The sequence below is a fragment of the Streptopelia decaocto genome (assembly GCF_964273445.1).
Source record: "Streptopelia decaocto genome assembly, chromosome: 3".
NCBI lineage: Eukaryota > Metazoa > Chordata > Aves > Columbiformes > Columbidae > Streptopelia > Streptopelia decaocto.
This window is the reverse complement of record NC_138656.1, coordinates 99278301-99422479: the sequence shown is the minus strand read 5'-3', so window position 1 is coordinate 99422479 and position 144179 is coordinate 99278301. Positions and strand designations below refer to the sequence as shown.

The following is a 144179-nucleotide window of genomic DNA, read 5'->3' as shown; positions in this document are numbered from 1 at the left end:
TCACCATCAGGTTTTTGCTTTGTTTTAATGATAGTATTGGGCAGTAATCCCCAGGAGTAAACACTGAAATAATACACCATTCCATAGCAATACCTTTCATAATCATTAACTGAGCAATTTTCGAATTGCAACATAATCAAGAAGATATCAACCTTTAAATCTGATTTATATCCCCGTTGCTGATGTTTTAAATACGTATGGTTGCAGGAAAATGCAAATAATCTAAGCAAACATTCTTTATTCTGAATGTTGTAATTAAGACTCTACCTGCCTCCTTTCAATATCCCCTTTCTATAATCTTATACTGTGAGATGAGGTGTAGCCAAAAATAATCAATATTAAAATGAACTTCAGAACTGTAGCCCAAGCCCTCATGACTTTTATCCAGGACCTGATTTCCCGTTATACCTTATAAAACATTCTCACTGAATCCAGCCAAATATTTGCTTTTTCCCCGCAGAGAATTACCTGCATTCTTGTAACACACTTTCCGCACCATGTAAGATGCTCCCACTGTGTCTGTTCCTTTCTTACTCAATAAAAAGTGCTTTATTTGTCTCAAAATGACAAATTGGAATTTGAAACTCATATTTTCCCCATGATATTATTTTATCAAATTATGTAGTTGCTAAATAAATAGAGGATTATCTATGTGCAAGAGACTAGAAACAGCCAAGGAGAAGATATTTTCCCTGGAACACTGTATTTACGTCAAGCATGCGATTCAAGCAAAATTGATAAATATTATGCGAAGAAAGCAATTCTTTATGAATATGGAGATGAACTCACTAACACATTTAAGTTGTAAATATAGGAAAAAGTTTGCCCTTTAAAATGATACTATGTTTCAGTCATCTTATAGTGTGGAATAAACTCATTAAACAGAGTGGTTATCTTCTCTAAACTCTTGAGCTTCCATTTGCCTTGATAATTTGTCTTCTAGGTTCACTGTATTGGCTACATCTCGAAGGATTCCCAGAACAAGTTCATTTCTTGGGCAAGCAAGGCATCTGCTGACACAAGACTTGCATGGTGTGCTGTCAAGCATTTTGTGGGTCATTGCTAGAATCTTTGTTACTGTACAAGCAGAAAAGATTAGTAGTAATCAAACTTTCCTTTCCTCCTTGTAGGTGTAATTATCCAACCTCTCCTATTGTAGGACCGTGTCATCCCTCTCATACACATTTGATCTGAATCCCGCGTGCACCAATTCAGTGAACCACACTGTCCAGTGCCTGTGATTGCTGGCACATAGTTAAGTGCCAGCGCACTCCTTCTGCTTGTACCTGGACATGTTTCAAGAGCTAAGATTGGCCATGCATCTTTCCTCAAAGACAGTTTTGATGCAGGCATCTTATTTGTCAAAGTGGAAGAGAGAGTGAAGTGATATCAGCAGTATGAGCCAGAACTGTGTAGTGTCAGCCTGCCTCAAGGCCAGTGTGATAGCCCAGGCCCATTGTATTTACATATGTGTCATGGTTTAACCCCAGCCAGCAACTAAGCACCACAGAGCTGCTCGCTCATTTCCCCACGGTGGGATGGAGGAGAGGAAAGAGTAAAAGTCAGAAAACTCACAGGTTGAGATAAGAACAGTTTAAGAGGTAAAGCAAAAGCCTGCACACAAGCAAAGCAGAACAAGGGATTCTTTAACTGCTTCCCATCAGCAGACAGGTGTTCAACCATCTCCAGGAAAGCAGGGATCCATCACACGGAAGGGTTACTTGGGAACACAAAATGTCATCACTCCAACTATCCCCTCCCTTCCTTCTTCCCCCAGCTTTATATGCTGAACATGATGTCAAATGGTATGAAATGTCCCTTTGGTCAGTTGGGGTCAGGTGTCTCAGCTGTGTCCCCTCCCAGGTCCTTGCCCACCCCCAGCCTACTTGCTGGTGGGGTGGCATGAGAAGCAGAAAAGGCCTTGGCTCTGTGCAAGCCCTGCTCAGCAGTAACTAAAACGTCCCTGTATTATCCACACTGTTTTCAGCAAAAATCCAAAACATAGCCTCATACCAGCTACTCTCAAGAAAATTAACTCCATCCCAGCCCAAACCAGCACGACATGTAAAGAGAGCCCATACAGACAATCCTGAGCAACAGTCTGTACTTGTACAGGGATATTCTCTCATTCTGACTATTGCATTCTGTGGCCATCAGATAACTGTTTTCCCTGTTAGGCCTGCACAAAACTTTGGGTCAGTTCTTCCCCTGCTGTACTTTATTGTAGTGCCTTTGAACTTAATTGAGCCATGACACTTTACAGAGACTGAGAAATGGATACACTGCTCTGCTATTTCTCTCTCCTGTGCACCAGCAGGATAACCCTGTTAATCCTCTCTCTCTAATACATACAGAGCTTTCTGGAGATCTAAGTCAGAATAACCTGCATTTTTTTGCCCCTCCCCCCCCTTTTTTTTTTTTCTTTCTTTTTTAAGAAAAGCTTTAAAGCCTTTCCTGCATGGTCCCATAAACATGTTTCCTTGCATGATCTGATTCCATTCCATTAGATAAGTTTTGTCACCAGGAACTTTTCTACAGCTGCATCTATTTTCCAGTCATTTCTGCAGTCTTTCTGCTCGAATTTTTCTGTTATCCACTGGTATCACTTAAGATGAGAAATAAATTTCATTCTTTAAAGCAACCCCAGTTGTTGTTCCAATTAAGAATGTGGCAGGACTCCCAGGTTAGGATTTGCTTGGCGTACTAACTTCTGCCAAGGTGGATTATAGCTATGGTTTTTGATTGTCACACATTTTAATGATATTAGTGAACTTCATGCTTTGAATAGATGTTACACTATTCACTCCTCATAAACTCTAAAAAGCCGCATAATGTGTTCTTATTTTGCTGTTTCACTTCATAGCTTGTCTGTGTTTTCTTGACATCTTCTTCTGTATTTTAGGGGTTAGTCTCTAAAATATTGCATACAGTTTGTATGGTCTTTTGCAAACCTCTCCAACACAATATGTTATGCAATAGGAGGCATGTCTGCGATAAGAATTAGGGAGATGATGATGATGTGATTGTTTCAAGCTTTTATGTCTTTGAAGGCATCTTTTTTATTTATTGAGATAAAAATACATATTGTAAACAGGAGCTTTCTCAAATGGATAGCAAAATCTTAGTCCATTCAAACAATAAAGCAAACTATTTTTTCTCGAAATAGAGGTACGCTAAAAGATTTAAGGTATTTTTTATAGGTATATAACTGAAGTCTAATCTATTTTGCCATCAGTGCTAGATATGCAAAGAATGCTAGATAAAATTTGGGGTATGTTAGGACAAGATAGAAGTATATGCTATTGCCATCTTGAACTCTTTTCATAGTAGCCCATATATTCTTAATATTTCTAAAGAGTATGAAAAATAGAAATTTATTAATCTGTAGAGGCTCCCGACCAGTCTTCGTACAACTTCCTTCTGGATTATTATGGAAACATGTTGTTCTCAAAGCCTAACAAAGTTCAAAATCCCTAAAAATCACCTTGCTGAATTGTCTGTGTTTTTAATTACCAGACCTTAGCATGGAAGTAAGTATGAGTGCAGCTCAGGGCCACCCTTTGAGCAAGTAGGTCAGCTCTGTAAGCTGATTTCGACACGTTAGGCAGTGCCAGGTCCTGTGTCAGGACCGTGGATGCTGGAGGCTCTCACTTCTGAGTTCGCAGATCTGGCTGTGAGCCTCACCACAACCTGCACACGTGTAGGTGTGAGAAACATGAGGACAGTGGCCTTCCCAGTGTTTGTGCCCTGGCCTCCAAGCTTTGAGTTATTCAGCAGTATGGGAGGCTCAGCCCATGCTGAGCAGCTACTGCTCCAGCTGATCTGTGGGCCAGGTCTCAGGCGGGATCAGTGCTATGTGTCAGATGGACAATCAAAGCTACGGTCCATGGGCTCATTGGGTGTTGTGGTGTAAGGTGTGTGAGTCAGTGTCCCTGCATGTACAAGTCACCTCCTGGAAGGGTTCAGAGTAAGAAAAAATCAGCCCAGGTGCTGAAAAGTGTTGTTAGTAGCCACAGTCTAGAATTGATTGTCTTACTTCTTTTGCTTACAGTTACATTTCTTTTTTCTTAAAAGATAATTCTAAGTCTTGCTAAGTAACGGTAGACAACTGTGCAGCTTGTTCAGTTGAGGCAAAATTAACAGTGATAAGGTTCAGGTGCAGCAAATGCAAAGGACCAGAGAAGGTGGGAGGTTATGGGTATTTCTTGCCACTGTGCCACAGATGGATGTGGAAGTTTGTGCTTTCAGCTGTTCAGGAGGTTGTTTCTTCTGTATTGGAGACGCAGAACAAGAAGTTTTGAAAAACTGATTTGAACTTTTGCTTTATTTCTAGGGGAAGAAAAAAAAAAAAGGTAAATTCAGCTCAGGTTCAATGAGACTTGTTTTTTTTTTTTTTTTTCTTTTTAAGGAATTTCACTGTAGGAACTTTGGCATGATTTAGTTCTATATTAAGTATCTGATTCTACATTTGAATTTCTAAGGTGACATTCATTTTTACCTATCTCTAAGTATTTACATTGTAGGTGTCTGTGTTAAAGCTAGTTACCCCAGCCTCACTTTACAGTAAACAGAGAGAAGCAAGTACTTTCAGGATATGATTCATCTGACCTATTTAGGATGTCTGTTTTAGGATTAGATGAATAGCACCATGTTCACCCAATAGCACTTCATCTCCACATTGTCTATATATGGAGTCAACACAGTTTGCCAAGATTCATTTAGGCAGTTGAATCTTGAGTCAAATAAGAATGCAAGAAAAGCTCAGGAAGTAAGGTTTCTGAAGTACTTGGAAGTATGCTGGTATTTTGGTAGTATTCTAGTCAAATAACATAAATCTCTTCTTGTGGAGTTTAGTGAAGGGTAAGTAAAATTATTTTTCCATCAACTACTCTTTATGAGAATTGGTAATGCATTTAAGTACACAGGCAAATCTTAATTAAGCAGGATAACTGGTGAGCAGGATAACACGTACAAAATGAGTTCCTATTTGGGCAAATGGAAATACTGAAGCCTAATTTCCCATGAATTTTGTTCATTGTCTGACTTTTCATCTCCCACTTCCCAGCATGCCTTTAGTGTCCCACATAACAGCCCATATAGGAGAAAGGCTGTAGCTACCCTGCAACTGTGTGAGCATTGCCTGGCTGATGCCCACGTGCCAGGTGGACACTTGGCTTCTGCCAGTCCTGGTGGCATGGCTGGCTTCTGCTGCAGGGCACGCACTACTGTGCATTTCTCTGTTAGTTTTCTGTTTTTCACAAATTATCTATAGGAATTCTTTTACTCTTTTAAATTGGCCCTTGAGTTCAGAGTTGGTCAGTGGGGAAACTGCCAGCTGCCAGACAAATGGACAATCTGATTGGACAGGTCAGATCTTCTTAACAATCTATACTAAAAGTATAAATAAGACTTACATAAATAAGACTACAAGAATATGTAGTGAAGTTGCAGTTGCAGACAACTAATATGAATAATGCTTGACTGGTAAATGTTCGTAACACTGTGCCATGGGTATGCATCTGTACTGTTTGAAGACAGGGATCAGTCTCCCTTGGGTGGGTCTGCAGCATAGCAAATCCTTAGCTGGACAAATGGAGCTTTTGTTAAGTGAGAATCCAATGTCTGAGGTGTTATGAAGGACACTCATTGCTGGTGGAGGTGGCCGAGGTACACATGGCATTGACAATGAAGATTGGAAGCACAGGTGAGAGCGACTCTCAGGAAGATCAGTTCATGCTCGTCCAGAGCTGTGTGACAGCAGCTCACACTGGGACTGACTGGGGCTGACCCTGCAGCTGCCCCAGTGGCACAGGGAGCTGGTGCTGGTACCTGCACCTGGGAACACCCGTGGGCTGGCTCCTGCCCATCTCTGCCCAGGCATCAGTTCAGCAGGCAGCAGGATTTCTGTCCATCGCACCCAGCTGCACTCAGCTCGTTCATACATTTTGCAATCTTTGTGCATAGCAAATGTTAGCTGAGCGAATACCTGACCCTCTCTAACACAAAACATTTGGCAGATCCTCAGGTGGATAAAAAAGCTTAACAGTATTAAAATCAAGTAAGTTAGGTCAACTTAAGGTGGCTGAGGCTGGCTCCTGCACTGTAATTCATGTTTCTTCTATATGTCTGTATTTTCAGTCATGCTTGAATTCATTCTGCTCAGGCTCTGAGCTGGTCATTTGTGAGCAAGTTTCAGGCCAAAAAAGCATGTAGTCATAATTAGTGTGATACAGTATGGAGCTAATAAAGCCCTGCCGGGAACTGAGATGAAGCCCAGTGCTGTGCTAATGACAATTTACATGGCTGCTGTGTAGAAGTTGGCTCAGACATAATCATCAGAGCCTGCATTTTTGCAAAAAGCTTTGTAGAGACCCTCAATACTGATAATCTCTTGTTGTAGTTTACCTGCAGTTTGTGTGAAGGAGGAGCTGACTGAGACATTAGGCTCACTAATAAACCTTGCAGAAGCACAGGATTCATAAAACACCATTAAGGCTGATGATAATTGTGAGCAGCACCTCTTCAAATATGATCTTTAAAACTTACTAGAGTGCCACTTAAAATGCACTTTTAAAAACTGGGCTCTGTATCCAGTTCCCTGAAAGAAGTCTCATGAGTACTTCTACAGCTCTAATCATGACGCTGTGCTTTGCAGGCCTTTTTTTTTGCTGATCCTGGCTTAAAAGGTCAGGCAGTTCATGTAACATTCATTACTTTGACCTAGCAACATCAGGCATCTGTAGCAGTTAACTCTGTAGCTATTATCCTCTAAATCCTTGGAGTGAGGGCTAGAAGCCTTGAAGTCCTGAGCTTTGAGTTTTCTCATGTTTCAACAGAAAGATTTTGCTATTGAAAATGACACAAACTATACTTCAAGTATATCAATAAGCCTGTAATGTGGGGTGGGAATAGAAGAACAGGAACTGACTGCCAGTGGTAATTCTTACGCAACTAGAATATAGAAGTACATATTTGAAACACAGGAATTAGGATTTGGGGTGGTTCTTTTTTATAATTTTATTTATTTAATTATTTAGTTAGTGTATAATATCTGTCCCTAAGGCTTAGTGAAGTGCTTTTAATCTGTAAGGCATCAGGCTGAATAAGAACTCACATTAGACATTTTACTTTTATTTGTCTCCATAGAAACTGGATGTTCAAATGTGTTAAGTTATTTTTGTCTTTGGAGTCTTTATGTGCCTCAGGATTTGGACATGTGCTCAAAGGGAAAAGCTGGGATCTCAATTAAATTATGTTGCCTTATGTATCATCAGCAGGTGAATGAGATGTTTTCAAATGACTGGTGTAACAAAAATAAACTCTTGAAAGAGACTAATTCAGAGTTCTGTATTGCAAATAAACTAACTCAAGTGTTCCCTCAACTTTCAAAATCTGTACAGTGAAATATGTCCTGTTTAGAATATTCAGAGCCAGCACTTTTTTGCTGTTGTGCCTTTGAAATGTAATTGAAATAAGGAAGACCATTGAAGGATAGTTATCAATATGGCTACATGAAATTTAATCTCAGTTGGTACTTTGTTTCTCAGCGGAGACATCATAATTCCTCAGACTCAAGGAAAAACACCACTGCAGCTGAATTAAAGCTCATTTTATTTGGCTTTTTAATATAGAGTTTTATTAAAGAAAAGCTGTCATCCAAAGTAGGAGAGCTCAGAGAATGAAGAGCTTCAGAGAATGCCCCAGTAGTAGAGAGCTTCAATAGCAGTGCTTCAGAGAATGGCTGCTTTCAGTCCCATGACTGAGGAGAAAAGCTGGTCTTTATTTTTATTTTTTTTATTTGGATACAGGTAATGTCTGAAATTCAGTTGCTGGGTGGTGGTACTGTACCAAATTGGTTAATGTTGGTATTAAAGGATCACCTCTTCCTAGTAGGTAGCAAGGCTCACTCTCTTTTTTAATAAATATATTTTTATTGCATTAAGGACAATTAGAATGACTGACGGTAAAATAACAACAGGAACTACAAACAAAAATGAAGACAATGTGAAACCACGTTCATTGTGTCATATAATAGCGTACATTCACTTCTTTTCTGTTGCAAGTCAGAAAAACAAAAGGAGACTAAGTGAAGAGAAACTATGGGAAGTGCAGGAAAGATGACACCTAGAATATAGTGACAGACAGAAGGAATACCATGCAGAGCCAGAAAATTGTCAATGTACAGCAGAGAACTAGCTTGATATTTATGCAGATGCTGTGACATGAACACAAGCACACATTGTATCTCCATAGCAAAGAACTTTGCTGCCTCCAAGCTACTGCACAGTAGAGTCTCTAATTTCTCTTCAAAGGCTTCAGGTTAACTAAAGTGCAGCCACACATTCAGTATGCAAGTAATAAAAATCTATGGGGTGCTAAAAAAGCAGTTTTGAGGAAAACATGGTAAGCAGAGTTTCCTGGAGAGGTTCACTGGGAAACAGGTCAGTTAGCAGAGGAAAGGAGTACAGTAAACTTTTATCTTCCAGGTAGTTGTGTATGCTCAAGAGATATACCCTTTAATTACATTATATTGTCAAAAAAATGCCATGTTTTGTTGACTAAATCCAATTCTTCAAGGTTATATTTTCTTAAGGTATACAAAGCCATTTTTTAAGTCAACTGAATTTGTGTCATCAAATGAACAGAAGGCAATCTATTTATTAAACATACTGAGCAAAGAGCATATGGTACGAATGGTGTGCTATCTCTATGCAGAGGGTAGTCACTAAATCATATCAAACAGATGCTAGCAAATATCTTGTTAGCTAGAATATATCTGGCTTGTGAGCATGCTGTCCTTTCATTGTTGCAGTGTCAGACTTGCAAAATTATTTCTTGCTTTAAGAAAGACAAATACACCATCTTATTCTTCTGGAGTGAAAATTGAACTGGCTATGGTGCTACAGAGGAATATTCAAGTGCAACTCTGTTTACTTATAAAAGATGGAATAAGTTGATGTAGTATGCAACAGAGCTAATACTTTGTAATCATCAGTATAAAAGTATGGTATTCCATATTTTTATGAGCAGGTTGTTAACATCTAGAATCGCAAACTAATACAAATCATAAGGGACCTCTGCAGAACATCTGATCCAGGTCCTGCTCAAATCAACACCAACCTGGACTTGCTCAGGGCCTTGTAGATTCAAGTTCTGAGCATCTCCAAGGATGGAGATGTCTTTCTGGAAAAACTGCTCCAGTGTTTGACAGCCCTCCAGGGTGCCCTGTTCAGTCACACACAACTTGCCATGCACCAGGAACCCCTGGTCCTTTGCTGAAAAGCTGCTTTGCAATCAATTGGCCACCAACCTCAGCCATGAAGGTTATTATGTGCCAGGTGCAGGACTTGGCATTTGTCTCGAACATAATGAGTTTATTATCAGCCTGTTTCTCTAGCCTGTCACATCCTTCTGGATAATCACCAGTGTACTGATCTTTCCCCTTAAACTGATACTTTTGCTGATGGTAGATTCTGTCCCTTTATCCAGACATTAATGAAGGTGTTAAACAGTACTGACCCCAGTTTTAACCTCTGGAGGTGCCACTGGTTTCCAGCCACCAGCTGAACCTTTTATTAGTGATTACAACGCTGCAAACCCAGCTGTCCAGCTGATTTTCTGTCCACCATAAAAATGGGTAGTCCACCTATCCAGACCCATGGTTATGAATCTATGGAGAGGGTTAATTACACTAATAATACATGTGATATCCATGAATATTAATGCATTGCGTTTCTGTTATTCTCACTGAAAACAGTATGTTTCCAGTATAGTATTAGTATTTAGTCAGTATACTCGAATGGTTCTGGCTATGCAGCTGTTTCCACTTCAATTCAAAGTGTCTTTGGAATTGGATATTTCATATACAGACACTATCTCATTCTGCATTTGAGTGCTGTTTTAGATGGACGAATAAGTGATTATTTCTAGAAGCAGTATTATATAGCTAAATTTCTACAGAGCTGATCCCAAGAACATTGAAATCAATTAAAATAGTCCCATCAATGTTTCTAGGTTTTAAATGAGACTCGGTGAAGTCCCAAGTTGATGTCAAACAAATGTGCTTACATTACTGAGGCACTGGTGAGAACAGCAGCAGACTAGAGTATTAAGGAACCGTCTTAAGTATTAATAACTGTAGTTTAAACCTTAACCTGTAGCATTTTATTAAATTTACAAGATTTCAGTACAAATATTCGTGATACTACTCTTCACAGAGAGAATTCAGATGGGAGTGAGGCAGTAATGCTTTAGACCAGGATCCCAAGCAAGATACTCAAAAGAATTTTAGAAACACATGGAATATTTTAAATCTGCATTATAAAAAGTATCAAGGTAGATTTGGGTCCATGTCCACCCATATCTTAGTGCAGACAGAGCAGATGTTGTATTAGTATTGAGATGTTCTAGTGAAAAACATCAAAGAAATATAAACACGTGCCCACAAAAATAGGCTCTGGTGCTTTGAGAAATATTCACTAACACCAGTTTTGCCCTGTGTCTACCTTAGCTGGTTTAGGGAACGATTTTTCCTGTTTTCATCAAATTGAAACTTGCTTACAGCAAATTTCATTCCTATAGGACAATCTCTTTCATAAAGAATCTATAAAAACATTGTTATCTACATTGTAAGAAACATGCGCTTGTATGCATTCACCTAGAAATTTAGAGGTGTTCAAGACATATAGGATTAGAGATGGTTCTGGAAGTTCTGAGTCACATATAAGCACTTACCTTTATGTGTTAAGGCCAATATAATTCTGTTCCTAAAGTCCTGCTGAATTGTGGAGGAGGATTTATATTCATTCTTTTAGGGTTTAACATTCATATTTCAGAAGTGATGTACCAGCTGGAATCACCCTAAACAGAAACTAAGGATGGAATTATTTGTTTAAAAGAAAAAAGGACTAAAAGGACTAAAAAGGACTAAAATGATTGAGCCATCTTTTTTTTAAAAAAAAACAGGTGCACACTATTTAAAATAAAAGTATCTCAATGTTTTTCATCAGGTCTAATGTTTGTTTAGGCTTTTTTTTTTTACATTGTTTCTTTTAATTGTCTTTCATAAAGCCTTCCATTAACAGTGTGACTCCCTGTGCACTATGTACAGGAAGGTGAAGCACCCAAATGAAAGGTCAAAAGAGTAATTTGTCTCAAAGAGCTTTTGTAATAATTTGAGCTGAATCCTTATATTCATTTGGTCAACTCCATCCAGCTTTCTGCACCAGGAAACAAGCTGAACAACTCAGATCTGTTTCATATTATTATTACTTACAAGCTCTTTGTGCACTTTGATATATTTATCCTAAAGTGTCATAAGCACACATAGAAAGATCAGGACAATAATATAACGTACTTTATTTCTGGTATTACCTTGATTTTTCAAAAGTTGAAGTTGTTCTTTCGTCATTGTTTGAAATTGTTCCCACTAAGAAGCGCTGTCACAGCTGAGGGTTGATGGAAGGTACTTCTTCCTCACAGAAATTCTGCATTAAATGTAGGTCACTGTAACTGCACTGAGCTCAGGGAATTTAGGATCATGTACAGGCAGCAGCTTGGCTCGCAGTCAGGACTGTCATGACTAATGACGAGGGCACTATACAGTCATGAGAAAGAGCTGCCTCTCTCCTTCCTCCCTGCTGCCAGTCAGGAAAGGCAGGCGGAACAATAAAACACACAAAGAATATAATCAGAACCCTTACCTACCAGACATTGCCAGTTTTACTATGGGAGAGTTATCACAGTTATTCCTTTGTTTTTAAACAGAAATAACCTTTGTGTTGCTGCCGATAGTATCTGTTTAGATTGTGGTAGCTCCACGTGACTCTGGTAGGGAACCATTTCTCATTAGGTGAGGGGTCTGGAGCACAAGTCTGATGAGGAGCGGCTGAGGGAACCGGGGCTGTTCAGCCTGGAGAAAAGGAGGCTGAGGGCAGACCTTATCACTGTCTACAACTACCTGAAAGGAGGTTGTAGCATGGGGGGTGTTGGTCTCTTCTCCCAAGCAACGAGCATTACAAGAGGAAATAATAGCCTCAAATTGCAGCAGGGAAGGTTCAGATTGGTTATTAGGGAAAACCTCTTAATAGAAAGGGTTGTCAGGCATTGGAACAGGCTGCCCAGGGAAGGGGTTGAGTCACCATCCCTGCACGTGTTTAAAACACACGTAGATGAGGTTCTTAGGGACATGGTCTATAGTGCAAGAGTTAGGTTATGGTTGGACTCAATGATCTTAAGGGTCTCTTCTAACTGAAATGATTCTATGATTCTATATTCGGTAGGACAAAGAGTAAGTGAGGGGAAAAAAATTACATTTTTGATAGTCTAATGACTTCCATGTATTGAGCTAGATCAATTTCGGAAGTTTCTGTATCATGAACATGAAATAACTTTCTCATCCACCATCTTTTCAGTTGTAGAAATGTACATTAAAAAATTACATTGTACATGAGTCTTTCAGGATATTAATTAGATTTTTATGTGTAAGTAATACCTCTGTAAATCTACCATTTTGAGATTAAAGCTCTTTGTATTGCTGAGGTAGTGGGAAGTGTATCCTCACTCCGCTTTTGAAGCTGTTGTTCATGAGCCACCAGTTACTTTGAACACTGCAGTAGTGAAAGAAGTGTGACATGTTTGTGTTTTGTAGTTCTTAATATGCTTTATACATGTATTATTAATAATAAGATAAGAAAAAGTGAAGATATTTGTTCTAGACAAGTACACTTCTTTGATTTAGACTGTCACAATTGCTTTAATCTTTTTAGATTTCCCATTTTACTTGAAGTCTGAACGTAAACTGAAGATATGTTATTAAAAAACTGACAGTTCATAGAAGATCTTATCCTGGATTATGAACATGTCTAAAAACTGAAATGCTGCAGTTGCAGAGAATTAAATGAAGAATCGTATACAAAGGGAGCAAAGTGAGAGAGATTTTGTAGAAACACATGCTTTAGTTTGAATCTCAACAATCTCACATTTCTTCACTTAATTTCTTTCTGTTTGAAGTTGTAACAAATCCCAAGTTTGTCCAGAATTTTTTATATTTGTCTGCACTTTGGATTTCAGCTGGCTCTGCAGACATGCAAAAGGTTCCCCACTGCCTGGGCTTTAGTTTAGGACATCTTTGAGTAGGGAGCAGGAATAAAATCTGCTTGTGTGTATTTTATTAACACCAATGTGTGGATTTCCCATTTACTTCAATGAAAGAGTTTACAGTTTGTCCTCCTGAGTGTTTTGTGCAGCATATACAGCATATACAACATGGTCCTGATCCTAAATCATAAAAATAATTTTCAATAACCTGTTTTTTATTTTTGCTGAATTCAAAAGACATTTTCCCCCATTTTTCAAGTCTCCTTGTGTAGTCTTCAGAGAGAATTACTTCTGCAGTGTGAGGAAGAATAATGCTGTTAAGTAAAAATAGCAGGAGAACATAAATACATGTGTGGAGTCTAGATACTTTTCTCAGTTACAGTAGCAGTCATAGCAGTTACAGGTCCCCCTTTTTAAGCTTTTCCTGCATCTATTTTTTTATTCCTTTGAAATAAATCCTAAGAAATTTTATGTAAAATATAGTAAAAAAGTCTCAGGATGAGGCCAGATGTTGGGACATGGCAACATCAAGATCTCTGCCTCTCCAGCTTTTAACTAGTTACTTTAAATACTTAACATTTTCTGTTTTGGGCTGACAGCCAGCTTTTGATCAATGTTGTCAATATAGTGCTTGTTCCTGTCTTCTCATTTCCTCACCAATTTCTCATATGACAGCTTATCAAAAGCCTGGTTGAAATACAGACAGATTGATTTCATCACCTTTCTATCATCTGTTTCCTTGGTCACCCCTTCAAAGAACTGACTTGGATTTGTTTGGCAAATAAATTTTAGATGGAGTTTGGAATTTTTTTTCCCTGTCGTCTTCTAAGTGGTAGACCATGTTCTCCTTAATGATTGATATGAGTGTTTTGCCCAGAGGATAGGTTGGTCTAAGGAGTTGTATTTTTCACTCCCGTTCCTTTCTTGAATAGAGTGGCTAATGTGTTTAACCCTTTTCAAGAATTTAGCCTGTAATAGCACAGACTTCAGCAAGACAGTCTACTTCTGAAAGCCCAAGTGGATGTCACTCTGGTATCAGGAGAAGGAAAAAAAAAAGACCTTAAAAAAATAAATCTGTTCAAGTTTACTGATGTTCTTTTAAGCTAACATGTCACCTGCTGCACCAACTTGTACAGGGAAAGCCTAGAAACCTCCTCTTTGCAATTTCAACCAGTTACCTGCGTTTTGCAGCTGGTTACACACTGCTGGGCTTTGTGAGCATAGCACAGAGAAAATAAATGTTGGGATCTGCTTCTGAAAGGTAAAAGTAAATAATGAAATCTGAAGCTAGGGCTGCTTCATGGAGTGGTGATTTTCACTGTCAATATCCTGCATGCCACTAAATGCAGGGAAAGACCCTCAAATGGCAGAGACTGGGCTGGGGGGTGTCACTTTGCAGTCCCTTGGGGCTGCGTTAGGAGCGGGAGGGGATCAGGGAAGGGCTCGTGTTGAGGGATTCAGAGCGGGAATGGAAGGAACCGGTTGTGCTGCCACCAGGCCCCAGCTGCTGAGGACTGGGATTACTGCCTGTTGCATGACAGGGTTTTGTGCTGCACCCCGTGCTGTCAGGGCGTGTTGTCACGAGTGTCAAGCCCTAGTAGAAATTCAAACAGAAATCAACTGACTGGCCTGTGATTTTTAGATGGTGGTACAGCTCGGAAAGTATTCAGAAGTCTATTTCTCTTATGTGTTCGAAAACATTACCATGTTAACATGAAGGGATTTTTCTGACCAACCAAGAAGCTATCAGTGAAGAACAGAAGATACCGGATAATTTCTAGACCTCTCTTAGCAGCTGATTCTGCTGATGTCCATATTTAAGGCTGCCTGAATCTTGTATCTAATTTCTAAAATCTAGGTCACACCAAGTAACACGCAGTATAATAAAACATTCATATGCATTAAGTGGGTTTCTTTCCTTTTGCAGTTTCCAATATAGTTAAAACTGACATTTTGTTGACTAACTCTTTCAGGGACTTTTCTCTGATATATGCTTACTTCAGTCCTGTGCGGCTCCTACGGAAACTTCGAGAAAGTTCAACGTTAACTTTTCTAGTGCTGAATTACTGGCCGCCTCTCCCACGCAAGAACAACAGGCGATATTACCTTTTTGGGCTTGATATTAGTTCTTTGACATAATGCAAATACACACATTGTGCTAATGAAAGGTATTACTTAGAAAATAATGCTATAGTACAGTTCAAGTGCGTGGATCCTTAAATAACTCTTACAGTACAGAGTCACCAATCAGAGCCAATCTATTAATTTCCATCCCTTTAAACTAAGAAAAAGATCTTCTGTTATTTTATCATTTGATTAATCCTCTATTTCATCTTGTAGAGAAGGACAAAATTTAATATTGTTCCTTAGATTTGAATTGAAATTCAGATATGAGCTGGCTTAATTAATCATCAGTGCATATGACTAAACTGTATAATACCTACCAAACCTATTAAAAGATAGCTAGCTCTGTCAAAGCAATTTGGCAGCATATAATGGGTGGAAAATAAGAATAAAGACAGAGTGCTTGGCCTGCAGAGCTTGTATGACTGTTTTACATCCTTGTTTTCCCAGGCACCAGGGAATGCACAAAGCACTGGGTGAGGCACAATAGTTGGGTCTGCCAAATGACAGAAGCAGAGCTTTAAGATCTCTGCTCACACTCTGTGTTCCGTCAAATGTTCTAATCTATTTTTATGAATGGATGTAAAAAAGCTATATTTATTTTCTATGTAAAAATGCGAATTATCCAGACAAATCAAAGTCTATCTCCCATGTCCACATCCTCACAATCCATATAATTAAAAAAATTACTTTATGTTTCTACCTTGGTTGTTTAATGACAGTGGTACAAATAAACACTCACTTTTCCTGTGGGGTTTGGTTTCAGACAATGACCATTTGGAAAGCTTCAGCAGCCTGGGGGAAGGGGATGAAAGAAGGACAAAGAAATTCATTATCCCGTACACATTTTTTTAACTAACAATTGCACATTGCTTTGGTGTCATCAGATTTAGTGAGTCTAAAAAGAAAGTTACCTTCACATATTTGTACATTTCTCCTGTGTCTCTTTAGCATGACACGATTTACCATAATGCTGAAGGATAAAATTCGGTAGCATCTTTCATTGCTAATTAATTGTAAATGTTGCTCTGCCAGTACTGTTCTTTTCATGGAGGCAGAAAGGATTCTACATTATTCTAGTTCCTATATAAATAAGTAAAAGAGGGATAAAAAGACCATGTTCCACTCACTCCCAAAAGTCTCATTGAAATTGCATATTTAACAGCACTGGCCTAAGATGTCTTTGTGTCAGGTTAAAAAAAAATAGTGATTTAATTGAGGCAATTGTTAATTCTGCTTTAGTGGACATTTCAGATATGAATCTCCAGGGAAATACAATCCCAAAAAAGAAATAGAATGAGGTGCAAATGAGGCTCAGCTTTTTACTGTGCTTTTCAAAATACAGGCTATGCTTAGATACAGCTCCAGGTTCATGGCATCATGTGAGTTAGCAAGTCATGCAGGTTTTACATACTGCAGCACGCTGCCATTCAGAAATAAATTAAATAAATAAAGTGCAAACTCAAGCTTTTCTCCATGGCAACTGCTGCATTGCTTGAGCATCGTGCCACTTCCTGAACAACTGCACATAGGAAAATAAACCAGCAGCCAGCACGGGGAAAAATAATAGGGAGAGGTTTATAAAATCTGCCCAGGCTGTCAGGTGTGGACTTTGCACAGACATTTTAGGGCTGCATTTTTTAACTTTGTTTCGGTATGTTCTGTAGTATGATTGTCTTCACTGTAGCACGGGAGGCAGGAGATGGGTGACTAATGTCATAACTGAAGCCTGGATGGTGCAGACCCTTCTTCCCAGCATGGGCCAGCCTGGCTCCACAGCAGGCCCTGGGGCAGGAGGAAGGACAGGCTGCCCCCGGGTCTCTCCAGAGCTGTCACCTCCCGGTCGCTGCAGCGGTTATTCCCGAACACGTATGTAATAGCTGCACTCAAAACCAAGCTACAACAGCCAGGCAATGAGCAGCAGGTAGTGAAGCAGCCTGTTTGCAACAGGTACCACAAATCCCTGAACAGTATTCAGCCCTGCAAGAGTTGTCAGTTGTACCTACCACTCTTCCACTGAATCCATTTTAGTAAGAAAAATGGGCTACAGTAAGGGGAGAAACTGTCCCCTCTCAGGACAGTGTTACCTCATCCAAAATGGCCCAGAGAAAGGGCTCCAAAACAAAGCTGGGTGCTGCCTGGGGAGAAGGCAGTTGGGAAGGTTTCAGCCCACCCCAACAAGTGTGCTAACGGCTAAATCCCAAGGCAGAAACTGGAACAATAATTACATGCCTGCTCCAATCCTCTTTAGGAGTTTTCAGATAAAAATGCTGGAAACAGGTCGACATCGTGATGCCATTAACGTGGGCTGTGGTTTTTTTACCATTTTGCACTTGGAGCAGAGACGTTGCAGCGATGCTGGCAGAGGGAACAGCTGCAAGGGCCAGGTCTGCTTCTCATCCAGCGCATTGGTTTGGCTAGCAATGGGTTGGCAGTCCTCTAGCAAACTTTTCATTTTACTGCAGAGATGTGATTCTAGTAGTATTTCTGATATTTTTCCTATTTAATAAAGTTCATGAAGGGATTAAATAAGGTGATGCCTGCTGCAGGAGCAGGAAACAAATTTCGTGACCCACAACTCCACCATATAGAGGGCCTCTGACTCTAATGGGTTTCTTTGCTAAAGCATTCTACATACTCCTCAAGGCTAGTTTTTTGGTACATGAGAGATGGAAGCTCTGTATAAAGACTTCATAAGTGCACACTGATCAAGCATACATAGTTTAAACTCTATACTTTGCAATAGTATATATATGCACTTTTCCTTAGGCTATTTCCAAACCAAATCATAACAAGATTTTCAGATGTAATTGCTTTAAATCCTTTTTATGTTGCATATAAAATGTTAAGCTCATTTTATATTAAGCAATCATTTAGTTACACTTTGCAAATGTCTACTTAGAGAACTGCTACCTTGCCAGCCCTGTGGCAGCCATCAGGCAGTGCAGGATCAGGAGATAGGTGGCTACTGAGGGAATTAATGCAGGGATGGGGAGAAAAAGAGGAAAAAATCACAAAAAAACACCACAAACACAAAACAAAAAAATCTTCCTCCTTTTTGTTAGGGATGAATTGACTATAAATGTCTTTGCAGAATGCTTTCTTATCAGATCAACAAGTTAATTTGCCAGGCGAATGCCCAAGTCACTGGATTAGAGAGGCACACTCTTCATGGGTCACTGGATACTTAATTATTTAAACAAGATGGAACAGCTCCAGTTGGAGGGAAAATAACGTTAGCCTGGTGGTTGGGATACTCAGCTGTCATTGAGAGATGTAGAGTCAAGTCCCTGCATCGAAGCAAGCAGCACATAGATACCAAGTGGGGCATCTGACCATTTACATTATGCTTGTTCTTTAGTAGCAGTGTTTACATCCCATCTTCCTCAAGAAAAATTTTGAAATGTCTTGATTTTTCTCCGATGAAGATTAAAACTAAGATCCAAAGCTCATTTTAAAAATAGTATTTGTGAGGAAGAAGAGGCTGGCTAGCTAGACTTCTTGATTAACTGCTCAGAAACAGTTTTGTCTTTTTTTCTACTGAACATGCAATGTTTTGTGGATTTAGTCAATTTAATGTATTAAGGGAGTGTAAGTATGTACAGGTGTGATAGAGTGAATGGGGGAGAAAAGGGAAAAAAGAAGATGTCATAAGGAGAGTAGTCCAAAACATCACTTTACTGATGCCATTGTCCATCAGCTGCTTTGGAATTTTTCTTTTTTCAATTTAGAGGAACGCCCTCATAGCTGGAAATGCTCTATAGCCTATTTCCTATTGGCAAACACTGAACACCTTTACTGTTCTCCAATGGCTTGTGTGGGAGATGCTCTGCACTAGACGAGCTGCTGCTCTTAAAGTCAGTCAAGGTCTTTTCTTCCTTCCTGGGACTTCTGCGGACTGGGGTTACCTGGCAGCCTGCTTGGAAAAGCAGAGGAAACAGCTGAAGGCAGCACTTGAATGTCTTCCCCTCATCATCAGGGATTATTCAAACATATATCTTCATAGTTTCAGGTCATAGCTGTATGGCATCTTTCTACATGTAATCAGGTACAAATGTCATTCTTAATACAGACATTTTAGAAAGCTGTGCTATTTCAGGCTTATTTAGGCTGTATATTTTACAGTCTGGCTATGACAGCTCTCTGCTATAGCACAATTCTTGAAAGCTTTTCTCACATAGTTTCTTGGGGGAACAGAAAATGGTTAATACATAATCAGAGTGGAGCTTTAGAGATGTGTGCAATAGCAGACTCAAGTTGTGGAGTCTTTTCCTTTGATTAGTGTGAGGACCATATGCAACTCCTTGACTTCAGCAGGAGCTGCATTTTTATGCTCAAACATGGATTTGAGCCTTCAAAACATAGTTGTATATTATCCTCATATGGTTCCTGGAAATAGCTGTAATGGGTGTTTTACAGGGATGTGTGCAAAAGCTCAAAATCACTTCAAAGGATAGTTACTCTTTGAAGTAGTCAGCCAAGACTAATCACCTTATCAAAATTTGAAGTGACATATTGAAGTCATCATTTGGATGCTGTATCCAGATAATAAATGTTAAGAATGAGACTTAATGTGTATACTGCAAATCTCATACACATCCTGAGCCACCTTTAAAGTAGTTTTGTAAGTACTGGTGGCAGAGTAGCCATTGTAGACTACAGCATTGTGTGGCCTGCTCACTATACCTGTTTATTTGTACCTTGTGCTCAGTGTTCTGCAGCTGCAGCAAAACTTCTGGAAACACCAACTTGGAGGAGCTGTTGCTGACTGCAATATAATCAGAAATTTCGTGTGAAGCTGAGGGAGACAGGTGTTGGTTCTGGGTCTAAAAGACTATTTTCTAGATAGATATGAGATTTCTTTGTCCTGCTTCAGGGCAAATGAAAGCTATTGGAATGTGGCTAACAGCATGCTGACCCTCAGCTAATATACCCTCCGTCCTAATAGGCTTATTAGCTCAGTCTCATCACCATGCTAATTGCTTTTCCTATCTTAGAAACATAAGCTATGCAGAATGGACAAGTGAACACGTCTGTTTATAAATAACTATTCAGACACTGAATGAGCCAAATTGTTGTAGTGGAAATGTGAGTGAGACATAAATACTTCTTGAGTCCGACCATCTCCTCTGGATTTCCTACAAAAGGCTGAATATTATGTGTCTGAGATGGGATGTGAAAGAGATTCAGAACACCAAATTACCTTAACTGAGTTTCCCTCTGCTGCTTTTTCATCTCGATGGAAGGCATCCCAAATCTCAGGTTTCCACTTGGCATAAAAGAGCAAGAGTAAATCCTTTTGCATGATTTGTCTGTTGAAACAGATACATCACTGGAGACTCTTTATAAGTCTATGAAGAGCAGCTGGCTCTTTGCTTCTGTCTTTAACAGTTCTTTTGTGTTCATAGCTTATCTGAATGGTACATTAACCAGGGATTCAGGAGACCTAGTTATTAAAGTATCCTGTTGTATGACTCCCATCAAAAAAACTTTACTGTTTCCCAATTCATAAATTGTGAATAATAAAACCAACTATTCCATCTAGAAATCTGAGATGTACTGATGAAGAGAGAGTTACCTGTTAGGGAGAAGTATCATTATAATAATTTATTTCTTGTTTCACTGAACAATAATTGTTGGGTAGTATTTAGTGCATTTACCTATTAAGACAGGAAATTTTATTGACATCTTTAGAGGGCTGCTTAGTGCAGAACATTAGAGTTTGAGGGAGTAGATTAAATAGGTGAGAAAATGCCTATCTTGTGTCTCCTGAGGGGGTTTAGGTGCTTCCTACTCACTGCCTAGTACAGTATGTTCAAGGTGAACTAAATCAGTGACAAGATGTTTGATTCTGACAGAATATTGGATGCAGCAACATAGTGTGGATCTGAAAACCGAAACATTGGGCTATTACTTAGGTAGAAAGATGGATAGATCCTGCTTAGATAGATAGGCAGCATTTATATTATAAGTGTATGTAGTCAGACTAGATTTGAGAATCTTGATACCCTTGTAAATCTAGCCCTGAAAAGTGAGTTCTCTAAGTTTGAAATAGGAAGTCTTTGTCAAAATGATTGCTTAAGTTCTGGTATCTCACATCTATACTAGTGCCAGAACACAGATGTGAACTGTATCTCTTTTCAGAACATTGTCAATTATGAGCAAACATGTGAGCTTCAGGAGAGTAATACGAGTTATACACAGAGATGAAGCAGATAGTAATTAGTGTCTCTAGAAAAGGAAACTATCACACAGAAAGTTTCTGAGACTCTTCATCTCTGCAGCGTTCAGTCTTATATTTCTGTTAGAGAAGAAAAGGCAAGAAGGAAAACCAAAAGAAAAAGTTGGAGGATGTGTTTTGGAACAGTATGTAATTTAGTATAGATTGCCTAACCAACTTAATAAATAATTGGGAGGGGAGAGAGAGAACTGCTTGATTTCTGTAGCAATATTTTGGTGACAGCGGTAGCACAGCTGAGTTCTTGTAAGTGTAGTGAGGAAAAGCTACACCATTAATGGCAGAGTAGTTATCTTCTGTTGTTCTTCAAGCTCTGAATATTATCTAAGTGCTTGGTGCCAAATGCAATAAAATGGCAAGGATTCTCATTATAGAAAGCATAAATTGCTGAAGGCAAATATATTATGAGGGAAACTGTCTGATAATTGTGCAGTCCTGTCACTAAATTGCATAAAATATATGTATTTATGAATATGCTAACCCTCTAGACCATTTACTGCTGGAGTAACTGGAAGAGTGTGCACTGGGAATACTTTATTCTTTTTGTCATTTTTTATCGCTACATAGCCTATAGAGATCATACATTACAATATATTTGAAAAGTGTTATAAATAGGTCAGGATGCCACTATTTGCCCAGTTGCAGTCAGACACTTGTAATAATATCATTTTAGGAATTACAAAATCATTTGAGCAATAAATTAACTTGCTGTTCAAAGGAAATGAAAATCAGTTAATGTAAGTTGTGCCTTTGTTAAAAATATTAAGTCAGCTGGTTTCACTGATGAAACACAGGCTTCACATAAATCTTGTAAATGCTTCAGGTGATAGTCATCTAAGAAATACTGGCTAAGATCATTTTAGCAGTTCAATAGTAACAAGTAGCTAGTTTTCACACACTGATTTTTAAAAATTATTTATTATGAAAATGATTATATTTAGGTATTTTTTAAAAAAATACTTGTATACTATTAATAACTTAGGCTTCGGTAACTTCAGTAGGAATAGTTCCTAACCATAAGAATTAAAACATATTCAAGCAATCTACCATGTCTCAATTTTAGGTTTTTTTACAAAAAAAAAAAAAAATAACACGATGCAGTTATCCCATATTAAATATTAATAAAATGATGCATCAGAGTAAATTGGAGGAGATGTGGATAGGATGGAAAGGAGAATAGAAGAAACAGAGAAGAAGAAATGGAAGGACTTCAAGTTCTTCTTGGCTACTGCTGGTGAATGAGTTCTGTGTTACTCAAGTTACCTTCCTAGTGACCAGGAAGGAATTTGAAATGAAAGGGATAAAAAAGAGAAACAACAGTTCCCGTCCTCACCAAAATGGAGAGAGGAAAGTGAGACACATAGAGGGTACCCACCAAATATTTTAAGTACTTCCCAGCTCTCTGTTGTGGATGGTCCATCCATCTGCATACTAGGGGGACCTGCATTCCCCAGGCTCTTGTTCCTGTACATCGATGGGAACTGGAGTATGCTGTGCTTTCTTGATTTATCACTTGATTCTTCATATCCACTTACAATTTTGAAAAGAAAAATACTGTGTTTTTCTAGTGTCCATATGTTTAGAATGACCTTAGGTAATGCTGGCAAGCACAAATGTGTTTGTCAGAATACAATTCAGGATTAAAATGTCAAATAGAGCTGTCCACAGGCGAACTAGGTGTCTAAGTTCTCATTATAATCAGTGAAGGTCTCATCAGTGTGGCTTCAGCTCAGTACAAACTCTGTGGACTGTATCAAATAAATCTTTGAGTATGTGGCAGCCCAGATGCCCAGACACCTTCATTAAGTGTGTAGTTAGTAATTAATTAAATCTCATCTGTAATATCTTACAAAAGAATAATGAATTATAGCCAGATGTTTAGAAGTTTTGTGCCTTTATATAACATGGTCAGATGGCTGTAAGAGCCATTTGCTGCCCTTAGCATTCCCGCATGGGGTGGATGTTGCAGCTGCATCTGTACTGTTAAACTGAACCTGCCCAGGAATGGTGCTGACCGGAGAAGCCAGCTGGCATGGCCTGACCTACCTTTTGTTAGTAAACCTGTCAGCCTCCCAAACTTGCCTGTGCACATGGATACTTGCACTCCAAGCGTCCACTGGGAATGGCAGAGATCTGCTCGTCTCCCTGAAAGATTCTGATCCCATACCACTGCTGGAAATAAACGTGTCACAGATCAGTCTAACAATTTATCCATATATCTGACTGCCTACCAGAGCCTGGAAATGTTCCTGGGTAGATAGTACTTCTCATCTGTATGACTTGCAGGCTTTATCTTTGAATCCAGCATGATACAGCTGGACTGGAAGAGTGTTGTTACAGCGCTGTGAACAAAATGCAGCAGTTTGGTTACAGATGAAGAAAAAAAAATCCGCACACACTGATCCAAGAAATAAAGTTCACGTGGCTTTGTTTCCACTTTACCACAGCTTATGACCATAACTCAGTACAATGATGCAACGTTTCTCAGGATTTTCTAGTAATGCACATGAACAAGTGACATGGGATGATAAATGGTGCCATGGAAGCAGAATTTAGATATTGCCTTGAGCAGGATGGTACCATAGTGTGGGACTAACAGAAGCATATATAATAATTATATTAAACATAGTCTAAATGTGAGTGATTCTTACATGAAAATGGAAGCTAACTCAATAAATAGATGTTTGCCTATTTTCCAGTACCCCCACCTCCGCCCTCCCAAAAAATCTATCTCACAGAACAGTAAAATATGAGTTTATTATTCTATAGTGCCGTGCATACTGACTCTTAGAGGTAACACATACATTTTTTTACTGTATTTGAGTACATTCTCAAGTCAGACTTCTTCCCATTATTTTTACTGTAGGAATAACACAACTTTAATTGTGCTGAAAATCTCTCTTGTCACCAGCTTTCAGTGCAAACTGAAATTATGACAGCAGATAAAAGAAAAAAGAAATTCAAATGACCCTATGCAGATAGCCTAGTCAAAGGTAAACAGACAACTAGCTTTTGTAGTAAAATACAGATTTGGTGAATAGCAGCAATTTTTTTTAATACTTGTGTCACCGCCTTCTCTTAAAATTACTTCAATTTAAATGAATAGCAGATTGTTTCTCTTGTTTTATTCTTTTGTTTCTTTTTCACATGACTTCTTTTTCTCCAAGTGTTGCTGAAGTGTTGCAACTACCAACAGATTTTGGTGTCTGCCTACTGAATCTGGTCTTTATATTGCAGCGTCTTTAGTACTGGGACCATCTCTTCCTATGCGTTTGAAGTTCTCCTTTCACCTGTTCTGATCTATAAATAGCACCATATGGGTGAAATAAAATTCTGTATCTGAAAAAATTTAACAGGATTTAAGTTTCTGTCTCTATTGGTTTTGAACGAGGTGTCACAGTATGCTAGGATGCCTAGAATGTGTGGTTTAGGATCTAGGACATGAAAATGAAAACAGTTCATAACTAATAGTGGCTTTGTATTACATTTTATAGCTGTCATATTTGCAATCACTGTATTTATGAGGCTGTGAGCTGGAGAGGGGCGGGCGGAGGCCAGGAGAGGTGTAAGGGCCTGAGCTGGCTGAGTCTGCCAGAGCAGCGGCGTGAGAACGGACAGACAGACACGCGGCCTTTCTGCAAGCATTGCCCACTCACTCCATCTCCGTAGTGGTGCTTTCGGTGGGCCCATTGCAGCCATGTTGGCAAGGAAGGGCTGAAAAATTCAGAAATAGAAACTCCCAAGCTGTGTTTGAGGAGTTCAGCTGTATTTCATGTTTCAGAGCTTGAGCAGCTGAGGCAGAAATCAAACCAGTGGCAAAACCAGTAATTAGGACCCACGAGTTCCTGATGGCCTTCTCCCATTTGCCCACATGCTGCCGCTTCACCTTTTTTTTCTTTTTATTCTTTCTTCTTTTCAGAAAGTTAAGTGCACTGGTGAATTTTAATTCATCTCCCCTTGAAAGACCAGGGCATAAGAGCCTCAACAAGCCATGGCCGGTGGTACTAACCTGTCTCTTGAAAACTGAGAATAGGATATTGAACTCCGTTTTGTGTATTAAAATGAAATATTTATCACAGGAAATTTAGGGAAAAGGACACTGAAATGTCAAATTTTACATGATGGTCTAGCAGCAGAAAGGGCAGCACAGATCTTCAGAGAGTAGCTGAGGTAAAGATATTTCTTTATTCTTAATCTTGCCATGTGGACTCTTCATTTATTTCAATAAACTGTGTCCAACTGCTGTTCGACCCCTCAGCCCCACTGACATTCACCTAGAAGAGCAATGCTTCACAATTTCTACTAATTGTTTTTCCTTTTGTAAATTCTTTCCTAGTGGTAGATGTGCTTTTTTTTGCATGCTCAAAAGCAGTTCTGTGGAAGTAAAATCTTTGCAATGGGAATTGTTGTGTAGCTTTTTCCACTCTCTGATTCATTGTGAACAGGTTATCTCCTTTTAAAAAATGTGAGAATTTTCCACTCATTGCTTCTATCTGCAGCCTATGGTCTGGATAAAACCTGAAAAATATTTTTGCACCTTTCTGGTTGCTCAGCCATTCATAACTTAAACCTTCATATTTTTTAATTATTTCAGACTTTCAGTCAATGCTGTGTCTGACTCCTTTCCATCCTTTCCTTACATTTGGGTCACCATGAAGGAGGAGGTCTTCTATTATGAGGCCCTCTTCTAGTAACTAAAGCAATGTGCTCTTTCTCTTGGGTTTCCTTTGTGTATTTCTATACCTTACAGAGCATGATTTAATTTTTTTTTTTTTTTTTTGGCCTTTAATGCTTTATAGTCTGCTTTGTTGTTGTTGCTGTTGTTTGTAGAGAGGTAACACTGCACGTCTGGCACCTTGTCCCTTTTGCACTAAACACTCTTCAAACGCAGAAAATCAGCTCCCTGTTACAAACATATCACTCTCCAAATGGAAGAGCCAGAGAGAGAAAGGAGATGGTATGAACTGCAGGGTGATGATCAGAAAGCAAAAAACAAGTTCCAGGTTTTTTAGTATAGTGCAGCCTGTATAAATCATCAGGAGGAATTATCAATATGGATACCAGAATAGTAGGGAAAAGAGATTACTAAAATGAAGAAATGGAAAAGGAAGATTAATAAAAAAGGATTGTGAATTGACTGCATTTCATCTCATTTAGGTTTTAATTTTGATGCACAGTGATGGAAAGTTGGACATAAACATTTTGTTATAGCAGAAATAGGCCTCAAATAAGTAGTGACTCATATTAAGGGGTACTCTGGAAAATACTCCGAGATCTAAGAAAGCAGCAACAGAAAAGATGTATTATTTGTTTGGTGAGTCATTTCTAATGCAGTATATTATCTCCATAGTATATTTTTTCCATTGACTTAGTTACTTGGAAAACAATTTAAGCAAATTTTTAAGTTTTGAAAAGCTGTATTTTGGGCTTCGTTTTGTTGTGTTTTGTTTTGTTTTTCTCACAAAGTTGGTTTTGCCTAGACAAAGCAAGACAGCTGGCACATCTGAAGACAAAAGTCTCAGGACTCCAGCCATGTAGTAAACTAGTGCCTATTTTTATTGCTAATGATTAAAAGCAGAAAAAACAAGAAGCAGACAGTAGCATTACCTACTGCAACTTTGTAACCCACACAGAGCCACTCAAATTCACATCAATTCAGCAAGCAGAAGTCATTGCCAAATGATAAAATGAAATCTTTATTTTGGACAAATGTGTTATTTTGTATACCAGGTAGAATATCGGTACTGAAAGATACCTGAAACTTAAAAACAAAACACTTCCAGACTTTTCCATAAGTTTTTTAAAAGTTACTTTTTACCTTCAGTTTTTTAACTGGTTAATTGAGTTTGAATGTCTTTCCAGTTGTCTTCACTTAGACCTGTAACAACTAAGGGAGAAAGGTACTATCTAGTTTTGAGTAGTCATCTAAACAAATAAAATGGAACTTAAAAATAAGAGCCTTCATTCCTGAGATCAGAATAGATTCAGTTACACAGACTTATTTCATGTATCAAATACCTGACTGTCCATTTGCAGTTAATTCTTGACTCTGAGGAAGGAGATGGGCACTGTTGTATTCTTTAGTGGTACAGGAGTATTATTGCTTAAAGAGTTAAGCTGATGTCTCATTGAAGCACTGAGTTATCAGTCATCAGATTCTGTTGATTAATATCTAAAGAATTGTTTAAAGCTTCTTTGGTTCTTAGACTTATAGCAGTTTCTTTAAAAAGACATCCTCACTTGTATTCAGCATTATTCTTCACCTTCTTCCTAGGAATATGTTTTTCTGTTTCCTTTCAGAGAAAAACTCTGGGGTTTTTGGTTGTTTTGGTTTGGGTTTTGTTTGTTTGTTTCTTGATTGTTTGTTTTTCAGGGGGGTCTTTCTTTTCCTTTTCCTTCCCCTTTCCGTGCCCCCCAACACAATTTTTAGGTAAGTAAAAGCTGTAAGTGGACCTAGGTATTAAAATTCACTTTAGGAAGGATAGTGACATTCTATTTAATTCTAATTCGACATAAAACCTCCAAAATTTTAAATTCTTCAGCCAGAAGAATTGTCCAGATTGGGCAGTTCCCATGGCGAGCCTGTCCCAGAGCTGCGGCGCTGCCCGGCTGTGTGTCTGGGCTGCAGCCCCGCTCCTGGGGAACAGAGGGAGGGATCCCAGGGAAAATGAATCTGTTTCCCATGCTGACTTCTGGTGAAGCCTTGTTGGGATCGAAACATCTTCATAAAACATCTTGACTCCAGTGAACAGGAGCCAGAAAATGTTGGATATTTTTCCGTGCAGCATTGGTGTTAGGAAGATTTCAGTTTGCCATGGAGGCTTGGCTTTATACAGGTGGTTGATTGGTGTGAAGTATTAGTATTCTTTTTTACCTGCTCATGAGCTTTCACCCCATGTGCTATGCTTTTAAAATACTTTTCAAACAAACGTTGGCTTTTCACCCATTTCCACAAATCCAGACAAGATAATATTCTATTTAATTTTGCGGATATTAACAATTTTCTCACCACTGGTATGTGCATAAGTAATTGTTGTAATGAATTACTGAATGTTTTGGTATATTGATACGTTGTGTTATAGAAGACTCAGAATGATGAAATAGATGCAAGATTAATGGAGAGAAACTCTCAAACATGTTTAAATAAATAATCCCTGATATAAAAAAAAAGCAGTTTAAATGCTAAGGAATGTTAATTACTTACAGTTTAATGAGGAAATTAATTAAGGCACAGCACAAGTACAATGTAAGAATGCCTGTTGCTTTTCTCAGCAGATAATTGGTAGCTTTGAAATGGTGAGAAAAGCCAAGCTTTAGACATACAAGGCTATTATAGGGCCTGTTATTTCATGTAGAGGTGACTTGTGGGTGCATACTGAAAATAAAGTTAACTTCATAAAGGAACCATCAAGAGGAATCTGGAGCCATAAGGAAAATGATATATGTTTAAAAAAAAAAAAATCTTAGATGGAAGTCAGTGAAGTTGTAGCTGCAGTGAAATCACAGCAAGGAAACCAGGCCAGACATGTGAATAGGATGAGGACAGATCCTTTCAGTTATCTTCTGAGAGGTTACCTGCTCCCCTCCTGCCCATTTTCTGAATTCATGGCCATGGAAAATGGAAATTGAGCAAAATATATAATTTCTCAACGTGAATTATCAACAAGAGAAATGTATTCTTGGCTAAAAAAGTTTGGGCTATTTGTGCAAAAAGCTAAGGAAATTATTTTGGTAGCTGTGGGAAAGTCTCTTAGGATCAAGGAGACTGTAACGCTGTCGCATGTATACTCCTACAGTGGGATGTCTTAAACATTTCAGACAGGAAGGATTCTAATAATCTGGGATAAATGTGATGCTCCTGCTTACTGTGTTGGCTAGAGATTTTTCCAGTTTGCGCTTGGCAAGCAAGCAGTAGGTTTCTACCACTATACCTGCAAAATTCATGTCTGAAAATCTGATGAATCTCAATGTAAGGAAGTTTAATGTTTCAGCCTGATGTTTTCCTTTCTATAGATGTATCATATTCCTCCTAATTGTGGTCAAGTGAATAGAAGAAAGGCAAGAGTGTAAATAACCAAAGGAAGCAGCTGTGACTACTTGTGAAAGATTCCCAGAGACTCTTTCAGAGAGTTTACAACATACTACATAATATATACAGCTAAATAAAAAATCTACAGCACTTTTCATTAACTATTGACTGAAACATTGAAATTACTTCATACTTTCACATGTTTCGTTTAATCTTAGATGCATCTCCAGAGGAAGTTTGATTCCTGTAAATGGAAATAAATACATACGCCACTTAGTGATGGCTTTTGAATTCACTACACGACAGTGCAGTCCTACATTGCCACTCCATTTACATGTCCATTTATTTACCATTAATGGTAGGTTACCGAGTTCATTTTCAGAAGTCTTATGTGTATATTGTCACTATATTTACTTGCCAGTTACCTTAATTGAGTCATTATCTATGCAAGAGATATCTGTATCTTCCTACTTAGACCACCCAAACATTTGTTTCTTTGTTGCTTTTGTTAACCTTTCCAGTGCTGTTGCTCATCCTTGAAATTATTGTTTTTTATTAAAAAAGACCATGATGAAACATTCTATGGCTGTAGCATTTCCAGGCTATATCAGGCTGTCCCAGGTTGTGTGCTTTCTTCATGAACTATTATCAGTACTAATAATTCTTCTACTGATGATTGGAAACACTGCAATAATACTAGGAGCGACTAGTAGAATAGGTCCAGTATTAATTAGTTATTTCATTACTTATGAATTAATTAGTTCTTTTATTACTTAAATCTGGCATTGTAGCATCAGGAAACCATGGGCTGATATATGCACACACATAAAGATGCTGTAAACTTAGAAGACTAGTATTGACAATTCATAATCCCAAAATGAGCAAATGACGGGATAAATAACTGCAACATGCAGACTGAGCAGTGGTTTACAGATATCATGCTAATTCAGGGGTTTGAAGTTCTTTTAATTGAGTTCTCCTTGTTACGTATAACTTTTAATTGGAGTTTTTAGGAGTGAGAAACCAAACAAAGGAAAACAGCTGGGAACGTTTTAGAGGCTTCTGGGTCTACCTAAGCCTGGTTCCGTGTGTCCAAAACTCCAATAGCGTAACTTAGTGAGTGGCAAAGCCAGCCCTGTTGTGCTGTCCTGGACAACTTTATCCACGGACAAATTTATACTACCATCAAGTGTGATTTCCGTTAATTAGTTCTGCACAGTAGTTGAGGTTGTTAGCTCCAGTACTGATGACAACAAAGCTGCTGCTGTTCAGGCTTCAGTGAAGGTTTTACCAGGACTCTGTGTATATTCTTGGTTGCTAAAGCCTGAGTTGCTATTGCTTAGCAACTGTTGATTTCTAACCAGGTTAAAGTCACACGTGCTGCAATCATTCTTAATAAAAAGGCATGTGATACTGAGGAAGTGTGTGTTTGTGTGTGTGAGAAAAGAAGGCTGAAGATGGGTGTAAGTAGTTAATCAGCATGTGGGAGACAGAAGTGAGTTTGATAGCACAGGAGACTCTGCCTTCACTGCCTAGATGATGGAGCAAAATTTTTTTGGAAAAAAATGGATTTGAGTGTAACGTTTGGTGGATTTTTGTAGCACAAAAAGCATTCCAACAAAATATGTTATGTTCCATTTCTTTAAATGGTAGCAAGTTTTAGTCACTGATAATTCCCCTTTTATACATAAAGCTGAAAACCATATATGAAATTCTGTGGAGAAAAGACCCCTTCTTCCTCCATTTTATGGGAAGAGCTGTAAAGTAATATCCTCATATTTTTGCATTTAGGTGGTGTAAATTATGGTAATTTCACAGTAAGTATGGAGGATATTCAAACAGGTACAGGTCTTATTTGGAGGATTGAACATTTGCTTTGTTCTGGTTTGAACAGAAAACAGTTTTTCACTATCACAGGAAATTTCAGGATTGCAGGTTTTCAGAACTGCAACAAAACTGTGTGGTGGGTTCACCCAAGCCAACAGCCAAACACCCACGCAGCTGCTTGCTCACTCCCCTCTCCCATGGGATGGGGAGAAAATAGAAGGGAGGTGAGAAGAGTCATGGATTAACGTAATGGCAGTTTAATAAGTTTAATAGAGAAAGCAAGAGCTGCACATATGAGCGAAGAAAGCAGAGGAATTCTTTTACTACTTCCCACCAGCAGGCAGGTTTTCAGCTGCTCCCTGAAAGGCAAGGAGTCAGCATCCATAACAATTACTTGAGAAGACAAATGCCATAACCACAAACTTTTCCCCTTCCTCCTCCTTCTCCTTATAGGCTGGCATGAAAAAGCTAGCTCCATCTCAGCCAAACCCAGCAGAAACTGAAGCTTTCCTTTTTTCTTCTTTCTTTTTTCTAAGAAAAGCTGAAGAAAGGTATGGACAATGGTGGCAATATAAGAAATGCAAACGCATTCTTCTGCTTTTTCCACTTTACTTGACATTCTTCACTTTTGGCATGCTGAATCAGCTTCCCCTGCCTTAACAAATATCTAGTCATTTGAATTAATTTAAATAGCTACAACAGAAGAAACTAGGAAAGATCAAGGCCAGAACACCATGATACTTTAAGCAGCTGATCAGAGTTTGAGAGACTTGCTTTCTAACCCCAAACCTGACTCAGATAAAGTAAGAGCTGACAACAGCTTCTCCTAGGCCGAATCAATGTCAAAATTAGAAAGTTCTTCTAAGGCAGGATTCCTTCTCTCTTTGACTGGAAGAGGAAACCTTCATCAAAATTGATACATTGCTGCAAAAACATGTAGGTCTCAGAGAGCTGATATTTCCTAAGAATAGGGGAAAAAAAAGAGAGAAGGAAAACAACAACAACAAAACCAACAAGAACAAAAAAAACCCCAGCTTTATTTATCTGTCAAGGAGTAAGGAGTAAGTAATGTAAAATTTTCTCAGGAGATCCAGAAGGATGGGATGCATACAGTAAGGCAGGCTCAGAGGTGATGTTTTGAATAAGAAACTGCAGTTGTGTGTAGAGCACAGAGAGGAGCCATCAATGCTCCCATAGGTGATCACCCACACCAATGTCCTGTGGGAGACAATTCCACATATAAGAACTGAGGGTGCAGCAGCCAACTTTAACCCATTAAGTGCTTTAAATGCTAGAAACTGATGCTAGGAAGTCATTGTTACATGCTGCTTATCAGGGTGACATCTTTGTGCTGTATTTAGTTTTAGCTGCCACTTTCACACAGTCGTGTTGTACCTGCCATGTGTAAATACGTGGTGTGTTTTCAGTGCCTTTGCCATTTTCCTTTGATCTGACTCAACATAAAGTTTAACCAACGGAAGGTCTTGTATGAACAGACTGCATAATTCAACTCAAATTAGCTTTTTGTTCAGAGTCCGGAGAATGAATACAACAAGTTATGTTACTTTCAAAATAAACCCATTAGTAATCATTAAAGCAGAACTCAAATGCAGACAGCATTACAGCTGCATAAAAAAATGGAACTGGAAGTCAAACATTACTACTAATCACTGCCATTGTCCTGAAAGAGCAGAAATTAAGCACTAATTTAAACTCATTTTAAATCCCATTACTGGGAGACCAAATTGCTAAAAATGTGGAGGCCTTACTCATGGATTTCAATAGAACAAAACCAGCTTTGCATTCTGAAACACTCACAAATGTCCTTAAGAGATACCAGAATGACAGCCTAGGAGCCATATACAATTGTGTGGGTGAATAATGGGTACGTGGAGGCAAGATTCCCAATACTGTGTTGCTGATGTGACTTGACTCTAATGGGTTGAGAAGCTGAGGGGTTAGTTTCCACTTGCCCTTTCATTCTGACACAGCAAAGGAGGGGTGAAAGTTTTGCAGTGATGGACACGTCTCCTGTGGGAATTGACAGAATTCACTAATTCATTTTCAGCCAATGAGTTTGTCACCTCCAGCCTGGGCTTGATTTGAGCAGTGCATCAGAAATGAAAATCTCAATATTCCATTTGCAGATCTCTGACCTTTCTGGCAGCCCTATTTATGGCCTTGAATTAACAAAAATATGGAGAAGCAAAATGGACCCAACAGTAATAATTTATTTTCCATTTCTAATGTGAGCTTGAAGACTCCTATACAAGCCTTCTATACTCCTTCCCCCAAAAATGCAGCCGTGGCTGATACACTGCATTACTATATGTAACATCCATATGTAACATCCCAGCAAAGAGCAAATGTTTATGGATGTCCTAAACAGTTTTAAAAGTAAGATGTTGCAAAAAACAGATTGCAATTGAAAGATACTGTGTTCAAGGTAATGATACTGCCCAAATGTAACTGTAAATTCCCCATATATTTGGTGTCTGTGATTATCAGATCAAAGTGAGGGCCCTGTCACACCACTGGGTTGCCATAGCTTAGCAAGCGATCATGTATCTGCTGAGCTTTGGTAACTGAGCTTGTTTACGCCATTATACTATTAGCAAATACAAGCTAATTCCAAGTGCTTTTACTCCCAGGCTATGGCTTAACTAATTTGACTTACCTTACAGGCAGATGGGTAGTTAGAACAGCAGAGCTGATAGGCTTAAGCACATTAAACCATCAAAACTTGATCAGGTATCTAAGCTGTTATTATTAAACACATTTTTAGTTGCATTTGTCAGCTGTATGAGTTCCTCCAAAGAACAAGTTGGATGTATTACTGACTGTGCATTGTTTCCTAGCAGGAAAATGCCAGGCTGACATCTGTCTGAAGAACCTTCAGTGTATTGTAGAGACTAGGGAGACCCCATACATAATGTCAGTGACTTTGGCTGTGCATGGGTACTTGCCCATGTATAGACCTCAATGAGAAACTCTTCTAGTGAAGAAGGTCTGGGAACTACTTCACTTGTGTAGCTCAAGAAGAATTAGCAATACCTAAATGTGAAAGAAATTCAGGTTGTCCCCCTCCCAGTGTAGCAGCTACAAGCATAAATGCAGATCGCAAGGTGACCTGAACAAATAGCTTCTTTGCAGAGAGAGCAAATATTTGTGTTCAGTTTCTCAATTCCTTTTTAACTGATGATGACAACCCAACAATGTCATTTTGCTTTAAGCCCTCAACTGGGGAATGGAGGTGAAGAGCCCAGCCACCCAGCACTCCTCTGAGTCCCTGGGGAGGTGGGTTCGACAGTGGTCAATCCACAGCTGCCCACTCCTCTCCATTAACAGCAGAAGACAAGGATGCCCAGGTTCCAAGGTGCTTCAATTAAAAGCCTATGCTTGGGGAACTAAATGAAAAATTAATCTCTTCTGGTGAGATCAGTCCAGCAAACTAGGATTAGGAGCCAGCCAAGCATCTGCGCACTTTTTTGCAACATCCCGAATATTGATTCTGCCCACTCTACAATACACAGCTTTTCACTGACCAGATGCAGAATTGATTCTCCCTCACCTGCATTTCTGTTTGTGTAGTAGGGAATGTCTAAATAACCCAGTGGCTGCACAGGGGGTAGTCAAATATCACAACCAAGAAACAGAAAGATCCACCTCAGCCCCAGTATAATTGGGTTTAAAATGTAACATGCTGGTGTGTCTGTGTATCCTGAGCAATCACAGAAATATGTGCTGTATATGACATGGTTTCTAGAGCAAGCAGAGAGGTCCCGAGGAGGGTGGCACCCCCTGAGCAGAGTGCTGAACAAATGCATTAGTGAGAAAGCTCTCTGTGGTGAGGTAGCTGGCAGAAGCCTTTTCTTCGTAAAGTTCAAACTTCCTGAAGCTGAAACTGTTTATGGGTCAGTTCCAAACAAATTCCTTCTTTAAGTAAACATGTGGGGGGGAAAAAAAAATAGAAATTTTTAGAAGTTTCATTTTTCCAGCTTGAATTTGTGTTGCTTCAGATCTCTTTAACTTGTGAAGAAGGTCAAAACTGCATGAAATTATTTTTGAAAACATAGAAGTTTCTTTCATTTTAGACTCTCATTTTACAATTTTATTAATTTTAAGAATTCTAAGTTGAGATTTTTAATTTGTAGTTGACAATTGCTATGGGAAGGGGAAACAGTGTCTTTGCTGTTTCTAATTACTTGCAGTAATTCATTAAAGACCCTGTGGTATAAATAACTCAGTAGAGCGTATAGTTGGGAGTACATGTACATAAGCAAGCACAAAATGTTCAGGTGAGCTTTAACCTGTGACATATTACTTGCACCTCAGTACTATTATGGCTGTGGCTGGAAGGAGAGGAGGAAGAAAAGAAAGGAAAGACAGGTGGAGGAGGATTAAAAAGAAAAGAAGAAAAACATAAAGCAGATCTCTGACCGAGATGGGAAAAAGAGCGATATGGGACAAGGGGACTGGCTAAAGATGAGAAAGATGAAAGGAAGCAGATGAGAGAGCAAGACTTGCATTGCAATGCATTGTGGGGCAAGGGTGAGGGCGGATGTAGGATCTAATGACCTTTTAATGGAAAATACATTAAGTCTGAGGGACAGAACTGAGCCTCTGAGCAGAACTTCAGTATTATCTACAGGAGAATGAAAGCATAAGGCAAAGAAATAAGGCATCCTAATCCATCAGTCTCTGCCTGCTGCAGCTGCCCCAGGCCCATGATGTTTACTAGAAAGAAACCTTATTTTGATTATTGCTGTTTTTGAGAAGGAAGAAATGGCTCATTTAAAAGAAACTACTATTCCATATCTGTTTAAATTGCCAAAAGGAAGCTATGTATTATATTTTATGTAACCATATTTATTAAATAAAAAAAATCAGCTGTCAATCAGAACACCCCCAACATTTAAGTGTTCGCAGAACTCCTCACCAGAATTGGCTTGTGTAGGCATTTGAGCTCTCCCTCTACTCTCCTTTCAACCTTTCACATACAGAAAAATCCATACACATCAAGTCCTGGTAATATAGAGCTTCATCATCTAATGTCAAAAGGCCTCACTGAGAGTTTTCACAGTTGCAGCTAATTTCAGTGTTCAGTGGAACTGCTGACTTTGCCCTCACATCCCAGGTTTTGGTGTGATATGATGGTGATTTTGATGTCATGCCCTCATATCAAGGGTTTTTCATGCTGAATGTCTCCTACCATGGTAAACCAGTGACTACTATGACTCATATCTGAGATCAGTGTAACAAATGCAGTTGTTCGCTAACGCTAAAAGATCTTATTTATTGAACATTTGAAAGACAGGGACAGCACTTGGATGTTTTGCCCTACTGTAAAACCAAGCTGTAAAAACAGAATGCCATGAGCCACTAGTAATAATTGTTGTGGATCTGGTTGTGGTTTTTAAGAAAGAGTAAATATAGTGTGAGCATATCTAGTTTTAACCTGAAAATTGAAAGGTTACAAAACCCATGTTCCATCAAATATAGTTTAACATTAGAGATCTCCGTCATTTTTAAGGACAGTCTTAAAGGAATGTTTTCCATCAAAGTACATTTGAAATATATTTAAAAGACTAATTGCACCTACAGCTTATTTTTTTCTACTGTCAGTTCCATTTTCCGTGCATATACAGAAGATAGAAAGATCGTTAAATACCTACACCCATCCAGTAAGACAAAGATCATGAGTTTTCACAAGCCAGGGAAATCCAGGGATGTTTTTTTTAATTTCTTCAGGTATTTTAGTAGACTGAGTAAGCACTTATCTGACACCACAGTTAAGCCTTTGCAGCTGTGCAAAATCATTCTAACTGTGCTCATGACCTGTATATTCTATATACTCTCTGCCAAGGCCCAAGATAGACTTCTTGGACCTCCTCAGGTGTCCACTGTGGAGGCAGCTGCAAGTCCTCTCAAAAGCTGTTACAGCAGGTGGAAGATGAAAAAAAAGGCAATTGTTGCATTTTACCTGGGAGGAGGAAAAAGGATGGATTCTGAAGAGCTGTAAAGGGAAGAGGTAAAGGTTTTTCTGCGGTGTCCAGAAGTCTTGGGCTCACAGAATAAGGGTCATTATTCACAATAATTAGTTAATCTATTCTTTCATATTCCCACTTGTTAATATAGAAGATTTGGGATTCCTATTTCAGATCCTGAAAAGCAATAAAAGGTAAATGGCTTATTTGGCAGACTGATGCAGTCATTCAGCTGTGAAAAATGAAAGAAGAAAGGGCTTTTAGGAATTTCCCAGTCTGTTTGAAGCTCACAATCACATGGAGCCATGTCTGAACACACAGAGTTATCACTGGCTTGCTCTTGTTGCTTGCAGTCATTTGTTAATTTTGAGAAAGCAAGAACAGAAGTCTTTAACTGAATTTGTCATTTAAATTATAGAATGACTGAAAAGTGAATCTGCTTTAGCACTCCACAGCTTGATGCTGAACCTTTTTGCGTTTATTGTTTGAAGCGGGACAGGGAAGAGGAACTTTCAGATCCCTGGGGTAGAAGGGGTAAGGCAGATTCGAAAGGCTTCCAAGGAGCGGAATGACCCTGGGTGGCTCTGAAAAGGCTTCTGTGGGGAACCAAAGCCTTTCAGGGTGATCACCACAATATTGCTAAGGCAACCCGTGTTTTGTGGATGATTTTCACCTGCCAAAAGCTGGGAGGCAGGAGTTTGGGCTGCCAAGACCAAGATGACCCCTGACAGCTTCTGTGCTCCCCTGCAATATATTTCATTTTACACTTTTTCAAACGTAGGACCTGAGGGATGCAGCCAGCTTTCTCTCCTTGATTTAATAGGCTGTGTGCCTGGCTACTGTCTGATAGCTGAAGCCTAGTTTCACAGACTTGCTATCTGCAACCAGGCTACATGAAAGTGGACAGGCTGGATGAAAGCAAGAGACCAGGAATTCCTCAGTCCTGCTCATCAAGGGGTAGGGAGGGTGATTATTTGGTTTTAGCAGTCTTGGTAGTAACCTGAGATGAGTAAAATGCCAGGATTCTTCAATATTTATTAGAGTAATGAATAAGAGAAATGTGTTTGCATTTGGAAAGCCAAACACATTGTCTCTCTTGGGCACAACTTTATATGAATAATGAATTCTCTGAGTTATGAAATAGGAGATGAAAATATTTTTAAAACAAAACAATACAAAACAACAACAACAACAACAACAAAACACAAAAACAGGGAACTGCATCATGTCACTGGAAAAACCCATACCATAAAGCTGTTTTAGTTTCTCGCTGCCGTGTCTGAAAATAGCATAGCAGAGTAACAAAAATGTGCAGAGAAGAGTGAGAAGGATGGCGAAATATTTAGAATTGCTTTGCCATAATAAAATACTAAACATATTGATTCTTCAGTTTGAAAAAGAGAGGACTGAGGCAGGGATATGATAGACATCTACACAATTATAAGTGATATAGACATAGTAAATAGGGATCAATGATCCATTATGTTTCACAACCAAAGAACTAGAGGCACCTAATTAAATTATCAGCCATCCTGATAAACAAACAAAAAGGAAATTCTTTTTCAAATAAAACATAATTAAATTGTGAGGTGCATTGGCACAGGATGCAGTGGAGACTATCCGTATAAATGGCCTCAGAGAAGATTAGACAAATCCATAGAGGATAAATACTTTGGTGGCCATTAAAAACAATGGTCTAGATTAAACTTCCGTCCCAGGAAATCCCTTAAGTGCTGATTGCAGCAAGTTGGAAAAGTATTCTAGTCAATCTACATATTTGCCCTCTTTCCAGCAGCATCCACTTTGGGACAGTGCTGAAGCCAACAGACTGGGATGAACACATCTTTTCAATATCTGTCAGGAGCACTTTTATGTGTGTGTATGAGAAAAAAGTAAGAACAGTAAAAGAGAAGGCATGATGAGAAAAACAAAAGCAACTTAATTACAGTGACTTTCTCTTACTGTTAATACTTTTCACACAGACCTTTTGCAAAGGAGACCTCAATAACCTTAAATCTCCTACTATCACCTTTAATTTTTACTTCCATCAGAATTTTCCCAGCCCTGCTGTGCCTCTGTGTGTTTGTTGCTTACCAGCATGCTATCAAAACAATTAATAAGAATATTGTATTTGACAATAGTGCTACCTGGACTTCATCTGTAAGAGTAAATTAAACAGTGCCAGGACAAAGGCCAAACAAATAACAATGTGATTATTTATAAGGTTGGTTAGAGAGGTCCATGACTTAATTTTAAGCTTCACCAACTAATTTTCACTGACCCAAATAATTCCCTGGCTTGACTAGGGAGTTAGCGCTGGCAGGGGACCATTCCCACTTTGGAGGGAGCCAGCCTGTTCTTGAAGATCTGGCTAGACCACACCACTTGGCCTCACGGCCAGAGAATGGGCCTTTGCCGTGCCTAATTTACTACACAGATGTTGTAATACTGGTTGGATGTAATCTCTTAGATATCGGATTAGAAAAGGAATAGGTTTGCCACAAGCGATTTTGGCCAGTTGGGGAACATCCAAATGAAGCCAATTATGTGTCTCCCAAGAGGGGCAAGGGGGCCATAACGGCACCCAGGTTTGCCTGAATTTGGCCGTTTCCCTTATGTCAGGATCAGCCCAATGACAGTTCTCAGTGATACGTAAGCTGTGACAGACTGGGGAGATCTCTGTCTAGAGTCAAAGGTCACCTGCAAGAAATGCTTTAACTGGATAGCAGGCTAGCGGACTTTGGGGTACAGGAGATAATTCTTCTAGATCTCTAAGCATGTCTAGTCCCGAAGAGGCGATTTGGTTTTCTCAGATCATGGAGTGATATAATAAGAATCCTTTATTCATACTCCGGACACGTTTTATGCTCTGTAATTATGTGATCAGATGAAGTTGCACCTGCTGTTTAATCCAGACATTTCAGGACCTGTGTTTTCTTTCATCTGTTGACAGAGTTAATATGCAAGGTGCTACATAAGACAGAACTAGACGAACAACAGCTACCATAGGGAGCTTATGGGCTGAAAGAAAAGAACACATAGAAAAAAATCATTGGACGGTCCAGAGCAGGCCAGTAATAAATAAATTAAAATCCAATGAATGGAGAAGTTCAATACCAGTTGTAGTTTGGTCTTACTCTTGTATTGTGGTGGCAAAAGCAGTTAACTGATTGTAAGTCTTGCTGATGTGAGCCTTTTAAAGTATGTGAGCAACAAGCCTGCTGAGACTGGGGCCTCTTTTATGAGCGAATAGGTTATGGAAGGAGTATGATTAGGAGATGAAAACAACATACCTGGTTATTAAGGACAGAATGAATGCATTAAAAGGGAGAGCCAACATAGAGGCATATCTTGGTGCAGACCTTTGCAGGTGAAGAAAGAGAATTTAAACTGATAGGTCAAGCTCAGAGAGTAGATCAAGAGCTGAGATGATAAAATTTAAAGGCTGCGTAAAGTGATTATTGAACTGAGGAAAAGCAGTGATATCAGATGGCTTCTGTGCAGTGACTGTCAAAATGTTCACTTAGACCACAGACAAACAGTAGGCAACAGGGCAGAAGAGAACATGTGTTCATTAGCTTGTACAGAAATGTCACTTTCCTGACCCACAACACAAACTAACATCCTACTGACCAGCAAACCAGCACCAAGCGCAGCTCAGGCACAGTTCACTATTGTCCCACAAGAGATTAGCTGCATCTCCTTTACCCAGGTTTTACATGGATGTAATTCTATGGCCTTCAGCAGTTTTATTTTGGATTTACATTGGACTGTGGCCTATTCCCCTGACACAGAAAATGGAGCAGAAGCAGCTAAAGCTCCCTCTGTACTGTGACTCACTGGAAGCCCACCACATGCCTGGGCAACCAGCACCTCCCCAGGTCATGTCTCCTCAGCGCAGTGAGGAACAGCACAAGCCAGGGCACACTCCTGACAGACATCCAGCCTGTTCTGGGGACAAAAGCTGTGCCTGGCCTGCGTGACCTGGGGCGCTGGCCCGTGTCGTTTCCCACTGTACAGGTAGTAGCCTCAGGGTTGAATGAGTCTGGATCTGTCAAGCTGGTTCCAGCTTAGCAACGTCTCCTGATGTTTCCAATCTTAAATCTGGAGAACTTCAGCTGTGGAAAGTTCCTAACACAGTCCTGAGTGTCGTCTGTGCTGTGTTGCACTGGAATGTATGACAGATCCGTCACATCTTTAAAAAAGAAAAAGAGATACTAGATGTAAATGACAGTTTGTTCTCTCCTATTTATGCAGATCACAGCATCATTTTACTATACATTCAGCTTTCACAGAACAAGACATCTCCGCTCTTTTAAAGCCTATCATTTTTTGTCACTATTTTGAGCCCTGTTGAGAATGAAGAATTCTTCCATAATTTTTTAGTTTCAGTTTCAGAGGCAGGTCTTTGCTTTTATTTAGACCAGTCTGTGATGCAGTAGTTTAGATACTGGGAAGGAATTTTGACTAGTAATTGTGTCCCTTATCTATGGACTGTGTGTTCCGTACATTGTTTAAAACCTTAAATTGTAAATCATCCTATTTTCATAACCTCGTCTTTGTTTCCAATTCATTGCCCATTGAAACATTCCATACTAAGATTACCATTTTCCTCTATGTCCACCGGTGTAGAACAATCTACCAGCAGGCCCACCGTGTGCAAAGGGCAAGCTGAAATACTATCGATCTGTGAGACAGAGGAGGTGAATGACATTAAATGAATACAAGCATTTTATGATGCTTGAATTTCAGCGTGCCTGAGAATTCTGTGTTAATCTGCCTGACTTCATTACTGTGAGATACAAAGGTTTCTGCAGTGCTCATGGATGAAGGATATGCTTTTCATTTCTATGGTCAATAATAAAAATGGTAATTTATAGGAAAAATATAAAACTGAATTAAAAAAGACCATATAACCTATTGTTAAAGGAATGACTTCGAAGGAACTGGCAGTAGCCTTTTGAAAAGGCAGTCTAAACAATGAATTAGTGATGTGAATAGGTATAGTCATCAAATATAAGAACTAAGAAGTCCTCATGCTTAGGAAGTAAACTAATCACTAAGGGCTACTCATAACCCTCATGTAGATTCATAAAACTGAGGAAATCACAAGGGAATTCTAAGTTTCTTTGAAACATTTGCAATTGACCCTATTCGAAAGAGAGCACAGCTTTCTTCAGAATGGAAACTCTAACTCTTTTGTGCTCTCTATAGGCTCTTCTAGACAACAGGCTCACCAACACAAACAAATGCATTCATATAGCATAGCTATGAGAAAGAAGTGAATGCTAATCCCAGTTCACCTGGATAACTGAAGCATAAATAATTTAACTGAATTGTCCAAATTTGCACAGGAATTCTTATGGCAAAGTCAGAATGTGACTTATGGATCCTTTCCCTTTCATTTTGAACAATAAGTTTGTTTTCTTCTTTGTTCTCAAACACAACAAATCCATACATGTTTTGTCTAGTTTAGCCTATTCCTAAAATTTTAGTCTAGTTTGGGGCAGAACTTGTGAGAACAATGCTGACTTGTTTCAAAGGATAAATATTTATTTTCTTTGGATCATTCTCTGTTTCTGAATATATGTACATGATATAACTTTGGAATAAATTAACAGCTTCTTTTTCAAAATATAAAACTACTGTTTCAGTGTAAAGTTTCTTCATTATGGAGTTAGCGGTAAGATCTCCTAGTTACTTACATGAATATAAAGGATCATTCAGAATATTTTTATTATAACTTTCATTTTTTTCATTACTCCTGTGCAGCCAAATTAGAGGACATACGTATGACTTATGCAATATAGGCATATCATGTGAGCAAAGTCTCCATGGAAACTGCCTAATCTGTGCTTTTATTTAATTAGAGTTGTCCATTACCTCTCCAAATGAAATTTAATTTAAATTCATATGCCAGTCATTTTTTAAAATTGCGCATGACTTTTTGTCTGTCACTTAACGAGATCTCTACTAGGTTGTGTTTCAGCAAAATCAGTTTATTTAACAATCGTATTTATAAACAAGATGTTTATTTCACATCTTAGCTTATCCAACATTCTTAACATCCTCAAGACTTATTTTTTATGCAGTATCTGTGCTATACTACCCATTGTTAACAATTGTGTATTCTTAACCTCACAAATGATCAAAACCGGGAACAACTGTTTGAGTGTCCACATGAGTATATTCATTCATTTTGCTTGCTGTGAGATGGCTGGGAGAAAAGATAGCACAAATAAAAAGTGCAACCAAGACCAAGAAATACACAGAGCACATATATTTGTTAAATGGAGCATTGAAACAGGCAAAACAGCTTGTCTGTTGTGAGCTGAACCACAAAACCCAGCTCATCTGATGCAGGGATTGAGGTACTCTTAAGAAAAGCCTGAGTTGATTCAAAGTTACAGAAATGTCTGCCTGAGGGCTTGAGGAACTTCAACTGATCTGAGTTATTTAGAGGTCTTCAGTCCTTGGTCGTGTACTACAGAAACATGGTGTGCAATATGTGATTTTTGTCTTTCTCTGAAGAACTGCTGGTCAAACATACAGTGAGAGGCTATGCAGTGCTCCACTCTCTCGCTGTTCTTTTGAGTTGTCTGTGCTTTTAACACAGATGGTAAGAAAAAATACGGTGGAAGGCTGTATATAACTAAACAACTTCCACTCAGCTGAGACACCAGCAAGTATGGACAATAAGGCAAAAGAAATTTAAAAAATCTAAAAAGATAGTATTGTGTAGTTACATGAAACACGTTACTGTGACATTTTGTATCCTAATCTATGTATTCTCAAGCTAATCTTGTATTTTAAGGAAGTGTTACTGACCCAATTTTCCATATGCAGTTCTGTGTTAGGAATATCCTAGCTAAGTGCCAGGTCCAAATTAATTTGTATGCCAGCGTGACAAGAGCGCAATGCGGAGGCAACAAGCTGCAGTTCTGAAGGTGATATAGGCAGGTAGCCAAGAGCTGCACTCGGGCCATTCAGCTGATTTCTGCTTTTGTACAGCAGAGACAAATCGTCTGAGCTTAAGTACTCTTCCAGAATTGCAGAAGTTGTCTCTGGCACAAAAGTAAATTGTATTGACAGGAGAAACTCACCATCACAGTGTTATCTGAGATCAGAATTCCAAAATTGAGATGGTTGTGAATAAACAGTGAAGAAAGTTCCCTGAGAATTGTGAATGGCATTATTATCAGAGGTGGGAAGTGCTAAAGGCACAACTGGAGGATTGACAATAATGATTTTTCCTGGAATAAATACATTAAGGCTAAAAGGCAATAGAATTCAATGTGACTAAGCAAAGATGAAAAGAACAATGTAAAAGATGTTTTATAAAAAAAACACATTTATGAATATTATGACACTAGTGATGTGAAAATGTCTGGCAAAATTAAAAAAAAATAGATGAACACTAGAAAAATGGGTAAGGAGGAATAGATAGTGAAGATAATAGCACCTCAACAGCTTCACGGTATCACGGATACTGAATGGTAATAGATATCACTGACTGGATTTAAAAACTGGTGGAGAGTTTATGTCTGGGTATACAAAAATGTCTGAATTATTAAATAGCTCCTTTGTTTCTGTCTTTTCAGAAGAAGAGGGTGGCGATCTGCTCAAGTCGGGCTTCAGTTTTCCAGGGACGCCAGAGGAGGAGCTAGGTACAGATACCATCTCTCAGATAACTGCTACTGCTGGGGCAGCCGTGGGGGCAGGAGGCTCCTCGGGGGCACAGCCCGCACTCAACCACACAGCCCACAGCAGGAATGGCACCCATGCCCAAAAACCTCTCACTCCATGCCCAAAAAACCTCTCGCTCCAGTCCTGCTGGGAATTTCTCTACCTGCTGTGTAAGGTTAGAGAATCAAAAGCAGAAAAACATCAAATTTGGGTAACATCCAGGCAACCACGAATTCAAAAGAAGGTGTTCAAAGAAATTTATCAGCTTTCCTTCTTTTGTCCTTTTCTTTTTGTCTTACCCTTTAGAAAACATAATAATTGCCTAAAGAGTTTTCAATGTTACCTTTTAAATTTAAGAAGAAATCAGAAGCTCATAGAACCCATCAGTGACATCTTGATACCTCTCTTTCAGAAAGCTAGTAGTAAAATGTCCCACTGCCTTTCATGTAGCCAGATCTATACCTTTCAGATTGTGCAAAACTGAGTTTCTGTTCCTGGAACTGCATGTTCAGATTGTCACTGTTTTATATGAAATCCATCAAAATTTTGATTTATATGCAAGTACTTTATGCGGTTATTTTTGGAGGAGAATTATGGAAAGTGGTTACTGTGTGTTTGCTTCTTAAAGCTCCCTTTATTCAAAGTGAGTGTACTTACATTTCAGACTTTAGTGTAACAGTAATATTTCTCCTTTTATGCATATGCTTATGTTAATACTTTGCAATGGTTTATTTTGCACTATTAGTATATTTTTGTATTTGATGAAAATATTATGAACTCTCACCCTGACCTTATTGTTGGACGTTAACAGGAACATATATCATAGTTGCTATATTAAGAAGAAAAAAATACCAAACAGTTTGAATAAGGAGCATGAATTCAAGCAGGGGATGTCATTATGTTAAATTATCTCTTAGAGAAGGATTTTCTAAAACAAGTGTTGTTCCCAGTCAGTTACACTCAAGTTAGGGAGTTCCATAAACATTCAGTGTAGAAATACCTGTATCAGTCTTGTTTGTCCACTTAATATTAAAAATCAAGTAAAAAAAAAAAAAACTACAGGATAGGTTCCAAACATCAGTCAGAAGGAAGAGACTAAAGAACCTTTAGGCAGTTTCTGCCTTAATTAAAATAGTGTAAGAGAGAAGACACAGTTAAACATGGTGCTCCGTAGGAGCAAGTGAATCGTATGAAGGAGTCATGGAATGAGCACGTCTCTCAGCCTTCTTGGACGTTTGTTGGGTTTTTTTTTCCCTGCTGCCCCATTTCACAGCACACAGGGAGGAATTCAGATGCCCTGCGGTAGAACTGATCTCATCAAACAGCTGGAGAGTAGTGCAGATGTATATGTCTAAACTGTAAATATCTGGACTTCCTTTAGAGGCAATGAAGGGTGATAGACTTTTCTAGGACATTGCAGATTTGGCCTACTTTAGAAGCTTAACTTAGGGTGAGATGAATCATGTCGAAATTGTTCTTCTTCCCATTTGGTTGAGAAAGAACTGCAGGATTTCTGAAGCCCTTAAAGTAAATGATGTATAAGTCAATGGTATTAAATGTCAGGTGTCTACAAGAGTAAGGACCCTCGTATGAAATAGGTAATCAAAGATTGACACAGATATGGCTAAAGTGATCAATCATCCAGCACTTTGATTAGGAAGAAGATGGAGGATTAGTCAAAAGAAATCAGGAACAAGGAAGTAAAAAGCAAGAACAAAATTGCAAACAAAGAAACTAAGCTGCTTTCAAAAACTTCAGCTATTTATGGCCTGAAAAAAAAAATAGGCTAAAAGCAAGGAAAGATCTGTCATTACTGATAAATTTTGTGTGCCTATTGGAGTCCTCTAAAAGTACCAATCATCACAAGGTAATGAATGTGGAGAGGTGGATGGTTTTAATATTTTCAGTAGGAAACCAGTCCTCCTGACTTAGCTGCCAAACTGTAGATGACCAACATAGATGGACTGGACACCATCAGTAATTTAAAAACATATGATGTCCCATTCTCCAAATCACTGTAAAACAAGAAGGAGCATACTATGGAAGATGGAAATTGGGAAGACTGTTATAAAAGTTTTGGGAAAGTCAGTTAAATCCAGTGTAGACAAGCTCTGCCGCTACAGCAGTGCTAGTGATTAACATCTCTAGAGACAACTGGGACATGTCTGTCTGTCTGTCTGTCCGACAGTGGTGTGTTCTGTTACTTGAATATTTCAGTTCAAATCCATGAGCTGAACCTAACACTAGTGAAAATGCTACAGACTATTAGATCTTTCTCAGTCTCCACTTTTTCTTGCTGTTGCACATGTATAAAGGTGAATATTCATTGGAGAGAAATCTGTATCTGGGTGAATACTCTAATCACTGGGCTATGGAAAAGAGCTCTCTCTCTCTAGATATATATGTTAATGTATACTCCAATGACTATGAACTTATTTGGTATGAACACCCTCAGTCTGAAGGACTTCTAGAGACATTCATCCCTGAAAGAACCACAGAAAGGGCTTTCCTTGAGAAGTAAAACCATTGCCCAAGTCAATGCAGGGCAGAGGTGGTATTCTTTGAGGTAGCTCTAACTGCAGGGCCATTAGTTATTCTAGACTCTTGTACCTGTTCACTTTTCAAAGGAGCTTCCAGCTACGTTCTTTCTGGTACAGAAAAATCTCTGGCTCCGGGCCCTTATTTGTAAAATGAGCTCAATATTTCCTAGTGAGGTTTCAGGGCTTTGGTGGGGATTAATTAATGTTTGCACAGTATCTCACCAGAGCGAAAATATTATTAATACAAGGATCCACTGCTTTAATTGGGAAAAGGTATCAAGGGATGGGACTGATCTCAACTCTTTTACATTATTGATTCTCTAAAAGACCCCATTAGTTAAGAGAGGCAGAAAAGCGATGGATTCCTTCAAAAAAAGCTTACTCAGGCATTCATAGTCTGTTCTCAAGGACAATATTTCATAGTTTTTCAATTAACATTTATTTGTTAACAGAGTTCAGGGTGATAAGTATTGTCATGGTTACAAGATTCACATCCACACCAAAAATGCTCTTTTTGCTAGGAATATCTCAAATAAGCAACCTGATAAAGGTAGCAGAGCATGGTGGTAGAAGCAAGAGATCTGGCATGTGTGATCTCAAGCAGCTCACTCTAAGTCTCATGGAAACTGGACTTCTTCCAATTCCAAGTTTTCTTCTAGCTGGTGGTTACAAAATCTGAACACTATTAATGTATTAGAAAATAAACATTTTACGAAGCTACTCTTTTCTGTGCAAACTGGAAACTTCTCACAATCTTGTTTGCTTTAGGCATGTGTAGAGTCAAGAAACAGTTTGCTTTGGGTGTCAAAAACAAATGCTGCGACCTTAACAAGAAACATATGGAAAATGCGCCATGTATAAATGGCATTCAAACGGTAAAAGAAACATGTGAACAGGGAAGATGGGATGAACTTTTCTTTAAATATAGATTTTAATAGAGTAAAGAGGGAAAAATAGATTGTTGAAAAATTACTTTAACTCATTTTTATAAATAAGGAAAACAATTACTTTACTCAAGTTTAACACTTGGCAGCTTATAATATTAAGCAAAGAAAGATAACTCACATTAAAGGCTTTTTGTTTCAGTAAATTACTCTTTTCAGGAAAGGATATTGAGTTGATGTTAAGAAAAAGGTTAAAACCTATTAAATAGGTTGCAGTTATTAATAGTGCTCTTAACCTGCCCCAATTGCAAAGTAAACTGTTAATGGAGTTTAAGGGCAAGTTACGAAAATGTATTTTTATTTCACAGTATTGCAGTCATGCTTTTGATTAATTGATACAGTTCAAGTGTCAGACAGTAACTCATAGTTATTCAATCACTGTTGATTGCATGATCATGCCTTTATGACCTTATGTGTTGAAAGGAAGAAAGGATATAACTGCTCTTGAAATAAAAAAAATAAATTAAGGCCTGACTTTCCGGTCTGTCTTTCTACCTAATCATCCAGCCTTCCTCAGTGCAGTCAGTGTCTGAACACTCTCCACTTTTCATGGGTTTTAGCTTCATATAACAGGCTTTTCCCAAGGACAGGCAAGGGGTTGGCAGTGGGCACTTGGCTCTCTGTGCCTGATCTATCCTCGATCCACCTCTCCCCAGAGCACCCAGGGATGCTGGTTAAACAGGCTTTGATTGGAGCTGGTGGGACTTCAGTCAGACACAGGGCTTGGCCATACAAAAGAAACTGCTACAGTGACACTTATCTCTGTAATTAGCAGGCACAGTAGCAAATACTTCATTTAAAATTCTTAAATGGGCACTATGCCAGAGACTGAATGCTTTCATGCTTCACAAACCCTCAAAGGTACAGAAGTTACTTTTATTCTTGTGCTATGGGGAACTGAGGTGGGGAGTCTACAAGAGATATGCACAAAGGTTAACTTTAACCCCATGAGGCAGGGTCAGGCCGCTCAGTGGCCATTGTCATCACTTCCCATGGCCTTATCCTGGAACACACAAAAAATTCCTGCCTGGACAGGAAACCTTGGCTGCAGATTTCCCAAATCAAACCTCTAAACACAAGATTGTCTTTCTTCCATATAGTAAAAACATGTAGAGTGTTCATTTGATATTGAGATATAAAAGTCTTTTAAACTTAGAAGAGGTTTTAAATAAAAGATGCCCCGATATGTCTCTGCGTCACTGTCTTATTTGCTTATTGTGACTAGTTAAATGGATACTGCAAAAAATACCCCCCTTTTTTTTTTATTCCATCATACCTCTAAATAGTTCCACTTAAAATCCTTCCTTTTCCTGTATCCAGAAACTGTAGTGTAGAAGTTTACTGATATGATGGTCAAGACCACATAAAATGTTAAGAAAATAATTGGGAACGTTTTTCAAAAAAATAAATTTTGAACTTTAAATTCCTTTTAGTTAGGCTTGAGAGCTTGTTTGGTGATTTACTTTCAGTCATATGGCCTGAGCATGACATAAAAACATGCTAACTACCCTGCATTTTAATTATAGGCTGTTGGAAACAAATGCTTACTAACAATCTGCAGACCAGAAGCTATTTCTAAAAATTAAATACCTCACAATGTCAGATAACTCTGCAAAAATCCCATCAGGCCCAAGGTCAATTGACAAGGAGGAGAAGATATTTGTAAGGATGTAAGATTAATCAAATGGGTTATTTGTTATTCATCCATTTCTGTTACAGAATACTAAAGGGGTTGATGCATTCGTTACTTTGCCAAGAAACAAATATTTTTGTTATAAATGATTTGTGCATTCTGACAGGGCTGTCCAGCTGACGAGGCTCCTAAGTTCAGTTGCAGAGGAAATAAGTTTTTTCCATATTGTGAAGATTCATCCTAGTGCTAGACCACATCTGGACCACTGATTCCAGTGTCTGCACTGGAAAGAATGAAAGACCTTTCCAAGGAAAAGAGAGAGAGAGAGAAGCAGGGAGAAGCTGAAACAGCTTGAGATCAGTTTCACACGTGGGATGTTCGCATAGGAGGGATGTTTTTCTCACCCTCATGACCCACTGACCCTGTAGCACCTGGATGCACAGCTGATCTGCACCATTTACTTTCCCACAGAGAGCGCGGTGGCTGCAATGGAGATGAGAGACTGACTCATCTGACTGCTTCCCCTGCTCGCCTTCTTCACTGAGTGTCTTCACTGCATTGTCTCCTTTCAAAAGGATAAATTGTGCAGCCTTTCAAATGAATTCCTGTGACGGGCAGTTTAAATTATGTACTCTCCATTTCCCCAGTAAAAAATTGCTGTGCTCTACCTCCACATTCATCGTAGGCTGCTTAGGCTCTGTTGAGGGCAGGATAATTTGTATTGGGACAGCCAGGGTGGTGGGAGAACTTCCAGTGTGGAGGTACATGACCATGGCTGCCTCTCACAGCGCTGGCCCCATAGGTCACTGATTCAGTCTGTCTTCCTAAGGGGATTTGTACTGGTGTAATGAGTGCGACAGGATAAACATCAGCAAATATTGTTTACACAGTCCCAGTTTCACTGGTGAGTTCAGTTGTCACCTTTTCATTGTGAATTTCTTTTGCAATTCCATTTGTTTTTTCCATCTTTTTACAAAGTAATTTTTCTTAATAAATAATCAGACAGCAGCATATTAAGATGCCCTGTCTCCGACTTGCCAAGGCTGTAGGTACTTGCACCACCACCTCATCCCAGGAGCAGAGTTCACAGTTTGACCCTTCCCTGCCATATGGAAAATCTGGGTGCTAATCATTGCAGGAAAAGGCAATTAATATTGGCATTGTTTCTCACAGACCCAAAACAGAGCTCAGCCAGGCAGAAAAGAGACAGCACCCTGATTTGAAAAATTCCCAGTCTGAAGGTTACAGAAAGAGGGAGATTTTCTGCCTGTTGCTATGGCAACAGGTTTAAAAGGGAACTTGTCACCAGGCTGCTGTTTCTTCCTGCACCCCATAGGAAAATCAGGATGAGACCTCCTCCATCTCAGTGGGTTGAGCTGAGCAGAAAAGTTCACAATACAATGACAAAGCAGCAAGAGGCAGCACCAAGGGTGTACAGCTGAGCAGATAATGATGAACTCCAAAAAGTCAAAGAAATAACTGGTTTTGGTCAGATGAAGGCTGAAACTCTGAAATTGTTGGTGAATCAGAAGGCTGCAAAAAACTGATGCTGAAGCAAACAGAAAATCAAATCATTTTCTTCAGTTCTGACAATTTAAAACCTGTATTGAATGTTTAAAAAACTAAAGAAGATTTTGAGATAGAAAGATATTTTAAATTGAACAGTCATACATTCTGTGGCAATAATCAATGCCTTTCAGAATCAATGCTTAGGGTATTTATTTCCCCGAAGAGCACTATATAAAATAAGGAAAATCTTTAAAATATATCAATATTTTAAAGAAATAGGAAAAGGCAATTTAGAAGGAATGTGTGATAAATATTTTTGCTTAGATATAGAAACATTTGTTCTTGCAAGTCACCTCAGCATTACAGAAGATAGTAAACTTCTTCCATGATATATCATCATAAATAAAGGACAAAATCAGAAGAATTCCAGAAATACCAAGCAAAAAAAAAAAAATCACTCAAGGAAGAAATTCATAAATATCAGCATTATCTATTTTGTTTGATTTTCGTTTAACAATCAACAATAAGTATTTCTTATTAGAAAAGAAGCCTTGGAGATCGGGTATTTCCATTCAACTGAATACTTAGTCCAAATGGTTTGGATCCTTGGGATTAAATCTTGTTCTTTGTGCTTTCAATGACAGTATTTCAGCAGAACCGGTTTCACCCTTCCATGCCATCATCCCCTGGCTGGGGACCCTTCCAGGCTTCTAACATATTTATTCCAGTCCAGCATGAATTGTGCTTTCCATAAAATACAGCCCTGATTAGAGATGATCCTCCTCAAGTGACACCAGGGTTCATAGGTAACCTGACCAAGAACTTTTCTCTGCAAATGTTTAGAACTAACCCAGATCCCAGTGAAGTTAGTGTGAGATTCATCACTGCCATCAATGTGACAAGGATTTCCCTCTTACTTCTAGAGTCACGTGTAGATTCCTGTGTATACGTTTGGGCTGTGCTACTCAATTATTTTGGCTTTCTCTAATTGCTGAGAAAATTGTTTCATTTTTAATAACACCAAGGGAAACTCATATTGTCTCCTGTATCTGACCTAGTAACTACAAGCAGCAAAATTTTCTCCTGTAGGAAAAGAAGTCCATAAAGCCAGGTACGATAAGGAACAAAAGAAATTTAATGTTATTGGGCTAGCTTTTCTGGTCTGTATTTGGAAGCATTGTAACCAATTTTCTTATAACCAATTGTTCAACGATATTCACATGGTGAAGCCCTGATTGACTCTATACGGCTGTATTTCTCCAGAAGAAAGCTTACATGTTAATTACTTTAGGTTGATCTAATCCTGATACTTTATATTTTTTTCAAAAGCTTGACTTACTGTACAGATTCTATGAAAAAATGTTAGTCATAAATAATTTTGTGGACTTACTTCTGTCACAGCACTATCAAAAAGGTGAATAGTGGCAATGTACTTCAAACTTGAAAAGCACTCTGAAGGTCTGTGTGCTACATACCAATCAATACTAGAACTTCATATGCTTCAAGCCAATGGAAATTAATTTTGCACCATCTTGAGGTCTTCCTACATCCCTCCACTCCAAACCATTGAGCTTCTTGTACATCCCATATTGCCTCTCATGGATTTCTGTCCTGTCCTTTTTCATGGCATGGGCACAATACTCTGCCACTCATCTTCCCCATACAGCCCAAGTGCCCATTCTTCTGCCCAAAAGATATGAGATGTCTTCATTCCTCAAATACTGTTTCTACATTTCTCCTTCTTCACACACGGCACACTGTGTTCTCTATGCCAGGGAGTCGGTGTTGTAACCATGCTTTAACATGGTCCTGGTCACAGATTTCCCCAATGATCACAATTCTCCATGCTTTTCTTCCTCCCATTATATCGTACCATGTGTCCCCTGAAATTAAATACCCCATCTCCACCCTGCCACCTCAGAGATACCGTTCTCGCTCATCAACAGTTATTCTGCACCCTTTTCTCTGATCGTGCTTATTTATCTCAGAAATAAATGCCTTGGGATGTTGGATTGCGAGTCTGCTAATCTCTGTTTGAAAGATGGATGAAGCTGACGTCGAGAATTGTTAAGCTGAACAGTATGATTGGATGCCATCAAATATTTGTTCCACCTGCAGACATCTGCATCAGTGATTGAAACCGTTACTGTCCTGAATAAATGGCAGCACTCCATGTGCTCCTTACTTCTCCCTTTGGGTTTTCTGACTTTGCTCCAAATTGGTATGTTCTGGTCACTCATGCTGGTTTAGGAATAGAATTTGCATGTCTATTTTTATCTAACTCAGGAGTTATAAAAACCTTCTCGCCCTTCGTCATTATGTGTCATGTGGTTCCACTGAATTAGCTTGGGCTGTCAAATCATTTTCCATGTTTTAGCATTAGACATGTGCCTCAGATCACCTAAATTTATATATTTATGTTGTAGTTTTCTGCAGCAGAACTTGTCAACCACAGCTTTCGCTGTAGTCAGCAGAGATAAATATGTACACAAAGGGTTTTAGATATGTACTTCAGGCTGAGATGAATCATGCCGGCTTCTCACATTCCAAAATAAAACCACATCCAGACAGCATATTTGTAATTCTTGAAATCATATCTATATATTGGTGGGAAGAGTCCTATTTACATAGTATGAAACTATGATGGCAGCAGTTTAACTGTGTGGACTGATCACATCCTCTAGCTCTGTTTAGTCTACCAATATGAGCACACCCATACATGCCAACCACAAGGACCACTCAGGAGCCTGAACAGAGAGATCTTGTGTCAGAACAAGACAGGAACCCTCTGGCAGCCCATGGCTAGCGGTTGTTTGACAGCCTTGGGCATTATGGTGTTTGGCATTCAGTCCTCAGAACTGCCTTCTCTCCTTTAACAGAGAGACTGGGTGCATAAAGCACCTTGTTGTGATCACCCTGAGAGAGCTGATATTGCTTATTTTTAAGGGGATGCTACCCCTTGAAGTTCAATATTTCCAGTAAGCAGTCTGAGATGTTAGATAGGAATTCCCAGGTAGGTGAATGCACTGCATACAGTGCAAATGCATCAACTCACTGTAACGGAGAACACAAATCATCTAAAGCTGGAGGTTAAAGACAGGTAGTCACCCAATCTTTGCAGTTTTATGTAAATTTCGTACAAGGTGTTGTGCTCCATAAACAGGTTGGAAATCTCATGGGACCAGAATAGCAACTTGAGGCATTTCCAGAATTTCTTCCTTGCACATGGCAGGCTCGCTACTTTCCTCGGTCCCTGGAAATATTCGTTTTTAAGGTTAGACTAAAACAGAGAAAAATACTATGACAAGTTAATGAGGAAGCAGTTCTCATCTAATGCTACTTACATCAGTCCTCAGGCAGACAAATCTCCACCTAAAACATTTTATTTATGCATTTTCTTACTTAATATGTACTTATTCGATTAATATATTTTCTATTACACTCTTTAATATTTTTATTAGTTATAGGTTAGACTGTGAGTATATTTTTTTTCATAATTCATTGCAGCACTAACTGAATTGAGTGAAACAGCACAATGCAGCAGCCACGTTTTCTATAGCACGTCTTTTTGAAAGCTGCATTAGGTATCTCTTTCAGCAATGCATTTTACTGGTTGCACTATGCAAAAGAGCTGTTTCTTCTCCAGTGAAAACAACACAAATGTTTTGGATGGGTAAGAAGCTTACCAAGGTGCTTATAAGGTTAAAACAATTTAAATTAATTTCTCAGTAGAAAAAGACAAGCTTCTAAATAGATAGATAGATATATAGACAAAAGCAAAAATCAGGCACCATTTAGTAGTTCCAGGAATTATTATTATGATTGAAAAGCTTGCTTTCAATACGTAACACACAAAAAGAATTGTGCAAAAAGATTTGTGGAGACATGCGCTTCTTTTGAATATGAGAGAGGTTTCCACTGTTTTTACGCTGATTCTCTTTAGCAAAGAGCAGTGTTCCAGGAACAATGGAGATGCGCAGCCCTTACTTTTCATTGCTTAGATGTTTTTAGCCCTTTTGCCCTGGAACATTAATAATAACTTTAATTCATTACTTCAAACAGTATTCTTGGTCCTTGAACTTCTCTTTCTTCCCTTGATACTGACTGGCACAAGGAAAACGCTTGAATGCTCTGAAAATTGTGACCAGTGCCTGAAGACAGGCAAGGTAACATCTGCTTGGAGCAAGAGAGCAGCTCTTTCAGCATCAAAGGCCAGAAGAAAATACAGGGGGAAAAGGCAGGAAAGGAGATTGCATAACAGGGAAAGAGTTGAAACAGGCAGGAAGGGTTGCAGAAATCCTTCCATTTGTCAAGGTTAAAGGTTGTCTTATATCGGTACAGTAGTCTCTGAAAAGAAGAGCTTTAAGGGATTTTCAGGATTTTGGAATTATTGGATTCTCTCTGACATAAGAGCCTATATCTTGGTCTAGGTCCCTCCCCAGTTTTTATGTATTATCTGACTTTTGGAAAATGACCCTTGTTAATTCAGTTTTTAATTATTTTCATGATGCTTATTTTAATAAATACCTATAGCAGTTTCTGGCTACTGTATTTCAAACAAAAAACTTTGTAAATTCCATGAGGCACATAAAATGCTATAAGGCTGGGAAGGCAACGTGCAGAAAATTGTATTTTTCTATAGTTGCACTGAGCTAGAATACAGGTAGTCATTAGGGATGGAAAAGCGGTTGTTAGATTATCAATTGCAGTGCAATCAAGTCATGCTGTCTCATATTCCTAGGCATGGAACAGGATGAAAATGCTTGAAGCCTTCCGAGCTATGTTTGATGCTGCATGAGGCTGAAAGAAACCACGAGGCACTAGCTGTTCTGTGCTAGGGAAGTCATTTAAATGAGTTTCCTATTCCTGTCCAACTCTTTCAACTCTTTCTTTCATTCTGGATCTCTGCCAGATCTCTTCCTTCTTTTTTTTTTTTAATGCATTGGCGATTCAGAGATGAAGTGCAAGATTTACCTTCATTCATAGATGTGCAAGATTGTGACAAAAAGACTTGGGGTTGACTCTCATCATGCTGTCAGTTTGATGGAAGAGTCGCCTTCCACCTCCCTCTGGGTCATAGCACTGTGAAAATGAAAATCAGCAAATCCACAAGTACTTTGGAAAATGCTGTCTGCATTCCAGTTTCTTTTGCTGTAAAAGGAGAGTATTGCCTTCTACATCTCATGGGATTGTAAGAACTAATGCAGCAATCTCTCTCAGGTGCTATGGGAACCCTTTATGAGAAGCACAGACTAAGTTGAACACATAGACCATAATTATTCTCCTGATAATATTTGGTAATATACTAGGTTAAGTACCATTAATTACAGTGCTACTTATGTGACTGAATCCCAATGCACTGTTATAATTTACTACCTTGTCTATATATAGCTGTACTTTTAATTGGATAATCAAAATTGTTATTCCAGATAAACAGTTAGATTTCCTTTTTGTAACTACATTTATGCAGGATATTACAAACTGAACAGTACAACAGCCTGAGTAATCAACAGTAAGAAGTTTTTATTTTAATGTGAAAACGGCCAAGAATTCAGTACAAGAAACTGATATAAAACTAAAATAGAACCAGAAAAGGATATATGCACACACACATGATCAAGTCTGGAGGTGACATTCGGACCCTTAAATCCATCTTTGACTTTAGTGTAGCAGGATTGTGCCTAGGATGAAGAATATTTTCTTGTTTATTAGTCTAATGTTACTTTCATTTTGAAACACTATGTGGAGCTTTGTTGAAATTAGGAAGTAATGAAATTATCTAAGCATCTTCCACTATAGGAAATTTAGAGCATTTAGGTTATGAAATTGCTCACACTAAAGACTTGCAACAAATTGCATTCTCTACTGAAGGTATAATGACATAACACTTATTAGTTGAAAAAAAATAAACATATATGGGTATTGATCTATTTCATGACCATACCCAGGCATTGAATTTTCACCAACATTGGGAACATTATTTAGGAGAGATCTGTCGTATACTTAGAAACGCCTCAATGTGCTGTTGCCTAATGTATTATCTCTAGAGGCTGGTCTCCAGTGTCCAACTATGCTGTCATATATAATGAGTACATATTCTCTGGTTTCCATTCTGGTTGAATCCTTCAACCTCCTTGTATCAGCCACCTGTGCAAGATTATTTAGATTCTTTAGAGAAAATTTGCAGAAAGACTGTGCTAAGTGGTTTGTATAAACACTTATGCATCTGTCTGATCCTCTAAAGGATTGTCTTGCATCCTGTATCTTTGTCTGCTTTTGAAATGTTGCTTAAATAAGCTGAAATTGAAGAGGGAGAGTGAATGCAAAAATCAAATTGAAACATTTCTGTTTTTTTTTCTTTTAATTTGGTGTTTGTAGCATCTGACAGCTGCAAGAAATTTGATGAGAGAAAAAAATCAAAGGCTTGAGTATCAAAATCTTTCCTTACAACCTGCTCTTATTTTGTAATCATGCTTGTTTAATAATCACAACTTGGAGCACATGGTCCATAGGAACAAATACTCGAGTATTTAGAAATCCATAGTGTGTACTTAAAGATATTTGTTTTATCAGGAACAACATAGAGTAGTTAAATAAGTATTTTGTAATTTGGACATAAGAAGTGAAAAACTGCCTAATAGAGAAAACTTTACATGTATGCCAATAGCAATACTTGTGGACTAAGGATAACAGATGTTCAAATAGTATGAAATGCTTATTCATAAACTGTTTAGTGATATGAAAATTAAGCTTCATTTCAGCATGTTCATATTCTTTTTCTCTTTGCTGTTTGTTATTTATGTTTATGAACAGTGAACTTACGATCCTGAAGCTGAGATTCATTTAAGAAAATGAGGTTCTGTTTGTGATATGAAAATGGCTCCATGGAGAAAGCATACATTTAGGTTAAGACATCCAACTGAGAAATGACAGAAATAGAAACTAGACCCATGTAACTTAAATGACTAGCCACAAAGCTTTTCATATGAATTCCAGATATCAAATAATAAATGGAATACTTGAATGTATCCATTAAATCTGTTAGAGTAAATTTGTATAATGAATAGCTTCATAAAATTTAGAACTGCTAGCAGACAATTTTGCAAACAGGAAGGAAGCTGCATTCACCCCATAATTTGCTCGTAGAGAGCAATTTTAACCGGTCTTAAAATGGTGACTGAAATTCCATGAAAGGTGAGACGTTCCATGAAGCTCACAAAGTTTTTAGGTTTGCAATATACTTGGATTTTGTAAGTTAATCTTTTAATCAGACACATAACGTAGGTTTTATGTGTTCTCCTGACAGACCAGCAGTACTCATGGTCGCCTTCTCAGCACTTCAATGAGGAAAGATACTCTCCTGCTCTGAGGAATATGAAAGGATTATCCGGTAGTCGCAATCAACCACAGTTATGTTCAGCTCATACTTGTGGCTTAGCATCCCCTGAAGATTGTGAACACACCCACGACCATATCCACCATGGGCAGGAGCCAAGGCAATCGTATCTTCTCAGCCCCACAGAGAGTTGCCCGATGGACCACCATCGTTGCTCACCACGCAGCTCCATTCATTCTGAATGCATGATGATGCCCATGGTAATGGGCGATCACATGTCAAGTAGCACTTTCCCCAGAATGCACTACAGCTCTCATTACGACTCCAGAGACGACTGCGCCATGTCTCACGGTAACCCTAAGATTAACCGTATTCCTGCAAATCTTTTGGACCAATTTGAGAAACAACTTCCTCTTCACCGGGATGGGTTTCACACTTTACAGTACCAGAGGACCTCAACAGCTGCGGAACAACGCAGTGAGAGCCCAGGAAGAATACGCCATCTCGTTCATTCAGTCCAGAAACTTTTTACTAAATCCCATTCTCTGGAAGGATCATCCAAGGGCAACGTTAATGGAACAAAGGGAGACAGTCGAGGGGACGACCATCATCATGGGCACCACTCCAAGCACAGCAAAAGGAGTAAAAGTAAGGAGCGAAAGCCAGAAACCAAGCATAAATCTGGAATGAGCAGCTGGTGGAGCTCTGATGATAATTTGGACAGCGATAGCACTTACCGAACCCCTAGTGTGGTAAATAGGCACCATGCAGATCATATATCCCATTGCTACCCTGAGACACTCCAGGGGCATTTTGGGGATCTCTCCTTGAAGACTTCCAAAAGTAACAATGACGTGAAATGTTCAGCTTGTGAAGGGCTAGCAATGACGCCTGATGGTAAATATATGAAAAGGAGTTCTTGGTCCACACTTACAGTAAGTCAGGCTAAAGAAGCTTATCGCAAATCATCACTGAACTTAGATAAGCCTCTGGTTCATCAGGAAATCAAACCTTCCTTGAGGCCATGCCATTACCTTCAGGTAAGAGGAAGATTTTCCTGATATTTGTAATGGTAAAAGCATCTGAGTTTATGCCATTAAGTAACTGTAAAAAGTACAAGGGTAATCTGTGTATCTCTCCTAAAAGAATATCTGTATGGCTTACCTAATGCAGATACTTCACAAAAGTGATAAAAGTCTAGCTTTTGTCTTGGTTTATAGGGCATAGATTAAAAACTAAATAAAACTGATGTGATATAAATTAGTTTAAGGTCAGTGGATGTGTTTTCATCTTTGGATTTTACTCTGAACATCTCGATAAAATCCATACATCAGACTAAAAAGGGGCAGTTCTCCCAGCAGTCTGGGAGCTATAAAAAGTGTGTCAAATACATCTGTAAATGAGTAATTTTTAAAATAGGCTGTGTGATTTTTTATGTGTGTTTGTGTGTTATTTTATTCCTTTTATCCAGGTTGTTCTAAGTAACAGGAGTAGATTTAGTGGTGTACTCCATTGTTTTGGCATGACGATGATGATGGTGATTACTCACAAACTTTGTCTTTGTGTCTCAAACATGCAAAATCATTAGGAACTGAACCTCTTGAGACCATACTATAAGTTATCCTTGTTAAAAGTTATATGGGTACCTCAGGGAGATAAATATTTCAGGCCTGATACTCACACTGGTTTTGCTGGTGCTCTGCACACTTGTTTTCTTTAGCAGAAACCAAGAAGCCCCCACTTTCTCCTACATTTAAACTTTAATACCTGTTGCTTGCTGCCATTTATGACCCCAAAGTCATGCAAAGGTAGCTGTTTATGATTCTGCACAATGATCTGGAGGTTAAAGGGATATGGGTTTAAAAGTTAGCTTCCAAAATGTATTTTTTTAGACAACTACATCATTTACATGGCCCAGGTCCAGCTCAGTCCCATGACAAGTGTCATTAGCACACCAGGGTCTACAGGGAACTTCAGTGGGAGTAGAGCAGAAAGGAGGGAGCTACTGGGAGGATAACTTTTTCAGCTGGCTTTGCCATTGGAAAATAACAAAGTATACAAATATTCCCTCAGATATTTTTACCAAATACAACCTGCAAAGCCCATAGTGTTCTGAGTATCCTCCCTTCTTTTTTTTCATTTTTAAGGAACTTCTTTTCTCCAGACCTTAACTGATTCTCACATTAATGTAGGCAAATCTCCACTCCAGATATGGGTACTTAGAGATTTTGAGCTCCTGTGGACTCTGTAGAAGGCAACAAATACAGACTGGCAACTGTTGTGCTTCTGTGCAGAGCTCTCTCTCCCCTCTGAGGAACAGGGGACCAAAAGGATTAACACTTGAGGAGCCAAATTTTTTTCAAATGCATATGGCAACATTCAGGATCAATCTTCCCTACAGAAACAGGGAAAGTTCCTAATTGAAGAGAAAGGAAAATAAAGAAATTGCAATCCTCCTAGCCTTACTATGCAAATTGATTCCAATTTAGACTGACAGCTGTGGTGTTTTATCATATTCAAGCACAATCATCGTGTATGTAAAACAGCCTTCACTTCTCCAGAAGTTTTTAACCTAACTCAATGAGCCAGAATTCGAAGTGTGTCCAGTGCAAAGACTTCCACTTGTATTTGTGTTCTAAAACCACATGTACAGCTCCAACATTACCAAGAAGTTTGGGTATGGCTAGCTTTTTCCTTACTATGACTTCTACAGCTCTGGTTTCTCTACATCTCTGCTGGGTTTTGTGCTTTCCTTCTCATTATGTTTCACTGTTTCTTCTTCCCCCTCTTTACATCTCATTTTTCTTTACAGAAGCCACCAGCTTTTACTTTTTGTGGGCCTTCTCCTTACTCCCAACTTAGATCATCATCCTCAAGTCAATGTGAAACACTGAGTTTCGCAAAAAAACTTGGTTATTGCTAAGTTTTGGATCAAGCCCAGTGGCAAGCCTAGGAAGCAGGAAAGCACATTTTTGCAGAGTCATTTGTGAATTTGGGATGACTACAGAAAGGAATTTCTATCCAGTAATTAGGATGGTTCATCCACTGGTAGGTTCATCCAGCATAAAATCTAGATGTGAATTTAAACTTTTGCTGCACCAGAGACTTTCTCTGTGATCTTTGTTTTTAAACCCCTTAGAAAATGGGATAGCCATTCCCTATTCACAGAGATCCTATAGGGGAAATTTTTCAAGACTTGAGTGCTCAGTTACTACAAGAAAGAATCTATAGCTGTGTCCAAAGCCATAATCCCAGGAATTTTACAACAGGAATATTCTCATTACAAAATATTAAAATAAAAGATATGTTTTGTAGAATCTGGATATGCCATTCAGAGCATAGATATCCTTCAGGTTGAGTGTCTGGCTTATTCACTAGCCCAAGGTCAGCAAACCAATTGAAGGGACCCCATTCTGTCAATATCATAACTAAATGCTTAGTTTTGAAACTTCTGCTTTAAGGGATGCTGTGCTGTCACACTGTAATCCTTAAAAACAGAGATATAAGTCCCATTATTAACTTTCTCTCTGACCCAGGAAATGTAATTTGTTAATCACTGCACAATTCAATTGCTCTATCTGCAAAACTGATGAAAGATATTTAACTTTTCTTACAGCAGTGTCAGAAGCATCACTAAATAATGATTGTATAAAAATAATGATTAGGTTCAGAAACAGAAAGGCAGAGAAACATGTCGGGTTCCCTAGACAGGAGAATTTACTGTCTTGCTCCAGAATATCTGGAAATGAGAATTTGAGGGATTATGAAACGGAATATGCAGCAGCAGATTTCCCTGAGGTGCACAAGTGAACAGATTAGCCAAAAACACCAGGCCTTTCACAGGATCTCTGTGTTTATAGCATCACAACACATGACATTAAAAGACATTTCTCCTGAGTGATGTCAGCTATATATTTTAAAATTCTTTTCAAAGTAAAGTGGTGAAATTATAGTCCTTCAGCAGTCTTCTATATGAACACATAAACATACCCCAGAATAATAAAAATTAGTTGTCTATGTTTATATATTATTAATATAAATTTATAATATATACATATGGCTTTTCCTCTGCTACCTAGTTATTTGAGGATTTGCTGTACCCAACTCACTTTCCTATCTAGTGGTCTCCTTCTCGTTATTTTTCTTTTGACACCTGTATAAAATATTGCTACTTCTGTTTTCCATTGAAAAGTTTTGGTATACAGAATCCCAAACTGGAGACCATGGCAGGGTCTATGCTTGAGATCATGTTCTCTGTGTTGTGTTTCTGCGCTTCAATTTTGTCTTCCACACTAATTACAGAGCTGTTTTTATCTTAAAACTGAAACTCTGAAGAGTGAACAAAGAAAACTTCTTCCTAAGAAGTGAGCTTCTACCAAATTCACAGGTGCCTGAAAAAAAGGAAATGAGGAGAGACATTTGGAAGGCATCTGGACATTATATGCTTAAGTCATGACCCAGGGCTGAAAGCAAGTATTTATTTAACCTGGTAGATCTCCAGGCTTAGCTTCTGGCTCCTCTCTTAGGGCTTCACATCACCTGCTCCTCCGCAGGGCGTCCTTGCAGCCGGGCGATCCCCTCGCACAGGGACTGTGCTGCTGGCAGTCAGGGGTGATTCAGTCAACATGCCGTGTCCCAGCATGGGTGGTCATCTGGTCCTAAAGTGGACAGTTTCAGAGAACTAAAGTAGCAGAAATAAAGCTGTATAAAATAGTGATTGTTTTTCTTATCTAAAGATGATCAGATTCATACCACTGCTGCTGCAGTGGAGGTGGTGAGAACGTGCAGAGAGAAGGGAGAGGGGAGGAATGGGACACCCATTTGGGCTCCAGCTCATTGGTAGATCAGCTGTGATGGGAGCCAGATGGTCAGCGAGCACCACAGGAGCAGAGAGAACCCGTTTCTAACCGTGCACTAACAGCATTTATGAGATTCTTGTGAATGATTAGCAACAGTTTTAATGTATGGGCCTTTCATTTCTGTTTTGAATGCAGACAAACTGAGCTACAAATGCAGTTCTGGGCACCAAACACTTCTGTCATCTCACTCAGGGGGCAGAACAGCCCAAGTATAATAGATCACACATGCAGTAAAGTGCACTTTTGTATAGTTATAGCTATAGCAGCTCCTACCGTTTTACACGTCATTTTAATTTTCATACTAATTATGTTAAGAAAAAGGTAAATCAGTTGTGAGATATATCTCGATCAGCTGGTTTGGCTAATTACATTCAACACATATACAGTGCAATGACTGATTCATTTCACTCTGATACGTGTACTAGCAAGGAGCAAAGATTTTCAACAGAAAAAATGGATATGAACTAGATAGCTGTACTAAAATGATGAATACAAAAATGTTGTTTACAGTTTCCAGGACTGAAATACCTGTGAATGCTAGTTAAATAAAAGTAATTCCTACAATAAAGCCAAAAGACAGGCAAGAGCATAGCACTCACCCTCACTGGAGTTCTGGAGCACAGTGCTACGTGTCACTGATTAATATTCCTCCCTCAGCCATTCAACAGCCTGTGAAGCAGCAAGCACCCAAGGTAAACACACCACAAGGTACAGTGAATGAGTCAGCATGAAAGAAGAAAATAGCATATTGTTCTAAAAATGGCTTCAGCCCACTCCTGTCTTCCTAGTGCATTTAAGTACTAGCGTCATCCATTACAGCAGTGGCACTGCTAAGCATGTGGGTAATAATGTCAGCTGTGTACTCTACAGAATGAAAGAAAAGCACAAGAGTTGGTCTCTTAAAAAGGAAAAATAAAAAAAGCAGCAGCTTCAACAAGGCTCTTAGCTGGTTTAAGTTTTGCCTACATGCAGAAAAGCTTTGAGGATAAGCTAATGGATAAATAGGCATTAAGCCTTCAGTTACATTTTTCCAGGAACTCTTCTGGGGACAGGACAGATTCCCACAAACAAGACCATTGCCCTCGAGAGGCATCCTACTGCTTTGCACTCTCCCTCTGGTTTGCGAGGATGGATGGATTTGAACTCAATCCATCTTTCTCAGCACTTTGTCTTTATGAAACCAGATTGTATCTGTTTGCTTGACATAAAACCCATATATGAACTACAGAAACTGCATCCAATACTCTGCCAACTGATGCACACCGTGGAGCTAGCCAGAGCTAGCAGAGATTTGATGCTAGCATCCAAATCACTTTCACCCACGCTGCCTTCACAATGATTTACAACCAGCCACCACTCCAGAATTAACTGGGTTGTTTCCACAGCAGAAAAAGCTAGTATAGATAGTAGGGTAGCAGGGTAGTCTGCATCCTAAATCAGCATGGACATGTGCTGTACCATTTTCATTTCTACAGCCCATGACAGTTCCACAAAGGGTGTCTCAGCCCTGTGCCCTCCCAGTCAGGAGCAGAGATGTGTAAGAGAGGCCTATGATGCCCAGACAATAAGGGAAATGATGGAACAGTTAATGCTCCGCAGCTCGTTCACAGTGTTAATGTCAGCCTGTAACACTGGGTGCAGTACCTGGGGCCACTCTGTGGAGTTAAACCCCAGGTCAATAAGGGTGTCGTCCTCTCATACAGAGCAGCAAGGTCAACCTCTCATACTTGTTCCTCATAATGCTCTCTCTACCTATCATCTCTCTGAAGTGTTGCACTTATGATTTTAAGACCACTAAATAAAAAGGATTCAATAAAGCTGACACTTCCATGTATTTACAGAATTCTGATGGTTTAGTGTGTCACAAAAAAAACACAAAATACTTCTTAAATGCCCCTTTCAAGGGAAAAAAGAAGAAAAAAAAAAAAAACAAACAAAAAACAAGATCACATTCAATCAATCATGGTGTAAAGCTCTGACCGAACAGCTGTATCAGATTACCAGTGTCTTGAATTACTGTGTTAATCAGTGATTCAACAGCGTACTGCTCCCATGCCTGTGTACTAGGACACTCATATTGGCTGAAATGAATTGCTGAAGCATTTTCCAAACAAGAGTAGAAAGATTTCAGAGTTAGTATTTTCTTAAAGCTGCCAAAGCAAGTCCCTATTACTGTAGAAATGTCAAAGCTAGGAGCAGAAAAGGGAGGCCATGATTCCATTGCCCTTTAATCAGGGAGAATTGTCCTCCTTTATAACATGAGCGTACAGTGTGTTGCCAAATCATTTTTCAACGTTCACCTCACCAAAGCTGAAGGCTGACCTTTGCAGTTGTTACCCAAAGGTGTTGCTGGGTCTGAGGAAGTTTTCAGCGAGGAGTAACTTATTATTTAACACACTCAGGCCAGTTGCGTCTGTCAAACGAGACTCCCAGGACTGTACACTCGGGGCTGTAATGATTGCACGCTCTCCTATCCCGTGGGCTTGCTGCCTTGGGCAGACCCAGCTCCTCTCCTGAGCAGTCTGTACCATTTATCCTGCAAGCAGGTGACTGTAAAAAATAGCAAAGCATTAGTAAACGTTGCTTTGATATTTTTTTTTTCCAACCGGTTTTGGCCATCCTACAGTGCTGTGCTTAAACATTGTTTTTTAAAGTGAAATTGCACATGTGTTTAGATGGCTGAATGTCTATATGGATAAGTGTGCAGATAGTCAAGCACAAAACCTACTCATTTCACTCTGCAAGCTAAATATAATAATTGTAGTCATCTGGAGTTAGCTGTTCAAAACTGTCAACCACTAGTTAAAATGAGAAAAATAGATGAGCAGCAAATATATCTATTTTATACAGCCTTTAAAATTATTTCTGTTTTAAAGACATGCACTGGGTTCTTTTCAGTAGTAGTCCTTAAAAAAAGTGATATCATTTCCTGCTTAGATTAAATAAGACACTTCTTGCTACAGAACTTCTTTTGGGTCAGCCCTGGGTATGCTACCTTTTAGGTTCTTCTTCCCTGTCTAGCCTTATAGTAGCTCTACAGCTTTGGGGTCTTTGCTACACCTGCAGTCTCCATGGTTTTGGAGGTGCTGTGCATTGTAAGTATGTTGGGAGCACCTCCCCTTTTCCTTTAAGGGCATTTTTATCTCTTAGTCTATACTTCTGTGACCATGGAGTCTTACCCCACTTACACAGGTTACAATAAGGTGACAACTCTGAATTTCCCTTGGTGTCTGCAGTGGTGAAAGCAAAGATGTTTGCAGGGGGACCTACAGGTGATTTTGGCTGCCATGTTGAAAGTCTGGGCTGAAGGGCCTGATGATGCTTTATTTTCCCATTTCCAAAAGTGGCTAGAAAAGGACAGGGCAGTAAGGCACTGCAATGCCTGCACTGCACTGCACGGGACCCCAGCTGCCTGCAGGAGCATTGGAGGTCACACAGCAAGGCGACAGGGGTGCAGGTGACCCCCTGTGAGCTGGGGCACATGCCCCACACTCAGGGAGTCTTCTCTCCCACAATTTCATCAGTCAAAAAACAGGCTGGTTTTATTCACTGTGCTGTGCAGATAGCTGGGCTCCATCCACCCCGCAAATGTGGTTCAGGCAATTCAGTCTACCTCTCCCAAAAACATCTGCCAGGAAAGCTTGTCTTTAGCTTCAGTTGCTGATATTGTGGTCCCCTGGGCCTCGTCTGCTGCCCTGTCAGTCAAGCAGCCCAGCTGGCAGGTATATTCCTGGCTCCCCTTCACCTCTAGTGAGTGACAAGCTGCAATCCAGTTTAGGCCTTCAGCCTTTTGATGCTTGGTTTAAGCAGAATTTGCATTTTAATTAAATTAATTCAATTTATAGAGAAACTTGTAAAGGAAAATGCAGCTGTGAGCTGGCCCAAAAAAGGTAAAGAGATAGAAAAACAAACTCTGCGTGCATGACTGTGGCAAATTAATTGGCAGAAATGTTGCATTTTGTGGCAAGCATGAGAAGTTCCAAGTTTTGGTCTTTGGTGCTTCACTACCTAGTGCTACATCTATGCTTTCAAACAACATAGTGTCAGGAAATGTTCCTTGACACTGGATCCTGATACTCTGTACTGTTGGGTGGCTCAGCCTCTCGGACCTTGTCTTTGTCCAAGCCAGCCAGTATTTCCCTGAACATTTCCTGGGTACAGTTCAGGACATAGCACAGACCAGGGACCATTTCTGGTAGCCACTCAGTTTGGAGGCAAAGATTGCTCAACAGCAGGGATGGGGAGTGCTGCAGGCCAGCTGACCTCCATGCAAGAGAGTGGGTCTTCGTTTACTACTGCATCCCAGCCCCAGGGTAATCACCATAACATTTGCATCCCTGTCTCTCACTAACACTGATGATTGTGCAGCAGCACAGTAAGTTGGAGCAACTCACCAGTTCAGCTGAAAACTTATCTTTACTTGCCTTTATTAGTGTTGCTAGGGCACTTTTCCAGGTAGCACTCTAAGTCCCTTTACCATTACTGGTATGACTACATGGCTAAATATTGCTTACGAAAAACCTGCCTAGCTTAAGTTGATGGTAGTATAATTTTAAAGCTGCTTAAACTGACCATGAAGCAGCATCCTGCATCACTTGCCAAAGGAAATACGCAGCCAACTGGAACCCAGGTTTCTTGGTTGACTCCCTACAGTTTTCTTGTCTTAGATTGAGAGGCTATATATGACTAGGTTCTCATCTGAGTACAGGTCAAGCCCTCACTTCTGTCCAAGTTCATTGCGGCGATGAGAATGACACAGACAGAGGTGCACAGACACAGAGTTCTTGTTAGCAGTGAGAGCAGAGCCAGGCAGAGCTGAGCCGAGCTGAACTGAGCCTTCTCAATTTCTCAATTCTCAATTTATAGGTTTACAGATACGGGACTGGACCAAGAGGGTAGACAGGATGTTTTTTCAAAAGCTGTTATTTCAAACACAACACGCTAATCTTGTGACCGTTTTCAGTCACATTCCCATGCATATCTTGTGGGTGGCGTTCGACCCACTCATTCACACGCCCAGGCTCAGCATTCACGCATCATATGTATGGGGGCAGTTTTCTGGCCCAAGTTATCATTCTCACTGGCCTGGGTTATCACTCCTTATACCCATAAAAAACATACTTCTGTATAACTGGTCCAAGGCCCTTTGCATTTTGACTAATTGCTGTGATTTAATCATGTTAGTATTATTTCTTCTTTGACCATCCGAATGGTCATGTTAGTGTTGATATTCCTTTATTATCCAAGTGGCTAGAACCGCACATCTTGCTGTTCCTACAGTTCATCTCATATCAAAGTTCTAGCACAAGATCTCAGTGAGCTCCAGGCTCAGCCGGCAAAAATCACTTGTAGTGTGGACAAGCCCACTAATGTCATCTGCCTGCACCTCGATCCTCCGTGTCGAAACAGCACCGATTCCAGAGGGACCCAGCAACATACAGCAGAGGATTTGCAGGTGGCTGAACTGCGGTCTTTGCCAGCAGTATCAGCACAGAGGGTCACGAGGTGAGCATTTGGCCCACATTCATCAAAACAGTATAAACAAAGCCACAAAGTCCTCACAAAACTATTTGCAGTATTTAACCATTCGTGATTGTTGCTGGAGACAATAATCTGCTTTCATCTACTTGCAGCTTTGCACAAAGGCTGTTTTTCTGAGGTTCCTCGAAGGCGGCATGATTTAAGAGAAAATCTCTGTCAGTTGGTGTCCTTTTTATTTGGAGGGGAGGGGTGTCATCTTCTTGACCAGGCTGAGAAAGCATAAAATTGTAAAAATTTCATATCTACTTCATAGTGTTGCATATCTTATCCTTCTTCATATCATCTATAGTCTAATTTCATGCACAGACAGCTTCTACTTCTAGTAAAATGTGAAATTTATATTACTGAGATAAGATTTAGGTCATAATGAATATTTCAGTGCGTTTTACATCTGCATGCTAATTAAATTTCACAGGACTCCTATGAGGCAGGTAATCCTCATTTTAACCTTTGAGAATGAGAAATATGAAGAAGTGATAGTCAGCTCCCTGAGCTGAAGCCAAATATTTAGAAGTGTTTCATTTTAGAGAGTAAAGTGATATGCCAGATTTTAAGCCGATCAGCAGTTTAGTGGTGGAACACCTTTAAAGTTCTGGGAGCTGGAAGCAAATGCCACAGAAGTGGGTGGAACAAAGGAGCAGATCAGTTTCAAAATGCCAGTGGCTGTTACCAGTTTGACTTCTTTAGCTAAATCATAAACTGAAATTTAAAAAACTTGAAATAGCAGTGGTCAAAGTCCAGAGTAATTAATATTTCATTGGTTCTTCCAGTTTTGACACTAGAATTTCTTAGATGCAAGGTTGGATATTCACACTACTAGCACTAGGTCTGAATGGGGGCCTAGATTACCCATCTCTGATTAGATATAAAGAAAACTGTGGTCAAATATTGGAACAGGTCGCCTAGAAAGATTGTGGAGTCTCCATCTTTGGAAACATTCAAAACCCAGCTGGACACAGCTGGGCAACCAGCTGTACCTGACCATGCTTTCAGGAGGAGGCTGGATTAGAGACCTCCAGAGTCCCTTTCAGCCTCACTGATTCCCTGATTCCTAGTTTGTTCTGGAGGTTTGATGAATTCACCCCTCTTTTCCCTGTCAATATGCTGTTGCTTACACTCAGAATCTCTGTAATCTGAGAATCAGGGGACAGACTCACTTCCAAAGTCCAGTCAGGGGTCTGAAATCCTATCCTTCTGACAGGTCTGATCTGAGCACAACCAATACACCCAGCAGGGAGAACTTCTAACAAAACACATGGATAGTGACTTCTATTCTAAAACACGGAAATTTGTTTTCATAGGAATGAAGTTTCTAGAATACCCACTGCAAAGATGTGAGTTCAGTTTCTTCCTTTGGCTGCATAAAGTCTAACCCCCATCTTCTCAGTTCCCCAAATTGCATTCTGAGCAGGAGGCTCTAAGGCAGTTTGGAGCAAAGACATTTCTTTTTTTGTTACAGTGCTCCACAAGTTTTATCCAACACCCTTTCACGTAAAATTCATGTGGGTGTTTGGCCCAGGTACAATAACTAAGCTCCTTCATTCCATGTTAAGTGCCTGGATCAGGAGGCTGCAACACACCCTTTCACAAAATCACAGAATCACAGAATGTCAGGGATTGGAAGGGACCTTGAAAGATCATCTAGTCCAATCCCCCTGCTGGAGCAGGAACACCTAGATGAGGTTACACAGGAAGGTGTCCAGGTGGGTTTTGAATGTCTCTAGAGTAGGAGACTCCACAACCCCCCTGGGCAGCCTGTTCCAGTGTCTGTCACCCTCACTGTGAAGAAGTTTCTTCTCAAATTTAAGTGGAACCTCTTGTGTTCCAGTTTGCACCCATTACTCCTTGTCCTACCGTTGGTTGTCACTGAGAAGAGCCTGGCTCCATCCTCGTGACATTCACCCTTTATATATCTGTAAACATTAAAGGGGTCACCTCTCAGTCTCCCCTTCTCCAAACTAGAGACCCAGCTCCCTCAGCCTTTCCTTTCTTGTACATGAAGTCCTTCTCTTCTAACCAGCCCTTGCCAGGCAATCTGTGAGTGATTCACAAAAATGCTGTGAGTTACAAGAAGAGGAGAAGAGCATGCCAGTTTATTTATCACCTCTAAGTTCTTTCCTTCCTAAGCACTCCCACCATTACTTACTAGAAGTTGAGCAGTGACATCTCCCATTTCCACAGCCATTTCTTCTTGGAAAAAAAGAATAAGGCTGCTCAGTTCCTCAAAACCAAATCTAAATTTATTCTTGAGAAGATTATTTTAGACTGTTAATGGGAAATGACAGAAGGGCCTTTCTGCTGCCTATAATCAGATACAATAAACCCAAGAAAGGAGAAGTGTTTGAGGTTTTCTGCATGCTTTGCATTTTGTTTGCTAACTAAAGGGACCTTTTAACCTACCTAAGGTTCTGGAGTTCATTCTCAGGATCAGTTGCATAAAATGTACTAAGTTTTAGGTACCAGGTGCTTTAATAAAATGGGGCCTAGGTGATTAATGTAAGATATCATACTGAATCAGTGGCAGAACAATTAAATGGTCCCAAATTTCCTGAACATGGCTGTGCTCCTCACAGCAACAGTGCATGAAATTTATGAAAGAGATTCATCATTTTCTGTAGTAGTTATAACCAAATCAGCAATCAGTGACAAAATGAAATGAAAAGATCCAGACCTTGTCAGCTCGTTGTTCTTACAAAAGGAAATTCATATGGTAATGTGCCGTCTAACTCCTCTGTGGATAGAAACTGCATATACAACGGTTCATGTTAACATCAAGAACAGGAGGAAGGCCTTTTTAGACTTTATAAATATCAGCACTCATCACTATATGCAAGTAGATAATTAGGGTAATTATTCCCAATTAGCAGCTGCAAGCCCTGCAGATGGGGATTTCAGGGACTGGTAACTATTGTAAGAAAGCATTTTGCCAAACTGCAAAGCCCTTTTCATGTTTTAGAAAATATACATTTCATGACCCTCATGCATGCTGTTGAATATTTTTGTTAACATTTAAAAATAAAAATCTTTCCTGCAGTAGTATAATATTTCTGCTTTTTTTTTTTTAAGCCATGTTGGGGTCTGAGATGGCCAGGATTTGGAAAGATTTTTCCAGGTATTTAATCTATCAGCTAAAGTGAATGATGAACCAGGTCAAACTGGGACTCAATTTTTCTTCTATTCTCAGTCCATGAGGAAAAAAAAGGTCAAGGGCCCTTTCATTGGCTCTTGAGGACAGCAGAAGGACTCCAGCTGTTTTCCTACACTCTGCATGAAACCTTCTGAGAGAGCACAGTGTCACACTTGCTTGCCAGGCTCCAGAAACATTTTCCCTGTGATCATTATATTCTGCGCCTTTGAATAGCTCAAGGGTAAAAAATACACATATTTTAATTGCAAATAACATTTTTCAATCATAAAGGCTTCTGTAATAGTCAACAAGTTACTTTGATTTGAAAGGGATTCTTGGTGCATTTGTGTGTACCGTGAGTACATCACAGCACAAACGGAGCAGTGCTTCTTCAGTTTGTAGCTTTCACGCAAATTCATTTAACTGATTAATTCAGAAAGTGAAATAAAAGTAATCAACAAAAATAGTAACATATAAGTGCAAGATTTGTCCTCAGGAAGCTCCTTATCACAGTGAAGAAACTTAATTTTTAGATACTTTAATGTAAAAAAATCAGTCACTCCTATCTTTTACAGAAAGATTTCAACTTCAATCAACAAATAAGCCTGTGTTTACTTATTTAAATACAGTCCTTATCTAGGTATTTGAACATTGAATTTCAGGCAAAAGAAAGTTGAAAAACTAATCATTTTTTGCATTCAAGTAAGTAAAAGGTTATTGATCAATGTCTTTTTAAACTTTCTATTTAATTATCTTGAAGCTGAAATGAAGGAAAGAAATTTCAATCCAAAATATTTTTTCTATTAAAAAGTTATGAAGGTTTGTTGTTTTTTTTTTTTTTTTTAAATAGTGTAGTAAGACTGAACATAGGAATTCACTTTTAGTACAAAAAATTGAACAGATTAACTTACAGTGGGCCCATGTAGATACCACTGAATGCTTTTTCAGCCTTCGGATTTTGTTGTTAGCTACGCTGACATACAAATAATAAAGAAGATTTTAAAGTGAGTGTATATTTCTATTATATTAATTGATATTTCTTAATATAGTTTGCCAATTCAGATTTTTACAGTTAATAGTCCTGCCAGCTGTATTATATATATTTATTTATATATATAGTAAATAGAAAAGTTTAAGAAAATATATTTAGTTTGTATATTTTAGGAGTCTGGCTATTATAACTATCACGACATGTAAATACCTTTTAGGTGTCCTAGAATCTTGAAAGTCCTTCCTCTGACATTAATCTCATACCTACTAGGTCTTAGAAATGAAATGAGCATGATATATTACATTTACAGGCTTCAAGCTTGGGAAGATTTTTCATGCTTCTATTCCAGTCACCATTCAAAGCTGAATAATATGAAAAGTTTATTTCTTTGCATGATCTAATCCGTATTTCATTTAGATTCGTGCTCTCTCCTATTATTTGTATAAGAATATATCTCATAATTTTTTTCCTCTTAATATTTGTCTCTAACTTTTTTCTGATCTGTATGATCTGTTTCATCTCTTCTTATCTGACTTCATCCTCAGTCTCTCTTTTTTCTCTCCTGAGCTTGTTTCTTTATTTTAATATCTCTTTCTTTACTTGTTCACCCTCTTTTAAAACTCCATTTCCTCCTTAATCGCTTTTTGGGACTCAAAGTCTGTTCACCTAGTGTGTGGCTAGTTCATGTGTCTGGAAAGGGCAGTAAGAATGACAGACAGACCATGGGAGTTATTTAAATCTGATCTCCAAGACTTCTGAAACCAATGGGAGCATTTGCTTCAGCTCCACAGTGAACTCTGTCTGTAGAAGGTCTCAAATACATTCTATTTGAAAGTCTTTATTAGACATCCTGCTTTGCAGAAACTCCTTAGTATAAGCTTATATGGAAGTTCAGATTTATTGTACATTGGTAAACAATGCCATTATACTGTTTAATATATAGGAAGTCATTATGTTGATAAAGGATTTGATGTTGCCAAGTGCATCAGCCCTGGTCCACTGACGTATGCTGTCACATCCTTCTTTTTAGCCATGAGTCATTACAATGGATTTCAGAGAACTGCTTATACCCTTTAAGTTAAGCAAATGTTTAAGTGTGTTTCTGGATTAGGACCAGAGGACTCAGCACCTTGGAAGATTAAACAAAAGGCAAAGAATTAGCAAGACTGGCAGAGACATGTTTACTGAGGTTATCCATAAGTCTTAAAGAAAGGCTGGTTTCACTTTGGATTGGAAAATCTACTCCTGCTCAACTCTCTGCTAATTTGTGGTGCAAAGAGAGATCCACCCACCAGCTGTGGGTTATCCGACTACCAATCTCACTAACTGAAGAACCACCTCAGCTGCATGAAAGCAGCCTCAGCCAAACATATAAGTAATTAATTGGATATGTTCCTCATACGTTACAGCCGTATGAACCATTTTACAGTTTCTAAATATGACAGAAGACAAATTGCAACTTTTTTTTTTTTCTCACTGAAGTTTGCCCTAAATCAGAATCCTATCCATTTATACCAAAACCACAGCTGAGTTTAACTTAAATACTTCATTCACCTTCCTGAAAAGTAGCCAAAGCTACGTATGAGGAGAGCTGGTAAAAAACTGAAGTGCTCAGCTTTCAATTAGTTTTAGGTCTGAGTCACCTGATCAACTTACTGTTTATCAGCTGAAAAATCTGTGTGCAAACTTATAAGAGGTTAAGCTAAGCTATTTCTTGCAATTTAGAGCATGTCTACAAATAGATATTGCAGCTCAGCCTACCACCCATGACCTGAGTGTTCCTTAGGTTACAACATCTATAAACTCAAGATTTCCAGTCCTGAAGTTGCCATTATTTTGCCATATCATTTGGGGAGCTTAGAAATTTCTTTCTAAGTGATCTGTTTCTGAAGAATAAAAAAATGTATGACTTGTCATTGTAAAATGAAAAATTGAAGGAAGTATTTAAGCATATGAAAACCATAATGAACATTTCGTGTGTGTGTTTTATGGTCTCCATCAGGTACCTCAGGACGAATGGGGAGGATACCCAGCTGGTGGGAAAGATGAAGAGATCCCCTGTAGAAGAATGAGAAGTGGGAGCTATATTAAGGCCATGGGAGATGAAGAAAGTGGAGACTCTGATACAAGCCCCAAGACATCACCAAAATTAACAGTTCGACCAGAGTCGTTATTAAAATCCATTGGACAAAGACCACTGGGAGATCATCAAAAGTAAGTTTCACTATACCGTGTTATACATCTTTCTGAAAGTTGCTGTGACTTTGGTAATTTTTCCTTGTGTCTTACTGGTAGTAGTCAGTATCTATGAGAAAATATGATACTATAGTTAAAAAGCTAACTTTTTTTGTCTTCATTTTAAATTAGTTACAGTTTCTTGTGATTATTGGATGAAAAACTGTCATCTTCCCCCATTCATACCACAAACCTGCTACTTCAGGAAGACTGTATGTTTACTGAAGGAAATATATCCATGTTTTTATCAAAAGTTTAAAATTCTGAATATTTCTCTCCAGAGGGGCTACTGTATAAGTCTTTGTTATTTCATTGTTTTCTCTGAAATAGAAAATATACTATTCTATACTAGGTATAATAACAAATATATAGTTCTGTCGTATATTTGGCATCTTTTACTTTTTATTGGTAAAATGCTTTTGTATCAGCTACCACTGTATCATAGTCATTTAAACACATTGCTGGGTGTTTCGTTTGTTTTTCATTCCTACTATCTACAATATGGCCTGTTAAATAACTAAGGCAAATTTTTAAAGTATAGGAAAATATGTAGTTATATGTGTTTTCTAATAGATCGTTATTTTTCTCTCTGTTTTATCCCTTCAATATATCATTTTATTATTAAACGGTGAGTATAATTCTGAAGAAATTTTCTTTCAAAGCAATAGCCTGATTTCAAATCTGCAGCTTCTATTAATCTGACTGGGTGTTAGAAAATTGATTTTTTTTTGCCTGGGAGACATATATAAAATGAAGAAATTAAGAATGAAACCTTTTATCAAAGGTTGTTTATTGTTCTGTAGGTAAAACCATGCATAGTGTACCATAGTGACTCACCTTTTCATAAAATAAAACAAAACAAAAACCTTAGGCAAAAATCCTTTTGGCTTAATTAAATTGAATTATTTAGCTTGCAGTCTTGAAGAAAACCATCAACTTTCACTATTACTGGAAAGAATGGTTTATAACTATATGGTTTCATACAGCTTACTTACACATCTCTGTAGGGTCAATTCAGATGCACAAACAATGACGTCTGTACCATGGATTGCTATTCTGAGATACAACAAAACAAGACTGGCAGGTCTCCACTCTCCATTGGCAACTAAAATGCAGGCAGGATATCTTATGGCATGTCAAAAGGTGCCAGGGACCTGTTTTCAGGCAACCGAGCCTTAATCTGAGTCTGAAGGATTTGCTAGAATATTAGTTCCAATGATGAAAACGTGGCCTATAACTTAAGTATTGCTGGCAGACATGTACCTGGCTGAATTCCAAAGATTAAAACATTAACTCTTAATGACAAGAATTGGAAGCAACATTTGAATTTTTGATATCATTGTATCTGGGCTGAATTTGGGGTTTGAGGCATCAGCTGGTTCAGTCCAAATTTGTGAAAAGTCCTGGGAAATAAAAAGATGGTTAATTTTCATCTTGTGAGTACGTGTCAGTGGGAGTAGAGGTCTTTCAGGATGAAGAGCCTTTAATTTTTCAGCCATGGTAGAGATATGTTGTGAATTCTTGTGTACTGGATTTTCTCATAAATGGTTCTGAAAGCTGTGAGTCCAGTAAAAGGGCAATTATCCTCATGGGACAATAAGCACTAAGGGAGGGTGATCTGATGTCTATGGCTTGTTAAGAGGGACCCTTCTGAAGGCAACAGGGAAAGAGGAGATAGTTGACTTTCTCAAACTTACACACATTGACCAGCTGTCTTACTGCTGGTAACATTTCCAGAACATTTCCAGAAAACAGACCTGAGTACAGAAACCTGACTATGTACACTGAGAAGGTTTTGTGGTGGCCCCTGGCAGAGGTTGCCTGGGTCTATTAGCACTGTCCCAGCCGCTGCCAGGCCATGTGGTGGGCATTGCTGTATGCCAGGGATCATCCCCAGAAAGCAGTTTGGATGCAGCCATCCTGCTTTGGAGGGTATGTCGTATCCATTCTAGTACCACAAACCGGAATCTTTTCACACAGACAGTTCTAACTTTCCAAGTACTGAGATCAAATGAAATATGTTCTGTTCTTTGTTTTCGCCTATGGGTGGGCCTCTCACAAGTGAACGTAGATAACAGCACAAATTTTCCATTGAGTGGCAGCTCTCAGTGCCTGCCCTAGACTTCCACAGTTTGTAAACAGATCCAGACAGCATCTAGACATACCTATTCAAAGAATAATTTTCAAGAGAAAAACAAAACCACAACAAAGCAAAACCAGAAAAACCCTACCTTTCTGATCTGTTAAATCCTGAAGGTAGGTGGTTATTAGGAGATCAATGCCAAATGTTGTGTCTTCTGTCAGTTTTCCTGGTATTGCAAATACACCACTCAAAATATAACTGATTAAAACACAAGTGTGATGCTGATGCGATATACTGGGGTTGACAGCTGTGCCTGTTCATGGTCCCAAAGGATTTAATGGCATAGTTACTGCTAACTGCAGTTCAAAAAGAAGGAAGTTTTTGTAATACTGTGAAATATTATTAGGGGATCTGTTAAGAATTTGTTGCAAACACTGCACTAGGAATAATTGAGCAGCCAGGCTGCTGCTGACAGATATCTTTTAAATCCTTGGTTTTGCCTTAAACTGAGGGGCAGCACCATGAATCTGCCAGCCTAGCATACACGTTTTCTTCCAACGAACTTCAGGAAGAAATGTGGCAGCTATTCTGGTTCTTATATGTCTTTCTTATGAAAAATCTTCAAATTTCAGCAGTCCTAAAGCAGACAGAAAATTTCTCACAAGAATACAAAGTGCTCATCCTAAACCGGGATTTTCACCACAAACCATCTCCTCCCAATACCCCTCTGTCTCACTGTCACTGTGATTACTTTTTATGTCTGACAAATTTCTGTGAGGATGTAGCAGGCAATGATGGTTATGGAGCCTTCCTTCCTCCTCCAGCATGGCTCAGTAATCCCCATTGCATGCCAAGTTCCCCTTGTACCGCTGGTCACGCTGCTGAGCCGGAAGCCAAGGTTTTGAACATCACTCCTGCATGTATAGCAGGACTCGATAGCAGTTCTGGCATGTATTATGAGAAATTACATAATTCAATATGTCAGCTACATTAGCTGGCTTTTTAGCTTGTTTACCAGGATGGAGGGAGAAAATGCACAGAAAGAAAATGGGGCTTATGCTTTCTTAGTCCTCTGCTTGGGTGACATGATAGCTTGGAACTGGAGTCTAACAGAGCACCAGTAGACCTGTAATAAAAACTGAATATTGATAGTTTCAGTGGTAAGAAAACATGATTGTCTGCAAAATGTATTTAGGTGGGTTTCATAAGAATAGATCCCGAATAGGATAAAATGAAAATTAGAAAAACATTCACTTAAGCTGCAACAGACCTTTGACATATGTGCGTGTTTCTCTTCTGAGTTTTATCAGGCATTTTGCAAGGATTTTTTTCCCATTTAAATTGTGTTTCTACTTTGACAAAAGTATGCCCCTATTTGGTCAGTTTGTGTTGCTCAACGGCTCAGAAAACTGAATGTTAAAAATCCATAAACAATAAAAATGCATATTTGTACCTGAATTTAAAAAATGTATTTGACAACATACAAATAGGTAAATGTAACTGAGTTAAGAGAAACATTCAAATTCTGAAATAATTTCTTTTAAGTCAGTCTTGGACAGGAATATAGTTTACATCCAGTGGGAATAAAAAAGCAGAGCAGGGTCTGTTTAACACAGATGACAGAAGCAGGGCATATGCTCAACCTCTGCCGTCTGATCACCGCCTCTGTCAAAGCGCTGGCACAGCCAGTGTGGTCCCCAGCCCGTTTTCAGCCGTGGCCACCTGGCTCTCTTCTCCATAGTGCCCAGGCATATCTGAGGGACTAACCCTGTTGGATGCAGCCACCTTGTCTAGAGGATAAGAAAGTTCAACCGTACAGGCCAGTTGGCCAAAGGGTCAGATAATGGACCTAGCTTATTTCTGAGTATAGCTATAGCCTAAGTCACTCAGATTTTGCTGGCTTTTTCAATAATTAAATGTGCCTAAATATCTAAATTACTCACTGAAAATACATGCATTTCAATTTGTTCTTTGTGAATGCTGTTTCAAAAGACTAAGTAGTATGTTGCACTAGTTAGTCCTACAACATTAAGTCAAAGGCCAGTGTAATTTATTATTATTATTAAATTGCATTTGAGTGAAATTTAATGCAATAAGGCTTGCCGTAGTAGAGACAGGACACGTACTTGAATCTGCTTCCTTTCCAACTTTTTGCTTTCTTGGAACAATGCCAGCAATCCCATTTATTGAGGAAATTATCTTGACTCCCAGCAGTCTCAGCAGAAAAAAATATTAAAGTTCTTAAATTATTTTTTTATTTTGCATTATGGTTAGGCATACAAAGTCTTTTGCATGTCAGTTTTGGTATCCCATTACCAAATGTAGGTCTTCTGGAGGTGAAATGCAAGCCTGTTCAGTTCAGTCCGTTGTTTTCTGCTGTTCTGGGATGCTACTGGGGATGGAGTTAAACTGCGTTGGCAGGCAGTTTGCAGAAGGTGGCTTGTAGAAGGTAGATAGCATGATGCTGGGTATTTTCATTCATAGTACATGTCAAGAGAGCTGAAGAGTTTACAGAATTGGTAGCTGAAACAAAGATGTCTGTCCTTAATAAGTTTTGTGCAATCCTGTAAGAAAGACTGACCCACATTATTTGTAAGGATATCCTTCCAACCTAGTAAATGTCATTTCTCTCTATTTTTGACCAAAACAAGCAAAGCTGAGAGATGGAAGCATCACAGACACCAGGATTCAGAAAGGAAAGCTGAAAAGAAAACAAGAATTTGGGACTATGTGATGGAAAAACAATTCCATTACTGAAGATATTGTTCCAGTTATTCAATGCTTCTCATTTTCAAGAAAAGAGTACTTAATATACCAATTACATAAATGAACAGGATAGCGCTGTAGAAATAGCAAGTTCCATTTTCAGTATCTCCTTTTTGAAGTGTTGTGAAAGATTCTGGAAACTGTCTAACCATTTAGTCAAAGTTAACTCACTCTTTTTGAAGATCATACCGGTATCACTCACGCAAATGAATAGTCGTGCTGTGCTGAAGTTTTCTATTATGTCCTGAAGTGACTCATGGGAAAACTAGATGCTGCAAACGTGACAATGAAATAGGTTAAGCTACATTAAAACAAAATCAGTGACAGCAATTTGTACTTTTGTTTTGCAAACTTCTAACAGCGGACTTTACTGTGGCAGCTTGTAGTCCAGACACCTTAAGCCGATGGGTGAGCAGACAGGTAGTACAGAAATGTACTATTTCCGTGAGGAAGGAAATCTGCCATAGCACAAAGTATGGACTACCACAGTACAGTACCAGTGGTACTGTGATTTGTCTTGGCTGTATTCTCCATTTGACCCTTTGCCAGGTTTTGACCCCTGTATGGATGTGTCTCAAAGTCTGAGTCACAGTCAGAAAAAAAGCAGCTGTGCCTCTCAGGTGTTTAACACCTTTGCATTGGGTGTTCTTAAAGTCCATAACACACTTGAAGAGCACAATGTATGTCCATATTTCAGCCATTGTTCTTCACAGTCTGGTATCTCAATGCCAAACCCACTTTGTTCGGTAGTTTAAGCTAATATGCCTAAGACAGACCTGAAATAGTTGGCATCTCTTCTGAGCTCATGGTACACCAGGTCAAAATAGCAACCTGAATTTAAAATGACCTTTCACTGCCCTTCCCCTTTTCAGAGGGAAAGATTGCATCTCTCTGTGGCCATACTAATTTATGCTGACTTAAAGAATATCTGGACTATGACCCAAGGCATGTCCACTTGTTCTATTCTGAAGACTCTATTACAGCAACGAAAAGTTGCCAAAGCACACAGCAAAGGGATTAAACAGCAACGAGAAGATCTGACAGCACTTAACTGCCAGAGTCCTTGGCTCTCCAGAAATCAGGCTCCTCTATGACATGTGGGAAATCTCCATTTTAAAAAAAAAAAAAAAAAAAAGAAGAAAAATTCTTACTGTTCGTAACCAGTTATGCTGACCACAGCACACTTACAACATGAAAAAGTGGAAAAAGAAATGAGAAGTTAGGAAGCACTGAATGAGACCAGACCTCTGTCTTTTCATCCCTCTTTTCCTAATGGCAGTGCCAATGCCATATCATTTAGTGACGGGCATATTTGTTGTTATTTTTCTCCTGGGGAAAGTACACAGAGAGAAGTCTTGATATTGCAGGCTGTAGATCAGTGTGCACATGGAGAAGAGTGGGTGTGCTGCAAAAAAATCATAGATTGAGAGTTTAAGCACAGCTTCGTTGCTGGAGGAATTAGTGTCCTTTTTCAGTGCTATCCATTGCTGATTGTTGCCCACCACTGATGCAAGCCCTTTTTAAATTTTTTAGGGCAGACTTCAATTTACCATTAACTCTTCTTCTGCATTTCAAATTAGGAATGGTTTTGAAGCCTTTCCTGAGAAACCTTTTCAGTAGAGGAGATGAGAAAAAAAAAATCACTAGAAAAGTAGCTGTCATCTTTTAAATGCTTTTTATTTGTCTTTGGTTTTTCCTCGATCTTCTGAGTCTAAAAAGCCTCATTACACACTTCATTAGTAGCTTTCTGAGGTCCTGTAGTGTAGTAGCATCTACTCAGAGTCTCTGAGGGATTAAATTGAAGATTTACTTAGGAGAGCTGGGGGCTAATTGCAAAGCCTTATCAACCAATAATGCTATCAGTGCGCCACTGGCACAGCAATAGTGTCCTCTGCTGCAGTCAGTAAGATCTGGGTTAGATTAGTCCACAGGGTTAAGAGGGAATGCTGATGAAGGGCAGCCAGTCATCTGGCTACCTAAGAAGTATCTTTTATGGGGTCAGAAGACAGTCCCCATCCTTTCTTCTTTTGCAGAATAATAGGAAGTGTTGTTAAGCAGTGTTAGGCACCTTGTTCTCTTAGAAGTAGCACAGTATGAAACCCAAGGAGCAATTGAGCCCAGATCTCCTTCCTCATTGTAGCGAATACCAGCTTTATGTTGTAGGGCTGAAGTGCATTACCCTGGATTAGGGATGGAAAGGGGATCCTAAAGCTCTGAACAAAGTGTGAAGTCTTCTCAGAAATAAACCAGGCTTTTGTCAGAAAGATGCAATTATGTGTGGATTGCAGTGAAACTACAGTAAAATTCAGTCCAGTCTTACAAGCACAAATACTGAGATCCAAGAGAAACTATGTTTCTAGTTTCTGGTGCCTATTCATTCCTGCTTGCAACAGGAATGTTAGTTTTCCTTGGCATTTGAACAAGAGCTGCTTTTCTCATTTGTTTAGTTTTTAATAAAAACTGAGACTATAAGGTACGTGTGCAGAAACAAGTCACTTCTCTTCTACAGGCAGGATTTTAAAATTAAGGTGCTTTTGGTTAAAAAGAAGAAATAATGTATATATTGTCACTTCTCTCAATTCTAGTCTATTTTTTCTTCAGAAATTACGTGGTCTCATTAATGTCTTCAGCTTCAGTACGAAAAGGTCACTTGTTTGCGTAAGACCTGTTTGCTTTGATGGATTTACATATATGTTTAAGTTAAGCTCATGCTCAGATGTTTTACTGAGTCTTGATGGTCTGTAGTCTATACTTGTTCTGCCTAATTATCGTTTTTTGCATGTATATGTATATATGCACCAAAAGCAAATAAAAGGAAAAAAAAAAGTTAAAGAGCTTCCCATAGAAAATTATGAATACTTCAATTCCATAAAGGCATTTGGGAACATACATCCAGTATTGGCATTCTGCTTAGGTCCTCAGATCTATTTACTGAACTTCTGCATCATGCTTTAAATACCTCTTCAGTTTTTGCCATCACATCTGCCCGAGTTTTGTTGTTGCTGACCAGTTCACTGTCTGCTCTCCAGGGCAAGCTCAAAATAGGATATTGGGACAAGACTTTTAGGATTAGCCATATGTGCACATCTGTCACCTCTTACAAACAATAGCTCCGAGTTTAGATTTCCCACGTCAGACTTCTTTTATTACAAGCACATTCTGCATGATTTGGAGCACAGGCTTGATTGAGCCTATATCCTCTGTACCTTTGCAAGGAGTGATCAAACCACCAGACTGTTTAACTGTTCCAGATTATTTCCTCTCATTCTCTTCTGGTTCATGTTGTACAAAATCCCTAAATAGTTACTGACAAAAAAAGGTTCTTGCCTACCAGTGATTAGTAGGCATTTCATAAGGACAGAAACAGCAATCTACACCTCTTCCATAGCATATTCCTGTAATAAATCAGATGTTCTATACTTTTCAGGCACCTTTTTTTAAAAAAGGCTATGGGTTAGTGATGGAATCTTAAAAAATCTTAAAAAAATTAATTTGGCCCAAATTCTCATATCTATCACTGATCAAAGAGAAGATCCAGTCTGGCAAAGATTAGAAAATAAATTCTTCACTACAGAGAAATTCACCAGATTTATGTGTACTTTCAGGTTTTTTTCAAAGAACTGGACTAACTGTGCTATTCCAGAGGAGGAAGAACTGAACTAACTGTGCTGTTCCAAAGGAGGAATCAGACTTAATGTCTATACTCTGACTTCTCGAGCGGGCTGCGGGCGGGCACGTCTGTGCACCTTTGCAGAGCTCTATTGACTTCAGCAGGGATCCTCAGAGACACAGTGTGACTCGCAGCTGCTGTACAATGGCACTGCCAGCTAAGCTTAATCATTAGATTCTGGTCGATGAGTTATTTCATGTGCCTACAAAGACATTGTTAAGATAGGTCCGGATAGAGAAATGAATATCCATTGAAATGCAAATCTCTCAATAAAATAGTTTTTGATAACTTATGCTACCTTGGTAATCTTAATGCACCTCCCCTTTAGGTGTCTAAGATGAATTCTTTTACAAATTCTATCTTCTTGTCACAGAATGATACTTCTGAATTGCATATACTGATTTAAACAGAGGTGATTGTACTTTCTTTAATGTTCCCATTCATTCCCAGATTTTTGGACAAATGCAGGCATGATCATGCAAATAAAAAGGTACCATTTTAGAATATTGCAATTCCAAACATTAATTTGATGGAAAATTGGCTTTCTTTATATCTGATGCTCCCTTAATAAACCTGATAGACCCATTCAGAGTCAGAAGGTAACTTTCTTACTGCAACTTTTAGGGGCCTGAGAAGACTTTGATTCACTTTTGTTGCCTTCTTGACCCAGGGTGCACTGGTGGCTGAACATTTGACAGAAAATAGGTGCTCTGGGGAGTGATTGCTATTTTGAATGTGAGCAGATCAAGGAATGACCTTGGCAAGTGTATGACATTTGCTGCATTGTTGGCATCATGTTCATACTCTTAAGCAAAAGCATTACATTTATGACAAAGTACATGTTACCAGTCACCTTTTAGAAAATAAAATACAGACAGTAAAAAAAGCAGAGAGAATTTAGGGGGTTTCTTTTTCATTTTGACTATGAATTATAGAATCATAGAATAGTTAGGGTTGAAAAAGACCTTTAAAATTCATCTATTTCAATACCTCTGAAATGAGCAAGGACATCTTCAACTAGATCAAGTTGTAGGCTGTAGAACCATGTCAGCCTCTAAATCTGGCATTTCAGGTTGTCCTAAAAGTGAAACCATGGGGTTTTTTTAACTATGATACATACCTTTTCACCAAATGACAAAAGGATTTGTCTTCTACAGAACATGCAATGGTTCTATAAGTCACAGTACAGTACTACATGTTTTAATTCTAGCTTACAGTAATACTCATCATGCAGCAATGACAAGAGGCTTCAGGAAACATGCAACAAACAATCCTGCGTGCTCACCAGCATCTGAACTCAGTGACGACAAAGCCTGGGCTGAATGCTGCACAAAGTGACAGACTTCGAGTGGTGTGAGGTGCCACGGTACAGACCACAGCTGGAATGCCTCTAATCCCCCTAATGCCTCTGCTGGAGTCATTGGGCTGCTTCAGACACAATCCATGGTTATATAAACTTTGCAAAAATTATATAAAACCATAGAATGCAGGAAAATCCCCAAATTTAGTTATTTACTGCCTTCAAAGTAAGCATCTTGCTCATTTTAAAAATACACAGTTAAGAGAGGAAGAAGTAGATGGCTGAATAATAGATGGCTAAAGATGAGAAAATAAGAGTCCTTCCCTTATCATTAGTTAGTGCTTGATTGGAGCTATTGGATTAGGTTACGTGATTGTTCCTTTCATTAAAACATGTTCTAAGTAGCTCTCTAGTTTTACAAGTCTTCTGTTGCAATGGCATAAGTGAGGAAAAGATATGGAGACATAGATGTGGTCTTTCCTCTCCTGAAGTCTCTCGACAAACATCATCTAATGCATTTTGATTACAATATAAGGAAGCTTTTTCCTACCTTTTTCCTGTACTGAGTCCTGTTAAGGACGGCTACAAGACATGGCAAAACATGAATGAAATATGTTTTCTGGAGTAAAAGTGTAAAAATGCCATCCTTTTTTGTTTACCTTTTTTTTTTGGCATATCTTGTTGCTTGTAGGACTAAAGTAGTAGGTATTTTCCAGCAGTTATTTCCCCTCATTCTGCTCTTAAATTTCATTCTTGCTGAGCTGTGGTCAAGAACTGTTAGTTTGTAGAGGAAGGAGAAGAGCTTGTGCTTTTGTGGAAGCCAAGGTCCCCAGTGAGAGAGTAGGTGGCTGTAGCAGGGGTGAGCTGGACTCTGCTGACAGACAGAGCTGTTATGGGTACTTCTGAAATCTGCAATAGACAGAGTAGGATAAGTGGCCCAATTCTGGCTTCTGAGATGGTGTTTTTGAAGATCTTGAGCAGGACAACTGTGAGCTGGGTATTAAGGGGACTATAGGGAGTGAGACGGATTAGGATCTGGCTTGGTCAAGAATGAAGGAGAGCTCTACTTGCGGGTTTTGGTAAATGTGACTTGTGGGGCTGGAGACAGGGGCAGCTTTCATATGGGAGCAACAGGGCATATGAGGTTTGTATACAAAGGCCTGAGTCCTTGCAGAGTAGAGGTATGTAACAAAAGGGAGGCTGTGTTGCAGGGCTTCTAGAAACTTCTAAACGGGAATTCTTTTTTTGGACAGCTGCCTCTTCCCTTATTCTTTATGTTTTGGTGTTGGAATATGCCATCTCTTTCCCATTCACTCTATATCATGTTGATGTACTATCCCAGATATACGATGAGGTATGCTATCAGATATACTGTCCCAGAGAAGCATGTAGTACTCTAGTTCACTTTATGTGGTTATAATACAATATTTTGTCCTCTTTGAATACTCACAGGCAATCTGTTGAGCTCTGAAAGTGCTGTTGCAAATTTAGGTATCTTTATTGAGAGTTCTAAAGCTTTGCTTTTAGAGCAGAGGTTCTCAAGAGCTTCAAAGTTGTTACATGGCACTGCCTTATTCCTAGAAGTTTCTCTAGGCACTGAGCCTTGCTTATAGGTAGGATACTTCTCATTAAATTTAAAACCTCTTCTAACTGCCCTGGACTGGTCCTAGCTAATGGAAAGGGAAAAGCAACCCTTGAGGACAAAACAAGCTTTTAAAAGAAAATCCATTCCTAAGACCTTGTTTATTTGGAAAAGCAAATGGGAAGAAGACTGACATACCAGTTTAATTTTTCCTATTAGTCTCATCCTCTTCCTCCTTTTTCATAGTACCGAGCTTTAGAGTCACTTCTTTGCTGTTAATATGTGTATTTGTGTGTGGTCCTGGAGGTGAACTGTCAAATGATCTCATGTGCTCATGCTTGTCTTGCCCCTCTTCAGTGATCAGCTGAGATATAAGATCATCTACTACGGTGTATAAAAGAAAATTATTTTATTTTAGCGAAGTGATAGAGCCGTGATGTTTTGGAAATTAATGTCAAGAATTTTGTTCCTTATAGATGGGGTAGATGTCATTGAAAAGCCAACATTTACCCATGTCATGTATGGTGTGTGCTTTGTAGTGTTGTTGACAAGCATGAAAGTTCCTTGAGAAACAGATAATGACATTTGAGAGCAACTTCCTTATGTAACTTTTGGGTCTATGCCATTTTGGTTCTGGATCATATTTATTGCGAGATCATAATTTTTACCATGCTTTGAGACATTTATTCCAGAAGATAAATTTGAGTGTATATCTTAGAAATGAAAATTAATCTTTATCAGGAAAATTCCAAAGTGTTCATCAAGCGGATGTGAAATTGCTTTTACAGACTAATATAGGTAACATTTCTTTTATTTTGCTACAGTCCCATGAATTGTTCTCTTATCATAAATGAAAAATTATTTAACTCTCAGGTAATGTCCGAACTCATCCATCAAAACTCAGCTGCTTAGCAGTACCATGGAACACTAGACTTCTTTCCCTAATAAGGTATTGCTGCAGAAATTGTTGATTGTAGTTAGTGATAGCAATACCTCACAAAGATAATGAAATGCTCATTTGTCCCTGCTCATTGCAGGGGAGGTTGAACTAAATGACCTTTAAATGTCCATTCCAACCCAAATTCTATGAAATACTAGTTGTTTAGCATTACTTAGTAAAGGAGACAGTTATTAGGAGCCTGTTTAAATTAATTCATTTTTAAGTATTTTATAAAATAATTTATTATTTCATTATATTGTTGCTATATTTTCTTAATGTGGCCCATGTTTTAATGAGAAAACCTCGAATATCTCTTTCAAAAACTGCTTCTGAACTCAGAATTCCAGATCTTACCACCTGATGACAAGCAAAAGGTCCAGGGGGGGATTCATCTAGCTGTTTTGAGAAACACTAAATTAACAATACCTGACAGATTTAGTAAAGCATATGCAAAGAATCACAGAATCACACAAAGCAGGTGACAGTCATCAGCCTGCTTGCTATAGAGGAAAGGAGGTTTAGTTACAGCAACTAAATATAGATGGGGAGGCTCTACACCTCTTCACCTTATCTTCATACCTGTGGGAACAAAAATATGCTGCTACAGTTCTCATTTTAATCATCTGAAACGAAATTAGACCCACTATCAGGCAGCTATCTTCATCTGCAAATCACTTAGACTGTAATAACTTTATTGACCTCTGATCACATGCCTGCATCAGCCTCATACGTTCTCATGTCGATTTTAGCAGTTATAGCCTAGTTTCTACATAGTTTACCTCTGTCTTGAGGTTACAGAGATATTCTGTAGAAAGCACTGAGTAAAGACAGGAAGGAAAAAAAAAAAAGTTTGTCCTCCAGGGAAATTTACTTAGAATAAAAAAAAAAAAAGGTCTGCTTTGCACCAAAGTGAAAACAAATCCTGTTCTTTTTTTCTGGAGAAGAAGAAATCAGCCATTTTAGAGAAGCAAACAGCCCGGCCATGGGCTACTGAGGAGGCAAGGCTGTGACTACATTGACCCTGAGATGGCCAGACCAGGGAGAGCACATGGAAGTGCTCGATAATAGATGTCCCAGCTATAAATAAGTTTGGGGGGGAAGGTGGTTGGTCTATAAATCGCATCTGCTCTTGTGAGGGACCCTGGGTCATCACACGTCTGACATCTATGGACATGACCACACACAGGTGGAGCACAACACTATTTTCTACTGTAGTCAGAGCCATGATAAAGGGTCTGAGATTCCTCCCTGAATTCTCCTCAGGGATTGCTCCCAGCTGAACCTCAGGTTGTATCCACTTAGTGAGGAAGGCTGAGTCCTTCCTCAAGCACCGGCTGATGGCCACACTCCATGTTTGATGAGTATGGTCTAAAAAACAAGGTCCTAGTTTGTGGCCCATTGTGCACCAGGAGTTGAACTGTGTCTTTCTCATTCACTGAGTGGTCTGGTCCTTCCAGAGAGGAAGGTTCCCCTTCCACAGAGAAATTCCTGACAACACAGGCGCATATCACAGCCATGGGTTCACCAAGTAACTCTGCCAGCTCAGAGTCAAGTAGCTGTGTTACCCACACTGACAGATGTTCAACTGGCACAAACCTATTGTTCCTGGAAATTGTGTTTTTGTTAAAACTACCTTTAAGGAATAAAGATTACAAATACCCGTTTACCACATGAAACCAAATATTTTCTGAAATATTATTTAAATTGGGCGCTGCTGTTTAGGAATGAGTGTCACGTGGCTCTTAAAATTTGATTTTCAGAGGTTCTTAGAATTCCGGTAAACCTCACTCACAACTTTTTTATTTTTAAATTTTGTATTCAAAGCAAAGTTCTTCTCTTAGGCTTCTTTTATTTTCCTGGAATGGTAGATAAACAATGTATTTGCTATAAAACATGGAGGCCAACATACCTGAAAGCATACTGAAAGGAGCTTGGTGTGGTGGTAGGGTCCCAGTCCTCCAAACTGGGAGATGTGTTGTAAGAAAAGCACTTCTAGAGCTTCGTGTAGTTGCTCTGAGTACCTTATTAATCTTTTTTTTTTTTTAGTTAAACATGGGATATTTTGATCTTTTGTAAAAATATATCAATCCTTTGAAGATAAAAAGTCTCTTGATGCTTAAGACCTTGGTGAAGAGCATGACAAGTAACAGATTTTATCTATGAAGAAAATTTTTTAGCTACTTTGGTTTATGCGCTAGCTCTGGTTCTTGATCCTGTTGACCTAAACGTTCTCTTTTAGTAAAGTTCAACATTAATAGCCAGGAGGATTGATGATGTTTAGATACAGCAAAGACTTAACATTTCATACCATCTAGGTAGCTGACCTACAGACAGGTTGTCTGCTCGTGCTGAGGTGTTTGACTACAACAGATCTATGATGCTTTATAGAGAGAGAGATTTTGACCCTCGGGAATGGATTTGTGAGTCTCATGCAAACTGCTGTCTTCAGTGTCCTAATTGATTCCATCTGGAGTTTTATACCCTTTCCTTTTTTCTTCCTCTTTCCTTTGTAGTCAGAGCTACCTTCAAACTGCAAGTGACGTGCCTGGGGGTCACAACCTGGATCCCTCTGCAAACTACAATTCCCCAAAGTTTCGCTCAAGGAATCAGAGCTATATGAGAGCAGTGAGCACGCTCAGTCAGGCCAGCTGTGTTAGTCAGGTGGGAAATTCTTGTTATAACTTTTCTTATAGATTAATCACAGATGCAAGAGTTGTTACTAGTGGAGGGGTTTGTTGTGTGTTTGTTTTCTAATTAATATCAAACTGAGGATGTGAATTGTCAAAGTAATTTAGTTCTAAGGAACACAACCCTTGTTCAAAATTTGAAGAAAAATACTGAATGCTAGAAGCAAAGGGACACTATCATACATATTTTCCATTTATTTTTCATTAAAAATATAAATACGAACTGAAAATGAAAATACCAGTATTAAATATTTAAATGTTAAGAAGATTCAGACTGACTATAAGGGGCACACTCCTACAATACCCATCCTCTGAAAATATCTACTCTAATTTCAGTAAAAGTGGATTGCCAAATTAAGATAGAGATTGAAATAATTATGCTCCAAAGGACCAGTGATTCACCTCTGAACTCAATCCTTCACTCTTCTTGGGTGAAAGAATAAGTCCCATCAATTATTCTATGCATGTGGACTTCTAAAAAGTCAGGATATTTTTCCACTCTGCTGGTTTTGTGTTAGTTTGTTAGTAGTAATTCATGTTGAAGTCAGATATGAATCAGGCCTGAAGTGCAAGCAGCCTGATGAAGTATGTGCATGTTCTGTTTATCAGAGGATTTGCTGTAAAATTTCCAATGTTTCTAATGTGTATTGCTCCTGACATTTCTTCCCTCTGTTGCTTCATGACAGGTGGGCCCTGCCCTCTTCTCAGACATGTGTTACTTTATTTTTCTTTGACCATTTAGTGAGGCACCTAAGGGAATAGTAGCTCATTATGCGCAATGGTTATATTAAAACAAAATATTTTTTAAGCATTTTTTTTATTCATTCAAATTCAATTTGTATTGCATGGCTATTCAGGCCTGGATTCAACTCATCTAACTTGAGGCTTTTAACTGAGGCAACAACTAAAGCTTCTTCTGTAGTTAATGGAGTGAAAGTTTTTTTCCAGGACAATGCACATCCCAAGTGGGCTGAGAGCCCTCTGGAAATGCTTGTCAGTCTCCTCTGACTGCAGAGAGCTGGGACGTTGCCTGACTAATGCCCTTCAGTCAAATTCCTTAATTTATGTGGAATAAATCTAAGTATAATCTTGTATAGCACACATCAGAATTAGACAGTCAGCCATTTTCCAAACCTTTCATTATTTTTCATAGCTCCCTTGTGAAACCTGTCCCCTTCATTTTCATGCCTTGGTTTTCATTACCCTGGTTTGGTTATTTTCTATTTTTGTTATACTTGGGTTTTGAGAGAGTTTCACAAGGATTAGACCCTGCATCCAAAGCAAGTGCTGTTGGCTGTCTCCTAACAATGCTATAATATAGAACTATTCTAACATTTTCTGCTGCCCTGAGCATGGCTGTGCATGGGGATGTTCACCGAGCTGACCATAATGACTAACTGGTTTCACCAGTGGTTCAGATTTTTTAATCCATTGTGCTTTACCTGGAAGGATGTGCACAATAGATTTAACTTGCAGGTAGATTGCTCAGTTGGCCAGATAACTAAACCTGCTGGATACAGTTCCTTATTTTCTTTTTCAGTCTTCACCAACTATGTAATTTTGTGTCAACCGCATACATCCTACCTCACAGTCCAGCTGTTTCCAGACGAGTAATAAATGCATTTAAGAGATGCTACACAAAGTAAATGTATTAAAATAAGTTCTGAAGCTTTGCTGTTTCTTGTTCATTTCTCATTACACCATCACCTTCTTGTCCTGTCTACACAATAGCGGTTTGTATGATTTGTACTATTTTAACATCTTTTCTTTCTGAGATCCTTCCTTTTTCACTCTTAACCAAGGGCAGAGTCAAGAAAGATTATGGCTGTCATGGTTTATATTCTTAATTTAAATTTTTAAACTTTTATTTTTCTATTGTCAATGACCTTAGTTTGAAATAAGTTGTTAGGACTTAAAGTGTTTATGGACTACATTACCATAAATTTCCTGTATGCAAAATATATCAGAGAAAGATTTTTTTATTTTTTTTTTTTTAATTTTTGGAATTACATTAGTCTGCTTAACTTAATTAGAAGCAAATTTTGTGAAGGGTAATGTAATTCCTTTCAAAAGAGATTTAGTAGCCAAAATGTCTTACATGAAATTAAAATATCAGTTCTTCATTATCATCAGAAGTTCCATACGAAATTTCCATTTACTTAATCAAAATCCTGAAACATTTACACTCATTCTGTTTCCATAATTAATGATGTACTAGGAACACTAATAATGAAAAATGCACTTAGCAGCCGTATAGAAAAAGTAATATCAACTGGATGTGGTGTTCAGTGACACTATTAATTTAACTTGGTATTTATACTGATTCTAGCACTCCCTTAAAAAAAAATATATATTACCAGGAGGTCATGCATTTGTCTGTCCAGTGTTAACTTCCTGACTGATTTTTGGATAAACATAATTTTGAATTATTCAGACACATTTACAGGTAGTTAGGGCTGACTTCAGAGAACCTGTTAAAAATTGTCAGGGTAGAGTTTATGAACTCATCCTCAAAACTGCAACACACAGTTCCCTACTGGGAGGTTCCCTGAGCCTGGCCAGACTGCCCTAGACCCTGCTTGTCATGAAAGCTGCCTGAAAATGTGCAGTTTTGCATCATGGCCAGTCTGCAGGGCAGGGTCAGCAGGAAGGCGCTGGCTCCTGCCCAAGCCCTGCAGGAGCTGGAGTCTGGTGCTGAAATCCCCCACAGGACCAGGCTGGGAGGTGGTGCAGGTGAGCACATCCAGGTGCACTGATGGGCAGGGTTCCTCAGTGCTACCGGTGACAGAAGCACCAGACAATGCTGCTGAAGAAAAGGCAGCAGTACTGGTTGCATCTCTTTTTTTCCACAGTTGTTGAATGGCTAACCCAGTTAACCAGGGAATGCGTCTGGCTTAGGGCCTTCTTGGCCAAAGGTGGTCCAAGCATTACTTTCCCATCTGACCACTTTTCACTCTGTTTCAGACAATGATTATTCTTTCACATGCTTCACTGGACACAAGTCTAGATGCAATATTTCTCAGACCTTTCAGAAGCATCACCTCCTCTGAACTTACACATCTTCAAGTATAAGATACTTCCTTATAGTGAGAGGAAGATAGCAACCTGCCCCACAGGCTAAATATCCACAGGAGTAATAACTTTGCTGATAAGTGAGGAACCCAGGCAATTCACCCTCACCTTTTGAGGGCTAATACTAATAAACATGATTTCTGTTCTCCTACCCTGGCAGAACATGGATTTATGTCAACGCAGACTGGTCTTGTTGGTTACCATTTAATCAAGTATTTAAAATCCTCTGAATATGCCAGAAGATATTAAATGTAAGATGAATCGTCTGGCATGTGTGATGTACTTACTATATACATATAAACAGCTGATGTAAATTAAAAAAATGTGAATGTGATCAGAAGGGATTACTACATCTTAACTATTTGCTAAAACAGTTCTTCATCAATGTACAGGTGTCCATTTGAGATGTTGAGGCCGTGATGATCACAAAAAAGCAAGTCAAAAATCAAATGCATTGTTGTTGTTTATTCAGATGAGTGAAGCAGAGGTTAATGGGCAATTTGAATCGGTGTGTGAATCAGTGTTTAGTGAAGTTGAAGCTCAGGCAATGGATGCCCTTGACCTCCCTGGATGTTTCCGAACAAGAAGCCACAGTTACTTGCGTGCCATTCAGGCAGGCTATTCCCAAGATGATGAATGTATACCTGCGATGGCATCTTCCAACATCACCTCCACTATCAGGTCAACCACAGGTAAGCAAATCTAAACTGACCCTTCCATTGTTCTGCATGTAAAAATATGTCATTCTGTTTCATAAAAGGATGTTTGACAGTGGAAACAATTTCCCTGTGCAGTGACAATATTTGATACCAGTATTCTTAGGTTTGTAATACTGTACTGTTGTGGCTACAACTTGGAATAAACTCCTTCTGGGGAGAATCCTGCAAGCATAATACAATGGACCTGGAGTTTTGACCTCTATTTCCCAAACATACAGTTATCCAAGTGCATATATAAAAAGTGCAAATGGTAACATTTGGATATTGTTAGACATTTTGGTATTTTATTTCTATCAAGTAATTGATCTTCTGAATGGAATTGGTTGCACCAATTTTAATTTAGATCATTAAAGTACCAAAAATAAAAAGATTTTAAATACTTGGTCTAAACACTCATAGGCAATTAACAGGGAATTAATACTTACTTTTAGAAAAGGTGTAACCAGTTGTATCAGTACAGTGAATCATAAACAATATGGCAAGTTTCACACATCTGCTATTACTCATCAGTAACCATTCACATTCCTTGTTAAACCATTCACTTTTAGGATCTTTTAACATTCTTCCAGGAACGTGCTTTTCCCTTATTAGTTGCTTAGCAAAGATGACAGCTTTATTCATTTTAGAATATTAACATTTAGTATTGGTAGAGAAAATACTGCACAGATAGCAGTTAAATAACTAAAATGAAATCTAGAACAAATACGTATTCTTTAAGTGATTCAAATTCAGTTTTATGTTTCCAAATATGTTAATATTACTTCCTAATTATGATATCATCCTTGCCATGTACTATTAAATTGCAGTGCAGGCTACCCATCTACAAAAGGTAAAAATAGAGCTCAAAATGTATCATGCAAAAGTACTTTTTAATTATTTGCTTGACACATCTGTTGAATAACAGAACAGTGGGAGCTCAGAAAGGAAGTAAGTTGAGGTTGAATAACAGAAATTTACATTAGAGAAATACCATAAAATGTTATTTTTATCTTAAGCATAGTATTTTAATTGCTATATATAATTTTGTGTGAAACCAGAAGTTGTGGCTTACAGTGCCACCTCTAGGGATGTTTCTGTCCTTTATTTAATAGAGATCTATCATGATATAAAATGAGATTTTATAGCTTCCACAGAGACTAATTTTCATCTTTGTCATACAGTACTGTGTGATTATTATGAAGAAACTTTCCATGGCGAAAGACACAACTAAAGATCTATTTTAGTGTCTGACTCCAATACCGAATTGGAGTACTTTCAGAATTACTTTGGTTGCCAAGTTGATTGGTTTTAGCCTAAGCTGTCTTAAGTTTATGTGCTAGATAAGCCCAAAATTCTCACTGAAAGGAATTTATTTTTCTCTAGAGTCAAAAAGCTGAATAATATAATATATTTGTGAAAATAACCTGATTAGGCAGCAAATATGTTTGCATCCCAGTGTTTTCATACATATGAAAATGTTTTGCATTGATTAGCAGTCTGCTAGTTAAATACCATGGTTTTGAAAACTTTAACCTTCTTTTTATGTATGGCTTCTACCTTGTCTTGGGAATTATTTGTCAGATAGATTTTCTTGCCCAAATATTTATTCTTTTTGCTCTGTTGTAGTGAGATGATATTGACATTGTGGAGGAAAAAAAAATAAATAAAAGGATTATTTGAGATGTTTTCCTGAGCCAAAACTGTTTCCAAGCCTGTGGACTGTATACAATTCTGAGTACCGTTCTGTATTGGAAATAATTCTATCTGTACCGCTGAGCAAGTTTGTCCTCAGCTTCCATTTAAGATAAATATTCAAATTAGAAATATTTATCTGATTTATAAGAAGAGTAAGGATTATGTGATTCACTGCTAATTGAAAATGTCAGTTGCCAAATAAGTTCTAATTTTTAAAACCATATGGGTAACTTTTCTGTATTTTCTTTCTTCAGCCTCTATAACTTTGGAGGGAGATGCTTCATTTCCTACCATGACTATAATTTAAAAAAAAAAACCAAACAACAACCACAAAAACAAACAAACAAACAAAACTTATCTAGCCCTCTCTGAAAACTGTAAAAGCAGCAGTTGCCTGAAATGTGAAAATGGTGTTGGCAGGTATTTGACATTTATATGGGGCCTCGTTCAAATAAATGTCAAAAAGGTGAAGTTTCATGTCAGCCTTCAGTTCCAATTCAGTCTTTTGGATTCATGGGAAAATTATGTTACATTAATTATTTTTTTGCTTCTGATGTAACAAACTCTTCTTGACAAAGAAACTAAAGCAATTTCTTAGAAAATTAACAGGCATTGCAATTTAATTATTACTTGAAATTTTAGTGATATAGGTCATGACTGCCTCTTATCGATGTCGTAAAGCAATTAAATCATAACACACAGGCTTAGCTAAAAATTAATTCATGTATCTAAAAATGTAATATTTGATCTATTAATTCAATTACAAAAGTATGGAATATAGATTTACAGTCTGCAGTTTCCTAAAATGTCCCTCGATGCATGAACAGCTTTCAGAAGGTAGGAAGGTTGCAGCTATAATGAATGTTATGTGGGACATTATTAATGGACTCTATTAACAGGGTTTTCTAATAGATGGAGAAAGAACTACCAGTAATCAGCTCTTCTTAAATGTGTACGTTACAGAGAAAGCCAGATGGTTCATTGGTAATACCTATGGTGCTAATGAACACAAAACATTTGCATGGACCCATGTAGTTTAATTATTTGTGGAGCCAGCCTTCTCCACCTCTGATGGAAACTGTAAAGAGACAAGACATAGGGCAGTACCTGCCAGGTGTAAGTGAATGAGACAAGTGACAATACAGAGGAGACAGACAGCATTGGTGGCACACTGTAAGCTAGACCTGGACTCTGTGTGACCCCTGCTAAGACTCATATTTCACTGTGAGTAGGGCATTTCTATCCATCCTGTTTCATTCTGTAAAGAGATAATGAACCCAGTTAAAAAATACTTCATGTTAAAAGCCATGAATGACAGCGTATGCTTTCTGTCTCTGAACCGCGTGCATTTGCAGCTGTCAGAAGCACAGCTGAGAAAATACAGCTCCAGCTGCCACTGCCTCCCACCTTGTCCCTCCATCACAGACAACATGTAATTTACTGAATGGGAAGTCACAGAGTGCAGTAGTCATCCTAACTACTACTGCCTTACATCTCTGCTACTCTTGCAAGCAATGCTTCACGTTTCAGGAAGAGTGCATAAAATCTGGGTCACTTTTCCAGGTATTACCAGGTTGGTTGCCTATTGTCTAAGTATATCTGCACCTATATACACTATGCTGTCAGCCTGGAAGGCTCTATCCTGGTAATGTCTGAGTAATGTAACAGAGTACTGCAGGGACAGACACAAGCTACCTGAGGTGCCAGAGCTGTGCCACCACCAGCTCAGTGGATAGTGGACCCTGGCTGTATAGTCCTGTGGGGCAACAGAGTGCACTAGGCTGGCAGCAGTGCTGCAGTAACACATTATCCCACCTGCAAGACCTGGCCTGTCTTCCTGAAAAGTAATTCAAATACCCTGGTACACCACTAGATTTCTAATGAAAACTTAACCAGTGAGGAGGTCTGGAAGATATTGAGCACTGTCTCCCTTTTTTCTCTTTGCCTGTGAAAGTCACCTTATTTTTGTTACATGACCTATATGTCGAGAGTCCTGTATATGACTGTTGTGGTTTAACCTGGCGGGCACCACAGCAATCATTTGCTCACCCCGCCTTCCCCACTCCGCTGCAGTGGGATGGGGGAGAGAAGTGGAAAAAGAAAAGGTAAAACCTGTGGGTTAAGATAATGACAGTTTAGTAAGACAGAAAGAGGGAAAAAAAAAAAAATAGAATAACTCACTTTCCCCCTAGTTCATATGTCATATGATGTGAAATATCCCTTTGGTCAGTCTGAGTCAGCTGTGTCAACTCTACCCTCTCCCTGCTTCCTGTGCACTCCCAGCCTCCTCGCTGGCAGGGCAGCAGGAGAACCTGAAAAGTCCTTGACTTAGTGTAAGCACTACTTAGCAACAACTAAAACATCAGTGTGTTATCAACATTATTCTCATACTAAATCCAAAACACAGCACTATACCAGCTACTAGGAAGAAAATTAAGTCTATCTCAGCTAAAACCAGGACAATTGCTTACTCCATGTGTTATAGAATATTTCAGGATGTTTCCTCACAGTTTTTTTCCTGCTGATGTTGTTTGGTTTTACTGTGGATGCAGAAATACATACTGGATTGCAATGATACTGGAGGCAGCAGTTAGGATGGTCTGTTGTGAAACAGAATAACTTGTTAAAATCCCTTCTCTGAAACAAAGAGTAATTTGGTATTTGCACCTTTGGCCATCCAGGATATCCTGAACACCAGGTTATCATCTGTTCAGATGCAAGGGTCACACTCAGTTTCTCCTGATGGCATTATTACATATTGTATAAACCACTTTCACCTTTATTGAGAGAGTCACTGCCACTTTAGCCTGCTGCTCAGGACATTCACCCATCAGGTGGTATATCTGCTCAGTGAATATTGCTTTTGTATGCAAAGTGAAACAGCTTAAACAGAAAAGACTAAATATCCTATAGGAGGAACTGAAGCATGCCACTTAGAGGTACAAAATTCTTCTCCAGCAACAAGCACTGAATGAGTGGTCCTAGTTAAGTTCTTCAGCTTTTAGGCTGATCAATAAAACGAAGCATCATCTTCAGTTACTTAAAAGTGGTTTACAGCTTCCTCTAACCCAAATCATTTGGCTACAACAGAGACTGTATTTTTTGATGAATGGATTAATGACCAAAAAAGTCCACCTAGCTATGGCCTTCACAGTACACAAAGACCTTCTGGATTTCTCTCCTAATGTTAAGAGTCAGTCCAAGATCACTTTTTCTTCTCCCACTTTGGGGTTTTCTAGCTGACCTTGAGAGAAACTCAGCATGAAGAACCCACTGATTTCAGGAGATATAGTGTTACTAGCCTTAAGTGGCCCGTACACTGCATTACAATTACCTCATTTGCCTAGAAAATGTAACACGATGCAAACCTGTCAGATCAGTTCTATATGCACCTCCTTCTATCTCATTCATGGCAGATAGCCCTACTAAACTCGAGCTTACTAAAGAGTCTCCTGAAAGAGATGAGAAGCGGGAAACTGTCTTTGGTCCATTTTACTTCTCTCAACCAGTAGGACTTTGCTTGGCAATGAGTAAACTTCAGAGAATTCCACATTTACTGAACTATTGAGTGCTAATTCCAAAACCAATTAATTCAAACAAGGTCACATTGCATGAGGGAGTTTTCAATTACAGCTCATACAATTACTCAGAACGCCTGAGGAATTGCAGGTTTGCTTTCTACTGACTTAAAGCTGTTTTCAGCTTTCCATTTTTTAAATAAGGGGCTACGCAGGGTGAATTTTTAGAGCACATTTGATATTCAGTCACAAAACTCTCATTACCTGTAAATAGACTGCATGGTCCTGTACCTACAAACACAAAGGCATGAGATTATGACATGTCATCAAGAAGTAGTACTGTTCCATAGCACATCTACCCCTGCAGACCCCAAAAGGTTTTGGTTCTGGTTCTCTGGTTGTCATCTGAACACTAATGGCAGTAGTTTGTTTGGGGTTTTTTTGTTTGTTGGTTATTTGTTTTGTTTTGTTTTTTCCAAAGATAAGATGTTACCAAGGCAAGACAAAAGTCATGGTGCTACTGCATATGGAGCTAGTGGAGTTCAATGAATGGTCACTAAGAAGACAAAGGGTCTCTGGTATCTCTTCCATGAGGAAAGGATGAGAGAGCTGGGACTGTTCAGCCTGTAGAACAGCATGCTCAAAAATTATTTGTTAAATGTATATAAGTATAAAAATTGGAAAACCTCACTCCTCAGTTACTAAAAGAAAACTGGCTTGTGATCAATTAATGTGTGATTTAATTTTCTCAAGCATGAGATACTTCATCTGGGTGGCTGCTTGGATCTTCTTAATGCAATGCACTATGTCTAGGAAAACCCAGCCAAACGGGTTGAAGTAACAACTCCACAGTTTCTGTTCTCTCTATAGAAATAAAAGCTGAGTCTTAGAGGTTTTTGCTGGTATCCATTGCTAAATAATAGCTAGCAGTTGTATCCAAAACAGATATGTTTAAAACCGCAGAAGTTTAAGTCCAAATAAGATACAGAAGGCTGTTTTCTCCATTATAACTTACCTATTGACTTTGTTTAATTACTGTTGGGGCTCCAAGGAATTATCTGGCACTCTAATTCTCTGCAGGAAACATACTATATATCTGTAGGAGCACTTGGGGATCCTGAATTAATACTTTGATGCTATGCCAACTTGTGTGCCTATACTGTGACGATAAATCTTATACTAACAAACGATGAGCCCGGTTCTACTCTTGGATGCGCACACATCATTTTCATTGCTCTGGGTATATCTGAGGAGAATAATTAGTCTTTAGTTCTTTTAAATACAATGAAATTCTGCTGCTGTGCTGACACTGCTGTTTAATAGCAGCTCTACATGGTGGAAGTGGTCCAGGGAGTCGCTGGGATGAAGGTGACACAAGCCCTTTGGTTGGAGGAGTTCAACAGAGGATGGCCAAGGGGCCATTGCAACATTCCATAGGTCTAGGATTCCCTGAGATGGAGTAGGGCTGTGCTAATCAGGGCTGCCTGGCCTCTTCAGGCTGATGAGGCATGAAAACAGTTGGAGCAGTTGCCAGGAGCTTCTCATAATTCTTATTCTCCTTGGTGCAGATGATCTGCAGAGGCAAAGACAAAAAAAAATGAAATCACTGCCTTCCATCTATGGTTAGTTTAAAAAACGTATAATGAGTGTTTCTCCCTTGCTCCTGCTGTTCTGTGCTTGACATAATTCCTCCATAACCTATTAGATTTGCCAGACAGCTGGTTCTCTTTTTATTAAAATGGACACCCGTGCTCCCTTCCCTGGCAGAATTTGGCTTCAAAGCTGTTCTGTGGGATCAGTTTTCACAGAGTTTTCTCAGCTTCATTTTCTGTATCATAAGGAGAAAAAAAAAAAAAAAAAGGATAATTAAAAAAAAAAAATCATGCAAGAGAGATGATTTACTGCTCAGGTGTTTGAAGCCTTCCTGACAAGACAGAAGCTAACAGTGGGGCAGAGCTAAATCTTAGCCCAGCTGTTTAGCTTGAGGTTGCCAGAGGGTATTGTCCCCAGGTGGGTCTGTGCAGCTGTGGGAAGCTCACAGGGCAGGTGAACCTGGACAAACCAGTTCATAGTGCTTCCTGGTACTTGCAGTGGAAAAGAAGGCAGGATCCCTCTCCTGCCAGTGCTTCTCCTTCTGTGTTCCTCAGTGAATGAAAAAATAACCTCTAAGGAGTCTTCTCAGAAGCTCTGCATGTGCTCAGTCCTGGTTTTTGTTGAAGGCATGTACGTCAGGAGCCATAAGGATGATGTGCGCACTGGAATTACAATGCTTTCTGTGCTGGGTACAGAGACATCATTTTGATTGCATTCTGACACTAATTTTTACTAGCTCACATGTAATATTTCATCCATCAGAGCCTCAGCCCATCAGTTAATGTAACTAAGCATAACCCTCTTGAAGCTGACCCAGTTTTGCTTGCTGACAAACCGGCCCTTAGCTTTGTTATACTTTCAGTACAACAGGAGTGTGAGCTATGTTCTGTTCTAGCTTCTTTACAACAAAAAAATTCTTCCAAAAAACTGTGTGTGCAGCCACAAGGGAGTTCCTCTCCTGTGGGTCTTAGCAAAAGCACAGGGGCTTATGTGTGAAGAAAGAGAGTTGCACTTCAAAATAACAATAAACTCCTCTATTGCAGTACAAGTCTTGCTTCCATAGGAACCCTTCTGTTTCTAGAATGTACATTGGATGGTAACGCTATTTCTAAAAAAGTATTAATAGGCATATAGGGAGGTAATTTCAGGTGCTTTTGCTACTGTTCTTCTTCACTGGGAGTTTTAGATTGGCTATTGGGAAAAACTTATTCATGGAAAGGGTTGTCAGGCATTGGAACAGGCTGCCAAGGGAAGTGGTTGAGTCACCATCCCTGGAGGTGTTTAGAAGATGAGTAGATGAGGTTCTTAGGGACATGGTTTAGTGGTGGACTTGGCATTGTTAGGTTAATGGTTGCACTCAATGATCTTAAAGGTCTTTTCCAACCAAAATGATTCTATGGCAAGGACTTTGTGATTAATGCTCACCACTTACAGATGTACCTCTCCTGAGGGACATTATTTCTAACTTGCAAAATTGTCTTTTCCAGGAGAACAGAATACTAGTGGGCAGCTTCCAAATAACAGAGGCATCTGAAGCTAGAGACAAAGCAAGTTCTTCACTATTTAACTAAAGCTGTATCTGTGTTTCAATGGAGAGGCACAGAAGTAGGAGAAAAGCTTTATAGTTACATTTAGTTTTATTTCCAGCCAATTCTGGGGGTTTTAATATTAAAAACCTGTTGGGATGCTTGCACATCTCTGCCAGCCTCTCAGCAACTCCAGTCCTCTATTTCCCTGAAATGGAATTTTAAGATAAACTTGTACTTAAGACTCCATTTCTGTGTCAGGAATTTTATTCAGACTCTGATCTACCCTAGAAGGGCAATTCCTAAACTTGATACTTAAACATACTTGAAAGATTTTTTTTTTTTTTTTTTTTTTTCCAAAGGATCAGAGAAAATAAAGATACCAGGCAGGAGGACCTAGGACCTCTGAAAAGGTATTAGATAGCTATGTTTCGGTGAGTTTGACTCCGACTGAATACAGCATGTGGATCCTCTCATGCACCAACAGACAGTCAACAAACCCATAACCACACTGAGGTGTCTTACACTCACCTAATAGCATCCCGATACTTACCAACGAACTCTGTACTCACTCTAAGGCCATGGTTTAGTCTCCATAAGCAGTTCATTAAAATATGCACACTGAAAATCAGGAATATCAGAGCAATCCAAGCAGCTCATCACTGCTCCACATGGGCAACTAGAGGACAGCCAAACAGGGTTATGGGAAATATTGAGTTTGAAGTCACTTGGCTTTCTGAGACTGAGAACAGAATATCAAGGACATGTCAATGAGTCATGATTTTTATATCCATTTCTTTCCCTCTTGGGATAGTTCTGTGTCCAGAAAAATACATATATTTCCACTCTTCATCTCCTTCCCCCAACTGGAAAAAACATAAAAATTTCAGTCATAAAAATTCATCTAACCTAATACGTATATCTAAAATGTAGCTGTCAAAGGCAGTCACATTAATGTCATATTATAGTCAATGAAATGTGATTTTTCTCCTTTAGGATTGGTATCTGTTATGAAAGAAGCTGTCCTCTGGTCATCCCTATTTCTCTCTGTTGCCTATATAAATTGTCTACCATGATAGCATAGTATAGCTAGCTAACTTTTATAAATCTGAAAAGTCAGGCCTATTCAAATTGCATTACAGGATGAAACCTGAGATTAAATCCTGGTCTCACTGAAGACAGGGATAACTGAGAGAGCTCAAAAGCCAGCAGCATAATTTCCTGCACCTAAATACAGAGTTGGTAGCCTGCAAGTGGCTTTCTGAGCACTGGTTTTGACACTGACACTGACTCCATCTGCATCTTGGGTAAAATGATTTCTTCATTTGGCTATTGCCTGTATTGCTGCTGATCTCAAAAGTGAACTATGAGATTGTGTCCAGACTTGTACCTTTCTGAGGATTAAAAGAATAATTTAAGGGTATTTAATTGTCTTTAATTAAAATATTTTGTAATTACTTGAATTCTTTAATGCAGGACTATTATCATAATGCACTATTAAAATTATTCTGCTGTGCAACACTTCCTTAAGATTAAGTGATCAAATTATTTTTCTCATCCTATCCAGTTTAAAATTCCTTACTGTAAGTTAAAGAAAATCACAAGCTGCACGTAGTTATTGTAGGAAAGAGAATAGAAAATATACAAACAAAACCAATGACAAGCCTACATAATATGTCTGTGAGTGGGTTTAGGAGGCTGATGGAAATTATTTTACTTGAGTGATAGGGGTACGTGGGAGTTCAAGATTTATTTTTTTTTTAACTATAGAATTACAGCAATATTGGTTTGATTCTACTGAAAAACATGTTCAAATTTTCAATTTTCTTTCAATGTGGAAAGAGTAGCCCAGTAAAAGTGACTCTCAGCACTTGGAGCTCTTTTTTCTCTTTGTTTCTTACTGTTTTCATTATGTGACAAATGCAACCTATATTCCTGAAAAGCCAGGCATAAATTCTGTAAACATAGTTAAAGGTACCTTTTTCCTTCCTGCAGCCGAAAAACTGAGGTGGTGTTTTTTTAATGCAGCTTCAGTATTTTAGAGGCACGTAGGAACTGTCGAGAAGACCGAAACAGCTGCCAGCACTTTACCATCTACAGGATGCTGGTTAGGCTATAATTTATCGCTAATTAACTGATCTAAAATAGAACTCTTTGTAAACTAGTCCATCAGCAATCCATGAGGTTTGTGTTGCCCACATCTCCTTTAACTTTGGCAAAGGCTTACAGTTTCTGACCTTGATGTCTTGTTTGATTTGCATTTCTGTTTTGAGACTAACATTAATTACACTGTCAAAACAGATTTTTATCGTTTACGTAACATGGGCTGCCTACAGACCTAAGTTTCCTCAATATGGAGGCAACAACTTACACACTGAATGACTTGATTACAGTAATTCTTTTTATCCTGTTCTCCTTCTGGGAGATTGTAGTGTGTACTTATACTTCAGCTTTTTTCCAAATTTAGTGGTCACATTTCCACTTAATTGTTAGTTTCCTGTACAAGATCAGATAGATGTACAGAACTTAAGCCTAAAAGGATTTACTCTGAATATTGAGTCTAACCTGATACACACACAGATTAAAAAAAAAAAAAAAAAAAAAAAGAACAAAATAACAAAGAAACAAAACCAGCAACAACGACCACTGAACCTCATCCAGTAATTTGCCTTACCCCAGTAAATTCTGATTGGGGTTACAAGTCATGCTAATGATTTCAATCTTTTTTCACAAGTGCCATATAGATTCTGTTTAGCAGAGAGATGTCAAAACCAGATGCTGCTTTAAAAATAGCATTTTATATGGGATTTGTATGACAGCAGTGTCTCAGTGACATGCTGTTTTGAAAAGCTCTTTTAAAAATCACATATAAGAACACAAATCTTGATTATGACGATAATGTGTTATGATAATGGCCCAGATCATGAGTTTGCGTGAATTGCTCTGATTCCACTGACTTCAATATCAAGAACTTCAATGGGATTAACAGCATGGGCTAGCCCAGTGCCTAAAATCGTGCAAACAATTTAAAAACTACAGAAATACAGAGGGTTTGCTTTTAATACCTCTGTGGAGCTACAAAGGGATCTTGCACCAAACTATTACTAGCTGCTATGTGGTACCTCCAGTAGAAGGGATCAAGGAGCAGGAAATTGGAATTCAGTCATTAGTGCAGGCGAATTCCACACAGGCTTTCTCTAACAGCCAGATCACAGAGAAAATGGAGCAGAGGAGATGAATCTCCAACCTTTCCAGTGAACGAAGGTAAGAGAAGACAGGAGAGGTTATGTCCTAGTGCATACCAGAGTCCTACCAGTGCTGTCACAGAGACAGAGCTGTTGGCTGGAGTTTATCTTACCCCGTTAGGCATTTCCAAGTTACATGTCCAGACCTGAGCTGGTTGTCCTTGATTCCCTTATGACTGACAGAGGAAAGTAGGTACCTGCATAGGTTGATTCATTTCCTGGTAAAATAAGCATCAAAGATGGGTGAGTGTTGCCCTCAGAATTGCTTATTTTTCTCCCAGTAGTTCTAAAACAGGTCAGACAACTAACTTAGAATTCAGTGGCTGTTTTTTAAGAGACTAATGTGAGATGAGATGGATTCCCATTTGTAGTTCTCAAATACTGACTGTGTCTTGAAGATATGATATAATTCATTGTTACTAGAAGACCCTACTTAAAAAACTGGCACAGTATAAATACAGCATTTTACCCCCTTGGACTATGGCAAAAGGAGACCACCTGACTTCAGGGTGTGGCAAATATCCAGGTTTACCTAAATTTAATATATGTAAAGTGACCCATCAGGAAAAATGGTTAGGAAGTTATAGATACCTACCACCCAAACAATGCTTTGGGTTATATAGTTTAAATAACATGCAGCCCAACATATAAACTGTGCTGATAAAACTCATATGGGTGTAAGAAGTGGTTTCAATAACATATATATCACTGTGAATTTATCAACTGTTTCTTACTACTTAATCTAGAAAGCAAGAAACATGGTTGTTTTCATGGATATCCAAGCTCAAAAACATTCTCAGTTGCAAAATTGCATGGTCCCTCTGCTCACTAGGATTCACTGTGGAGGGCTGAAAGAGAAAAGGGAAGAAGCAGGAAGATATAGATTAATAAATAAAGCAGCTCTCTGATTATGTTTGAGAGAAATCTATCTGAGATTCAGTTTAAAGAACTAATTTGTTTAAAAACAAATTTCTCTCTTGAAGTTCAAGTACAGTATGACATTACTAAGTTTTAATGACTACTTTTGCAAGGTTTGAATAACGTTACTGTTCAAAAAACCACTCTCATTACCTTACAAACGGAGAAACTATTGAACATGGAAAGCCCTTAGAAATGGCAGGGTCTTTCCGTCGCAGAGGAGAAAGCAAAAATGTGAACCTATCCAGAGAGTAGCAAAGAAAAGGCCTGGAGGAGCCTGTACATGAACATGACGTGACTTCTTCACCTGCCCTGCACTCACGTACAGTAGACTTTGTAGCTCTCTACAACCACCTGAAAGGAGATTGTAGCATGGAGGGTGTTGGTCTCTTCTCCCAATCAGCAAGCGATAGGATGAGAGGAAATGGCTTCAAGTTGCACCAGGGGAGGTTTAGATTGGATATTAGGAAAAAATTCTTCACAGAAAGGGTTGTCAGGCATTGGAACAGGCTGTCCAGGGAAGTGATGGAGTCACCATCCCTGGAGGTGTTTAAAAGACGTGTAGGTGTGGTGCTTAAAGGCATGGCTTAGTGGTGGACTTGGCAGTGTTAGATTAATGGTTGGACTCAATGATCTTATAGGTCTTTTCCAACCTAAATGTTTCTACAATTTTCCAATTCTATGACTCACATTTACATTCATTTAGCTCTGCCTAGGGTCAGGTAATGGAGTAAAACTTCTTTTTTAGTGTGCAGAGCCTGAGCACATACGACTGCAGGACTGAAAAGAGAAAGAAAACCCCAAAACACCAGTGTACATCTTGGAGGTGGACACTGTTCGCACACATCGAAAATGGCAGACTTGGATCCAACAGACTAATTTAACTTTACATTTTCCCTTAACCTTTTCCCCTCATTCTAGCTCATCACTTTTTCTTACTTTCGTAGCCAGAGGCTGTACATGTCAAAACTAAGCGTATCTAAATCATCTTGTTACGACTGAACTTTAGAAGTATTACTGATCCCAGAAGGAAACACCTTTCTAACATTTCAGAATTTGACTTTAGGAAAAGCCAGATTTGCTTTGTGAAAATTAAACTGCCCTGTTTGACACTGCCATCTCCTTTTAATCATGTTTAGCATTGGAGACCAGCATATAATGGAAGCTGACAATAGGAATATATAAAAGATGTGTCCCAACATCCTTCCTTTTAAACAGGGACTTGTATTCTTATTTTTGACATACATAGCTTACCAGAAAAACCATCAAAGAGTTCATTCTTTTTGTGTGAAATAAACTCTTCTAGTGGCTGAGATTTTTTTTTTTCCTCAAAAGTCATCTTTGATTTTTAATGGTCTTTTAATGTGCGTCATTCATTGTTTTGAGAAGTAACTGTTATGCATCCATATGTACGTTTTTATTTTCAGAGTAGCTCAGGGGTCCTGATGACCATGATGGGGCAGAGTGAAGAGATTTCAGGGCATTTCAAGGACAACCATGTTTGCTGGGGCTGTAAAATCTTTTGACTAGAGCAGCATTCATGATGGTCAAAAGTCTATACCAATAACTGAGTACCCTATTCTTTTAGGATTAAATTGTGGCCTTTCATTATGAGAATGTCTCTTTTTCCTCTTCTGAAATGATGCCAGGGTTAGCATTCACCTTCCCTGTGCAATGCAGAAGATCTAGCATCAGCCTGCGAGTCTCCACTGTGTTTGTCTCCATGCTGTGGTTCCTCAGAGAACCTTTCCCTGCCTGCCCGCAGCAACATGCCCCCGGGAGCTCTGCGTCCAGCACAGCTCCACACGCCCTGCAGAGTAATTATCCTCCTTCTGAATAAACCTCCTTAAAAAACAGAAAATCCAGTTAGCTCCTGCAGTATGTCATAAGGGACAACCGTTTCCTTTAATTGATGGTGCTTTCATGTAAATTCATCATCCAGTTAACTTTGTGATCTTAGTCTAAATAATGTTATTTTCACTAAGTGCTTAGTGGTTATATTGATTTGTAAAAACCCCTCAGGTGACTCTATCTTGCAAAAGGACCAACAGCAGTGATTTATTAAAAGGCTGCCTTTTAAAGGTGTTCTGAATGTCACCCACAGCCACTGATATTTCATCAAATATATCACATCTCTTCTGCCTTTTGTCTGTGAATCTCTATGCATAACCTCAAGTTATATCTAAATTGAATTATTTTAGTCAATTTATTTCTAGTATGAACTGTGTTGGCACTGAAATATGGGCAGAGTAACTGACTGATTTCTATGGATGTAGCAAGAGTAACCTTAAGCAAGTTTAGTCAAATGCAGTGTAGATTAAGAGGGATATTCTGCTCCCAGGATTTTTAAAAATCCCATTACTTAAGAATTATCAGGAAGCTTTCCTTGGATTTCTGTTGTATGTGTTGAAACCATCAAATCGATAGTTCTCCAGTGCCAGGATTATTGTCTTGGTTCCTCTGCCTGATACTCTGGTTCTGACCGGTGCTTCCCAGCAGGGATCAGAAAGCACCTGAGAGACATTAATGCAGTTTACAGAACAGGTCACTTGCAGCGTCTCTGTGCCAGATTCAGCACCGATGGGCAATCTTGTATATGTAAGGGGGGAAATGGTCCTCTGGCAGTTAAGGTATCAAATGTGAGTCATGTGCCAGGAGAAGATGACTTGAGCCAGCATAAATGGGCGCTGCACTCTTCATATGAAGGCAGTGATCCTTACAAAAACAGATTGATGTGTTACACTTTTTCCTGCCTGAGTGACAAATTAATGCACATTATGCTGCACTGCTACCTGCTCCTTTCTCCTAAACAATTTATATCTGGTTTTCATCATCATTTGATCCAGCCCACTACAAAGCAGTACAGAACCATTATGTTTTCTCTCAGTTTCTCTGACAATGTCCTTCCTTAATGGAAAATCCAGTGGAGCCCATTGCACAGCTTTATGTTGAAGTGGGGCAAGTACCTGGATAGGTAATACTTTGATTCAAACAGAAGTCTGAAATACCCTTACAGTTTAGAATTAGAACAGTTTTTTACCATTTTTATAATATTTTGTTGATGATCATAAGCTAACAGATGGAGATAAACTGTGTCTTCTAGGCTCAAAAATTTTTTTCCCACTTTATTAAAAAAGGCAAAAAGTTAATTCAGCATTCTATATGAAGATAGCCTTTGAATACAACTGGAAGGAAAACGTTAATTTCTTTTTCATAACCCCTTGTGTTTAGTTTAAACATTAAAAAGATATTAAAAACCTCTTATGCCATTTTTTTTCTTTGCATTTTAGAGCAGCTATAGATTTTACAAATTGATTAACAGTGTGGCGGAAGGCTGTTGCTTTTACTTTGCTTGACCCTCAGAATTGCTGAGAAAAATACCAGGAGTGCCCAGCATACACACACCAAAACTACTCCGAAAACTAAAGAAATCAGAAATCTTTTGTCATCTTCTATGAGCCACAGAAACAATGGAAGATTATCCAGGACTGACATTTTATACACCAAAACATGAAGCATGTCTCTGCTTCTGCCGAAGACCACAATTAAAATCAGCCTAAAGTCGCACAGCAGCAGCTCTGCCTGCCCGGAGCTCGGCTTTGGCACCCCCTGCCCTCGCACTGTTTCACGCCCATCCTGCTGTGACTGATGACAAGGATCCTCCATCCCACTCTTCTTTTTCCCAGTTCAGCTCCCAGCACCAGTGTCCTGGATGGAGTTACTGGGGCACAGTCCTTGGGCAGCACTCAGTGCCCCGGGGCTGCGTTGCCCAGCACCTGCCCCCCTGCAGGGACGGCAAAACTCAGCACAGCTCTGGGGGCTGTAGAATGATGGACCAAAAAATGGGCAAGACATAAAGCAGCGCTGAGAAGGTTTTATGTGCTTACTTTGAACTAATAACCACTGAGGCAAATAAAATTTGCAAAGTAGCAAATGATGCAAAGCTGACAGGAGCTCCTGTCCATTAGCATAAGAAGGGGATGATAAATGAAAAGGAAGTTCATTTTCTGTTATGAAAAGGAAATATTTCTGCCCATATATAATATGTGGTCTGTATGACTGCTAGGGCCAAGAATTGGACATGATAGAAAAAGACATTACAGATGATAACAGGAACATTCATAGATGTAATAATTAATGAAAAAAAAATTGAAAGTGACATAAAATGTCCTACTTCAGATCTTCAGCCAGTACTTATTTATTAGAGACCTGAGACCAAGCATGAACAGTAAACTATGGATTACAGTGTTACTTTTCTCCTGTAATGAGCCTCTAATCTATTATGTAGTCATCTCTTAAGTCAGAAACACACACCAAGTTTATCTAAGACAAGTCTTGGTCACATTATTCATCTAAGTTATCCTGTTTACTTCAGTATCTTATTTACTTCAAGAAGTGATTGGACTACGCCCTCAAACACATGGTGTAAATTTTGTTGTCATATGCAGGGACAGGAGCTGGACTAGATGGTTCTTGCAAGTCCCTTCCAACTCAGGACATTCTGTGATTCACTAGAACCACTTGAGTGTTTAAAGCAAATAGAATTTGGTGGCAAGGTTTGCCTCACAAATTCACGCCTCCGTCCTCTTACCTCATTTTGTTACAGTCTCCAATTAGTCCCAGATTTTTGTGGCTTTGAAACTGTTGCTCCAGATACAAGCTCATTAACTGTGTGGAGATGGATTTTTTTTATTCCCTGCTCAATATTTGATGTCTGTGACTGTAGCTTAGAAATTAATCGGATTTCTTCCTGACATATTACACTGTAAATATGTAACCAGTTTCTCATGAACATTCAGTCTTTCTCCTGATTTCTTCTCCTTGTTGAACATCTGTGGGTCTGTGAACATTCGTTTGTGAACAGATGTGAGCATTCCTGCTTAGTTCTCATGATCAAATTCTTGCCAGAATACTGCAGTAACTAATACTTGGTGGCTTAAAGGCATGGCAGTCCTCTGAAACAATCAGAAACTTCTGGAATAAAATATTCAATCCTAGAGAAATGGGGGTGGGGGGAAAGTGACTCTCTTGATTTTTTTATTTTGCCACAAGGAGATTTTTTTTCTTTTTTAGAAATGTAAATGAAGATTAAGTTAGCTATGAAGGGCTGCAACAGAAAGTTAACATTATGTATTCATTAGACAGAGAAGTGATGTGCTGCCCAAGTAGTAGGGATATACTTGCTTATGATGTTTCATTATCACATTTACCATATGCTTCATTATTCATTGCTATTCTTTTGCATGAAGACATACGGTAAAAAAAACCAGTAAATTAGTTAGAAGAGTGATAACCTGTCTTATAGGTAAAAATATCTTCCTGTTCTGGATTTCACTCACCCTATTTCACCCCGTTGTCTCTATGTTTCCCAGCACTTTGATCACTTGCATCTCCATTTCCAGGGGAAAGGCAGGGAAGCAGGATTATGGCAACTCTCTTAGTGGAAACATTCCTTAGAGCCACTGCTCGAGCTCATAAGACACTGTCTTAATTTCTAAGTATTACAGCCTCTCCCTCCCTTCCTCCATGAACTTTCTGTATACCCTACAGCATCTGGAAAACACTGGGTTGTTCATTCTTCTTAACTGCTGGTTACAAAACTGACAGGAGATAAGATTGGTGGTAGAACAACAAAACAGCATTTCAAAAAAAGCACACTGTCTCAGAATCTGAAGAGCATGTTTTCACGTCTTTCACTCCGTTAGAGCAATTTAGCTCAGAGCAAGACTCTTTAAATCTCTACCAAAATTGAGCATCATCAGCAGTAACTCAAAATGTGCTTCAAATGAAGGTCTTCGCTTCCTAGCTCTGCCTCGTTCTCTTTTACTTATGATTATCAAGAATCAAAATTTAGGAGTAGTTTTCTCTAGGCTCACTTTTCCCTTAGGCTAGCCTGGCAATACAGGCTCAGCAGTCACAGGTATTAACAAATTCCTAAACTGATCTCTGCAGAGAGCTGAAAAATAACCTCATATCAAAATCAAGGTTACCTGACTCACTGTAGCAATGTCCAATGCATTTAAAAACATCAGAAAAAGGCAAACCTTTTCCTTAAGTCATTTGTTATCCTGGTCTCTGCATGTATACATTATGGTATTTCAGCATTATTGATACAAGGAAAAATTATTATTTTCTTTATCTTCCTGCAAGTATACAAGAAATGAATTTGATTTGATTTTCCTGTACAGGAGCACAGAAAGCTGTAGCACAATGCATTTTTGTATCAGTTGCTAATTTTATGAATTATGAATATATGTGCTTTGGGGAAAAAAACACTTCCGTAAATGAAATTCTCTTATTAGTACCAAAAAAGTATAGTGGGCTTGGAAAATTAGAGAATTCAGCTGTGAGATATTAATGGCTAAATACCTCTATGAAATCACTAGAATTTGTAAGGAAGCATTATTGGCACAATTCTGCATCTATAGAACTTTCTTGAGTGTTTTATTGAGCCTTTTGCTGCAAGACAAAATCTATGTTAAACCACATTCAGACCCGCTACACTCATCAGACTAACAGTCTTAGTTCTGCTCTTAGGCATGCAGTTCTCCTGGTGTTTCAGACCCATCTTTATAGTCTATATTTCCATATTCTCTGCATTTAACGTTATCCCCCTTCAATGTATGTTCCAAGGACTTAAGGCTTACTGCAGGATAGTAGATAAAAAGGCACTGCTCTTGGTATTACTTGTAGTTTTTGTTTGTTGTCCAAGTATCTAGTAGTTTCACCTATATTGGAACATTTTTTGCACGCCTGGATTTTTCTTTTACTAACTGTATTGTGGATATTTTTAAAACATGCTTCTTGTGTAAGTCTTCAGTCTTGCCTGATTCCAGCCACTACAAAGTAGAAATTTCTGAATAATATTTTGTTACAATATGTTGATGTTACTTTCTTAATACACTGTATCAACACGGAGCCCACAGTTCAGATTATAACAAGAGGAAGAAAAAAATCCTCCTTTATTTCTCTTATCACCTTCGCCCCATGCAGAAACAACCTCAGAAATCTCCAGTGTGCACCTACACACAAATCCCCACTAACTCTTTCGTCTCCACCATAATCTGGGACTCCTATTTCCACCTCTTGCTTCCTGGTTGAAATAAAATGTTGCTGTGGGTACCCACCTGACTCTGAAAGACACTTTTAACTAATAGTGATGTTCATAATGAGCACTCTCTTGCAACATCTTCATTTTTAAGTATCGTAATCTTAATGTAAAGGTGATTTCTGATGTGAAGTTTCTATCAGATTAATCTTGGTTTCTTTTTTTCTTTTTTTTTTTTTTAATTCTTTCCATAGCTGTAACTTACACAAGTTACAAAAAAACACCACCACCGGTACCCCCTCGTACCACTTCCAAGCCACTGATCTCAGTCACGGCACAGAGCAGCACAGAGTCCACGCAGGACGCGTATCACGACAGCCGGACGCAGAGGATTTCCCCGTGGCCGCAGGATGGGCGAGGGATGTACAACTCCACCGACAGCCTGGACAGTAACAAGGCCATGAATCTCGCCTTGGAAACCGCGGCTGCGCAGCGCCACGCGTCCGAGGGCCAGAGCACCTCCATACGAACCAGCGACAAGGCCATTTTGGTGTCAAAAGCAGAGGAGTTTCTGAAGAGCCGCCGTTCCTCTATAGGGATCCAGGTAGCCTGTCATTAACATCTGTTCTGTGATGAATGGCTTGCCTTCTTTCTGTAAATAGCATAGAATGAGCCATTCAGCTTCACTGGCTCTAATAATCTAGCAAACAACCCCTGGCGGCTTAGCGTTAATTGTAATTCACATCATGGCAATGTGGCTGTGCAGAAAAGTCTTTGGCTAATATGCTGTACCTGGAAGAAAATGAATGAATAAATCTCTAGGGAGGTTACCTGTCATTAACACTTGATATGAAAATTATACTGCAGAGCTACAGGTGAACAGCATGTTCATCTCCTTCCCTCCATGAATTCACAGTCCTTTTTATAGAATTACACCAGCTTTAAAATGCTTGACTGTATTTTTTCCATTATCTTTGTCTTTTGACCTTGAAAAATGTGTAATGCTGCTAGATCTTCAAGTTATTCTGCCAAAAAGAGCACCACGACCCCCCACTTACTTTTAGTTGTACTGGGGAGAAGGTACCAAGAAAGAGAAAGAAATGTGCTGGTATAAATACAGCATAATTATAGATGGCAAGTAATGAAATAATATTAATAAGCATAGTCTTTGAGTATTGCTCCGTTTGTCCACCAAAAAATGTCTGTCAGGCTGTGGAAACCTCAGTTACATTGCGTTGTTTCGGGTAAATGAAATAAGACAATTCCAAATGCACAATCTGAATGCTAATCCTTCTACTAATTGGAAAACACAAATGTGTTTAAATCCCTAGGAAATACCAAGTAGTAATAAAAATCAGAAAAATGAACTTGCAAAGAATGTCTTTGAGTCATAGGAGCAGAGGAAAATTTAGACTTCTATTCTGTTGTTACTTAGACACATATATAATTTTAAGTATGTGAATATTCCCTTTTACATCACTGGGTTCACTTCTGTGCTTAAAAATCTCTGGTTTTGCCTGGTCAACTATAGAGGAAATGCCATATATTTTGGCATATATACAGGTATCGTGGAGACAGCAACATAGACCTTGAGAAGGTAATAGTCCATGTAATAAAGCCCAGTCAGTGACTGTTCATCTACTACGAAGTATACTATTTTGTTTAAAAAGTAGTAATTTTCTTTCCATTAATTTCACAATACAAACAGAGAAAAGTATTTGGGTTAAGCATGTCACAGCTGCTGATTGAACTTCACTGTTTAACATCTTAGTGCAGTATAATTTTGCTGTTCATGACGTATTAGACTAATGGGAAGGTTTTGCCAGCAAGCTGCTTGTCCATTTCTCGACATAAAAGCATTTGCTTCTGCTACTTTAGATGCAGAAGAGTAAAATGTAATTTAGCCACAGTGGTAAAATATTCAGATGGCTACATTTCAAATGTTTTACAAGGTAAATAGTGTATCCTAAATTGTTCAGAGAAGGGGCTTAGCAGATTACTGAGAAAAGCTCAAAGGAGCAGTCAGTAATTTGGGGTACCATTTCGCCTCTAACCTGAAACTTAGTCTTCAGAAAGGAATAGTATCTAGGCTTGTTCTTATCCCTTCTTTACAGCAGCTGTGCACAGTGGTAGTTAACAATGTTGGTGTCTTCCTTCAGTCAGTGCTGATATTTCAGCAATTAATTCTGAAACTTTGATTACATCACCTGATGCTATTTCTTACTGCAGGTGATGACCAGTACTTTTCACTGGGCTCTGACCCGTCTTGGTATGTGGCGTGTTTAACAATGTGTTATAATCTGCAATGATGTCCATGGAGGCAGCGGATATTCTTTAGCAACCTCGCATCTGACGCTTGGCCCAAAATACTGGTTCTCAGGTGCGCACGCTGAGAAAAGCAAATATTGTTTGCAACAGCAGGGCTTAGAAGGATGAGCTGTTTGTTATCTTTTGAGAAATATAAACTGCTTGGTTGCACCATTTGGCATTAGATAAAGTTAAAATTGCAAAATTACCCTCAACTCAGTGTCCTGAGAGCACAGTTTAGTTGTTTGAGGTTTTGTCTGCAGTAAGTTTCAAACCTCACATTAGTGTGAAAAGTACCTTTCTGAAGCATTTCTAAGCAGAAAATGCATTTTTGTTGTATTTCTGTTGCCAGGTTTGTAAGGAATAAAAATGCAGGGTAGAATACTCTGTTGCATTTATTTATGCCTCCAAAATCCAGTAGAAGTATTTATTTTATTTTAGACTTCTGCATCAAAGCACCTCAGAAAAGGATGTTTTTTATTTGCATATTTCCTTGATTGACTAAATGACTTGTTTTCTCATTAGCATGCCATGCTAGGGTAATGCATGGAATTTGCATTTATTTGCATTAATTAATTTGCTATCAGGATGGTTAATTTGTGCATTTTTGAAGTTTCATTCCTTTAACACATTGGTGTGAGAATGCTTGCTAACAGAGCTTCATAGAGGAGCAGAGAGGCACAAAGGTAAAGAATGACGAGTGATGCCTCTGCATATGGAAATGCTATGGACCAAGCTTAAGGCTCCCATGTCTTTGGTATATATGATTTATGTAGTGCAGCTGTAATGGATAGAAGTCCTTTTAAAAAGTCCTGGTACACTTGGCATGTGCCATAGGATTGGTATCCACATGCACAGGAGAGCCTTGGTCTTCCTGTGATGATCAGTAGCACCTTGTCTGCAAGGACAGAGGAGGACACAGATATTGTAACCCTTGCCAAGGTATGTTAGCCCTGTCCTAGATGGGAATTTTGAACAAAAAAGCTCCAGAAACAAAGTTCTTCCAGAAAATAGCTGTGGTTTGGTTGTTGGTGATGGTTTGTTTGTTTTGTTTTTTCACTGCCATGTTTAAATCAAGAGGAATGTTGTCAGATGTGTCAGTGGCACTGGAAAAAAATGTTGATTCCTAAAATCAAAGGAATTGCAGGCTACTAATTCTGTATTCAGGGGGATTACTACAATAGCTTACCTGCCTGTTTTTGTGTCAAAAGGGGATCTTCTGCATAATATTCATATATATATTTAATGAAATTATTAACATCATATGGTAAAAGCTTTGTTCAAGAAACTCTACAGTCTTAAACTGGAATTTCCCTTGAAGGCAAAGCATTTTATACCCTCATGGCACACTTACTTGGATAAGCATCTGCATTTTCTTTGTACCTAAAGGTTATACCATCCTTGTCAATGCTCTACTTCAGTGTACACATAGCAATCAAAAGAAATATTCACATTGATTACACTGGTCTTTTGGATCAGAGATGATAGAAAGTTTTAGAGGTAAGCATTGTTCATTCTCCTCCTGAAATCACTGTCAGCCTGTGCTTTTGAGAAAGAAATTTGTCAAGTCCTTGGCCTGCAGAAGTCAGTGAAAGCTTTGATGACACCTCCATGACACAGAGACTATAACCTGGCCTTCAGAGTTAACATTGATCTATACATATACATGTGTGGATAGATAGATAGATAGATAGATAGATAGATAGATAGATAGATAGATAGATAGATAGATAGATAGATGGATGAATGAGTCAGAATTCACAGGCTTAGCCAGTTAGCAGAGTTCCCAGCCAGTGGCTGCATTTTGTCAAAATCTTGGCAGTTGGAAATGTAGTTAAAACAAAGTTATGGTTATTTTAAAGCCATCTAATTTTTTACTCTTTTCACAAATGACTGTTGCTCATTTTCTTAACTGCCATCTAACACAATGAAACATTCAAAGTGGGGAAGACCCAGATTGCTGCCTTGCAGAATATTTGTTGCTTCGGAACAATTTGCCACTTGGCATTAAATGCACTAAAAAAGTTATGAGCAACCACTGCTGCATGCATTACTTTGTTGTTACTATTTCATATTAGCTTGGCACGAATCCCATTTCAAAACTCTTAAAAAAGACCCATGGAATTTTCCAACCTGTTGTAGGATATTCTTGTGGTAATTAGCACTTACTGTGCCGTGCAATGTTTCTGAGTAGCCCAGATGTTCTGCTGGGAAGAATTGGAGTAGTGAAATGTAGCCCTGTGGTGAGACACAAAAAATCCCTCAAGCATGAAAGCGTAGATTTATCTTCATGGGTTTCTAAAAATTATTTTGAAAGAATGTGTGGGTTTTGGCTGATAAAAGTATTCTGTCAGTTAAGGAAAGCAGTAGCAGTTAGTAGTGTAGTTTTATTTGAAGTATTTTTCCTGCTTTGAAGTCACTGCATGCAAATGAGATCTCCCTGTACCTGAGAATGGTTATCTGCATTCACAATTACATGTACTTGATCTAGTGTCAAATGTAGTGTTTTCTTCCCTTTTTTACTCTTGTTATCACTAAGAAGCCTATGCAAGGGAGGAAAGGTGAATTATTTCCCTTCCTCTGCATCATCAGGGAGATTGTTTATTAAATTTTAATTATAGAACAAATCGGTTACAGCAGCAAAAAAACATTGAGGGCAGTGAAGTTGCATGGGGAGAGGTAATGTGGCCTGAAGGACTCTTATTACTGACGCTTATGAGAAAAGCAAAAGACATCAGGTTAAAATCTGTTTTCTTATGCATTGAACATATTAACTTCAAGCTTCCCTTAGAGACAAAATGTATAGAAGCTTAGACTGGAATTTTTAGGACACTACAATGTTATGTCGCAGTGCTCCTGTTTAAGAGCAGAATACTATGTTAATACAGAAAGAGAGGTTACTTTTACATAGTTAATATTATCAGCTAAAAAATTTGGTAAATACTTTGAAGGAATAATTTAGCCAGTTCATGCATCCTTTTCTAGAATGAGTGGCAATAAACAAACTAAGATTGATTATAACAAGCAAGTTTTTTGCAATACTGATTTGTATTTATTCAAATAATTTTGTGCTAGTATAATATACTCATGGATCATTTAGTACCAAGTCAGTGCCAGTATCTGATACTTAGTTTTCAAATTTTGAGCTGGATTGGTCAGTAGTGACTGATCACAGAGGATTCATTGTATTGTCTACTCCTTGTATTGACAGCAAAAAATGTGGAGGGGAGTAATATGCCTTTGTGAAAAGATACAACAAATAAGATAATCTCAAAATGCTCCATTACATTTACTATTAATATTATAAGCCTTATGGGCACACTATAAACCCATAAAATAAGATTTTTCACAGCATAAAGTGCCAAATTTTTAAAGAAGTTTTAGTTTATTAGTTCTTGTTTGCAAGGAGAGAGGAAGATGACCTGCTATATTAGATCTACTCCTTTCCTCTGCCTTTGGTCAGTGTCTATCTATTTTTACATTTCCTCCTCTGTGTGAGACTCCTTCATAACCAGATAAACATATAAATTGTCACATAATTTCACTTCATTGAGGTTGGGGGCCAATTTGCAAATATTAAGGCTTTTAGAATGCATGCAAGTATTAAAAAGAAAATGAATCATGGACAATAACAACAGATTTATTAAGACTTGAGTTTGAGAAACCATGCAATCAAACCCAACTTATTACTTTTTCTTGTCTGCTCATTTGAATCTAGCCTGGCCAACCTGATTAAACCCGAAGAGTTTCCTGCTGTCTTCTAGCAGGAGTTTTTATACTATCTGTCATTCAGAAATGCAATTTATTTGTTCATTTCTTTGTTTGTGGCTATAAATTGTTTTGTTATTTCCCACTTTTACTTGTGTTGGCATTTGCCTCCCTTTTCCAGATCTATTTTTTTGTCGGTTGTTACAATATTTGCAATCCTAGATTGCGCAAAAAGAGAAAAAAAAATGGCATTCTCCTGCTGTTACAAGGCACAGTGAGAAAATTAAAGCATTAAAATATGAAGGCAATCATCAGGTCATTTAGTCAACGTCAGTCCTGGCAAGCTGGAGGGAAGGATAATTTGGCAAGAGTTTATATTTAGATGTAACTGATGTCATTTTTATTTTGATACCTGGGCCATCATTTTCCTGATAATTTTGTTTTGAATAAAATTTTAGAGTAGATTACTTCACTTATGCCTGTAAATTCTAGGTGTTAATTGCATATTGGGTGAATTATTCAGGATATACTTCTAGGACCTTTCTTTGTTTAGATCCTTAGACCATCATGTTTCCAACATCACTATATCTGAGCTGCTGAGACATCCTGGTGGAAGCCAAAAGTCTCTTCTTTATCCATTGACTGTTGATCACCTTTATAGTGTTACCGGATGGTAGACCCACTAATTTGATACCATTGAGCCTATTCCCATGGCCAGCAATCTGGTCTCCACCTCATCCCACAGAATCATAGGATGTAGAAATGGCCATCCTAAAGATATCACTCTATGAACAAAGTGCAGTGCTTTAGAAGGAACTGAAAGCGAAGACTGACACATGGGGAGGTGTCAGCTTGGTTCTGTCTGTCCTTGGCTGAGGTCTGGTCTGACACACAATACCCTGTCCCTCCATGCCGAGCCATATGAGTGAGCAAGAGGTCATGATAAATCCTGAGTTCCCATCTGCTCAGCTTCTTTGTCCTGGTCACCCACAGATCTGTTTTCCATTGTCAAAACTTCAGACTTGTAAAGGTGTGCAGCTACAGTTCATCTGAACAAGCTCAGGGATCTCAATCAACAGTCCCACAAGTGGAAGTGATGATGTCGGTCCTTTCCTTTGGACTCAGTTCAATATTCAGTAGAAAGAATGGAATGGAATGGAATGGAATGGAATGGAATGGAATGGAATGGAATGGAATAGAATAGAATAGAATAGAATAGAATAGAATAGAATAGAATAGAATAGAATAGAATAGAATAGAATAGAATAGAATAGAATAGAATAGAATAGAATAGAATAGAATAGAATAGAACCATTGAATGGGAGTTGGGTTGGAAGGGGCCTTAAAGATCATCTTAAAGGTCCAACCCCCCTGCCATGGGCAGTGACACTTTTTACTAGACCAGGTTGCTCAAAGCCCCATCTTGCCTGGCCTTGGACACTTCCAGCAAGGAGGCTTTCACAATTTCTCTGAGCAACCTGATCCGAAGTCTCACCACTTTCATGGTAAAGAATTTCTTGTCTTTCCTGTAGGCCCCTTTAAGTAATGAAAGGCTGCTATAAGGTATCCCCAGAGCCTCTCTAAAAGGATACATGAAGGTCTGAGCACTTTTTTTCCTAAGTCATGGAAACAAAGTGCTGGCTGTGACAGAGGGCAGAGGGCAAATCTTCTGCAGAGTATGTATTCGAAGTGAACACTGGAAGATAACTATGTGAGCAAGCTCTATCTTCACAGTGTCTCAGTGATGAGGGTAATACCTCTCAGGGCAGTGACAAAGGGAACAGGGTTTTCCTTTTATATATCCCGCCTCAGAAGTTGAAGTGTAATGGACAAAAATGTCAGCCTGGACATTATGAACAATAGGTAGTCGGGGTGATTTTGAGGCTGCATCTCTCTCCCTATAGAAGCAGGAGAAAATGTCAAAGTGCCATGACCAGTTAGTCAAAGGTTGGAGGAGAGACTAGGTCTTTTTGCACAGCCTCACATGGCAGTGCTTCTGACAAGCTCTGATAACGGTGTGAAGGAGAGTCACAGTATAACTGTTCATGAATGGCAATCCCAAGGCATGGAAGGAGTCATTGACTTTGTTAGGGTTCTTGAGGCTTCATGCCAGGTAAGATGTTGATGGCATGATGAAGGCAGTACACCTGGACTGGTCTGGATCACAGCTAGGATTGTGTTGGACAGCCAGCACTAAAGGCAAATCATGCCTGACAAATTTCAAGACATGGCCTTTGATGGCATTACTTGTTGTAGTTTAAACCCAGCAAGTTCCTAAATTATGTTTTTTAGGTCGGACTGACTCTGGTTACTTTGGGAATGAAGCCAAATACCATAGCTTTTCACAAGAGTTTAGACTTCATGAACACGCCAGATGTTGCTAGGGATTTCAACATCAAAAGGCTTCCTCCAGAAAGTGTTTCCCCAGCTTGAACATAATCTTCCTGCTAGGACTTTTACAGGCACACCCAAGAGCCACAGTTTGAGCATTTTGTGTTACTGGCTCATATTCACTATGTAGCATCTCCTCTTACTTTGAGAATAAGTTGATTTCACTCTTCAAAACATGCCTTTAACTGAGTTCTTATCACTGTAGTCACAGCTACAAGCGTAACTTACCTCTGAGCCCCTCTGCAACAAGCCAGATGCGTATCTCATTCTTGGCCCAGTTAATTCATTTCGGCTCACCAGTCCTTAATGAAGATGTTCTGCATGCAGCTTTTCTCACTTGCCTGGAAGGGCTGGGTAAATACCAAGTGGATCACTTAGTTCTGAACTTATTATTCAAGACTCTTTGCATAATAGACACTTCTACGCTATAAATAAGGATATCTTTCCTGATAGCTATCTCTTCTGCTGAGAAACTGGACCTTACGGCCGTTCTACTTACAGCAATGTTCTTTCAGGAAAGAGTTACCCTCCAAGTACAGCTTAAGCTTCTCACCCACATTGCAGCCAAGACTCAGCTTAACTAGGAAACAAACTTGCCTGTTTTTTTGTTGTTTGTTAAGGGGTTTTTCTCCCCAAAATACCTGCCTATGTGGTTGAGGCTTTTTTCCACTGCCAGTATCAAGAGGGATCTTTCTTTTCATACTGACACCACAAAATCCTGGAGACTGTTATCAAGTGTGATATCTTAGTTCAATGTGCCGCCCATCCAAGTGAATATAGCCAGCTTCCCCGCAACTGCTGAGGTGGAAACAGACAGCAGCACGTCCTTTCTGCCAGACCTCATGCACAATAAATGGAATTACTGAGAAATATCTTTCCCTGACAGCTGTCACACTGAGCTTTTGGCAAACCTATGCCTGATGCTATGTTGCACAGTTCAAGTGTGCCATTAACATTTACTAAAGGGTTCCTGCACTAGTTATTTCCATGAACATCTCCAAGACCCCCACTCAGGTAAATATGAACATGTACTGATTAGTGTTTGGAATTCTTCATTCTTCCAGGCATCTGGTGAGAGGGAGACTGTGCAGCTGAGAGGCAGCTTCAAAGGCCACTGGGCTCCTTCCAGGGATGCCTGTGACTGCTGCAAGGGGAAAAGTTGTCTTGTCTTCATCACAGGATGTGTTATTTGAAGTCACATACGGAGTGTGCATATTGAAAATATTGCTGATACTGTGGGGTTTTTTTAATTTAACAGTGAAAATAGCATTTAAAAGGAAAAGTAAATTCTCTTTTTCTTTTATCCTGACTCTCTCTTGATTCAATATGATTTGCATACTGCAGCACTCGTTATGTCTGTGTCAAAGACTTGGGGGCGGTGTGGTGGTGGGGGGTGTTATATAAAATCCCACAGAAACTTGCAAAAGCAATGTGGTCTCAGTTATGAAGAAAGGTCTATAGCAAATATATTTTGGTAAGTGTATTTCAGATGGGAATACTATAAAAAGTGCATAAATTACTTGCTCGATATAGCATTTTCAGTATCATGTTATTCAAACAGGTGAGATATGGCATTCTGCTATATCCCTCACGTCATTTAAATGGTTCTATATTTGTCAACGCAATTGTCAATAAAATTTCATTGCAGCATTTCCTTTTATCACTTGCAAGTTTATGGGGCTACTTGAGATTTTATTTTATTTTGTAAATCAAGGGCTATAATGAGACTGCTTTCTAATAATTTAAAAAGGGACTATCTTGTGGATTCCTCATTCTAAGAACAGGTCTTCCAGACTAACCTTAGTCCCTGCTTCCACTGAACTGAGTAATTGCATCTGCTTAGATTTGAAAAAGGGAATTAAATAGCAGAACAGAAGTAGTTGTGCAAAGTTTTATATTAATAAAACACAGCACCAAAACACTGAAGCCAGGCTGAATACCTGTTTCATTTATTTCAATGTGCTAGATGTTTCTCAGCAGTAAGGGAGGAAATATATAATTACTTTTGAGTAAGTGCAGGTAGAAATAGTGCTGAGTTGTCACTGCTCACTCTGCAGATATATCTTCTGTGTTGAATTAGGTGGAAACAGCAACGGATTCGGATACTGAAAGCAGAGGCCTACGAGAATACCACTCTGTTGGAATACAAGTGGAAGATGAAAAACGGTAATTCAAGCATGTACAAAAACCCGTAGTCTTTCATTCCACAACACAAATTTGTAAACAGGGTTAATATTAGAACAAACATCTGGCAAGTAATGCCCATAAATAACTCACAAAGCCAAATTTCTTATATGCATGCTGGTCATTTGGTAAAATTTGTAGAGATTACTTAGTAGTTGCTACTATTTAGTTGACTTTTCAGTTTTTATTTGGAGGGAGGTAAAATTTTTAAAATAAAGTAGTGGATTAATATAATTTCATTATTGGCAGAACAAATACAAAAGCTTTATATTGGAATACTTCTTCTTCAGCAGGACCCCTTGTGATGACCCAGGCTTTCCTAGTCCACAGAGGGGAATATAATGGTTGGGCTGTTACCCATGGTACCTTTGTCCTAAGCTAGAATCAGCTTTTATGCTCGTTCAGTCCTTCTCTAGCTTTGTAAAACTGCTGGCCAGTATAGGAACCCACCCGTTGCTCCTGGCAGGCACTGTCTGTTAACTATGGAACTGGGAACATTATCTCATTTCATGGCAGCTGTCAGACACTATCTGGCCGCTAATTGCCTTTTACTATCATTGACTAGAAGCAATTTCAAACAATAGGCTCAGATGTGAGAAGATTTCACAAATAATCTTTGCATCTCTATCTAACTTTTTAACATCAAGCTTTTCTAAAATGTCATTATTCGGTGGCATATTACAATAGAAAATCAACATTTCACGGCCATCCTATGAGGCAAGTGAAAATACTGCACTCTTAAACATGTTACTACAGTTTTTCTTTAATAAAAGAATTCTCAACAGTCCTAACTTAGCTGATTTTCAGATTTTATCTAATTATGATCCTTAATATTTGAAATCTTTTTATACATTTACTTAACAAGCTTCTATCAGAAGATGTAACCTTGCAGTTCTGCTAGTTATTTCCAGTTCATTTAGTAATGATCCATGGTATTTTGTAGTGTGAGAATAAATCAATAGTTGCTTCCAGAGATAATTCAAATGATTTTATTTTGTATCTTTGCTCAGATCAATGATGCCACTATACATTTTGGTTTTCCTCTCTGTTGTTATTCATTGTCTTATTTTAGAGATATATGTTCAAAGAAAAAATATTTAGCATAAAGTCCAAGGAGAAAACCAGAATTCATTCACTGAAACATTATTCTGTTCCCCTATATAATCCTCTAAGTATTTATATGTCTTAATCTCTTTCCTTTCTTCCCTCTTCACCAAGACATGGACGATTCAAGCGCTCAAACAGCGTAACAGCAGCTGTCCAGGCTGACCTGGAACTGGAGGGCTTTCCAGGACACATCACCATGGAGGACAAGGGACTTCAGTTTGGCTCATCGTTCCAGCAGCACTCAGAGCCCAGCACACCCACCCAATACAGCGCAGTGAGAACTGTACGGACACAGGGACTGTTCAGTTACAGAGAAGATTATAGGACCCCAGTTGACACCTCAAACCTTCCACCACCAGAACCCTGGCTAGAGCCAGCCATTGAGACAGTAGAGACTGGTCGAATGTCTCCTTGTCGACGGGATGGATCTTGGTTTATGAAGTTGCTACATACTGAAACTAAGAGAATGGAAGGATGGTGTAAAGAAATGGAAAGAGAAGCAGAAGAAAATGATCTTTCTGAAGAAAGTAAGAACATTTCAATATATTTTCTCATAGATGTCTCCTAAAATAAGAAATCTGTTAGGATAAAGTTGTGGTCTGTGGTTTTTCCTTATTATTTTGTAGTACCAAAGACACTCTACAGAACCATTAGATATAAGATACCTGTCCTGCAACTGACTGTGCAAGCTGGTGTTTCCAGGAGTAAATTTTTGTAGTAGTTGAGGAGACAGCCACAGAGTCAAGCTCACAATCAAAATCTGGTATTCGATATAGCTCAAATGGTGCAGTAGCTTCATCCACAGCTCCAACTCCGACATATTCTTCCAGCTTACTTCTATGGCTTCAGGGCTTGACCCTTTGCCAGAGCACACAAGGTGGTCATACATGAACATTTTTTTGCCATTTTCCTGAAACCTGAGAATTTACCTCTTATTCATGAACAGTCATTTTTAAAATGTTTTAGTGCCTTTACAGGCACTTCTGCCTATCATAAAGGGTCTGTCGGAAGAGCAGAAAGGAGTAGGCAAGAACAATAGTTAAGTTACCTCTTCAGTTACACAGGCATATACAACATTAGACAGTTCAGCTGCTTTTTCTTATTACGATTTTGTCAAGAATCATTATTATTCTCTCACGTCCTGTGGACACCTTGAAAGGAGTGATGGGATGAAGTGAAAAATAATGTAGACTATTTTGGAACAAGACCCAAGCCAGCACTAATGATAGTAATATATCAAAGTGGTCCTAGCACTCGCTAGCCAGCTCCCTGTGATTCCCTCTGAGGTCAATTATCCTTGTTCTTCAGGCTCAGTTTTATAAATATTTCAATCCCTGCCAATCTGAATTATTGTCTCAGTTGAGATTTTCTCAGATCACAAATTAGTTCATATTAAGTTTTCTTTCTAGCATTGTTTCCTGCACTCTCACACATCTCATCGTTGCCTGTGAATACTCTTTCGTGACCATCTTCTTTCCCTCTCAATGAGTTCTTGCCATGATCTACCCTCAGGTCTTGGGCCAGACCTGTATGGTGACTAAAAGGCCAGTTTCTATTTCTTGCACTGACCTTTTCAAAGAAAGAATGTGTACATTTTTACCTCATCATTTTTTCTCTTATAGTCAAGTTTCTCCACTGCATTGTGCATAAGTCTGCCAAGTAACAACACAGGAATTGGGATGGGGGAGAGCATAAGGCTATTTTTCTTCCTTCAGCCTCTGATGCTTTCTGGAGTGTAGGGTTTTTGTCCTTATTTTCATCATGGCAGAGATGAGCTGAGAATTTTCCCTTTGCATTGATACTGTGAAGACTTTAATACCCTCCTAGGGGCTAAGTATGAATAATAAAATATTTTGCTTTGTAAGCCTTCTTTCATCATGGCCATTTTTAAACACTTCTTTTTACCGCATATGTCTTATTTTTCAGTTCCCCAAGTATTTGCACTGCTGAATACTGACATTTCTCTGTCATAATCAAGTATCTCAAAGGCTTGTATGGTTGCCTGTTTCTGGTGTGGGGACAGCAGTGCTTACAATCTGAAGCAGAAGTTCAAAGAGAAAGACTTTAGTCTCTTTGGAAAGAGTAAAGTTACTTGGTGGCAAAGGGCAGAAACACATGGGAAGGTAAGCCCTAGGAGGCCAGCGAGGAGCCTACAGGGGTGGACTTCTCCTGCCTCCTCTCTTCACAAGCTCTTCCTCATGCACAGCCCTCATCACATCTGCAGCCACACGAAAGGAGCAGGAGAAATACTGTCACGTCAGTGCTCCTTCCTCACTCGGAGACATAGATCGGGAGTTACTGGTGCTGTTCTCTGGGCTATGAAGCTGTGTACTGCAGCAGCAAAACCTGGAGGTGCTGATTTTAGTCGATGACCTGTTTCCCAGATGCAGAACCACGCTCCCTCCTCCCACCATGTAAAGCTTCAGAATCACTCTGAAGCACCTTGCTGCATGGGGAAACGTCAAGCAGGAAGATAGTTTTCAGAGAGTTGTACAGAGGAAATGAAGACAAATTGGACTTCAGTAATTTTTATTACTATTCGGAGTTAGTAAGACCCTTTTAACTTAGAATAATTTCAGTTAGAATACAAAAAAGAATATCAGGATTTTACATTTGCCCCTTTGCAGAGGAAAAGAAAGAGTGACTCCTCTTTATGGGATTACTAAAACACAACTAAAATGGACCTTTCAAATCCCCTTTTTAAACTAACTAAAATGGGTTAAATACTTGTGTTTGGGGAACATTTTGGCCTCCCCAATAGCTTTGAGAAATTATTACAGAATAGGTCTATATAGCTTATGCAAAACCAGATGTTTGTCCTCAGCTGGTTGTCAAAATTGACACTCAGACTTTTGATTTTCCATTTCATATGATTCAAGAGATCTTCCTCAAATAATTTCCAAATTACATTATCTTTAAAGTGGTATCCCTTCACCTAATATAGCTTACATCAACGTCATGGTAAAATGAAGTTATCAAAGGATTATTTTCACCAAGGGAATGAGCTTCATAGCATTTTAAAATTTCAGTGTGAATAATTTTTTTCTTGTTGAGCCTTTGACACATTTCGTATCTCCTGTTTGAGCTATTGAGGTTTAAAGGTATGTATCCACAAGAACTGAAGTTTAATAATATCCTAGCATGAAATGTACCTTGACATATTTGCATTTGGCAGTTCCCTGAAGAATATACATGCAAATGGGGGAGCCAGAACAACTAAATCTGGTTTTCCATCTTCCAGCAGGAGCTCCTATTCCCAAAACACTTCACAGCAATGTTTGCACATTCAAAGTGTCATTGCTAATGCTGGATCATTTATTTTTGGCCTGGGTATATTAATTGTACCTGAAGACCAAATATAGCTTTGCATCTCATAGGAGAAGGCTGTCTTTTCAATACCATTTCTATTTTGTTTTAATCACAGGAAGAGTTAAAATAGAACTGCATTTTAGAAAACAATTTCATTTTCTGTGTTAGCACAATAGCTCTGAGATAACAGAAAGCTGTCTGATTGCTGTATTGATTTTTTTCTTTCACTGTAGCTTCTCTCCCATAATGTTGTTTAAAGAACTTCAGTCATCAGGTCTTAGAAAAGGAAAAGATAATAATTGTAGCAAAAATAACCTCTCTCTCTTTCTTTTCACAGCATTTGGTTTTTTGGTCAGTTGACATGAATTGTATTTTGGAGTCTCTGCAACCTTCATTTGTTGTTTTGGGGGGCAGTTGTTTGTGTTCTCAGTGTTTATTATAACAAACATAGATATATATAAAAATATATATGTGGCTGTAACTGTTCCCAGGGTAAGCCACCTGATCATTTGCACTAGCAGAGCGCCTTCAAGCAAAGATATGTGTTTCTCAAGGGTGCTGACTGGAGTTTCAATTTTACACCCTGAAAATTGTGTTTGGCTGTTACGGGCATGTAGGTGATGACAAGAAAAGTGCTCTCAATTGTCACAAAGCTATTGAAGACCAAGAGGGCCAGGACTCTGCCGCCCACCAGCTCTGTGATGGGCACAGGGAGGGGAGAGCGAGTGAGCCCGGGGGGAGCTGGCCAAGGTCTGGCAGAGGGAAGCAGGAGACATCCTGGGCTTCTGAATGCCACACATTTGGCCACTGAAATATTTCAGTGCCCAAATCAAATGCAGAACAGCTACGCAGAGTTTAGTCTCATATGCAAATGCTAAGATAGGTGCAAAAAGAATGGGCTGTAGCATAAACTATGCCAGCAGAAAGGTTGCTTTGCTGGTATCTTCTGAATCGTGGTTAGGAGCTCTGCTGGCACAACTACATAGTGAAGTGATCTATAGTGAAAAACAAGGCATTAGTGAGAGTAAGAGATCAAAATATCACCCTTCTCTCCACTTAGCCCTTTGTTCCATGGCTGCTGGATTTTTCCTTGCTAATCATCTTGCTGATATTTCCACAGCACTGCAAGGGCTTTACTAACACAGCTGAATAGTAACAAAAAACACAGAGTTAAATCTCCCATAGTTTGGGGCGGGGTGGGGGGGAACCCACACAAAAAAAGACAATGAACAACACAACCAATTTATTTTAGCATTTTCATGAATTAATCACCCATAAAAGCTTTCTTAGGTGTTTGACCCAATATGAGTTATCTTTTAACTAAAGAGAAATTACTGACGTAATTTCCTAATGCCTTCACAAACCTATCCTTCAGGAACTATTGAAATTTACATTTGGCATATTGTGAATGACTACAGAATGTCTTAATTGCCCTGAAACAGTCTTTAAAGTCAATAAAAGACAGTCCCATAGTGTGGAGTCAGAGAATTCCTCCTAGAATTTGCATGGTTCTGCTCAAATTTTCTCTTCTTTGAATTCAGCTGCATTGAGGTAAAAAGCAGATTTTCACTGAGCGCCACCTGGTGCACAAGGTTCCCATTGCCCTACCTCCCCTCCAGAGCTCTGCCAGCGGGTAGCTGTGCTGTCCTAAAATGTCACCTCTGAACATTAGACACTTATTATTACACCTGCCTGCTGTGCTGGTAGTGAAAAAAGACATATTACTGAAGATTACTAATTTAGGTTTAAAGATCAGACAAATATCACACCCTGCTTTGAGTTAGGAGGATGAACTAAATGCCGGTTTGAATGTTTTTTCCAGGCATAGTTTCTCAGTTTTCTCGTGGAGCAATTTATTTATGAGTATAGAAGAAAAATGGAACAATCAAACTGAACGAAAATTTAAATTAAAACACATCATTTAAATAAACAGTAATGAATGCCAGAAGCAGATTGATTGTTAGTAGTTCCTCATTGCTGGTGCAGCAGTGGCACAATTGAGCAAAGCTTTTAACCTGTCAAGAATAGAGTTACAGCATCAGGCTACAATCTCAGTTTCATCAATATAGATCTGACTTTTTCCCCTCTACCTTTCTGATATAAAACATTTCCAATAACAAGATTTTGTAGTATTTCTCAAGCAATACAACACATATCAATTACTTGCAATTTTGTGATATAATTATTGCAGAGGAAAAGACACCATTGTGTTAATTGTGCTTGTTGTATACAGGCAATTTACACAATTTCTATCCGGCGTATAAATCCTGAGTCTGCTTCTACTGAAGTCATAGTCAGGGTTTTGTATGTCTTCAAGGTAGAAACCATACAGGACCAAGAACAAAAATGGAGTGCTTCATATGCTTTGGGGAGCAGAATTAAGGTTGTGTGACTCTTTCCTGACATTCAAGTAAATATAACATTATCTTAATGGAGGGAGGTGTATGAATTATATGAAAATCATATATATTTAGGTGCATTGATAGATTTTATCATCATTCATCTACAAGCAAAATCTCCTAGGCATCACCAAACATCTCAATCTCTCCAGTCTCTAACATTCATCATTCTTTCATGGAGATAATCAATCTGCACTCATCAGAATAATTCCCCAATGCATGAAATTAACAACAAGGCTTTGGCTGTCTATTAATATTGTGCTAAAGATTATGAATTGAAGTGTTTTAATACTTTAATTTAATTACAGCAAAGCAGACTAGCATGGATATGAGAGATTCTAACTTCTGTGTTTTAATAGGTCTGATTTACTTATTGAAATGGAAGTAGAGTTAGATCTTTAGTAAATGGTAGGGCTGTAATTATACACATGTATTCACCACTGTGACTCAGTGACACGTGCAAGTAGCCCAGAAACCCTGTCTCATGTCCCCAGCAGATGAGAATCACACCAAAATGCTGCACTGCCAGTGCCCAGGTCTTGTCTGGTCTGACTGGGCTTTAAATCACCAATGCTTGTCGACATGATCCTTTAGGAATATGAAGGTGAAACAAATGTTTATTTAATGTGTGGGCTGAGGTGACTGTGAGATTGACCAGAAAATACCAGTCCTACAAAGCTTCTGTCAAGATCTACATTTCTGCAGTAGGGCTAAAACCAATGTCCCTTACTCAGGCTATGTGTCTGAGCTATGAACTATAAAATTCAGCAGAGGAAACTAAAACTGAACTTTACTCACTGTGAGACAAGCACTGCAACCATCAACCTACAGAAACATCCTGACTCTCTTTCTGCCCTGGGAATAGCTGAACACAGCATGGAACGGGGGATGTCAGGGACCTGCTCCAGCACAGTTCCCCAGCCTGGCAAAGAAGCATCTCTGACCCACACAGGGTGATGTCTGACGTCCTGAGCTACAGAGCACCGAAGCAAAAGGAGGATACAAGACTGTCACTTAAGGCTTGCCTTTATTAAAAATACTGAAAACTAAATTAATACAATTCGTTTCAGATCAAATGAAACATTTATTTTTTATTTTGGTTTCTGTATGTTTGTTCAGGTTTTAACACCCAAAACATTGCTTTACATATGCCAAGAACTCCATAGAGGAAAGTGAGGTGTTTGGTGATCAAAAACCCCAGAGCAATTAAAGTACTTTCTTTCATTTGACCAAGAAAACAAAAACAAAACCCCAGTGAATTACTTACGCAGCCCTCAACCACTTAACGCTTTCACAAATGGGTGCCACACAGGACTGATGAATTATGCATATTGCTGTTTAATTTAGTGTTGTGACGCAGCTGTACCATTTGTCTAACAGAAAATTGAATTGAGTTTGGGAACCACAGCTCTACATATTAACACGTGCTTTTAAAGTTACAGAGTTTGTATGCTTCCACAGAACTGGAGCCTAAAACTTCCAGATTATCTCTTGCTTCTACTTGTGGTTAAGCAGATGTTTCTCTGGTCTAGAGAAAGCAGAATTAAAATGTAATACCTACTACCGAAATACTGTTTTCACATGCTGCTCAGTCCCCTCCTATACTTATTCTAAATAACAACAAAATGTTAAGCTCTGACAGAGTTTAATGTTTTCTATACTACAGGCTGCAGATCTGTTCTGCTGCACTATTGTAGCTTCATTCCACCCTCTGCATCCTGTTTGAATTATCAAATTGGTTTCCTCGAATTTAATTAAAAGATGTCAGAGTAATTCCTGTTTCACCCCTACCTCTCTTTATTTTTACCCTAAGCATTATTTAAAGATCTGGAAATTCTCCAGACAAAATCAATCTTCCATTGAAAATCCAGTTTATAGTGCTTTTAAAGTGTTGCTTTTTCAGCATTAGAGAAGGATGTGAAGGAAAGGAGGTGTAGGAAAGGGTGTGTAGGAAGGAGGTGTAGGAAAGTATATTGCTACCTACCAAAGTATGGTATTTATCCCCGCAAACGTGGGAGTCCAGGAGGAGTTAGTTTTCTAGGGATAAGCCAGTCCCCCTAGGCACTCCAGTCAACAGAAGGAGGCACCTCCAGGAAGAGATTCAACTCATCCAAAAATAAGTGCCCAACATGGCTGAGCTGATGAGCTCAGATTACTAATTATAGAGCATCCAGAAAATTTTATTTAGACAGATGACTCTGGGAAGCAAAGTTAAGTAAAATGAATTTGGTTCCTTTCCCCAGTGTTTTGCACACTGTACACTGACTGTGGGGAAAGCCCAACAGACCATGGGGGATGGAATCCGGAGTCTGGGAGGACCCCCTTGTGTCCCACCTCGAAGCTCCTGTGCTTAGGACTTGGTGTATTTTCCTGAGAAGGCAATCTGTAACTCCTCATGTGGGTACCAAGATGTGTCTCAGAGATGTGATTCCTCTGAGGATCTCATCCTTATGGTAGGAGTATGTTATAGTATGTTATAGTTTTAGTGTATTAACCTAACCCCCAGAACAGAGAGGATAAAGAGAGCTCATCCACACAGCTGAGTGAAGTCACTAATGACTGCAGAACCAGAAGATACTATCTAAGGTACATGTAAAGCTCCCTTTGATGACAGAGGGAACAGGCATCTAACTGGTTCTTGAGGCAGGACTATTTCAGCAGTTTGCATGAGCAAATGTAGTTGGAGGGGGGATGTTGTCATTTACTTTGAGATCTAAAATTGTTCTCAAAAACATGTGTATGCATGCTCACTTCAGGAAGCTGTCTGTATTCTCTTGGTTTTTTCTGTTTCCTAAAGCATATACAGTCTTCGCTGTTCTGACTTATTTATCTATTATGTGTTATTGCCAAACGGTAAGGTGCCATAGAGCATTCCTATATCTCCTCCTTTTCAAAAATATTTTACATGTATAATCACAAAGAGCAAAACCAAATATTTGCTTCCTCTGTAAAATAAACAGTAATTTCAGCTACGTATTTTTGAGCTGGATTTTACATTTACTGCCAAAAGACACCAGTTGGTAATAACCTGTCTGTATGCTTAGTCCTAGGTAAGATCCGAAGTGCTGTTGGAAGCGCTCAGCTCCTCATGTCTCAGAAATTCCAGCAATTTTATTGGCTGTGTCAGCAAAATCTGGTAAGTCACAATGTCTGGCTGTACTTGAAGAGTTTAAGGCTATTCGTACATAGATATTCCACAAAATGTAGCTTTAAGTTTTAAAATTTAAAATTTGTTTCAAAGGCAACAACAAAATTAAGTGCAGCGCACCCAAACAGCAGCATTCTGAAATGCCGTTTTCTTGTCTCACATTTTGTCTTACCGCACCTTTTTTTTCCTTTAACTTAATCTTAAGTATGGTGTTAGTACATTTTTTTTTGTCAAAGCAAATATGTAATTTCAGTCTGGCTGTGTTCTGTCTTTTTTTGCTGCTTTTATTAAAGAAAAAAAAAATGAGAAGGGAACAAATGCAAGTATTCTGAGACATAATATTATGGCTTGTTTTTGTAATGCCCTAAAATAGTAACTATATTTCTGTTAAGAAAGGAGAAATTTTTCACATTACAGGAAGTGGAGAACAGTAAAGTAGCAGAATAGCAGAGAATATGTGATCCAGCTTTCTACCTGCCTGAAAAAAAGGACTGATCTTGGAAATGGGAATATACATAATGTTCATAAAATGTGGCTTCATAATTTGCAGTGCCAATTATATATAAGATATCCTAGGGCTAAAGGAGCAGATGCAGTATATTACTTGTGAGGCTTACTGCTATTGTTCTGGAAGTTCATTAGACACTAACTCAATTCTAAATGTTATCTTCATTAATATGACAGCAGCCATCAGTGATACAAATGTTGTGGCAAGATGATACTAATCAATTGAAGAAGGTAATTCTTCTAGCTACAGCTAGTGGCAGAACGCCTTTTCAGCTCACTCAAAAATCAAGTGTAACTTGCACCTTTTGACTGTTCCTACACCTCGCACATTAAAGGTGCTGAATTCTGGTGTGGGCATGACAGCAGACATGACCTATATGTCTGGCCAGATACACTCCTTTACTTGTTAGTATTTGCCACATGACTTCTTAAGGTAAAACATTCATTCTGCAGAGACCTACTTGGTACTTTTTACCTATAAAATTAAAAATCCAGAATTCTTGAAACTGCGATCAAATATTACTGAGAAAGTCATGCCAAAAATGTCCTACCTTCTGATAGAAAATGATAAGATATATGGTCCTCATTAGGAAAGAATCCAATTATCCACTTCAAAGGCTCTGTCAAAACAAGAATTTTAATAGCTGTTACAGAATGACAGAGGAAATATGCAAAGGCAGGCAAGCAGGGGATGGCCACATTTGTAATACCAAATATATCATGTGTGCTCCTATCTAGTCATTTGTTTCATAGAGAAAGGAGGAAATCTTCATCAATGTCTAAAAGTTTCTCACTGCAAATTTCAGTGTGCCCTCCATTACCTGATTGATTAAGCTATGCAAACTAAGATTTGGAGAGCCTAACCTCCACTCCACTTCATTTATATTCAAGTGGGTCCAGGACTAACAAGCGCAGTTCCTGCTCAGCACAGCCATCAGCTATGTGGAAATGAGAACAATTCATTACTGCAAAAGAAATAGGAGCACAAGGAGAAATCCACAGCTTTGCAGACAACATGACCAAAAAAAGGGCGAGATTTTCTTTCTTATTCCTCTTTCTTATTTGGATAATAAACCTTTGACTTCCATTACAGCAGCTTTCTCCCACTCTGAAGATTTAGGCTCTGAATATTCTTCAGCTTCATTAAATCAGCAATGGGCTCTGCAGAAAGCAGCAACTATAGAACTGGACTTTTAGCTCATTTGTGTTTTGAGGCTTTTCTTCCTATGTCTAATGACAAAGTTTATTGTTAAATAGTCACTTAGTGCATAAACACAACAGGCTTTCTGTATGTTCCTAAGGCAGCATCTCAGTGCCACATGGGAACACTGCCAGATAGCAGCCAGCCAGGGCATTCCCCCACCCCAAAACATCTTGTTTTTACAGAGCTACCACACAGAAACTTCTCTGACAGTGTCCAGCAACAAAGAACAAAAAACAACAGCATCTACAGCCATTCCAAAATGCGTCAAGGGTTTAGGAAGAGAAATGTACTATTCAACCCAAAGTTTAACCAGGAAATTCACCCATCACCTGTAGACTTCTCTAAAGGGTCACAGAAACTTCAAGGAATACATTTGTTTACTTTCTGGGTTAAGGTCTCTTACCAAAGCCTCTCAGTCAGGGTAAATTCATAATGTTCTAAGCTTGACGAAGTTTGTGGGTTTTTTTAAGAATCTGTCGGGCTATCTCCTACAGTGTACTGTTCCAAATAACTGCTATTAAAAAAAAAAAATCACTGATTAATAACTACTCCTTGCTGCATTATTCACATTATCTCTTGTAACACCTTTTTTTGTTTGAAATGTCCTCCTCCATACTCTAGTCAGCACAGATCCTGCTCAGCTCATGAGATCATCACTCAATATGTCATGGATGCAGGCAAAAACAGAGCAGCTCGAGCACCAGCTAGGTACTTTTTGCTTGCTTCAGGCTTCCTTTAGAAGGAGGGCTGCAAAGCTGAGTTCCGAGAAAGATACAAGTAAATGAGCAGCTTCTGCGAAGAAACAGGTTTAAAAGCCAATCTTTTCAAAACTTAGTTAGCTGTAATAGACATCATTTGCACCAGCATTTGCCCATGGAGCGCAGATCCACAGGCACAGCAGCGGGAGGCAGCCCTCTCGTGTCCAGCCCACGCACTGCACACCCCTCTGCGAGCAGCCGTGCTGGAAGCTGCCATCGCCCCAAATACTGTGGGCAGAGTGGGGTGCACAAAGGTGCAGGAGAGCTATTCGCCTCGATTCAGAAGGCAATGGCATTTCAAAGAGTGGCATCAATTTCTGGCTGTTTAGAGACTGGGGAGAGGGACTGAGGAGACCAGGCTGGAGAGAACAGATTGTAATACAAGACAAGCTGCTGTGGGACTGGTCCTGACAAATTTCTCACAAGGAGCTGGTTCGTGTAGCCTGAGTTATTGGTCTCTGTAGAGTAACTAATACCACTGGCATAAATTTTAAATGGTTTGGGAGTAAATTGGGATCTACCCAATTAAGTTGTTTTCAGTGCATGCTACTCTGGAGTTGTATACTGATTCCCAGAAGTCTGTTATAATTTATATGACCACTTCTCTTAAGTTGCTGATGCTCCCTATGAAAAGGAGACTTTCTTCTAGTCAAGAAGACTTTGAAGTGGATAAGCTTTTAGACTGGTTCTTGGCCCAGATTCCCAGAGGAGTTTAGATAGGGGTGAACCTTCACATTGTCATGTCCAGGTCCAGGCACTCAGGGCCCACAGTGGTATCTGCATACCTGAGTTTGAGTAGCAATTCCTGGTGTCAGACCCCCTAGAAAAATGTGCAGTTCAAGGGAAGAATTAAATAGAAATGCTGAGTTATCTCCCAGTTTTTAGGCAACTATGTGGGGATGTGTTCAACACATAAAATGCCTTTGTGCACTAGATTTGTAAAAAACTGGACACAGAGTTTTACTTCAGGAATAACACCAGTATTTCTAACATAGTAAACTAGTCATTACAGCTTTTGGCCAGGAAGGGGGAGATCCAGAGTCCCTTTGGCCTGGTTTCAACTTCATCTCTCCCAGCTCAGTTGTGTAGACCATCTTAACTGCTTCATCCCAACATGAAAGGGAAGAGACATTTCTCCATCCTCTTCATAGAGACGTTTATCAATTAAACTCTGTTTCATTGAAGCGGTAAGCCTGTCTTACTGAACTAGTACCAGTTGTCATAGAACATGGGCTTAAGAGTCAGTATATTACCATTTTATGTAATTTTTATCTAGTATGGGCACAAAGGTAATAGTCAAATAAAGGGTCATTTTTCTAATTGTTACCACGACTGTTTGCTCCATTAAGTGTTGTGCACATAGCACCACTTAATTCCAGAACTTGGGGATATTGCCTTCCCAGTTTCTGAGTGGGATTTCACTCCATGGAGAACAAAATCCTACCATCCGCATAAAAATGGTATCCCTTATGTATAGATTTGAAAATGCAAGACAATGTAAACATCAAATTCGGCATAAGTTGGCAACTTCTTCATGATGCTGTTTTGCCTTCTAAGCAGCTATCATGAATGTAATTTTTAATCAGAAAGACTTCAGCCTGGCTAGAATACGAACTACGTTCCTCTTCCCTTTAATAATCGGCAGGCAGAGGCTGTCAGCTTGTTCCTTTTCAGAAAGGCAGGTCAGCACAGCATATGGTGCTAAGGCACTTCCCTGATTCAGGAAGGTTCACATATGACATCCAACTCGTCCATGTTTGGGTTGTGTAGGAGGTACAACTTGCCAGTCACAGGTCCCAGCTGTAAAGCGTGTGTAGCCTCAGCGCCAAGCAGCACCGTAGCCATATAACCTGGCATGATGCCTTTCCTGCCTCAAAGCACATTGTTTAAAGCCTCCTGGTCTATTCACATTCTCTCCTTTGTGTGTGACAGGACCCGAGTGCCATGCCGAGACCAACTTCCCAGGACCTAGCAGGTTTCTGGGACTTATTGCAGCTCTCAATTGAAGACGTCAGCATGAAGTTCGATGAACTGCACCAGTTGAAGCTCAATGAATGGAAAATAATAGAATCACCTGAAAGGAAGGTAAGCAGACCATGGACAGTACCATTTACTCCCCATTTGTAGTCCTGCGGTCTCCTTCTGTTAAATACAATAGTGAAACATGGTAGGTTTCTAACCCTAGAACGCATCTAATTGGCATGCCCCAATTTATACACAGAAACTTTCACCAGGTGTGAGGGTTTTTTTTCTTTTTAACAATGTTGAGCTGAATTGTATAACCAATAAAAAGGATTTTGTTAATTCACTCCATAACTCTTTTGTTCAAATTATTGGTATTGACATTCTAAAGGCCAGAACTGAAACACGTTCTGCTTAATTCAGACTGAGGACAACAGCCCGAGAATTCAATCAAGGTAAACTCAGCACTCTGCTACATTTGGGGCAGCTCAAACCTGAGCACTACAGTGTTTAATCCCGCCTGCACAGCACAATTGATATTAGGAGTGTGATAAAAGCATGTGGCTTAAGATAGTGCAGGTCAAACTAAAGCTTGGCCCACAGAAGTTTGGAGGACAAAGAGTACTTATGGCAAACCGCCTGCACCTCTGTCCTGCAACTCCACCACCTGGGAGACACCCCAGCCATGATGCTTACAAACCAAAGGTGGCAAATTGCCCACAAAAGCAATATGCTTCTGAAACTACCTTTCCCCCTTTCTAGAGCTCCATCCCTCACCTTGATTATCCCACTGTCCTTATTGATTATTTTATCAGTCAGATGAAGACAGCACTTGGTTTGAGTCAGTATTGTTGGCCTCAGGTGAATATTTGTTTGGTTTGGGAGGAAGTAGGAGGCATTTTGACAACTCTTTCATTTCTTCATGCTCCTCTTGGATTTTAATTTTCAGCCAACTGGTTGGTGGATGGTGAGTTTGCAACTCTTGCTTACTAGTGACAACTGGAAGTAAGAAATTATTATAGTGACAGCAACAGTGATGTTCCTAAGAGAGAAATAACTAAAAGTAAAAAAAAAAAAAAAAAAGATGGCACAACAGGAATGGAGCCCTTAAGCCCTTATGTTCGTAGCTGAAAATAGGAAATAGAGAAAATAAAGAGCAGAAGAGCTGGCTGTCATGCGGAACAGCATTTTAGGCTGTTACACTATTCCTGTTGAGTTGAGAATGTAGAACTATGTTATTAAATAACCTTCGTTATTTAGTCTTGGCTAATACATTTTGGTAGTAGACTCAGAATTAGTTTAAAAAAAAAAAAATCAATGAAGCGTCTGTAAACCATAGGCACATCCGTTCCATTTTTGTATTCTTTTAATCCTGCTGTGCATCAAATTAACTGTGTTCTCCATAAGGAACAGCTCATACTCTGGACTACTACTATTACTTTAAGAAATGATATAGCAGAAAAATCGATCATAATACCACACTATGCATATGAAGTTGTGGAGTCTCTGTCTTTGGGGCTCTTCAGTGCAGTATTAAATATGATGTTGAAAAACCTGCTTTAATTCAAAGTTGCATCTAATTTCAAGTGGGCTTTGAATGGGGGTTGTACAAGATCACCTCCAGTGGTCCTTTCCAACCTAAACTATTGTATACTTCCATGATTCTACATTATGTTTTTAAGGCCCCTATATGATATTTCAGAGTCTCTAAATGGAGTGAAAGATCCATTTCATACTTCCAAACAATTATTGATTTAAAACCTGCAGAGCAATTTACAGCTACTTTGGTACCAAAATCTACCAACTCTCACTTTATAATTTGATAATTCTTCAATATAATTTTCTTTAAAATGGTCCAGGCTGGCAAACAGAACAATTAGCCCTATGTTCTCTCTCTGGTTGGTGCTTGCATGTTGCCATTTAGCAATTCATGGAGGAGACTAAACTAATAGACATGCATACACAGCTGCTATCTCATATCCAGCTGAGCCTAAACTCAGTATGATTAATTTAATTTAAAATCCTGTCCTGCTAATCTTAGACAGTCTTTTCACTTGATCAGACCACACAGATGTGCTGAATTCTTATTGGAGAGCCAGTGTGTGTTTCTGTTTACAATGTATGTAATAATGTGTTAGCTAAAATGAAACAAATTCATAGCAAAGCGAGGTACACAGATTGCATGTGCAGGGTACCTGCAAAGACAGGAGAAGGAAGCGTAGTCTGTTTTAAGGCGCAGGACTGCAGAATTTGTAATGGCTGCTGAACAACAGGGTTTTTGTCAGTGTCCCTAGTGTGGATAGCTGTTCATGTAATTCGTTAGTCAGCTGACTGGAGAGCACAAATTGAGCATGCTTGATGTATGTAACCAGTATTTTGCATTTCACGTCTTCGATTTGCATGCGCTGCTGATGGTACCTTCCACACGCAGTTCACCCTCCCTTTTAATACCCTATTGCAGGAAGAAAGAAAGGTTCCTCCTCCTGTACCAAAGAAGCCCCCAAAAGGAAAATTCCCTATCACAAGAGAAAAATCTCTGGACCTACCCGACAGACAGCGACAAGAAGCCAGAAGACGGCTCATGGCTGCTAAGAGAGCAGCCTCTTTCCGGCAGAATTCAGCCACAGAGCGTGCAGACAGCATCGAGATATATATCCCAGAGGCTCAAACCCGGCTTTAAAGACAGAATGCTGCAGAGTTCCTTTTTTAAACAAAATGCTTGTACAGTTTGTCACTTACCTGGTAATTTTTGTCTCATTCTCTCCACTAAATATGCCCTTGCTGTTGTGTTCTTTGTGCCATAAGCACAGTGGAATGCTTTTGATTTCCTCAGAATTTGCTGAGCTCACCGCAAGAACGACTTCTTTTTGTATTTATTGTCTGACTTACAATCAGCTACAATGGATAGGGCTTGTTGAGACCTGACTTATCCAATATATTCTCAGAGGACAACAAGAAACACCTCTTGAGATGGAACCCAGCTTACTTTTTTGTTATTTATATTTTTATAAAATGTGTGATAGTTAGGGATAAGAATAACAAACTATAAATGGGTGCATCTCACCATTCACTAGAGGCATTAGCTAATCCAAGTAGAAGGTGCTACAAATGTAAAGAGCAGGAAAGAAAGAACCCATTTATTTCTCTGACCTCCAGTTTCGTTTCCTAGAACCCAGCTAACATATTTACCCATGTGCTCTGCCACACTTCGCATCTTTGTTACTGCAAAATAACATTAGGCCTCTCATGTCATGTCAAGTTTCTGGAGATGAACAGGGATATCCAGCCACTAAAACTCCAAAGTTCATCAGAAACCAAGAAGCGTACAAGTCTGGTGGTGCTGGGAAGGCCCACTGAGAACCGTTTGCTGTTAGCGGTGTAACGACACTCTGACACCTAAGCAAAATTATAATGCAAGAGGACTTGAGTGATGGGTGAAAGGAAAATGGAAGCCTTAAAAAGTTAGATCTTCTGTAGCAAGATGTGTAAAGAAAAAGATATTCTCGCTCCTTTGGAACACTCACTGCATTTTTAACAGTTCTTTTGCGTGTTAACCTTTATTTTATAAACCTTCTCTTTCATATCAAGAGCTGTGCTACATGTAATATTTCAAAATCTCAAAATGTTATATCAATTGAGTTTCCAGGGTATCCTTGAGAAAAAAAAAAAATCTTGCTTGTTTAAAATGCCAGTTGTGATGTTGTAAACAGTTTAAGAAATATGAATGTGAGTGGTAAGTATATCTAAGTTTAAATGGTTATGTTAAGGTAAAGGTGAACTGTGGTTTACAGTTGTATTTTTTTTAGAACTATTTTTCTATGCAGTATCATTTATGGCAAGAATAAGCTTCTTGCTTGCTTCAGACATTAAAAAAGAAAAAAAAAAAGGAAAAAAAAAAAGAGTCGAGATAAGTGATTTCCAGCCATGGAATATAAGGAAAATAATATATTTTCAAGCCTCACATTGTCAGAAGAGAGAAGTGGTAACTACCACAGTCAAGAGGCTTTAATTTAAAACAGATTAAGACATAATTATTCCACTTCACCTACCTTCCAGAGCCAACCCAGCACTTAGAAGTCTTCAGGTGAAGACGCAATAAGATGAGTAACCCGCAGCCCCCGATTCCAAGGTTTGAATCCTACTGAACACGACTTTATCTCAGCCTGAACCCAGACAGACAGACAGCCCCATCTCCCGCATCCCCTTTTACCTGCTTTAACAAATGCAATGTATTTAGCCATAGGCAGAACAGCTATTTAATTATACTTAAGCACTTTGGTTCTTCACCTGATGAGCACTTTAAATCCGAATCCCATGCACCCTGCAGCCTGACAAATGACTGAAAACATGAAGTATCATAGGTTATGCAGATCTGACATTGCTTCAAATCTGTTTTCTTTTGGTTTTGGGTTTTTGGGTTTTTTTCCTTCTCTTTTTCCTACATTGTGTAGTATTAAGCATGAGTTCTGTCTTTGGAGCACAGCTGATAAAGCATGTTTAGCTTCAAGATATGAATCTTTAGAGACGAAGTTTTGAGAAGTTTCTGTGGGGAGAAAACCCTATAAATTGAGCCTGATATCTGGTATATACTTTACCAAATAGCCTTAAACTATATTTGGAAGCAAAAACCAAGACGAATGTATACCCTTCAAAAAGTTTAAAAAAAAAAAAAAAAAAATCCCTGAAATATTCTTCTATAGATGAAAACATTCTATTTCCCATCCCTCATGTTTTTCAAGGCATTTTCTATTAAGGAAAGAGCTGAATCCTAGGTCGTGTACAATATTGATGCTGCTTCCTATATCCGTTGTACTATTTGAAATACAAATGTACCTGTGGACATTGGCATCTTTAGTCTTGACAACTGGTATCTTGTTTAAAGTGGAGCTGCTAATTAGAAATATCCACACAGAACTAAAGCAAATGTCTTTCCTAGATCTAAGAAATTTAAAATAGGCACACACACATATACATACATATCTATATGTATGGCAGCTGATACATTTTATCTAATTTTCCTGTACACTTCAAGGAGAAATCACAGTTGACTTATTCGATTGAAAACCCCCACATGCAGCAACAGGTCATGTAATTAAGACAAGTTCTATTTGATTCTACCAGTAATCAGACTTTATAAATACAAATCATAA

At 38.9% G+C, this 144179-nt stretch overlaps 1 protein-coding gene across 1 annotated transcript; it reads left to right on the top strand.

The window, feature by feature from the left end:
* Window positions 1-58974: 58974 nt before the first annotated feature.
* DLGAP2 (DLG associated protein 2) lies at window positions 58975-141709 on the top strand (the record flags this gene model as incomplete). The annotated part of the gene is made up of 10 exons (XM_082048721.1): window positions 58975-59991; window positions 75472-75683; window positions 90559-90706; window positions 94277-94496; window positions 114300-114649; window positions 124532-124617; window positions 125854-126269; window positions 134495-134586; window positions 139000-139152; window positions 141491-141709. Exons 1-10 carry the CDS (start codon window positions 58990-58992, stop codon window positions 141707-141709), a joined length of 2898 nt encoding a protein of 965 aa, XP_081904847.1. The 5' UTR covers window positions 58975-58989.
* Window positions 141710-144179: the final 2470 nt, after the last annotated feature.